Source organism: Rhinolophus sinicus, chromosome X, assembly GCF_036562045.2.
Source record: "Rhinolophus sinicus isolate RSC01 chromosome X, ASM3656204v1, whole genome shotgun sequence".
NCBI lineage: Eukaryota > Metazoa > Chordata > Mammalia > Chiroptera > Rhinolophidae > Rhinolophus > Rhinolophus sinicus.
Window position 1 is genome coordinate 103,438,314 of NC_133768.1, and position 144,179 is coordinate 103,582,492.

The window sequence follows — 144,179 nt, forward strand, 5'->3', positions numbered from 1 at the left end:
TTGACCCTTTAATTCCAGAGCTTTGAATTCTGGGAGCAATAGAGACTTCCAGGTTCCAGAGATATGCAGGAGTAAAATGCTCAATTTGGGAGAGATATGTTATTTAGATAATCATGCTTAATCTGCTTGTCAGGAAGTATCAAAATGATTGATTTCCCTGAGGACTAGTTGAAGGGAGACAAAAGTTTCTGCAGATAACCTGTGCCAAAATGGGAAGCTTTGGTATAGTTATTACTTTTGAATATAGTAAAATTCTTATTAAAATATCCACATTAATATTAATAGAATATAATATGAATTATTTGATAACAATAGATAACATGTACTGATAATTACTAAGAGGATATAATTTTCCAGGCACTATGTTTAGCAGCTTACATGCATTTTTCTCACTTAATCCAATTCTTTGAGATAGGTACTTTTATCATGCCCATATTACAGGAGGAAATTGAAGCTTTGGAACATTCAGTGACTAGTCCAAGGTCACTGAGCTGGTTAGTGATAGAGCCATGACTTGAACCCTTCTATTCATGCCTTGATATTCTCATACGTAGTTGCCAATTTCCCTCTTTCTTCTTCCTTATCTCCCAGCCTCATTAATGCTCTGCTGAAGTTTATTTTAGGTCTTGACTTTATTTACAAACAACGGGAGGAGAAACATTGCATAATTTCCTGGATTCTTTTCAAATAAAACAATTGGTGGTCTTCAGTATTATAAAGAGTCAGCATTCAAATCCTAGTCTCTGACTCCAAGTGCAATATCCTTTTCACTACAACATCCCACCTCAAGAAGTTTACAAATTATTGTTTCTTTCATTCTCTGAAGAGGTATTTTGGGTTTTGTTGGCTGGCTTGGGAACCTTTCCTTCATCTGAAATATTCTTTCTATGGTAAATGACAATTTGCATTCCAAAAATCCCATTCATACACCAACTTTAAGAAAACAATGGAATGCTGTCTGTGTGATGAAGGAAAACCTTTCTTATCCATACATATTCATGCTCCCTTGTGCTTGTGCACATGCAAAGGGTTTGATCTTCCAGCTTTGTGGTTGGTAGTCACTGCTCTCGAAAAATGGACTGTTTATTGCTTAAGTCAATTTATTTTCAAAGCATAAATTGAATTTGAGGAATAATAATTATGGAATCAAGAGGAATAAAGAATAAAGTTAGCAGCTGGACTATATTTTTTCTTTCTGCAAAACTGTTCCCTGTTCTCCGTGCCAGTGAAGTCAGTGTAGTGTTCATTGCTTTGAGCATTTTGATCCTTATCTGTTGCAAACAGCTCAAGATTACGCGTTTGCAATTCCCCTTTTAAATGAATGTCATTCTGTTCACATGGTTGCTCTGATCATTTCTTAAAGATTTTTAGCATGACTCCATCGGAGGCACTTTCACTGAGGAGGTGGAGGGCTTACAGAATATCTTCCCAATATTTTACCTCTGCCCTGTCAAGCTGTCAGTTTGTGTGTTGACATCTCTATTTTATATCTTTACTCCAAGAAACATTGACACCCTTTCATTTCCTCTTATGAAACATTTTGAGACAAGGGTGTGGAGGATGTCTCTTTAGACTTCAAGGTGGACAAATAAAGTTGTTTAGGAAATAGTCACTGCATTTTGGTGTTGTATTGATGAACTTAAAGTAAATAAAAAGTATTAAAGAATTTCTGCACTAAAACAGTGGTTGGAACCTCAGCAGGGTCATGGTTGCATTTATAGTTTTCAAGTCTCAACAATGCCATTCACCTCTTTAGAAAGACTTCCCTGAACTTTTAAGCACCTACATGCCTTTTTTAAACGCTTTCATGTTTCTCTGTCCCTCACAGAGACCTCTATCATGACAATCAGCACTTTATTATTTCAGTGTAGTGTTTCCTTAATTCTTTGAGATTGTAACTAATAGGTCATCAGTTTGACTGCAAAGCTGTTTTTCATGCTTCCCCCCTTTGTGTATTATGAAATATTGCAAACATATTAAGAATAGTAATAATAGCCAATACTTTGCGTTGGGCACTGTTCTAAGTTCTTTACATGCATTAACTTAAAGTTAGACAACTCTAAGAAACTCGTGAGGTAAGTGCTACTATAGGCGAGGAAAGAAAGAATCAGAGAGTAAGTAAAATGCCCCAGACCACACAGACAATAAATGGTGCAGTTCAGATTCGATTTCCTGACAGTCCAGTTCCATAGCCCATAATTTTATCCTGTATGCTATACTGCTTGCCTAAGAAGTACAAATATAAAGACCTAGATTTAAGACAGTAACATAGAACCATATCTGCTCCAAATCTTCTTTCTTAAACCAACAAAATATTACCCATGCCGTTGACGTCTCCTCTGCATGCTTACCTATCAGTTTCTTCTCTTATTAAAAAGTAAATACTATTCAGAAGTTGATGTGTATCTCTCATACACATAATTTTACAATTTTACCCAATATTTATATGCTCATAAACAATATAAAATGTTTTTGTGTTTTCAAAATTGACAGAAATTCTTTTACATATCCTTTAGTACCCCCTCCCCATTCAATACTATTTTCTGGATTTATCCAAGTGGATAGATGTACACCTAATTTATTCCCTTTAAATCATGGCATGTAGTTCAATCTATGAATATACTATGATTTATTATTCATCAACTCTCCTTGCTATGGACATGTTGCTTTTGATTTTCTCCGTTTGAAACAATATTGCAACAAAGAGTCTCCTTGGTCATGTGTGCAAGAATTTCTCTATGATATATATCTAGAAATGGAATTACTGAGTCATACTATACCCTAGGTATTGTAAATTATTTTCCAAGGTGATTACACTAATTTATATTTACACTGGCATTTTAGAAGAGTTATTTTTATCAATCCTTAACAAAATTGGGGATAATATTTTTTTAATTTCCAATTTTCTTTGCCAATTCTCCTGTTTACATGTGTGATTAGATTTCTGTCCCTGGCACCTAACACCTAGAGCCAATATTTGGGACAGAAACTGCTTGGACATAGTTTCCTGCTCTGGCTTTATTCTTTCTTTGATGTGCTAGCTATTTTTACTTGAATTTTATCAAAATGAGCATTCGTCTCCTTTACAGTTTATATTTTTTTGTATCTTAGCTAAGAAATCATTCTCTATCTTGAGGTCCTAAGGACATTCTCATACATTCTCTTTTAAGAGCTTCAAAGTTTTGTGTTTCCCTTTACTTCCTTAACTGATGTGGAACTGATTCTTGTGCGTGGTGAGAATCCAATTTTTATTTTTCTCATATGAATAGCCAGTTTTCTCAGCACCACTTTTTGGTGCCCTTTTCCTTTTGATATTTAATGTCACTTTTCTCATAGATCGAGTTAATATATATGTTCCTAGGGCTCTATATTTTATCCTTTCATTCATTCATTCATTCATTCATTCACTCAATCAGCAATTATCAAGAAACTACTATATGGCAGCACAATTCTTGCTGTTTGGGATACAGCACTGAACAAAATAGGCAAAAAAACTTTGCCTTCTTAAAGCTTAAATTCATGGACTGGGGGTAGGATAAAATATCTATAATATAAGAAAGAAGTATATCATATAGTGTGCATTTATTTTTTCAAAGTAGTTTTGTATTTATAGACATTATTTCACATTACCATATGAATTTTAGAAATAGCTAGTTAGTTTCTACAAAATAACTGCTAGAATTTTGATTAAGATTGCCCTAAATCTATAGGTCAATTTGGGGAGAATTGACATCTTAACAATATCGAGTCATGGCACGCTATCTGAGATAGAGTATATTTATAATTAAATATTTGAAATGCATCAGAAAATTTAGTGATAGCTAGAAAGCATGAGGTCTTTCGACCCTTTGCTTTTTCAGTTGATATATTTCTAATATACAATAAATTTATTCATATTACAAAATGTTCAACTTGAAATAAGGAAATAGTGCTGTATGTTTGAAACCTCTTGGAGATATTTATAAAAATTGGACTATTTTAAAAATAATTGTACTTAATCATTCAAATTCTTTTTTTATTTTGATGAACACCTGACTACAGTTCAACTGTTAAGTCTAAACTTTTGTCTGAATTTTTGCTACTCGTTGCCTCGTTTTGAGAAACAACTTCTACAAAACTTCTTGAGGTTATAACATGAAAAAACTAATTAAAATGCAATAGAAACTTTTGCCAGACTGCATTTTTCTTATCTTTTATGGAATTTGAAACATATCGTGCACATACACATCAAAAATCCACATTATGAGAAACCACACATTTGCTGTGGTGATTACTTTTTCAAAAGGCAGTTTCTGGCAGCTGCAGGCACTCACACTTTTTTGCTACATCCTCACAGCAATTTTGTTCTCATCAGAAATACAAAACCTGTCTGGAAAAAATAAGACCAGTTATTCAATAATCCTACCAGAAATTGTGCATATGAAACAATGTTTTCCCTCAGAGTAGGTGCTAATTGTAAAGGCAAGTTTTTTTTTTCCATTTATGTTTGAGATTTGTCTTAAAAGCCAGTCATGTACCTAACAGTCCATATTATTCTTCATTCAACATATTTTAACTGAGTCCTTACTCTGTGTCACGTACTGTGCTAAACATTGGGGACATCTTAGTACATAAATCACAAGCAATCTCTGCTTTCACAAGATGTAGCACAGAATCTAGTAGGGAGAGTCAGATGGATAAATAATAAGAGACAAGGCAACCTGAGAAGTGATTTGATTGGAAGAACAAGAAACCAGTGAAGAGAAACAGAAAAGAGAAAAAACGTTGCAAATTTAGGAAATCAGGGGAGATTTTCTATAGAAGATGACAGGTGATCTGAGATCTGAAAGGTGAGAAGGTGTTAGAAGTCAAAGAATATTACAGACAGGAAGTGAAAATGTTTCAGGCATAGCAAATTGCATGTCCAAAGTCTTAAAAGTGTAGAACATCCAACATGTTGGAGAAATGCAAATTCACTCTATGGAAGAAGCATACATATCGTGATTGAAAAATGATGTGACATGAAGCTGAAAAATGTCAAGGTCCAAATCATGGATGGCTATTTATGCCACATGAAGGAGTTTGGGGTTTTTATACAGGAAATGGGAAATATCATGCACTTTCAAGGAGGGGAGAGACTTGTTGAGACTTATATTTTAGATCATTTTGGAATCTCTGTGGTGGATAGGTTGCAGTGAGACATGAATGGCATCAGGTCTTTTAAGGGTTGAATAGAAACAATGAGGGTTGAAAAAATATATTAGGAGTGGAAAATATGGGATATATTCAAGATGCATTAAGCTAAAAGAATATATATTCTATGTATGTATGTATGTATGTGTGTATGTATGTATGTATGTATTGGATGTTGGAAGTGAGAAGGAGAGGGTATCTATAACGACTTTCAGGTTCTTCACATGGGTTACTTGATATATAGTCTTGGCATACACCAATTCTGAGAAGACACAAGCTGAACCACTTTTATGATAAAGAGATGATGAGCTTGGTTTTAGCCATCTTGTGTTTAAGGTATGCATGACACCTTCAACTGGAGATGTGCCATAAGTTTTCAGGAGTCTTGAGTTTAGGACAGGTAGCTGGACTGCACACAAACATTTGAGAGGACTCATAATATATCTGGTAACCAAAGCTATTAGAGGGTGTAATATTATTTACGGAGTATATAGAATGAGCATAAAGAGATGAAGTTTCAGGACCAAACCTTATAACAACTCCAACATTTAAGGGATATACACAGGAAGAAAGAAAAAAAAATTCATTTTTAAAAGAGATAAAGATAAAAGAGAAATCTTATTTAGTTCCTACCCCAGTCTCATTGTTTTTCCTCCTTTCCTTCCCATAGATAGCCAACATCATAATTTGTCCATGTAGAGTATTCTTTTATTACATGTGGGGTTTTTTTTTGTAGTTTTTCTAATTACTAAAATGGTATTCAGCAATTTATCTTTCTGAAATGTTCCTTTTTGTGCATTATTGTTTTATCATTTATTTTTGATAATATATACAGACTTAGTTCATGCATTTTAATTGTACAAATATACAACAATTTAATCATCCATTTTCCTATCAATGGTTTCTAGTTTTCACTAACGAGAACAAGAATGCAATAATACCTTTGTAGGATTATACCTTCATCTTCTTTTGTATATAAGCAAGAGTGGTTTCACTGGGGTATATAATTAGAACTGTTCGTAGGGGGTGCGTACTTTATTTTTTAAAATTTATTATTATTATTTATTTATTTTTTAAAGATATTATTCGGTAAGGGAAACAGGACTTTATTGGGGAACAGTGTGTACTGCCGGGACTTTTTTCAAGTCAGATTGTTGTCCTTTCAGTCTATGTTGTGGAGGGCACAGCTCAGCTCCAGGTCCTGTTGCAGCTCCAGGTCCTGTTGCCAGTTGTTAGTTGCAGGGGGCGCAGCCCACCATCCCTTGTGGGAGTCAAGGAGACGAACCGGCAACCTTATGGTTGAGAGCCCGCACTACAACCAACTGAACCCCTGGGCCAGCCCTTTCACCCCAATAAACTTTAATTTTTTTAAAAAAAAGAGGAGAGGTAACTATATACAATGGAATATTGCTAGGCCATGGAAGGGAATGAGTTCTTGCCATCTGCAGCGGCATGGATGGACCTGGAGTATACTGTGCTGAGTGCAGTATGTCAGACAGAGAAAGAAAGATGCAGTGTGATTTCGCTTGCATGTGGAATCGAACGAACAATATGAAAAACAAACAAAACAGAAACAAACTCATAGATACAGAGAACATTTTAATGGTTGCCATATGGGAGAAGGGTTCAGGGAGGGATGGGTAAAAAAGGGGAAGGGATTAAGAAGTACAGATTGGTTGTTACCCAGTAGTCATGGTGATGTAGGATATAGCATAAGGAATATAGTCAATAATATTGTGATAACTATGTATGGTGTCAGATGTGTTCTATATTTATCAGGTGACCATTTTGTTAGTTATATAAATGTCTAATCACTATGTTGTATGCCTGGAACTAATACAGCACTGTGTGTCAACCGTAATTTAAAAATTAAAAAAAATTATTTAAGAAAATATTGGAGTCCAATTTAAGGTTAGCTAATCTAATGAGCATAAAAGTTTCTCATTTTTATTTTTTACTTCGCATTTACTTAGTTATTAGAAGATTGATAATCTTTTATATGTTCAATGATTTTTATTTCTTCTATTTTCAACTGTTTATATCTGTTGTCAGTTGATGTTGCTTGTGTTTTTTGATTCATATTCTCCTAGTCTGTAGTCATCTTTAACTTTGTTTATGGTATATTTTAGGAGTGTGGTCTTGTTTTGAGAACTTATTTACTATTCCAACGGCAAAAATATATGTTTTATATTCTCATTTATTTAAAATCTTATTTTCTTATATGGTCTTTAATCACTCTAGAATTTATTCTTTGCATAAGGGGTGACAATTTTTTCTCCCCAATGTGGAAAATCAGTATTTTTTTTCTCCCAAGTTCACAAATGTGTCTGGAATGATTCTGGGCTCTCTATTCCATTCTGTTTACCTATTTTGTCTATCCTTGTATTGGTTTCACACCGTCTTAATTGTTGTAATTATATAATTATATAATAAGTCTGTATATATGATGTGAGAAGTCTCTCATCTTTGTTCCTCCCCCATCTTAGAAGTGTCTTAGATGACCTTTATATTATGAGTGACATCAGTTTCTCAAGGAATGCAATGTGGTTCATCCCTAAATCTCACAAGATATTGCCAATGCCTTTGATTGATAAAATAAAATAATCCCTTTAATGGATAAAATAGAACATTGCAGTACAGCAACAAATGTATATCGGGCTCCGAACAACAAACCTTGCTCACAGGATGTTAAGAAAGACAGATGATCTCAAGGAGAACCTCACTGTGTGCGAAGCCTTTTGATCAGAGTCTTTCATACACTATCACCTTAAACCTTCACAATAATCCTGTTAGATACTATTTCCCTAATTTACAGATTCTTTGAGTCAACTCTAGTCATCTGTAGTCAGTGGTGGAAGTGCTTATCTACTATATTTTACAGCCTCTAAAGTTAGTGAACATATATTACTTCATTTGTACAATCCCAGCAGATGGTGTGCTGCTCAGCTGCTGGAATCTCAGCATTGTTAAGTCTGGAAGCCTTTATGCCCACTTTTTGAAAACCCCACTGTTTCATCTTCGCTTTCCTGGGGCCAACCACTTATCCACAAAGCATGTCATTTGTCACTGAAAAGCAGAATTAACAAAACTACTGTGGGTAGTTCAGCATAATGGAATAGGTGCAGAGCCTCTTAAGAACACTACTTTCAAGAAGTGTGACTTACCCACTTTTGGTGGAGACAAAGCAGTTTATTGCTTTGTAGGCAAACCTGATGCTGTGTTTCCCCGAAAATAAGACCTAGCCGGACAATCAGCTCTAATGCATCTTTTGGAGCAAAAAGTAATATAAGACCCAGTCTTATTTTACTATAAGACTATAAGACTGGGTCATAATTAATATAATGTAATATAATATAATGTAATGTAATGTAATGTAATGCAATGTAATATAATATAATACCGGGTCTTACATTAATTTTTGCTCCAAAAGACGCATTAGTACTGATTGTCTGGCTAGGTCTTATTTTCGGGGAAACACGGTAGAATCTACAGTAGTGATCAAATGTCATTGGCAAATGCATATAAACATAACAAATACATCTCTTTCCTTTGCTACAGTTCTGACCAAAATCATTTGGAGCATACCCTGTATTTTCTGAGGAATTCCAGTCATATTGTATTTTACTTGAAAAGGTAGCCACAATAATTTGTGAAATTACTCTGATTTATTTTGAGGTCTAAGAGATCAACACATAAATGACTCACCTCAAAATATTGTTTCAAGGTCCACTTGCTTGTTAATGCAATTGAGAAATAGTGTTCTAATGAACTTATAATAGCAAAGTTTTTGTCAGTCTACATTTAAACAAAAGGAAAAGAAAAACAGGGCAAAGGGAAGGGAGAGAGAGGGAGAGAGGGTGCTGGATCTTTTAAGAAGTATCAACAATAAATCTCTTCAGATTTCCAGGCCCAATTCTGAATCCTATATGTATATTGAGTTAGACTAACCATCTGTTTGACACTTCTGGATGGTCCTTTCAGTAGCTGGAGTGGCATGCAAATAATTGGCTCAAGAGTAATACAGGTGGAAACCAAATTACACTGAAAATACCTACCAAAGAAGATGTATTCTGTGGAGAAGAGTGGGGTGTATGATAGGACTATATCAAGAAAGGATTTACTGCAGGACCCTATAAATAGAGAAATCCTCTAGTCAAGCAGAGCTTCTAGAAGTGGGATATCTGACTACCTGCATTGTCATGGCCTGAGGGGAATTATTAAAAATGGTAATTCTTGGGTCCGAACCCCCAGACTGGCTCCCCAGGTCAGTCTGAGTCATGTTTAAATTTGAGAACCACATGTAAATCAGAAAACCACATTTAAATCAAAGTAGTTTTGCAACAAAAAAATGGTTTCCAGGGTCACTTTATGGAGGCTTATTTTTTTTCCCAAAGGGAGAACTGTGCAACTTTGGGAGAAAACTGAGCTTCAGTGTGGAATGAATTGTTCCCATTGGGAAAAAACCAGCCAGCCTTGATTCTTGTTCTGCCCATATCCCTCCTAAGCACACAATTGCTTCTGCTTATATAATTGACATTCCCTATAAGGGTAGCTTTAGGAATTTTAAAAATGATTTGTGTTGTGGTACTGTTAGAGGATCCTTTTACAGATCTACCAGTGTTATAATAATTCCATCACACCTACTAGAGAATTCCTGTGAAACCAGCTCAAAATAAAGGAGTGTTAGCAGGTAAAAATGCAGCATACGCCCATGACCTCTGAAATCAGATAGGTCAGGGTGCATCAAAAACATTATTGGAACAATCTTGTTTTGAGTAAAATGAATCCAGTTTTCATTTGATTTTCAGTATCCATATATGCTGTTAATATTGTTCTTTTATAGTCAAAATATAATTGCAGGCTAATAATAGGGTTAGGCTGAAATGTGCAGTCACTGTTAGATTTGGCATCTGTGCGCATGTGCGTGCGTGGTGCATGCGTGCGTGTGTGTGTTTGTGTGTGTGTGGCAGGGGGAGGTTGGGACAGGAAGTTGTGCTGTCTTTATCTGGATAGTGAATTAAGTATTTCCAGATGTTCGGTGTGTATCATGAATGTTCCAGGTGAGCTGTGGGCCTTAGGGAATGGCTGCTAGTTCGCACAGAGTTCTATATACTTTATTTAATTAGAGTATTTGCATGCTGAGGTTGAATTAGCAGCAGAGTCCATATCTTCTGTCAATTGTCAGCATATTGAATGAGAACAGAGGTGGGTTTACTCTAAAGCACATGAAACTTAAGTTTCAGGGTTTCTCACTTGGTCTGGACCCTGTTTGGTCTGGGTGTGTTGGTTGTTGTAGTGTTCAGCCTTGGAAGACGAATTCAAGTTGCAATCAAGAAACATTTCCTTGTAAGCATTTCTTGTAAATAGCCTAAAGAGATTTCCAAATTTTAAGCTTCAGTAATTTTCTCATTCTCAATAAATAGCCATGTTCATACGTAATTTTCCATTTGTGTTCTTGGTTGTTGTTGTTGTTGTTGTTGTTGTTTGTCCTAAGGAGAACCACCAATAATGTACGATTCAGGCCCCCTGAAACCAGACTCCCCCTTAAAAAACAACACATGGTAATTTAAAGAATTAATTTAAAAGGTTTAAATACAAGAGTTACTAGTTACGAGCTTTGTGGTTTTGCACATATCATGGAATGTCTTGAAGCCTCAGTTCCTTATCTTTAAAATGAGAATAATAATGCCACTCTCAAAGGATTGTTTGGAAGATTCTCTGAAGTGTCTGTGTATAGTGCATGACACATGCATATTAGGGAGGCCTATGTGGCTGTGATGGTCATAGTATTCCCACAAAGGAAGGTTCTGGTCACATCGTAGCATTTTAATGGGAAGGGCATGACTGACAGAGGGGAACTATCCACAACCTGACAAATACATGTCACAAATGACCGGGATCCTGGAGTGCAGGGCCATGACTGTTTTGTTCAACACTAGATCCCTAGCACCTAGCACATGGGCAGAACATGTAGTAGGTGCTTAATAAATGATGCCAAATGGTTATGAATGGTTATAAAGGGAAGCTTCTTTCACACATATTGTGATATACAGAGATACTGATATACAGGGATGAGTTATCAGAGAAACACTTTGAAAGATTACCACCACCTCCATTGGTTAGCAGTTATTCATAAATAGTATAGGTTTCTTTTTTAAATTATTTATTTTTCAGTTGATATTCAATATTATTTTATATGAGTCTCAGGTGTACAGCATAGTGGTTAGATGTTTATATCATTTATGCAGTGATCCCCCCGATTAGTCTAGTACCCACTTGGCACTATACACAGTTGTTGCAACATTACTGATTATATTCTCTATGCTGTAATAGTATAGGTTTCTTGAAAAATGCATGCATCTATACTTCTATCAAAATAATATAAACATCTAAATAATTTTTGAAAAATTGTCAAGGAGTTTGTTCTGGATACCAAATGCCTAAACCCACAAATATGTCAGATTAAATTCAGATGCTTGTTGATTGTCATCATAGCCTCTATTAATGTGTCTGCTACAAGACTGAAACCTTTGGGAAAGCAAGATTTTGATTCCTTATTTTCATCTCTCTTGCTATCCGTTTCCCCTCCACTATAATATGTGTTTAATGAATGACTTTGATTGACTGGTTTCTTAAACCCTTAGTTTGTTATTGGCAATTTACCTTTATCTGAGGAGTAAGAGCAAGAAAGGACCCAACACTAGTAACACATCCACTCAGTGATAGGAAATTTACAAATACACAGTGAACCTTCACAGCAGTTCTGTGAGGTGGTTTTTAGAAAGAGGTTACATACTTGTATTTTCCTGTTACAGGAGAATTGAAGCAAAAATGAGAAAATGTGTGTAATTAAAATGAGAAATGGTCTGCTGAGATTGAATGTGGGGAGTGTGTGTGTGAATCAGTGTTTGTATCTATGCACACTTACATTTCTATGTATCTGTGTGCTGCATTAAATGGGTTTTTGATCACGGGTCTCAATCTGATAGGTCTCAAATGTTGCAGATTGTGTGGTGCACAAAGAATGGGAAAATCATATTCGAATGTATTAAATAACCTTCAGAGGCAACAACCAAACGCACCACTGTTCTCATGATCTTGTCTGTTGTTAATTGTTAAAAAACAGCATTTGCTTTATTAGAATCCTAAAGTAAAACATGTGGAATGCATGAGGACACCATGCACTTAATTCCTTTGCACTTGGCATCACTCAAACACTGCCTTCTTGCTTCTTTTATTTATTTAAATTTAATTTCTACCCAACCACACCTATGACCATAGGTGCGACTTATTTGTATTATTGCACTGGTGATCTGGTGAGCTGTTTTCCAACGGATCATAAAACAGCCACTAAATATTTCTTAACTTTCCCCTGGACAAACAGATCACCTTGTATAGGTGTCCCCAACTATCACCAACAATGCTACGTGCTCTGGTCTTGAAAGTTTCACTTTAGGATTTATCTGTTCTAGATTTTCTACCATGTTTCCCCGAAAATAAGACCTAACAGGAAAATAAGGCCTAGCATGATTTTTCAGGATGACATCCCCTGAACATAAGCCCTAATGCATCTTTTGGAGCAAAAATTAATATAAGACCCAGTCTTATTTTCGGTGGAACATGGTAGAATAGTTGGTGGATCTCAAATGAAACGTAGAAGACCACCCAGTTCTATTTCATCCACTTCAATTGACCTCAAATAGAAACATTTTATTTATGCTAAAAGAGACTTGGTACCAGTTTAGTGTCCAACAACATGGTATTTTAAACAATTGACGGGCTTTCCTCAATCCATCTTTGAAGCATCATCTCTTCTACTCTGAGCAGAGCAGGTAGTATTCAACCTAGTTGAAATTAGGCTAAGAGCACACTGCTCATGACTTTGGGCTCCTAAAAGACCTCCAGAGCAAGTGCTTTTCCTGAGGTCAGGGCAGGAAAAACTGAAGACAAATCAAAGTAGGGTGTGACAGTGCTGAAAAGGAAAAGACGGATGCAGTTAGAATCTAAGGACTGGAGACGGAGGAAGTGGTCATATGTGAGGTATAGGGAAATTCAAGTGGATTTTGAATACAGGCTGAGAGCCAGAGATGAACCCCACACCCTGCAACTCAGGCCTCATCACACTGTACTCAATTCCTCTAGCGCATTGTACATTTTCATACCTGTGATCATACAACTCAGTCTACATGGAGTCCCGTTTCTCAACTCCCTTGCAATTTGAGAACCATTTCATCTTTCAGATCTCAACTCAAACACTACCTGTTCCTCGAAGATTTTCCTGTTGTTACCATGCAATGATTCATCGTCTGCTCTGTACCTCTGAGCATTTCACTTAAAGCTGTTTTAATTAAGGTGTCATTTGTGAAGTGCTCCAGACATGCCTATGACCCCAGGTACCACTTAAAAAAGAACTGAAAACATTTATCTGTAAGGAAGAAGGGGAGGAAAAAAAAAAGGAAAGAAAAAAAAAGATATATGTGCTCCAATGTTCATTGCAGCTTTATTGACATTGGCCAAGACTTGGAAACAACCAAAGTGTCCTTCAGTAGATGATTGGATAAAGAAGTTGTGGTATCTATATACAATGGAATATTACTTGGCCATTAAAAAGAAGAAATAGTGTCATTTGCAACAACATGGGTGGATCTTCAGATTATCATGCTAAGTGAAATAAGTCCGACAGAAAAAAATCAAGAATCATATGACTTCTCTCATATGTGGCATATAAAATTGAAAGCAACAAGCGAACAAAACAAAGAAACACTCATAGACACAGGCAATAGTTTAATAGTTACTAGAGGGGAAGGAGAAAGGGGATGGTCGAAGAGGGTAAAAGTGGCCAAATATATGGTGATGGAAACAGAAGTGACTCTGGGTGGTGAATACACACTGCAATATATAGATGATGTATTACAGAATTGTGTACTTGAAACCTATGTAATTTTACTAACCAATGTCACCCCAATAAATTTAATAAAGATAAAAAAGAGCTGTCCTCTTCAATCCCTCCTTCAAGCTTTACCATCCTACCACTTCCCCCCAAACACCCAAACTCTAGCCTCTTTTATTCCTATCTCCCTAGCGCTAGGTTTTTGACCAGCTTGGTTTTTAATTTTGACCCTTCTTCCTTCTTACTTTGCCATATAAAATTTGGTAATCCTGTGTCACACTGTTTTCTTTGAGTTGACCTAGAAACTCGATGGGATGAAACTCTTCCTGAGCTCTATGTCCCACAACAGCAGGAAGAAACTTTTAGATTTTTTTCTCTATCTTAGGCTCCTTGTATCTTGGGAGTTAAATTCCAGAGGCCATCCGTTAATGAGAAAGAGAGATTAGACATGGAATACAACAAGCCTCCATAAAAATTCACTGACTGAAAGTGGAAAATAAATGAAATTCCAGTTGTTAATTTTATAATCTTTGACTTTCAGAAATGTCACAAATGAAAATAAGAGTAAATTAATATGTTATAAAATATATTAAACTAATATATGTGATCATAATCAAATCAATTTTGGACTGTTAAAAAGACTTTTAAAATGACATATATTTAAATGCATTTTATATTTAAATACATTTTTATTTTAAAACTACACTCATAGTTAAGTGGCCTTTTGATTAAGCAGCCACAATAGAGCAGCTAGTCAGCTGGAGTATTTTCCTAAAGAGTCGTGATCGGAAAAAAATGGAAGAATTTCTAAGTGAAGCAGGTGTAATGTGTCTTATGAGTTTTTATTCTACACATTAAATATTCATAGACCCAAAGTCAACGTGCCAGCAAAGTGCCTTGTCCATTTCTTTTGGTGACCACATCCAACTGTGAGAGAGCTTCGCTATCTTGGAAACAAATTGCTCCCTTTTTGTGACAAATCCTGAGAGAATTCGGGAACTAAGAAATACATCTAATAGACATGTTTTTCTTGATTAACAGGATTAAGAAGTTTGTGTGTTTTTTGACGTCTACTCCAGACAAAAACAACCGTACAGGCTTTCTCTGTTTTACTGTCAGTAGATCAGCCAGGAGATACTGCTCAGGCGTCCTAGCAATTGCAAGTCACACTAAAGCAACAGCATGTGCAGCAAATAGGAAAATATCACCCTATCTAATTCAGCTCTTGAATTCTTAATGAGAGAAATCACTTCACAATGTAAATTGCTGAAATTACACAACAACTTTTTGGGCAAAGGCAAGTTGTAATTTATTGTTGCTTAGAATACTCAAAAATATATTTGTCTCAAGGTCATTTTGGAATTATCATTTTGTTAATGTGTTTCTTCCCCTGGGCAAAGGGACTAAATCAAATATATACTTTTAAACCCATAGCTACTTTAAAACAAAACAAAACAGAAAAAAACGGCTATGATTCTGGTCTTTAGATTCTCTTCACTCTTTTCATTTTGCAATGCTTTGACAAACCAACAACTGTGCTGTCAAGTTCAGAATTTAAATAGACTTTCACAAAAGCTTCGTGAACACCAGCTGTAATGTCAGCAACCAACTCCATCTTTATTTTGTCTTTAAACAGAACGCATAGACTCAAGATGGCTCTTGCCAGCCACAGCTTGAGAGGTAGGCTGCAAGGGCATTTCTTCCCATCTGTGAGAAGCCAAACAAAATCACAAGACAAAATGTGTGGCAGAAGAAGTGTCTACATCCCTGGGAAGTTGGATTGATATTGTTTTTTGGAAAATAATGTTATTGTTTTAAAATTGTCCTTGTTATGTAATCCAGTTTAAGCTGTGTATGGCACAAAAGTCAGCCTTCGCGTACGAACACATCCTGCCAATAAGGCCGAGCTGATACCATCGCTTATTAGTGTTGCAACATTTGTGGAAATTGAAAAAGACAGAACCCCTTCATTGGCCTGGTGTAGGCAGAAAGGAAGAGAGGAAGCAGAGAAGAGATTGAGCAGATGGTAAACCAATAATCCTCTGCTGCATGAAGTTTGCTAGAGGAAAGGATACAAAAGGACAACACTGAAGAAAAAATTGAGGAAGGAAAGGAGATACAATAGGGAGAGGAAAGTCAGATTTGGCAGGAAAGGCAAAAAGTTTTTGGAGCTATATAAATATTTTCTACTATACAGGCAGAGCTGATAGAGAAACTCAACTAGGAAAAAAAGAACAAATGAACAAATACATTGTGAAGAGGAAAATTGAAATAAAGCATTGAACAAAGTGAAAATGATAGAGACTTTTGGACTGAGAGAAGAGAGACCAAAAAAGATTAAAATACATGGAGCATTCCAATTTATATTTGGGAAATATATTTATATTTTTATGTTGGTCCATTGTACAGAATAAGGAATTGATGAAAACGTGGATCCGCTAAGCTTTTTCTTGGTAGGATAGTAACTCTTAGTTGATTCTTAGGTACCATTATTGAATCTTGGTCATAGGCCTGCATGCTCTCCTGTCTGGGGGGGACATATTACCATTGGGAGGGGATGGTAAGAATTATCTTCTTTCTGATCATAATTCCTAAATACTTTAGTGTAGAATTGTGCCATCAGGTATGGTGGTCACGAAAGCATGTAGCTATTGAGCACTTGAAACATGGCTACTCCAAATTCAGATGAGTTGTAGGTATAAACTATTCATCAGCTTTTAAATAATTAGTATAGGAATAAGAATGGAAACTATCTCATTTATGCTTTTATATTGATAGTATATTGAAATGATCACATATTTGATATAATAATTAAATATTAGTAAAATTAATTCCACTAGTTTCATTTTCCTTTTTTAATGTGGCCACTAAAGAATTTAACAGTACACATGTGGCTCACATTTGTGGCTTGCATGATAATTCTATTGGACAGTGCTGGTGTAGAATGTAAGGTAAGGATGGGAATTTGAACTTTCTGCACTCTGTGGGTACTATTCCAAGTCAAGTGTTACATCCTCAGTATGAAATACAGCATGTTCTATACTGACATGGGTTTATTCAGGGGAATGCACATTAGAAAATGGTGATTTTGTGAATGACAAAGGCAACAATTTTTGTAGAGAGAAGACCATGTGTTTATGGAAGTTTCATGATTCAAGGGTACATTTGAAGCAAATCAAAGAGGCAGGAGCTGAAAATAAACCAGTTCATTTGATTCTTCAGCAGCAGTTTTATCTTAGCATCTATACTGTGAATGTGGCCTTTCGATTTCATCTATTGTTTTGTTTCTTGCTGGCAACGCCTGCTGAATGGGGCATAGCAATACTCACTAAGCTTGGATTAAAACGGGGGACAGAGCTCATAAGGAACTTTATATATCAAAGCCATCCTAGTTTTCCCTAAATAATATAACCAAATAGGTCTAAAGGATTTGTTGAAAAATCTGTTCAGGAATTGGTTTAGAGGCATTTTCTTACTTTAACTGTGTGCATTTGTATTCATTGATAGGATTCCCGAGTGTTGCCAGGATAAAATTGGAAGAATAACATTATCTTTATAGTGACACCCCAGTGTGTCATGTATTTTTTATGTTGTGATGAACCAAGAACCATGCTGTCAATGATACGGAAAACCCAGAGCTTTTGTGGTTTGCACATGCAAGAAATTTTTTCCCTTGTAAAGCTCACAATACTCTATAAAATGCCTTTGAATTCAAAGTGAGATTTTCTAACACAGAATGCATCTTCTAACAATATAGACAGGCACAAAAGTAGAGAAATGCATAAAAAGTTGTTTTTATCCAGCTAATATTTAATTTGACTGAAGGGTGCATTGTGGGATACCAAGGAAGGAAGGCTTCATGAAGATTATAATCTAATAGGAGAGATCTACTCTCTACCCATGCAAAGTTAACTATTAGTATTAGTATGGCTATAAATGCTGAGGGAAAATGGAGTGTTTGGATGGAAAGTGCAGCTAGAGGTCATGGGAAGGACAATTTCCTAACAAGACAGTGTGGTAGTAAAAAGAATGAGGAATTTTGATTCCAGGGTTCTGGGCTTAAGTTAAGTGTCTATTACTTCAAAATCTGAGTAGATGACCTTATCTCCCTGAACCTGGGGGCCCAGGGTTGTTGGTCCTTTGGATTTATCCTCCTATAATAATACTGTAATGGACACAATTCAGATACTTTTACTTCTTTAAGTATCACTAAGTAAAGGTTATGTGCATTCTGTTAAAATCTGGGACAGTAGAGAGAAGGTACATACTAGAGAAAAACAATAAAATATGTACTATTTAAAATTGATATCCTCTACTCATAAAAGTCCTTTGATCATTTTTTTTCCAATGGAGAATTTCCAAAGGTTCTTTTTATTGATTTATTTTTAGAATACAGCATCTGATCATATTACCATCCTTCCCTGTCTTGTCCTCAACCTCTTCCTTCCCTCATCCACACAGTTTCCCATTCCCCAAATCTCCTTTATTTCTATGGTAAGCAGAGCAATTTAGTTCTTCTTTTGACTCATCCTTAGCTCACCCAGCCAAGCATGCGGAAAGGTGTGTGGGGATCAGCAGGGGGAGAGAGAGTAGCAATAGAACTAAAAAAAGACCAGCGAGATATTTTGCCAAAGACAGTTTTCAGCATTCTTCAGCCATCTTTTACAAGAACAATTTTCCACCCCAAAAGAGGTAAATGATATAACTTTGATTTGAAACATTGCACATGATTAGATTCTTCAGTCAGCTGAATGAAATGCCACTTTGCTTAGCACAACTCATGGAGTCAATATAAACTGTGGCCTGTAGAAAGGACCCATGAAGTCAACATGAATGGTGGCCAGTAAGAAGGTTGTGAAAGGACTGTACTTTTGAAGGTTTTCTCTTCTGTTATCCTTCTCATCCATTATTTGCATGATCTCCATCATCATTTGTAAACATGTAGACTGAGGTACACTGAATGGGCCTCCTATTTATTTATTCTAATACAAATGGCACATTCTTGTGTAATTCTGTGATAGAGTTTTCCAATAAGAACTCATCCCGAGGGGCAGACAGGTGGCTCTGTTGGTTAGAGCGCGAGCTCTGGGCAACAGGGTTGCCGGTTCAATTCCCACATGGGCCAGCGAGCTGTGCCATCCTCAACTAGAATGAAGTCAATGCGCTGCCGCTCAGCTCCTGGGTGGCCAGATGGCTCAGTTGGTTGGAGTGTGTACTCTCAACCACAAGGTTGCCGGTTCGACTCCCGCAAGGGATGGTGGGCTACGCCCCCTGCAACTAACAACAGCGACTGGATGTGGAGCTGAGGTGTGCCCTACACAACCAAGATAGAAAGGACAACAACTTGACTTGGATGGAGTTGATGAGTCCTGGGGAAAACACACTACTGTTCCACAATTAAAAAAAAAAAAAAGAACTCACCCTGAGATATTCACCAAATGCACATAATGGTGTTGCCAGGTCTGAGCCTCCTTGTCTGTATTAGCGTCAAAATAAGTGTCAAAAGTTGGATCTCAAAATTGCTTCCCTTAGTCCATTTGAATGCTGGATGTGGTATAAATTTAGAGTACTCTTATCAATTATTTATACCTGTCTGAAGCAATCTTATTTAATCCTCCCAACAATTCTATAAGGCAGGGCCCTAAATTAGTCACATTTGACCAATAAAGAAATTGAGGATTCTGATAGACAGAAATGTTTGGAGATGGAAGTTCAGAGAGAGCATTCCTGATTGAGAGCACCACAGCAAAAAAAAAGCATCATCAGGAGATGATGCATCACACAAGTCTGTGATGACACTTCCAGGAAATTAGTTCGCAACAAGATATTTTCCATCATGGGCCCAAGATTACTGGAGAACTATATTTAACTAGCCCTTGTCAATCACAGTCTCACATATGAATCTACAGCTACAGACCTTGTCATACCAAATAACTTCAAGACAGCAGATGAGGCTTATAGCTATTTCTTTTTTCATTAAAAAAAAAAAAAAACTCTTTGAATCATGAAGTTAAGTTAAAAAGAAAAAAAAAACAGTATCAGGTAAAATCAGAAAACCTAGAAAGTACTAAAATTACTAAGGGCTTCATAAAAACTTTCATAATAAAGAAAACTGGGGCTGGCCCGGTGGCTCAGGTGGTTGGAGCTCCGCGCTCCTAACTTCAAAGGCTGCCGGTTCGATTCCCACATGGGCACCAGTGAGCTCTCAACCACAAGGTTGCCGGTTCAATTCCTCGATTCCCGCAAGGGATGGTGGGCTGCGCCCCCTGCAACTAACAATGGCAACTGGACCTGGAGCTGAGCTGCGTCCTCCACAACTAAGACTGAAAGGACAACAACTTGACTTGGAAAAAGTCTTTGAAGTACACAGTGTTCCCCAATAAAGTCTTTAAAAAAAAAAGAAACAGAAAACTGGGTAAGAGAACACTAGTGCTTTTGATAAATATTGACAAATTGCCTTACATAAATGTTGTACTTTATATGAGAATACTCCTTTTATCACATTATCATCAGCACATGTTTTTCATCATATATCATTGTTAGTGGACGTCCACTGATTTTTTGAACAAAATTGACTGAACTCAAACATTTTATTAATGATTGTGGTCTATCATTATAAACTTCAATCGTTTTTCTCGATTATTACACAATGATGGTTTATCCCGACACTAAGTAGCCTTAGGAAATATTTTTAACTTTTTTGCATGACATATTTATAGTTTTCCTGTATTATTCATTCTAGTCAGGCTGTCAAAATCCTCTCTTTGTAACCCCCTTCTACTTTCGATCTGCTGCAGCTTATTAAAGCTTATTATAATTCTGTCTAAAGTTCAACTAGGTCTGAGTGAGAGCCTGGAATACTTCCTCATGAATAAACTTATGACATCCATTTGGACTACTGAAGGCATTTGTTTGTTTGTTTACATCCTTGTTTTCATATATGTTCTGAAAAGTTAAGGAAGCTATGGACATGAGAGCGAGATGAAGAGGGATAGCTATAGGTATTCCAAAGTAAGATCATTAAAGGTACTTTGAAGAAGAGCTGTAGCAGAGAATCCTTTCAATCAAAGCACAGGAAATGAAGCGAATTAATATTTTATTCATGTGTTCCATATTAAATCAACTCTGAAGTATTATAATGCCATGTTTTAAAATTGTACATTTTTCAATGTTTAAAGTCATCAAATAAATACATAAGATGTATTGTATGAAAGTAGGCAAACATTTCATCATAGTCCAAAGGTAGTCTGGAACCATAGTTAAAAGTATGAACTCAGGAGCCAGATTCACTGAGTTTGAAACTCAGTCTTTCTGCTTTCCAGCTGTATGACACCAAAGAAGTCACTTTATTTCTCTGTGCTTTAGCTTCCACATCTGTAAAATGGAAATAGTTAAATACTACCTACATCTTAAGGTTGCTGGGAAGATGAAATGAGTTAATATATATGCACATAAAATAAGTATTATCACTTGGTATATAGTGAATGCAATTTAAACAAGGCCTTTTATTAATACAAGAACTGTTTCACATTCTTTTGTTTTTATTTTAATCTTTAAACAAAGTTCATCTATGAAATGCATATACCTGGAAAACACAAGAAGCTCTATAAAGTCAGAGTCTTTTCTTCCCTTGTTACTTTAATTTAGTGCCTGCATAGTGTTTGGATCCATAGGAGCTCGGCGTATATTTGCTGAAAGAATGACTGAATGAATCACGGTTGAAAAATTATAATTTTAGATGTACCATAGGGCAATGCCAAGGTAGATGGTGGTTACGAGTCAAGTGTCCGTGTTGTCAGGGCCAGATTCAATTATGATGAGGTTTGTGATAAATACCTTGGTCTTTGGAAGACTATCCCTTGGTATTTAACTGACCTTGATGATGTGTTAATGCCAAGAATGATGAGCCAGCAGCCATGTTTTAATTAAATTGTTCATTTTGTCATTAGAAAAAATGTAATAGATGGAAGGCAATACAAGGCTATGGTATTTTGTAGGTTCTGTTTTCACCTATAATATTCCCAGTATATAAGGGAAAATTTTGTAGGAGATATTGCAAATTACAGCAAATGGTAATCCTTAGACTTTTTCTTTCTGATATCAACACAATTATCCAAACAGTTTTTAAAAATTTACTCAAACGCATGTAAGGTAAGCCCTAATAAGGTTTTTTAGTGTGTGTGGTATTTTTTAATGCAAGTGTCTGACTTAAGCTTTGATTGCCATGATATCCATTTCAAAGAGGCATCCATTTCAAAAAAGGCTATTTCGAATAAACACATTGCCAGGCACAGACTAGATGAAGGGCTAGGCCACTTCACCTCACTGAGGCGCCTTTGTTTCAGAGATCTTGGTTGATTTCAGGAACTGGACAGACATTTGGGCAGTTTGTTTTCTGTTTCTGTTCTTTTTCTCTTTCCACGTTTTAAATTTCCACTGTTATGTTTTAAATTAACCGATAATGAGTGAGCCCTCAAAACATTAGCCCCTGCCCTCAACCCCAAAAGAAGCAAAACCCCAGGCCTTCATTTCTTTCTCTACCCACTGCCTTGCTGTGTGGCCCCAGGTGTGCTGTGTAACTTCCAAGTCTTGTAAGTAATAAACCTGTGTCTTTTCAAAGTTTTCTGACAGTTATTGCTGAAGGGTGTCTTGCAATCATAATAAGAACCACAAGGGCTGGTCCAGCCATAACATTGGTTATTGATAGGCTGAGACCAGCACAAAACAGTGTATTAACACATCGGTCCATGAAATATAACATAATTATAAGTAAAACAACAAGGTTAGAGAAATTTTGCAATGGAATTTTAAGTCAAAAGCATACCACTTTAATATGTAAAAGATGTGTGTAGGGGAAATAAGCACACATAGCAAGAAAAATGGATGAAAGATGTAACACGTAGATACAAAATAAGAAACACACATGGTCAACAAATCTCACTAGTAATAAAAATACAAATTGAAATAAAAGTTACATCCCCTCTCCCCTACAGAATTGGCAGGGGATTTTGCTTTTTGTTTAATTTTTCATTGTGGAATATCGGGGTTCAGTGTGTTTTTCCAGGGCCCATCAGCTCCAAGTCGTTGTCCTTCAATCTAGTTGTGGAGGGCGCAGCTCTCTGCCCCATGTGGGAATCGAACTGGCAACCCTGTTGTTAAGAACTCGCGCTCCAACCAACTGAGCCATCTGGCTGCCCCTGGCAGGGTTTTTAATGATAAGTATTCAATGGTGATGAAATTATGGGAAGTAAGCATTCTCATGCACTGATGCTGGTAGTGTAAATTGGTACACTCATTCTACAGACTTATTTAGCAAAAAGACATTTATTAAAAATGATCGTACCCTATGACACAGGAAGTTTACTCTCATAATATATTCTATAAAAATAATTGCAACTCATAGACACAGACAATGGTTTGGTGGTTGCCAGAGGGTAAGGGGGGTGGGGGGTGGGGGGTGGGAGATGAGGGTAAGGGGGATCGAATATATGGTGATGGAAGGAGAACTGACTCTGGGTGATGAACACACAACGGGATTTATTGATGATGTAATACAGAATTGTACACCTGAAATCTATGTAATTTTACTAACAATTGTCACCTCAATAAATTTAATAAAAAAAGAAAAAAAGAAAAATAAATAAAAAAAAATAATTGCACAAGTAGGCACCTATAAATGTGCAAGGGTATTTATCATATAATTTGCTTCTAATATTGAGGAAATTGAAAGTGATTTAAGTGTTGGTTTGATTGACTTTGGACTAGTTAAATAAATTGAGATATGTAATATACTAAGAAATACTACATCATTTATTAATTATTTATTTTATGCGATTTGTCTTATTTGCATTACAGTGGTACCTCAGTTTTTGAACGTCTCCGTTGACGAACATTTCGGTTTACGAATGCCGTAAATTTTATGGATCTATGGTATCATTAGATAGTAAAATTCATGTTAAATTTACAGTTCTATGGGGTTGATTTTAAAGGTCTGGAACGGATTAATCCATTTTGCATGACTTTCTATGGGGAAACCGTTCCTCGGTTTCCGAACGTTTCAGAACTTGAACTGTCTTTCGGAACGGATTACGCTGGAAAACCAAGGTATCACTGTATTTAATTTACTCCTCACCAAAACACTAGGGCATAAAATAGACAGTAATTATTTCCTTATATTGCAAATGAGAAAATTGATGATCAGAATAAGTGACTTGTCCAAAAATTCAAAAGTAGGTCTATCAAATGCCAAGACTCAGGCTCTTAATATTATGCTATATTGTAATATCTGGTAGCTTATAAAGAAGTTAAAATGTCAGAGTGCCAAATAATGAATAGGTATGAATGCAATCCATGTGGTGGCATTGTAGGGGATTTTCATGCCCTAATTTTGCACATATGTATTCTTCAATAAATACATTTGTTCATAGAATTTTTAAAGTTATATTTTCAAATGAATTGTTTAACTTAATTCCTAAGTTGCTAGAGTCATGTATAAGAACTCAGTTAAAACCAAAGATCATTCTAGGACAAGAGAGAAGTGTGTGTGTGTGTGTGTGTGTGTGTGTGTGTGTGTGCGCGCGCGCATACATGCATGGGTGCATACTGCAATGATTGTAATGGAAACTGTTTAGCTAACTTTTTCATTTAGTGGGGGTGGGGAGGAAAAGTGTCTCCTTTACTCTTCTGGGTTCTTCTGGCTGGTATAAGAATGAAATTGGGGCCTGGCCTGGTGGCTCAGGTGGTTGGAGCACCCTTCTCCTAATGCTGACGTCGCCAGTTCAATTCCCACATGAGCCAGTGAGCTTCACCCTCTACAGCTAAGAGTGAACAACAGCTCTCCCTGGAGCTGGGCTGCCATGAGCAGCAAGAGGTTGCCGTGGGCTACTGTGCGCCGTTACGGTGGCCAGCATGAGTGGCCGGCAGCCAGTGAGAGCTGCTATGAGCTGCTGTGAGTGGCCAACTGCCGACTGGCCTCCGGCGGGGTGGGTAGGGGGAGTGCAAGGCTCATATACCAGCATGGGCCAGGGAGCTGTGTCCTACACAACTAGACTGAGAAATAACAGCTTGAACTGGAGGGGGGGGGGGGAGGAGACAGAAGAAAGGAAGAAAAAAGAATTAAATTGATAGGAGACAGATTAACAGGATAAAATCAAATTTAATTTTGTGTGTGCAAGGGCTCCATAAGAATATGAGGTCCAAAGACAATAGCAATTGAAGCTTATATACCATCCAGAGCTAAAGAGAAATGGGTAGGGGTCTGGGACTCCAAAGGGGAGGGAGACAATTTACAGGAGGAAGATGGGAAGAACAAATGTTTGGTAAACAAATATTTGCCATGCCATGCAGAGACAAAGGGATACAGAGATTATTTGAACAAGCAAGCCCAGCTGAGCTCCCCACAGCTGACCATACCAAGCCCATATTTTTTGTAGTTATCTCTGGAGATAGCTCTTCTTCTTGGACCCAGCCCTCTATCTAAATTCTTATCGGCAGTTAAAGGAGAGGTAAAAAGCCCTTCCCTGGTCTTTTGTTTCCTAAAAATAATCAGCCTAAAATGATTCTCATGCCAAAGAGACATATTTTGGGGTGGCAAAATTCTGCTACCTTGCAGTAGCTAATGTGTTCCGCTAAGTTTATTTCGATAATTGAAATATTTCGCTTCTTACACAGAACAGCTCTATCCTGTGATAGATGAAAGCTTGTCAAAAGTGAATACGGTTAAGTGGAGCATGGTTTTACATAGTCAACACTGTACTCAATTTCAAATTTGTCCTTTGTTTACTATAATCTGAATGAAATCATTTTACAATAATGATAACAGTGAAATTACTGTTCCTCTTTTGATCATTAGGTTGCCAAAGAAATCATCATAACATTTAATTCACAAACTTAATTCAATTCATGTTTATGAAGCATACACTCAGTGCCAGATAAGGGGGAAAAAAACATGGTTCTTTCCCCTGTGAAGCACACTGTCTGGTGATGGAAAGGATTGTTCCATGCAAATTCATCATGTAGTAAAAAATATATCACGGACAGTTGAAAAGCGATCAAATGAAAGACGTTAATTTTTTTAAATTCAGTTATAGTTACTAGGTATCAGGCGTGGTTTGGGCTCAGGGCAGGCTGCCCCAAGTATCCCAGGATGGCATATTGATGACTTTAAATTAAAGTGATCTGAGAAGCAGCTGGTGCAAGAAGGGCATGTTGACCCTCCCTTGTCTCTTTAAATGCAAGAAATCTCCCCAGTGAAAAGTGCTCTCTTTGCTCCGGGGTGGGGGGGGGGGGGTGTTGAGAGTTATCATTAGAGTTAAAAATTCCAGTGGTGAAAAGCCAATATAAACAAATCTTGTTGCTTCTTTACTAATTTACTACCCAAGTTCAAAATTTGCTTAGCTTTCTCACTAATAAGCATCCAAACCTAAGTTTTTTTTGTCTTGTTAAATCTTCACAAATTTCTTTTTTTGTCCAACAAAAAAGCTGGGCTAGTTTGATCATTTCTCCGAGTATCATTTATGACCTCCTGTGTGCACCTATTAAATTGTTTTTTTCTCCTGTTAGTCTGGTCATTTTTAATTTTAATATTAATCCAGCCATAATAACTTAGGAAGGATAGAGGGGTGTGGAATTTTCCCACTTCCCAATAGTTTTGATGAGACAGCCAGGAGACTTCACTGGCTGTAAAACTGCTTTTCTCCCTGGAACTGCTACAGATAAAGAGATCCTGGGATATCTGACAAGGGTCAGCAGAAAGTAAGATTTTTTTACCAAATCAGTCTCCTGGAATCTGTGTCTGCAGGGTTCAATGGAAATGAAAGGTGTTGAGAGTTATTATTCTCTCTCTTTCTAAATTTAGACTAGAGGGAGAAAATATTTGTAGAACCAGTTCCTTGGACATAAGCCAGTTTGCTAAAGGTTTGGGATAAGTATTCATTTTCTGTTGATCCCGTCCCCCCCAGAGATGAGCACAGTTTTCTTTTGTGTACTTTCCCCACCAGCCAGTGGATGCATGTACATCTAGCAGACAGCCTAATAGTCTGTGGATGGGAACTTGGGGAATCTAAAAACTCTATTCTGCTCAAGGGGAGGGGTAGGAAACACATAATTCCTAGCATTTTGGAATAAGTGTTTAAAATAGGGCCTGTTATCTTTCTTAGGCTAACTCAGGGAGTAAAATTTCTGGATCTTGTGAGGGCTGACACCTCTTGTGTCTCTGATTAAGCCATAAAAAGGCTATTAGTTTAACTATTGAGATTAATAGATCCGACTTGTCAATGACCAAATGATGGATCCTTTGAATTGGAAAAACCTCTAGACTGAAAAGAAAAAAAAGAATTCGAGACCTCTCATATTGGTATAACAGCCATAAAGACTCCCTTAATAAGATGGAAAGACAGAAATTAGAACAAAAATTAAAGTCCACTCAGAACCCATCTGTTGTGTGGGAGACCCTGCTCGCTGCGCCATTTGTCGTGCGGGGCGACCTGTGAGGTCTCTGCTCCCGCTCCCCATACAAGAACGCAGGATATGGTGAGGCCAAAAAGGAACACCCACGGAGCCATAGATGGGGGAGTCATACCACTATATTCTCTCTGGCGGCACTATACTCTCACTGGAGGCTGGATCCACACTGTCCGCAAACCGCCATCCACACTTGCCAGCCCAGCCGCCATCCACTTGCTAGCCCCCGTTCTTCCTCTCTCTCTGCTAGCATAGCCACAGCAGTTATATTAGTGGCCAATGGCTCACTGGTTACAGCTGACGGCCAACTAGCCACAGCTGATGGCCATGCAATCACAGTTGATGGCCATTTACTACCTGAGCCAGCACCTGTCTATGTGAGGCTGAGAGCCTGGAAACTACTTTCTGGGGCTCTGCCCCACACCATCTATTTGCCTTCATACACTTGCAGCTATTGTTTTAAAAAAAATGAGGACATAGGAAGTACAGTTGTCTGGCACGTAGTAATAAGAAACGAGAGAGAGAGAGAAAATAATATAATAACTAGACTTAGGGACTCCCTAACAAGATGAAAGAACAAAAAAATTATACTTAAAACAAAAATCCAACATAAATTCCCCTTCTTAGAAAACACCCTGTCTCTTCATCATTTCCCCAGGCCTTCCTACAAATAATCAGAAAATAAATCAGCTGGAAGCCAATAGTCAAGGACAAACAGAAGACAAATCTCTACAAAACCAGAAATGTAACTCTAGAAGCAATTCAAAGCTCACCTATCCTTTCCAACCCCCAAATCTCTTCAATTTATCTCAAAATGTTTACAGATATCATAAAAGATTGGGACATTAAAAACAGAACTGTCTTACACTTAATAAAAGGAGACATTTAAACATCAATTTCCCCAAAACTGCTAGGAAAAAAAAACACCATGAAAAACGCCTCACATCCCTTCTCTGTCTCTTGCAGTTATAAATTTTACCATGTCTTTAAAATGTAAACACCCCAGGAGATAACCCACAACCACCTGAGACTAAGCCCAATTAACTCAATTGGTAGAAACTGAAACCAAAAGGGGAAAAAAAGGCCTTTTTAAAAGTGTCCTACATATTGTGGACACATCACCAAATAAAACATAGTTCTTGGACCCACGTGGCTCATGGTCTGTTGGGTAATCACAAAATAATGAAAAGATTAACAAAAGAATTTTTGTGAAAGGTGTAGTGGAGCCTTAACTATTTGAAGTGATGGGAGGGGAGCTAAAAAAAATAATTGTTTCATCTACAGCAAATAGAATATGATGGAATTGTCCTCTTGAAAATGTTTTAATGAACCAGTACATTGGATATTATTGCCTGTTGTATTTCAACACCTTTTTTCATGCATTATTACTTACATCAGGGCCAAGTTCTTTTCAGAGGCCAAAGCTGCCATACAGGTATCACAATATCACAATCATGTAGTCCAAAATGTTTCCTCCTATCTTGATATTCCTGAAGCATTTTTCCCTCAGAGTCAGAAAGTACAAAGCAAAAGATCCATGTCAGTTAAGTGAGAAATCAGTCATGCAAGTAGGCTTGTCCTGGTGATCAGACATCCAGAGTTTTAAACTGGAGCCTTGAAAGTCAGAAGGTTTCTCCAAGAAACTCCTTGGGTAAACTTTAGATCTCATGCTGGCATTCTGGCACCTGAGAACCAATGTTCACAGCTTATGGTTTATGGTTATAGTTTATGGTGATGGCTATATGTCGTGCGGGAGACCCTGCTCGCTGCGCCATTTGTCATGAAGGGTGTCAGGCGGGGTCTCTGCTCCCGCTCCCCACACAAGAACGCAGGATATGGTGAGGCCGAAAAGGAACACCCACGGAGCCATAGGTGGGGGAGTCATACCACTATATTCTCTCTGGCGGCACTATACTCTCACTGGAGTCTGGATCCACATGTCCACAAACCGCCATCCACGCTTGCCAGCCCAGCCGCCATCTTCTTGCTAGCCCCCATTCTTCTCTTTTTCACTCTCCTCCACTCTCCTCCGTAGCCGCAGCAGTTATATTAGCGGCTAATTGGCTAACTGGCTACAGCTGACGGCCATCCACCACCCGAGCCAGCACTCCTCCACGTGAGGCCGAGAGCCTGTAAACTACTTTCTGGGGCTCTGTCCCCACACTCCACCCCTACAGGTTCTCGCCTCACAATCTAGGTGACAAGCGTCTTCCGCGAGGGTCCCTGTGCGAGGAGCCTGGAGGTGAATGCAATATCCTGGACACAGCCAGGCTCTCTGGGCACAGCCAGGGTTTCTCAGGGCACCACCAGTACTCCTGGGCACAGCCAGACTTCCTGGACTTCTTAGGGTACCACCTGTCTTCCCGGACACAGCCAGGGTTTCTCAGGGCACTGCCACTCTCTCTGGGAACAGCCCGACTTCCTGGGCACAGCCAGGGTATCTTCAGGGCTCAGCCAGACTTCCTGGACTCAGCCAGGGCTCTCAGGGCACTGCCACAGCCACACTTCCTGGACACAGCCAGGGCTCTCAGGGCACTGCCACTCTCTCTGGGCCTCTCAGGGTACCCTGCTGGAACATCAGCGACTCACAATCAAGGTGCTTACATATTCTCAATGGCGGCCAGTCAAGAGACAAAAGCAAATATCCCCCAGTTCCACTAACAGCAGTTCCCAAACAAACAGTCAAGCGGTCCATTAAATTAGGGCTGGAAGGCAATTCCCCATAGTCCATAGTCATTCACCAGGGCTGTCCTGGGGGTGAGGGATGACCTTGACCTCACCCTCATCTCCCACGGAGGACTCAGCAAACGTTACCTCCTGGGACTATAAGTCCTGCATCCGGGCTGCCTGAGCAGGAACTTCCCTGGCCCACAGGGCTGCAACGACCTTCGCTTTCTCCGGCCTGTGCTGGTTGGGGAACCGTCCACATCTTTCCACCTTTCCACGGGGCTCCATCTCTCCAGCAGCTGCATGGCTTTCCCTGTGCCGGTGGGAGAACCATCCACGTCCTCCCACCCCTCCACGGGGATCCAGCTCTCCGTCAGCTGCTCCTCCTGGTCTTCCTCAGACTGGGTGTTCATGCACACAAACTGCTCCACCATCCTTTGGAGAGCTTTGGCCGGCACCATACCCTGCTCGCTGCACCATTTGTCATGCAGGAGACCCTGCAGGCCTCCCCGCCTGACACCTTTCATGACAAATGGCGCAGCGAGCAGGGTCTCCCGCACGACACTGTAGTTATGGTTTATGGTTGTGGTTCGTAGTTTCTAGTTTGTGGTTTATAGTTATAGTGTAATGTTATGGTTAGGGTTTAGTTTACAGTTCATAGTGATGGTTATGGTTTATGGTTGTATGGATTTGTGGTTTAGGTTAAGGTTTAGATTTAGGCTTAGGGTTAAGAGTTCAGTGATATGGAATCTGAGGACTGAATTACTACTATCGAAGATCTTCTCAGCAAAGTAAAACTCAACATGGCCCTCATCACTATCTCTGGCCTTCTTGCAGACTTCATCTATTACTTCTAAACAGTGAAATGGTTGTGTTGATGGGTTAGAAATGGATAACAAAGGAAAATCATTTATGTCAGCAACACCCTTTGCCTGAGCTGTTGCAAGTGCTATAAGCTCACTTCTAGTCTTGCTCTAGCTCCTTTCCCTTGATGAGCTTTCTTACTTTCAAGTCCATTTGTCACACTAGTTAAATTTTCAGACTCCTTAATCCATTTTCCTGGGCAATAAAGTTCAAACTCTTTATTATGGCACACAAAGTCCTTAATGCCAACCTCTCCAGTCATAACTCTCACCATCTCTTTTTTGGTACCACAGGTTCTGCCTGAGTCTTTCCTCCTGTGACCACTTACTTATCTTTCATTACTTAGTTCGATGGTTATTCAATGCTACCCCCAAAATAAAGTTAATGTTTTACTCCTTTGCAACCCCACCCTCTGCCTACATTTATTTATAAGGGGGGAGGGGTCACAGGAGATAGGGAAAGGGATGGGGTGGAAGAATGGGAGGGAGAGGAAGGAGGGGGTACTGACGCCTAGGGAGGAGGAAAGTTCAGAGGCTGTCTCAGCCATGGGGGAACATGGGCTAAGAAAGGGTCATCAAGGAGGTCGGGGAAAATGGACTGAGGAAATTTAGCCCGGCACATGCGGCATTGTTTCTGAAGGTCCAGGTCTTGACTTAGGGCTATTAAGGCTTGGACGTAAGGGGCCTCAGACCATGTTTGTAGCTGTGGGCAGAAGAGGCCTAGTTGCGTGTTGTTAAGTTAAGAGTTCTGTTGGCCGGCCAGACCTCCTGATCATCTAGCTTATGTTGTGGCCAGGAATGTTACAAAAGAAAATTATTAGAGAAGAGAGGTCGAACTTTGTCCAATTCTTAAGAAGACAGCTGAGAGGAGACTCTTGGGGAATAGAAGGGATACCTCCCATGACTGCGGGGCCAATGGTTCATGATAGCTGGGTGGGAGATCGAGGAGCGTCCTTCCCTGAGTCTCTGAAGGATTTCTCCAACTTGGATTACAGACTTAACTGGTGTTTTACCACGTACCCAAGAGGGAGCGAACAAGAGAAACTGACTGACCATTAGCTACTAGGGCATCTCTTGTGCTAAGGTTGTGAGTCGTGGACCCAGCCCATGGAATTCCCGGTGTCCCACAGACGTCCCCAGGCCTATCCACTTACTGACTGGTGCTTCCGCGAGTCACAGGAAGTGCTTCCTCAGAAGATCCAGTAAAAGGCGAAAGTAGAGAAGATAGAGAGAGAGAGAGAGAGATTAAAGGGGAGTCTCACACCATTTGGCCTTGGGAGTCCCTGTTGGAGAGTAGATCAGGCTTTCAGTCCCATTGAAGAGTAGCCCCAGCCAGAAACCTTCAGTTCCCGCCTAACCTGTGGGGAATCCGTGAGAGACTCCTGAAAGGGAGAGGAAACAGGGAGCAAAGCAGTCTCACACCCTTCAGCCTTGGGATTTCCTTTGGAGAGTAGGTCGGGCTTTCAGTCGCACTGTAGACAGGTTAGTTAGCATGTTTTTAGGTAGACAGGGAGGTCCCTGGTGGAATTAACAAAAGACAGATATATTCTGAAACTTCAGGTTTTGAAATCACTCTTTCGATCCAGGACATAATGTAACAGTACCTTGAGGTTAATAATAAAATTCCTTTTGTCCTGACAAACGAAACAGATCTGATACATAGGAATGGGTAATTTTGCTAATCCCTTCAGGATGGGCTAACAGAACAAATCTGGTAGACGAATTCCATTAGAAGGTGCCAGCTTCCCTTCCCCAAATAGGCAAGGGAAAGTATAAAAGTAAGAGCTTTTGCCTCAGTCACGGGGGCATCCTGTGGGGACAGAGTCCCAGAGAGCAGTTTCCAGGCTCTTGGCCTCACGTGGAAAGGTGCTGGCTCGGGTGGTAGATGGCCATCAGCTGTGACTGGTTGGCCATCAGCTGTGACTGGTTAGCCTAACCATTAATATAACTGCTGTGGCTGCGCTGGGTTGATTGGTTGGCTGGGTTGGTTGGTTGGCTGGGTTGGTTGGTTGGTTAGTTGGTTGGTTGGTTGGTTGGTTGGTTGGTTGGCTGGTTGGTTGGTTGGCGGGTTGGCAGAGAAGTGGACAGCAGGTTGCGGATTGTGCGGCTCCTGCTGAGACAGGTTAGTTAGCATGTTGCTAGGTAGACAGGGGAATCCCTGATGGAATAAACAAAAAGCAGCCATATCCTGAAACTCCAGGTCCTAGAATGTCTCCTTCACTCCCGGACAGAGACATGAGAATATGCCTTAAGATTAATAGATAATCTCAAATCCCTTCTGGCCGGACAAAGGAGCAGATCTGATAGATAGGAATGGGTTGGTTCGTTAATCCCTTCAGGATGAGCAAACAGTACAAACCTGAGAGATGAATCCAATTAGAAGTCTCCAGCCCCCTTCCCCAAGCAGGCAGGGGAAGGTATAAAAGTAAGAGCTTTTGCCTCAGTCATGGGGCCACCCCCATTCGGGACCTCCTCCTGCTCGGGAGCTGCAACCTCTTCTCCTGCCTCTAACAAACTATCCTCTTTTTAAAACTTTCTGCCTCTCCCTGGTCCGTGTTTCCGTTCTTCGGCTTCGCAAGACACGATCCCAGCCTGCACTCAGAAACTGCCGGCAGATCCAACGTCACCTAAATCATTTGGGGAGTCACAGGAAAATATCCCCACATCACTGCTTCCTGTGTCTCCAACCCAGCCGCCAGTGAGAAATAGTGAGATGAGCCCCGTACCCATGGCTCCGTTGGTGTTCCTTTTTGTCCTCACCATATCCTGCGTTCTTGTGCTGGGAGAATGACTAGAGTCCCTGTACGACACACTCCCATTTGGGACCCCTTCCCGCTTGGGAGCTCTGACCCTTTGCTTTCAAAAAAACTCCTCGCCTCTCCTTGGTCCTTGTTTCCATTCTTTGGTCTCACGAGACATGATCCCGGCACTCAAAAATCCCCTACATCATTTGGGGACTCACAGAGATATATTCGTACATTGCCACTGGAGAGTAGCTCCAGCCAGGGACCTTCAGTTCCCGCCTAACCTGCAGGGGATCCACAAGAGACTCGTGGAAGGGAGAGGAAAGAGACCTACTAGCGTGTGTGGATTCGCCCTGGATGAGCTGCTGCTGTCAACTGTGCCACATGTTGGAGAGCAGGCCTCAGAGAGGATAGAGCCAGGAGAGAGCTGGTCCCCATATGGGCCACCAAATATGTCTGTTTGCTCACGGTCTGTGAAAGAATTCATGAGTGAGTTAGAAATATAGATTTATTAAAGTAAGAGGAGGATCGACTGGGCAGAGTCTGCTGGAAACCGCTGCGTCTTTGGTCTCAAGTTTTGTATTTTCTAACCAGGATGTAAATTGCTTTGGCTTGTAGTTGGGGGGTGGGGGAAGGTGAGGTTAAGCTGGTTATGCAACCTATGCATATGTTATGTAGATTTAAATTGGAACTAGGAGTGGATCCCATACAGATGCAATACCTTTCCCAAGTCACTGGGCTGAAGTAAATAGAAACAGTGAAACTGGTCTGCATAGCAAATGTATAGGAAGCAGAACCATTAAGAGGCAAAGACAGAAAAGAAAGCTTTCAAAAAGTCCCAAGCAAAATTACACTTATTAATTCAAATTATACCAGAGATCCAAATCTCAAAATAGAACATTTAGTGCCACCATTACAATTCCTGTCTTAACAATGTTGATCCTCTCTATTCAACTAATAGCTCCATATGGGGAAAGCTTTTTTCTTAGGTTTCTAAAAAAAAAATTGGTCTTGCATTACACCTACAACATATAGTTAGTACCGAGTAGATTTTTATGGAATGAATTAATGAATACCCTGAGCAGATATTGAATGAATCTAAAGGTTTGGTGCAAAGAGGTGTCTATGCAGGGAAAGAAGAAAAAAATATCTGGATCCATATGTGTAAGCAAAGTTCTGACAGAAAAGATATAAGATCATAGTAGAGTATCCTAAGGCAAAATTTGGACCTTTGAGAAAATTTAAAAAATGTAGTGTGATACCCAGAGGAAAATAGGCCATAATAGAACTATTTTTCTTTTTGTACGTGAATATTCACATGTCAAGAGAAAAGAACAGATAAAATTGAAAGGATAATGGTTTGGGAAAATAGTGAAAATAATTGCTTCATGTTACTAAGGTAGTACTAATAAGAAATGATCAGCTGGCAATTGAAGTACAGCTAGAGGCTTATTTCTTTACACAGTGCAAGAATTTCTGATGCAATTATGGCAGGGCACCCCAAATTGATGTTTTCTCCCTTAAAGACCCTGTACATGCAACAGGGAAATCAAATCACTTTCTTAAATGCTTTGGTGTGATGAGATTGGCAATCAAAATCAGGAACTAACTCCTTGTGAAGAGAAGGAAACAGGCATTTTGTCCTCACATATTGGTGAATAAAACTGATGGAGAAACTGACCTAAAATGTTCTCTGTCACATGGAACTGACCTAAAATGGCGGCCCGAGAGGAGAGAGAAGTCCCCAGCTTAAGCCCCAGCCCACTTCCGCATAATCCCCTCCAAGCCACACCCCGAGCCAATCACCAGATGACACCTACCCCTTCCCCAACTCAAGGAAGTCCCTAACCCATAAAAACTTGCCCAAAACCTTGCTAGGGGCTCAGTCTTTGGGAAAGATCCCGCTGAGCCCGCTGACATAATAAAGCTGACTTTCCTAACTCTCTGAGTGCCGCTTGGGTTCTTTCCGCTCCTGCTATCTGGAACAAAACCACTGGTGGGTTGTGCTATAAGCCCCAAATGATATGATGCCTGTTTCTGTGGCACCTGCATTCTAAAATTGAAAGAAATGATTGAGTTTAAAAGGTGAGACCTTGAAATGTTTATTGTGCACTTCTTTTACTGTTGTTGGTACTATTTGGGCATCCACACATAACTGCAACTTAAACTGGAGTACTTCATGGAGGACATAGGCAAAACAAAACAAAACAAAAAACCTTGCCCTCTTCTAGTAGAAGGAGGTAAGCAAAAGAATGAGTAAAATACATAGTTGTATCACTTGGTGACATACAGGGGAAAATAAAGTAGAGAAGAGTAGAGGAGAGTGCAGGGTGGGGGTTACCTCACTGTCCCAGAGCCATAGGCAGGTTAGAATCGTGAGAAGTCCTAGCCCTTGTGTGGTAATTACTGTAAATCAAGAAAATGGGCATCATGCATTTGTCTTGATAATCTCAAGGTAAACAATAGACATGAGGCTGTGAGTATTGATAAGGAAGGGAAGGGCTCTTATTAGAATGGAGAGTTCTTGGACATCCTTTCTTTTTTTTAAATTAAATTTATTGGGGTGATAATGGTTAGTAAAATTACATAGGTTTTAAGTGTACAGTTCTATAATACATCATCTACAGAGGGTGCCAAAAAACAGATACACATTTTAAGAAAGGAAATAACTGTATTAAAATTGTAATAATATACACCGATAACAAAAGATGAATACAAGTCATGTGTATACTTTTTGGGGGGTACCCTTGGTATCTATCACATTGTGTGCTCACCACTTCACTCCTGCAACAGACATGTGGAGGTCTGTGACTGCGCAATCTTAACCAGATGAAGAGTACCTTCTGGACTCCTGTTACGGAGGCAGGGGGAGCCTTGGGAGGAATGCTCAGATCCACATCCCACTGAAGTTAGGGACACCCCCTTGGTCAAATTTAAATAGTCTGGAAGATAGGGTATTGGAAGAAATTGCACTGCTAAAAGTTTGTCATTGGTGATACTCAATTCCAGATTTTCAAACTTCAAATAAGAAGTCTTCTGATTCAAAACCTGTCTTTAATTGACACGAAAGTTGAGTCAAAGAGACGAGAAATTGTCATGGGGAGAAGATCCTGGGGCACGCAACTTCTATGTTCCTAAGAGTCCTTGCTGACAGTGCAAATAAGTGTGAATAGAATTGATGGAGAATTTTCACATATTTCTTTCATGTGAGAGAAGTCTATTACTAAAGTTGCATCAGCAAAACCCACAACTTATACTTTCTATCTAGTCCCTATTACACTCTAAGCACATAATTTTGGGATAAGTCTCAGGAATCAGGTAGGTGAAATAAGACATTTTTATTCTCTATCAAAGCTCACCCAGAGTTGGCAGTTTAGGAAGAGAAATGGCACATGCAACCAAAGAACTAAAAAAGCTAGCTGGAGACAGGATACCCTTCTGAGCAGCTACAATTTTGGAGGGCCCTTGAGAAACTTCAAGATAGTGAAATACCGATGTGGTTGTCTTTCACTTGGCAGATTTTATTATTTTCATGAAGCTGTATATAAAATGAAGCTGTCATTCATGAAGCTGTCACAGGGAGATATAGCATGCAACAACTCAGGACTGCTCAATGATGTAGATTTTTCACCAAGATTTATGAAGTTCCAAGAAATCATTTTTCCTACATTTCACAATCCTTTGCCACTTTCAGCTTCCACATAACACACCACCACAATCCCCCACCCCCACCCCCCGTTATCAGGAGAGATGGGGTGAAACGGTGTACCACTGCAACTTCAAAACCCTTAGTTGATAAATGTTTGTTGTCTCCTCATGAGCACCTGACCTCTGATGAATCAGCACTGTCGTTTTCTGCACCTTTCTGGATGTCTTGACACTTGCATCTCTTCTCCATGTACAGAATAATGACAAGATTAGAGATAGCCTCCATATTAACTAAGAAAATGGTGAAAATCATTGTAGGCGGAAGGAAGGTAGGTTATTAGGGAATGGCTTGTTTTACTGGTTAAGGAAGTGAAGGTATTGCTTTATCCAGGAGCAAATGACTCCAGAGCTATGATACTTAAGGAAGTATCCAGAATTCTCTTCAAGTTAAAATTGAAATGAAACCAACACTAGACAGTTTTGTCTTAAGCCGAATGAAAGACGCAGACCTCCTTTCCAGGGAGGATTATGACAGTGATGCCTCCTTTGGGAAGCTTCAGGCTTTTATCCGTCAGAGTGGAAGCAGAGGTAAGAATAGGGATGTGGGGGTGGTAAGGACACGCCAGAAGAGAGTGTTCTGAAAAAAGGTGTAGAGTTGGAAAAGTATAAATCATATCAGGAGATAGTAATTTGAGCAGTTTGCCTAGAGTGAAACTTTCAAACAAGGGAACAGTTAAAAACGAAACTGGAAAAGTAAATTAGAAACAGATTGTATGAGTCTTTGAATGCCAGAAGCTGTAAACTAGATTTAAGATTTCTAGTTATAAGTGATCAATGTCAGATCTGATTCTTGTGCTTTATTTATCATTACATAGTGAATATCATCATCTTTTTCCAAACAAAAGCTATCTCTAGAAATCATTTTGGTTAGTAGAAAGCATTGATCTCAGAAGGTCCTATGCATTTTCCAATGTGTTTAAACTTTCAGGTATAACATATATTTTCTAGACTAATCAACGATAATATCACTTTATAGTTGGTTATTACTGGTGGTTTTAAAACATTTTCTGTCATACTAATGTCCTATTCAGAGCTCTGTCAAAAACACATACATAGATATATCAGAGTGAGACGGGAAAAGGAACTTCTTATTTCAAAAGGGTAAGAAGGCCATTCCACTGTTAATCTTCCCCTGAATACTGAAATAATTTAACTCTCAGGAGTACCATTAATTGACAAGCACACAGTGACAGGATATGTCATTAGCTCTGGAGTTAAATTGTATTGATCCCCCAAAAATGTCAGTGGAAACTGCTGTTGCAAAACCTTCTCTGTCAAACTGCCAATGGATTTTATGTCAACACTTAAGGATAATCTGAGGAATAAAACATGAAATCCACCAACTTTTAAATGGAAAGCTTCTTTTTTGATAAATCATGTGTATTGCAATGGCTTAAGATAATTCAAGGATGTCTTTATGAATCATAAACTTGAAGTCAGAAAAAGGGAACCTCTGATTTTGTCTGTTTGTATTAGAGAACTGTTAACGATTTTCAGATGAAAAATGATTCCAGGCTGGACTCTGAACTTTGAACTGGGGTTTGTGCAAGTGATAAACTCCAAGAATCTATGTGTTTGCCTATAAAAAATGGGGGATAACCATTAATACTTGATCTGTATATGTCACAAGTCATGAGTTTTAAAAAACTGTATATCAGTGTTTTGTAAATATTAAAGTGTTATATATGTATGACATTATTATTATGAATTACCATATCCCTAAAGCTCTCCAAGTTATTTAACTTAGAATATTTAACTATGGAACTTACTGATTTTTGATGAATGTTCTTTATTGTTTGTCACCTTTGCATGAATGTTCATTAGGAGAGGGACCTATATCTGCATTTCAACTATGTATATCCTAAGTATCTAAAACAATGCCTGGCACATAGTACGTGCTGAAAAAATAAATGTTTGTGAATAAAACTAGATCACATTTTAATATATCATCTTGTGATGACATTCTTATACACCCTGCTTGATTTTTAAAAAAATATAGTGCCTCATTTAGGGTCCCCCCTTTTCAAAATCTGTTAATACTTCCATATGCATTTACCATACTCTGCAGTATCAACACAAACTCAAAGCAGTTATTGGCACACAATTTGGTATTTACTAATGTACACCAGCTAAATACTACATCGCCTCCCACCTCAACCATTCTAACTTTATATTTTTTTTAGCAACTTTCAAATATACAATATAGTATTATTATTAACTATAGTCACCATGCTGTACAGTATATCCAATGACTTATTTATTTTCTAACTGGAAGTCTGTACCTTTTGATCCCCTTTACCCATTTTGCCCAACCCCCAAACCCCATTCTGGCAACCACCTATCTGTTCTCTGTTTCTATGAGTTCAGGTTTTTAAAAACCTTCCACATATAAGTGAGATCATATGGTATTTGTCTTTCACTGTCGGACTTATTTCACTTAGTATAATGCCCTTAAGGTCCATCCATGTTGTCACAAAAGGCAAGATTTCATACTTTTTTAAGACTGAGTAATTGTATCCGGTCAGCCAATTAAGTTTGCAAACTTATTGTAATGATGTTGCTAACCTTTTTTGATATCAGAAGGATTATTTGTTATGAATGTGTACCAACTGGATGAGCAGTTAACCAAGTTTACTATTTGGAAGTGCTGAAAAGGCTGCATAAAAAAGTTAGACACCCTGAACTGTTCACCAACAATTTGTGGCTCTTGCATCACGGCAACGCACCAGCTCACAGGGCACTGTCTGTGAGGGAGTGTTTAGCCAGTAATCAAATCACTGTATTGGAACACCCTCCCTACTCACCTGATCTGCCCCCCAGTGACTTATTTCTTTGTCTGAAGATAAAGGAAGTATTGAAAGGAAGATATTTTGATGACATTCAGGACATCAAAGGTAATATGACGACAGCTCTGATGGGCATTCCAGAAAAAGAGTTCCAAAATTGCTCTGAAGGGTGGACTAGGCACTGGCATTGGTGCATAGCTTCCCAAGGGGAGTACTTCAAAGGTGACCATAGTGATATTCAGCAATGAGGTATGTGGCACTTTTTCTAGGATGAGTTCACGAATGTAATTGTCATATATCGTACTTAGGAATATGTTTAATTTAGGAGGTGCAAAATGTATACAGTGAAAACTGCAAATTATTGGTGAAATGAATAAAAAAACTAAACAAATGGAAAGACACTGCTTTTTACATGCACTGGAAAATTTCATATTGTTAAAATGTTAATGATCCCCATAGTGATCTGTAGATTCAATGCCATGCTTACCCAAATCTCAATGATCTTTCTTACAGAAATTAAAACGTTGACCTTTTTTATTTTTAATGGAATTAATTGCAAGGGATCAGAATGCAAACAATCTTGGAAAAGAACGAAGTTGTAAAACTTATACTAATTAACTTCATTTATATGAAATATCTAGGTTAGGAAAATCCATAGAGACAGAAAGCATATTAGTGGTTTCCAGGGGCTGGGAGGATGAGGAAATTCAGAGTCACTGGGTAAAAGATGGGAGGTTTCATTTAGCAGGTGATGAAAATGTTCTGGATGGGTGATGGCTGTGCAACACTGTAAATGTACTGACTGCGACTGGTTTGTGCACTTTAAAATGGTTAACATTATTAATTTTATGTCACGTGAATTTTATTGCAATCAAAATATTAAAAGAAACGTATGCTGTGACCATGGGAATTTATATGATTTTAGTGACATAATATTACTGGAAGAACCGAAGAGCTTGTTTCTGATAATGGAAGAACATTGCTGTTTGAACATCTTTCCTCCTGATAAGCCTCTGGGATAACTTATCACAGAATAACAGAGTGGACATAATACCTCAGTTATCAAGTCATCAAGTCTCATTGTTTTCAGCATCTATATCTCACCAATGAGCCAATAATATGCACTGGACACCCTAAAGAGCAGCATCACCTGTTACATGTCCACAGACCTTCCCAGTTCATAGTCTGCTTTCATCTCGTTTCATTCATCCTCCAAGCCGGAGAGATTGGAGCTCTAGATGACTTAATTACCATCCTACAGTTGTCATAATTTGGTTCAAATACTTTGATATTTTTGACATTTCTAAAGTCCTTAAGCCACTCCAGTGTCTTTCTTTAAAATTTCTCCCTTGTTGGGGTATTTTTATGATAACTATTGCTGTATTTCGTAGGCCTTATACATAATGAATTTAGCACTCCATAGTCCAAGGTATTACAGTATAGAATTCAAATTTTTTAGGTACCATGACACACCACAGGGTTGCTCTCTATGAGATTCCTGGACACAGATTGACAGAAGAAGCAGAAGAAGAAGGAGAAGGAGAAGACGAAGAAAAAAAAAAACACAATAAAAAAACTTGGTTTTTTATTTCGGAGACTACAAAGGCTCCGGCAGCACCATATTTTGCTTAAGGGGAAGAGAAAAGCTATATCCCTTCTCTGCAGTGTGTCCAACTACAGAAGATGAGAATGATGCAAACCTGTATATCCAAGAAAAAAAAATGTTAGGACGAGGAAAATATGCTGAAAGCATAACAGCATGCATGCCTGCCCACCGCAGAGAGCCAAACTTAACCCATCCCATTACTTTTAACAAATATTTATTGAGAATCTGCTATGGGTTTGAAGTGGAATGCAGAGATGAGTAAAGTATTATCCCTTACACATCTAAGAGAAAGAGAAAGAAATTTGTTTCAAAAAGAATTTACAGTCAGTGTCAAGTTCATGGGCGCAGAGCCTGGCTCAGAAGGGCCTTGTGCACAAGTTTAATGCTCTGCCGCTGCTGTCTTCAAATTCTTAATTTTTTTTTTTAAAGCAACTTCATATTTTCATTTTTTACTTGGTTGTGCAAATTACATAGTTTGCCATGTTTACAATAAAATGTGCTTCAAGGTATGGACCATGGGTCGTGGGACCACAGAGACAGGGACACTATCTTGAGAGGAGTTAGGAAAATGATGCCACATTGCTTGGGTGGAGCCTGAAAACAGAAATTTCAGCAGGCAGTTGGGGGAGGCAATAGGACAGGATATTACAAAGTACAAAGTTTTACATATGTAAAAAAGAATGTCTATGTAATCATGTAGATTTGGGATTGTCACTTTGGAGGATGGTGTGCATCTAGGAGTATAATGGTCATTGAGACCAGAAAGACTGGCAGGGCCCCGGCCATGATGAGCCTTAGGAATTGGGATTTTATCCCAGAGGCAATAGAGGCAACATAGACCCTAAAGTGAAATACTACATCTTTGCTTGATCTGCACTCAGATCGTAATTGTGCTCATCTACTTGTCTTTCTTTGGTTTTGTGTTCTTGCTGCTCCATACAACTAACAAATAGTATGTAGTATTATGTAAAATTGGAGCACAGTTAGTACCTGCACCATGGGGTTGTGTTAAAGATTAAATAGGCATGTATATTTTATATGTAAAACACTTAGAATAGCCCGGAATATGGTAAATTCTCAAAAAATATTAACTGAAAAGAGTAACTACATAGAGATAAAATATTTAATTCAGAGGAAAGATTCATTGTAAATGCATGCAAAATGTAGGTTTCAAATACATAAAAGAACTGACAGAGCTCCAAGGAGAAATTGCAAAACCCATAATTATTTTGGGAGTTTCAACATATCTTCCTCAATATTGCAAATGTCAAGTAGAAAACAAACAAAAGAACAAACTAGCTAGAATACTTAGAGTTTTGTGAACAGCACAATTTCCAAGCAGGAATTTCTGAATATATAAAGAACTCTGCATCTATCACTGAAAGATACACCTTCTTCTCAAGAAACACATAGACTTCTACAAAAATTGACTGTTTATGAATTCATAAAGTGAATTTAATAATTTTTTTTAAATTAGCATTATACGGATGAAATTCTCTGACCAAAATTCAAAAATTATAAACAACAAAAATATATCTGAAAAAGCCAATATGCCTTGATATTAATAAATAAATTTTAGATAAAAGAATAAATCATAATAGATATTTATTAAGAGTAGAGCTGAATGTAATGAATATTCAATATTTTCTAATATAATTTGATATAAAGTACAATGCAAAGAGAAATATATATTTTTATATTAGAAAAAATGAAACCCAAAATTCATTAGTTAGTAGTGAAGTAGTTAAGTAAATTCAGTAGTTAAGCAATGTATTTCTTAACACATTACAAATAAAACAACAGAATAAATGCAAAGAAAAAAGTAATAATAAGGATCACTATAGAAATCAATGCAATAGAAAATAAAAGACAATAGGAAAAAAATCAATAAACCCAATAAATTTAATATGTAATAAAAGAAAAAATCTGGCAAGATTGAGTAAGGAGAAAAAAATGAAAGATATATATCACTAATGACAAATTTGACATACCTACACATGAAGCAGAATAAAAATTACAAGAAATGAGAAATAATTCATTAAAAAAATTAGATACAATAATTTCTAGAAAACTATTTTAACAAGGTAATTAAAGAAATTAAAAGTTTAAAAATATTCCTGCAAATAAAAGACTAGGACTAAATAGTTTTTACCCAAAATGCATTTTTGAAAAACACACTAGATGGTTCTACAAAATATTCAAGGAACCGATCATCTCGATAGTACACATTTTTTTCAAAGAATAGATAAAAAGCAAATGCAACTTCATTTTAGGAACCACTATAACCCTGATACATAAAGTAGACAAGGTTGCTGTAAGAGAACAAAAATACAGGTCAATATCATTCATGACCAACAATATCACATGTTAAATAAAATGTTTGTAAATGAAATTTGATCTATGCTATCTACATATCTATCTACCTATTATGATTAAAATAGATTTATTCAAGCAATGCAAGACAGAACTAACATCAGAAAATATATTGATACAATTTTCCCAACTTATGGAGAAAGACATATTATCTATCATTTAAGTAGATCAGAAAATTTTGCTAAAATATGACACCCATTAATGACTAAACAAAAGAGAACAAAGCAAAACAAGACTTTAAAAAAACTAGAAATGGAAAGGTACCTCCTTAAAATGATGAAGAGCATGCATCAAAAATCTATGGCAAAAACTATACGAAATGGTGAAAGTTTGAGGGAATTCTCTCAAAATTAAAAACATGACAAGGCCATTCGTTATCAATTTTGATTCAACACTGTACTCTAAATTCAGTGCAAGGTAATAAGAATAGAGAAGAAAATAAAAAGTATAAGGAAAGGAAAGGAAGAAACACAACTCATATAATTTTTAGGTTATATGATTTTTCTATGTAGAAAACCCAAATGAAAATTCTTAGAAGAAATTATTAGAATTAATAAGAGAGGGTAACAAGTTGATCAATTACATTTCTATATGCTAGTATTGATAGAAATTTTCACTTTATAAAAGTTACCATTTATGATACCAACAACTATAAAGTTCATAGAAATGAATTTAGCAAAAGATGTATAAAATTTTGGTTTAAAAAATATTGCAGTTTTATTAAAGATGCTAAAAAAGACGTTGATAAATGAAGAGATAAAATATATCCACTAATATGGAGATTATGTTTTTCAGGAAGTCAGTGCTCAAATTTATCAGAAGCCCAACAAATTTCTTCATGGAGCTGGACAAACTGAAATTTAGGTTCATATGGATGAACAAATGAACAAATTACCAAAGACAATCTTTAAAGAAAATAAAACAAGGTAGAGGGATTATCCAAACTGATATCAATAATTATTATAATAGGGTTGGCCGGATCGCTGAGTTGGTTAAAGAGCAAACTCTGAACAGCAGAGTTGCCAATTCGATTCCCACATTGGCCAGTGAACTGCACCTTCCACAACTAGACTGAAGACAGTGAGCTGATGCTGAGCTTACGGAGGGGTGGCTGGATGGCTCCATTGGTTAGAGCGTGAGCTCTCAACAACAAGGTTGTCGGTTCAATTCCCACATGGGATGGTGGGCTGCGCTCCCCAGCAACTAAGATTGAAAACAGCGATTGGACTTGGAGCTGAGCTGCAGACAATGACTTGGAGTCGATGGGCCTTAGAGAAACACACTGTTCCACAATATTCCTCAATTAAAATAAAAACAATTGTATAAAAAAATTATTATTATAATATAGTAATTAAGACATTGAAATTTGGTGCATGAATAGAAGTATACAGATTGAAATAATTAAAAAAAGAGCTCAGAAACCAGCCCACACTTACACGTACATCTGGTTTATAAGGTCTGACATTTACGTTTGTGAACTCATCCTAGAAAAAGTGCTACATACCTCATTGCTGAATATTGGAAGTCACTCCCCTTGGGAAGCTATGCACTGATGCCACTGCCTAGTCTACCCTTCAAACCAAGTATGGAACTCTTTCTGGAATGGCCATCAGAACTGTCGTCGTATTACCCTTGATGTCCTGAATGTCATCCAAATGTCTTCCTTTTAATACTTCCTTTATCTTTGAAAAGAAGTCATCGGGGACCAGATCAGGTGAATAGGGAAAGTGTTCCAATATAGTTATTTGTTCACTGGCTAAAAACTCCCTCACAGACAGTGCCATGTGTGCATTGTTGTGATGCAAGAGCCATGAATTGGCGAAAAGTCCAGGTCATTTTCATCTAACTTTTTCACGTAGCCTTTTCTGCACTTTCAAATAGTAAAGTTGTTTAACTGTTTATCCAGTTGGTACAAATTCATAATAAATAATCCCTCTGATGTCAAAAAAGTTTAGCAACATCGTTTTGACTCTTGATTTGGACTGACAGAACTTTTTTTGGTTATGGAGAATTGGCTGACTTCCATTGTGCACTTTGACGCTTTGTTTCAGGGTTGTATTGGTACACCCGTGTTTCATCACCAGTGATAACATGGCCCAAAACATCATCTTGCCTCTCCAAAACGTCTTAGCAAACTTCGACACTCCTTTGCTTTTGTTCATTAGTGGGCTCCTTTGGGACCATTTTTGTACACACCTTTCTCATGTCAAGAGTTTCAGTTAAGATTTTCCTAACCATTTCTCTATTGATGTTTTTTTGGTCTGCTATGCTTCTCACAGTCAGCCGATGATTTTGACGTATAATTGGATGAATTTTTGCAATGTTTTCATCAGTTCTACTTGTTACTGGCCACCCTGACCTCTCTTCATCAATGATGCGTTCTCTCCCCTCAGAAAAACATTTAATCCATTTGTACACTGCCATTTTCTTCATGGCATTATCCTCATAAACTTGGACTGACGTGTCCCTGATTTCACTTCCACTCTTGCCAAGTTTAACGAGAAGTTTAATGTTTATTTGTTTCTCGAATTCAAGCTCAGACATTCTTGCGATGGCACACAAAAACACGCTACAACAATAATGAACGCCACTCAGTAAGACACCGCCACGTGTCAACATGAACAGTTATAAGACACTGAGATACCAAGGTTATGAAACCTTACAGAGCTGTTTGTACAGTGCTGCCAATGTAAGTGCATGGTGGCAAGTTTGCGAACTTAATTCTCAGACCTCGTATACACAGTTCAAAACACTTGTTATAAGGATGCTCAAGGGACTTAGGGAGAACATCAACAACAAAGAGAGAGCAAGCATAAAAAAAGAGATAGAAACCATAATAAATAGTCAGAAATGAAGAATACAATAACTGAAATGAGGAATATACTAGAAGGAATCAATAGCAGCTTAGATGAAGAAGAGGATTAATTCAGTGATTTAGAAGACAAGGTAGGAGAAAACACCCAATTCAAACAGCAAAAGAAGAAAGAATATAAAAGACAGGAATATATTAAGGGATCCCTGGGACAACATCAAGCATACCAACATTAGCATCGCAGGGGATACCAGAGAGAGAAAAGAGAGAGCAAGTGACTGAGAACCTATTACAAGAAATAATGACTGAAAACTTCCCTAACTTGGTGAAGAGTAAGTCCATGTGTGGGCCCTTTAAGAGGAGCACCTGGGACTGCAGCCACCCTCTGTCTCATTGAGCCACATCTCCACTGGTTTTCACAGCCAGAAGTTACGGGAGCTTCTCTCCCTGGCACGGAAACCCTGGGCTGGGCAGCCTGGGGTGGCGCTGGGACCCCTCACTTCTCTGGGGGAGACCTCCACTGCCCAGATATCCCTCCCAATTTCTGATGGTCACAGGTGGGTGTGGGACCAGCCCATTCCCTGTCTTTGCCCCTCCTACCAGTCTCGAGGTGGCTTCTTCTGTATGTCCTCAGTTGTAGGGCTCCTGTTCAGCTAGACTTTAAACGATTCTTCATTGTTGTTCTGTAGTTTAGTTGTAATTTTGATGTGGGTGGGAGAGTTGGTAAGCACAGCATTTACCTACTCCACCATCTTGACCAGAAATTCCATAATTTATGTTAATTTATTTATTTCTTGTGAAGGGGGCATATTGTTTCTTCGCATGCTTCATAATTTTAAAAATATTTGAAAACTGGATGTTTTGAATATGATAATGTGGCAACTCTGGAAATTACATTCCCTCCCTTTCTTAGGGTTTGTTGTTGCTGCTTGTATGGTTGTTATTTTTTACTGACTTTTCTTTATTAATTTTGCAGTGTGTGTATTCTTTCCTCTGTGTGGCCACTGAAGTCTGTGTTCCATTAGCAGAGTTGTCAGCTTGTGATTTGACAGAGATTTTCTTAAATACCTGGAACCAAAACAAACAAAAATTATCCCCGTTTTTGCAAATTGGACTTGTGTTGAAGGGCTCCTTCATTGCTTAGCCAGGCTATTTACAACTCTGCCTTAGCCTTCACTTATTGGTTGCACAGAGCCTGAATGTCTTCCAGTGGTTGAGTTCAGTATCTTCGCAGGTCATTTCTGAGAATGTATTCTGCCCTAGGCATTCATGTAGACTTCTAGAGTCTCCAGAACATGTGGAAGCTTTCAAAAGACTTTATTCTCCAAGTATTTCCTTCCCAAGTGTCTTCTTTCCCTGACTTTTTGATATATTTCTTACCTCATTTTTTTGTCTTTTGTCCCAGACAGCAACATCTAATATATTTGCCTTTACATATTTTTGACAAACACTGCCCTGGGAGCAACATCAGTCCTGGGGATGCTCTGAGACAGGCAAAACACAGGAAAACACTTAAGCCAATCCTTCAGTAAGATATAAAGAAGGTCAAAACATACAATAACAATTCTTTATAAGAAAATCCATATTGCTTCCTCTAACATTAGCAGCCTGCACTTGGAATGCAGCTTGCCATTCAAAGCCAGTGTCACACTGGAGTATAGGAGATAATAACAGGGTAAATTAAAATGCCACAGAGCTCTTTCACCAAAATTCAGCAGTCTTTTTCTTCATTAAGCATGTTCTTGGTTCTTGTAAGTTTAGATCAAATTCCAGAGTTCCAAAAAAGTTGAATCTAACAGTTTTTGTTGCCCTTACGAAGAGTTGTCCCTTTAGACTTCCTTTGTCTCCCAGACATCACTTTTATTACTTTTAAGTATTTGTCACTGCACATTGGAAAACAACACAGACATTTATGATCTGAAATGGTGTAAAATTTCAAACATTTACTGATTACCTTTTATTGTGTCTCAGTCTCTGGTAAAACAGACAGGGATGCACTAATGAGGTAAGCCAACCTTTACTGGGGGCTTACTACAGGTCAAGCATTGTTCTAAGTGAGTTACACGTCTTCATTTAGTCATTTAGTGGCTATTTTTATGTAAATTTTCCAGATGATAAAATAATGGGCAGTGATGCTAAGTGACTTCCCCAAAGTCACACTGTTAGTAAAGATATGACATCAGGATTTGAACCCAGATACTCTGGCGCTAGGGCCTGTGCTCTGGACTACTACCCTCTACTACCAATACTATAGAGAAATAGTTATCAATTAAGAATAATAACAATGAAAAGAAATGTGTTAATGCAAAACTGTTTCTTTTGCTGAAGTGATTTATTTTCTGTGGCATAAATATACACTAGAATAAAGAGCTCCAGTCTCGTGAAAGAGAATTGATTGATTTCGATGTTCCTCCCTTGTCAGTCTTCATATATTATTTTGGTGTGGTTTAATTACTTTTTGCTTTGCTTTTGCCCTTGTCACTCTTTTGAGATGAACCTAATGCTAGCACTGATTTTTATCTACTTTAAATTATTTTGATACTTTCCTATTTGGTGGTCAATAATCCGTTTGTTTAAGTGGCCTTTTGAAATCACATTTCTTTCAAATTGGCACATAATTCTAGGTTGTGACATTTGTGGGTATTGATTTAGGTTTTTTTTCTTGTGCTAACTTCTGGGATACCTTTTACAAAATTAAATAATAATTCCCCCAATTAAAGCAAATTTGGTGGACCTCCACTCCCATGTGTAAGAGTAGATTTGAAATATCTTTGACAGCAGCTAAAGTGGCTTAAACTTAGCTGTATTAATGTCAGGAGTCTGGAGAAGACCATTAAAATGGCTAAGTAGAAGATTAACTAAAGAGTATACCAAATGTCATACACACAAAAAAAAAATGAAAGAGGATTTGTGGATTTAAAGAGTTTGATACTGTAATCACAACATGTGAAAATGCCATGGTGCTTGAATCGCAAGGCTTGGAGATACAACTGATTTTTCTTTACCCCTTGAAATGCAGTTCGTAGACAAGCTCATGAAAGATAGCATTCATGAAATACACACGCCCTGCTTCCTTTTAAAATCGTTGCATTGCCATGTTTTTTCCTGAGAAGTAATTGGCAAATTGTTTGCAACCAATCATTTGAACAGCTCTCTAAAATATTTTGCAGTGTAATCCTTAACTGGGTAAATTCAAGACATTTGAAAAAAAAATTATAATTAGCAAGAAAATGGCTCAAAATTCCATGGGAAAAAAATGCTATGCTATGTAAGTGCTAACTTGCTAAACAGATTAAATATATGTTAAAGTCTAACCAAAATGACTTTACATTAAATTACTATAAAAATAAGGAAAGTGTAAATCCCATTCTCTCAGAACCTGAGTTTCTCCAGGTCGGAGTTGTGACAGAAGTGTTATTAACACCTATAAGCCAAGAGCATGTTTGTCTTAATCCATTTGGTCTGCTTTTTTTTTTTTAAAGATTTTTATTGGGGAAGGGGAACAGGACTTTTTTTTAATTGGGGAACAGTGTGTACTTCCAGGCCTTTTTACCAAGTCAAGTTGTTGTCCTTTCAGTCTTAGTTGTGGAGGGCACAGCTCAGCTCCAGGTCCAGTTGCCGTTTTCTAGTTTTCCATCCCTTGCGGGAGTCGAACTGGCAACCTTGTAGTTGAGAGGATGCGCTCCAACCAACTGAGCCATCTGGGAGCTCAGCGGCAGCTCAGCTCAAGGTGCCGTGTTCAATCTTAGTTGCAGGGGGCGCTGCCCACCATCCCTTGTGGGATTCGAGGAATTGAACTGGCAACCTTGTGGTTGAGAGCCCGTGTTCCAACCAACTGAGCCATCCGGGAGGCAGCTCAGCTCAAGGTGCCCTGTTCAATCTTAGTTGCAGGGGGCGGAGCCCATCATCCCTTGCGGGACTCGAGGAGTTGAACCGGCAACCTTGTGGTTGAGAGCCCACTGGCCCATGTGGGAATCGAACCGGCAGCCTTCGGAGTTAGGAGCATGGAGCTCTAACCACCTGAGCCACCGGGCCGGCCCCCCATTCGGTCTGCTTTAACAAAATACCAGAGATTGGGTAGCTTGTAAACGACAGAAATTTATTTTTCACAGTTCTGGGTCTTAGAAGCCCAAGATCAGGAGCTAGAAGATTCATTGTGGTGGCTGGTGAGAGTCCACTCATTGGTTCATAGCTGATGCCATCTCCTCTGTTCTCACCTGGTAGAAGGGGCTAGGAAGCTCTGTGGTATCTCTTTTATAAGGGCACTAATTCTACTGATGAACACTACCCTCATGGTCTAATTACCTTTCAAAGGCCCACTTCCTAATACATCTTTGGGGGTTAGGGTTTCAACATATAAAATTTGGGGGAACACATCATTCAAACCATAGTAATGTTTATGGTGTTGTTGTTTTTTTCCATTGTTGTCATTTCAGCTTTTCCTACAAAGCCCTACCTTAAAGCACAGGCATAGAAGAATTCAAATACACACACACACACACACACACACACACACACACAAACACACACTTCCTAATCCCATTTGCCCTCAAGAAGCCAACTGACAGAATCAGTCTATGAGTTGGTAAGGGATTGGCAGGGCATTAGATATTAACTAAAAAAAGACGTTGTTTTCTGATTTCATATTCCCAGAACTCTGTGGCATTATGTTTGGATGTGTCAAATAAACATCATATGTAGAGTTAGGTAAGAAGATTCTTTATTTAAAAGGATTATTGCAATAAGGGGAGGTTGACTATTGCAATGGGGGGAGGGAGACTATTGTAAGAGTGAGGATACACCAAGCATGAGATTTGCAAAAGTCTCAAAGATCAGGCAGAAAGAAATTTTCTTTTATAGGAAGAATTCAAAGACACACACACACACACACACACACACACACACACACACACACACACACACCTCCTAATCCCGTTTGCCTTGTTTCTAATAAACAAGGTTAGAAAGAACCAGATACGGTGGAGTGGAAGGAGTGGATAGCACGATTAGACATCTGAGCAGGAAATATTTCTCCTTTGGTTCAGTGTTAGCTTAGTCTTGGGAAGAGGCCCTTAAGGAGGAGTTGTTCTACATTTCAATGCTAGCTGAGGGTAGATAAAAATTCATGGGCCTAGAAAAAGAAGAGAAAGTTAGCTAAAGCTTAATCAAGTCAAGTTAGTAAGTATTTTGTCTAGATTGGTCAGTGGCTACAAACAGTTCAGCTAGTCATTTATAAGACAACAAATGGGAATTGGTAGATCTGTGTTTGGTCTGGTTCTAGGAAAAACAAGGGGCCGTCTGTGAGTCTCATCTAAGTCATGTGAAGAAGAGTGACTCTTTTTCCAAACCCCTTTTCTGGAACACAGAAGGGTCAGAGGATTTCTTAATGTGGATATTTTATGGGAGCACTGGGTGTTAAGACAGGGGATTGTAATGGTGGTACTAAATCTTCTATTTTAAGATTTGGATCTCTGGTCTTTTTGAAAGCTTTCTTTGCCTCTTAATGATTCTGCTTCTTATACATTTACTATGCAGACCAGCTTTAATGTTTCTATTTACTTCGGCCCAGTGCTGGCCCTGTAACTTGGGAGAGGTTTTGCATCTGTATGGGATCCACTCCTGGCTCCAACTTAAATCAACATAACACATACAAAGGTTGCAACAACCAGCTTAACTGCACCTTCCTCCCACCCCAACAGACAAAGCTGAACTCAACAGAAAATTCCACTACAGGCTGAAGAGATTTACATCCTGGTGAGAAAATATACTGTTAGGCCAGGAGCAGAAACCGCCTTAGTCCTGGAGAAGCGGCCTGGAATGTGCTGAATAGAAACCATCTTATCTTAGACGCCATGTTATCCTGCCCCCTGCTTGTTTGTGATGCATTGAAGAGGAGCAGCCTGTTTACCTCTCCTTATAAAACTCCAAACCCCTCTTACTCGGGAAGGTTATGGTCTTTTCTAACTTGACCCCCTGCTGCTTAAACACGCCAAATAAATTCTAGTGGACCAATTTTGGTCTCCCGCAATTCATTCCTCTGGCAACTCATTCCTCTGGCCACTCATTCCTCTGGCCGTGCCTAACACTGGGCTCAAGTAAAGTTCAACATTGTCAGATGTAAATAAAAAGATAACAAACCAGGCAGTGTGTTGGGTAGTCAGCCAGTTTGCATACCTCTTGTACATTATGAACACACATTTGATAGCAAACCTTTAGATCCTAGTACCACTCTCACAATTTCCCTTTGAGTCAAGTCACTTGACTTCAGAGCTCATGTTTCCAACTAGGTCCCTGCTTTGGGGCTTCCCATTTCACCAAAAGCAAGAAGCCTTTCTTATCCTTCTATTTCACCTTTCTACCACTGTAATAATCAGAATTGATCCCTTGATCCAACTCAAGTTTGATGAGTAGTTTTCACATACATCTCACCTTAGAGGCCTAATATTAAGGGAAGATTGAAAAACCATTTGGCGAGATGATTAAAGGATCAACACAGCTTAACACATTTTCATTTTGTAAAGACCAAGTTGTTAACTGAGACCATTTGGGGGTCAGATGTTGAGGCTGCAGCCAGGATTCAAACTGATGAAGTTGTTTATGCCTTTGACCTCTCCCGAGAACGTCGCTATATTCTTTCAACAATACCCCCACAAGTTCATTTGCCTCCTGCTCTTTATCAATTCTATCAAAACTAGCCCTCAGTGACTCAAAACCCCCAAAACACACCTTCAGGAAATCCGCTGATAGTGCTGGTCACTTACATGTACATAAAATGACTGGTGGAGCTTAATATGTGGGTCTCCTGACAGATAATTTTAAGGTGGTTGTAGTTATTTTCTTTGCTGCTTGATTTTCCCCCCCCAAGCAACAGAATAAAGAGAAGTTTTATATTACTTAATAAATGGTAATGTGGTCTGTTGGTATTTTTAGCTGGTCTGACCACTTTTGGTGTTTTACATAGTACTGTGCTGATGGTGACCCATTTTGAAAATTTGCAGGGTTTAAATCAAAGCAGTTCTATGAACTTGTATCCAGGCAGAAGGCCCACTGGACCAGGCCAGGATGTGCAGAGGGCAGACTTTCCAGTGGGCTCTCTGCATTTGAGTTTTCTGGTTTACCAGAAGCCTGTTTCCTGGCTAGTTCTGTTGCAGAAAATGGACAGAATTCAAGGACGCACCAAATACGCCGAGCAGGCAGCAGATGTATTAAAAGGAGGACAGTATACTCTCAAGAAGGTGAGATCAGGCAGGCTTGGAGAAGAGCAGCTGCCCTGAGAACAGAGGCTTAGGAATTTATTTCGCTAAAAATGAAGGCGTGAAATATTTAAGACTCAGGGGTGGCTATAGGAACTCCTACGGGGGTCCTTGTTGACCACGCCTTTCTGTTGGAAGGAGGGAGTTTTGTCCTTATTTGGCTCTCTCTGAACTGTCATGGTGACACAGGAGGTAGAAATTCTTCCTAACTACAATGCTAATATTCTAATCCATTATAATTAGCTGAAGTTCACCTTGAGGGGCAAGATGGCGTCCTGGATTTGCTCACAGCCACCAAAATCTAGCTCTGGCCAGTCTGGTAGCTGCACTTTTTCCTAAGGATGCTCTCGTCTCCTCTCTCCTCATGTCCTCCCTCCTCTTACCTCCTCTTTCTCTTCCTCCCCCTTTCTCCCTGTGGTCCTATTCTTTCTGCCTACGGTAACAGTCCTGCTTCCCCACTTTCCCACAGCTTTCTATTACCACTCTGACCTCATTTTCTAATCCTCTCCCACTCATTCACTTCGCTCTGCTTCCCTGAATATGCCAGGTGTGCTCCTGCCTTACGGCCTTTCTTAGTGATGCCCTCTGATATTCCCTCCCCAGAGAGTCACTAGACTACTCCCTCATATTCTTCATGTCTTTTTTTCCCAAATGTCTCTTTCTTGGTTAGGACTACCCTGAGAACCCTAATTATAGTTGCAATCTACATCTTAATTAATTAATTAATTAAATTGCAACCTGCATCTCTCTGTTCCTACCCCTGCACTCTTAATCCCCGTTACTCTGTTCTATTTGTTATTGCAGAACAGTTATCATATTCAAACCCCATATAATGTAATTATTATGTTCACTGTCTATCTTTTTCCACTAGAATGAGAGTGAAATTTTGACAATTTTGTTTATTGCTGTATCTTGGGACCTAAAATCATGCTTAGCACATAGTAGGTGATCAATAATTGTGTGTTAAATGAATTAACTGTTAAATAAGTGATTTTTTAATAGATAATAAAAGGACAAACATATAATTAGATACTGTTCTATTATATAAAACTATTTCTAATATATATGTTCACCCTGATCATGACCTATTTTAAATTACCAGACAATATCACAGTTGTTTTTGGTAGAAATAATAATTGTACGTGATCAGACAAAGAGCCTTTCGTTTATCCTGGAGGCGGAAACACTTCCTCATGTATTGCAAATCTTTCTTTTGCATCACAAATATTATGTATTTTCTATTTTATATGTATTTGATGATAGGAAAGGTTAAAACTTAGGTTCTAATAGAATTTCCAATATCCTTATAAACAAAAAATGAAAAATGCTTCCTCCCCTTCCGCTAGTCAGACATACTTAGTCATGACTCTTTCTCATTTGATGGCTCTTCAATGAGAATAAATACAATTCTCTCTTCTTGCTCAAGGCAGTCCTTTCTTATAATACCTTGCTTTCATTTAAGATGGCCAACTTAAGTCAGAGGACGAAGCATGGAGAGACTCGCAACTGTCGGACTTAATGGTATGCAAAACCCCACTTTGTTTTCACTATCTTGTAGAGAAGACTGATTATATTTGAAGAAAGGTAGTAAATGACTGCTGGAAGGAAAAGGAAAAAATCAATTTTGACCTTCTCTCAGGAGCTGAGTAAATCTGAAAAACAAATGTTCATTCAGGATTTCTAGCCCCAAGAGAGCACATGAAGGAAGTCACAGTCTGTTAATCCCAGAGATACCAATCCCCCAGAGAAATTCAGGAGGACCATATTGTTAAGAACCTACTGAAATAACATTTAGAGCAATAGTGAAAATGGATGCTAGCTGTGCATTTGAAAGGAGCCTTGGAAGTGCAAATGATCCAAATCTGAGGAAGCTCCAAGACAAAGCTAAAGGGTGAAAGAGCAGGGCCTGTGCCCACACAGGCACATAGTGACTACATTGCATTCTTGCTTCCTCTGTCCAAACCCCTAACATGAAAATCAATAGAGAAGCCACCATGATGATTACAGAATTACTCAAAATGAAACATAATGAAGAAGACTTAGCTGAAGTCATTCAGACTGGAGAGAAAAATGGTCAGATTTCTGCGATGGGTAGTAAGTGTTTCATGGACTATTACAAGAAAGATGGTGACTACTTGTTCTCCACTGAACAGAAACTGATTTAAGCTAAAGGATAAAATAGAAAAGTTAACGAAAGGGATGTCTTGTCTCCTGATTTAGCAACCATGGGGCATCTCTCTCCCTGGAAAGGAACTTGAAGAGTTTCCCTATGTTCCTGGAATTGCGTGTGAATGTGTGACGAGGATGAATGCTTAGGTACTCTTGACTCAATAGAGGCATGTGTGTTCCACAGCACTGCCACCTCTCCCTGCTCTGCCTCTTGCCTTGCTATCAGTAAGTGCTAGCATTGCTTTGTGAAATTCAACACTTCAATCTCATTCTATTATTGAGAATATATTTACTGAGTACCGCTAGTGCTTAGATAGACAGCGAATATATAGAGATGAGTAAAACCAGACAAGAGTCTGCCACCATGGGGCTTATATTGAAAAGAGAAAGGAACAGAAAAGTGAATAAACATGATTTTATATAGTAAGTAGTACTATGAAAAAGAACAAAGTGCTGCAATAGCCAGTAATTGAGTGTGTGTGTGTGTGTGTGTGTGTGTGTGTGTGTAAGAGAAAGAGAGAGAGAGAGAGAGAGAGAGAGAGAGAGGGAGGGTGGTTTCAGATAGGGACTTAGGAAAGGCCTCTCTGAGGAAGTCACTGGTGGGTTGAAACCTAAAGGACAAACAGGAAGTAGCTCTATAAAGAGATGGGACAGAGGAAACAGCTTAAAGAAAAGCCCGGAGTTAACCCATTAGCCTGCAATCCTGGATCTCCACAATACCATGTGTACTTAGTCTTAAAAAAAAAACAAAATCCACTGATTAAAAAAAAAAAAAAGGATATAAAGCATTGACATTTTCTCCAAATTAAAACCAATCACCCCAAACAAAAATTGACATTGGGCGGTAGGAATTAATATTTTATCAAGTCGAATATTCAGGAGTTGTTGCTAATAGTATCACACCAGGTCTCACAGACAGGAAGTGCTAGAGCCAAAATTTGAAGATTCACTTTTTTATTCTGATTTGAACAGAAGACAATAGTTGAGTGCAATCTGAAACATTTCTTTTCTTTTTTAAATTAAATTTATTGGGGTGACAATTGTTAGTAAAGTTACATAGGTTTCAGGTGTACAATTCTGTATTACATCATCTATATATCACATTGTGTGTTCACCACCCAGAGTCAGTTCTCCTTCTATCACTATATGTTTGACCCCCATTACCCTCTTCTACCACATCCCTCTCCCCTTACCCTCTGGTAACCACTAAACTGTTGTCTGTGTCTATGAGTTTTTGTTTCTTTGTTTGTTTGTCTTGATGGTGGTTAAGAGTCAGACCTCTAGAGCCTGATTGCCTGAATTTGGATCCTGGTTCTACCATTTACCAGCTCTGTGATTCAGAACAAGTTACTTCCAACCAGTCTGAACTTGAATCTCCTCATTTGTAAATCATGGGTAATAACCCATTTCAAAAAGTGGCTATAATAATTTATTGCATTCATATTTGTAAAGCACATAGGACAATGCCTGCATCTGTGAGTATTAAATGTTTGTTCAATTAAAAAATATTTTTTTATTTATGGATATCCTGTGCTCAATGCTGATGTAAACTGTAAGAACATCTTCATAATACCTGCTATAGGAGAATCATTCAGCACATCATGGATTAAGATTCCATAAATGCAAGTTTATAATTCCATATGAGTTGAAGAAAAATTTCTTTGTGGATTTCCCATGAAAGGTGTGCTAGGTAAATTATTAGTATGAAAACCTTTGTTGTGTTTGTTGAAGTTTCTTAAGGGATTAAATTTTTTTTTCTCAAACATTTTAGCAGTATCTACTTGTAAATTCACAGTTGATGTACTAATTATTAGTCTTACTTTTTCATTTATTTATTAGGTAACTTTCTGTAAAATGTTACTTATACTACCTTTTACCTGGAAATGTCATGTGAGTGTATTTAAAATGCACATAAAATTATTTATTTATTTGTTTGTTTGTTTATTTATTTTTAACAGGACTTTATTGGGGAACAATGTGTACTTCCAGGACTTTTTTCCAAGTCAAGGTGTTGTCCTTTCAATCTTAGTTGTGGATGGTGCCGTTCAGCTTCAAGTTGTTGTCCTTTCAGTCTTAGTTGTGGAGGGCGCAGCTCAGCTCCAGGTCCAGTTGCCGTTGCTAGTTGCAGGGGGCACAGCCCACTATCCCTTGTGGGAGTCGAACCGGCAACCTTGTGGTTGAGAGGACGTGCTCCAACCAACTGAGCCATCCGGGAGCTCAGCGGCAGCTCAGCTCAAGGTGCTGTGTTCAATCTTAGTTGCAGGGGGCGCTGCCCACCATCCCTTGCAGGATTCAAGGAGTTGAACCAGCAACCTTGTGGTTGAGAGCCCACTGGCCCATGTGTGAATCGAACCGGCAGCCTTCGGAGTTAGGAGCACGGAGCTCTAACCGCCTGAGCCACTGGGCTGGCCCCAAATACACATATAATTTATATATGTCAATCTAACTTTATTTTTTCCTGTTTATTGCCTTCTTTTTCCATGTTTTATGTGTAATAAAATAGAAGGCAGGATACCTCAGGTAAGCAATTTCCAATGTGGTACGTTTTCCAAATGAAAATGAGACCCTCAAGTTCTCTTCTTCATTCCAACCCAACCCTACACACAACACAAAGATTATCGAATTTCTTAAGTACTGAGAAGTACAGTCTCTAACATATGCTTTATGTCAGACTCTGTCTCAATACCCAACATTTATTCTTTGGTGTGAGTGCCATATACAGAGGGTGCCAAAAAAATGTATACACATTTTAAGAAAGGAAAAAAACTACTAAAATTGTAATAATATATACCAATAACAAAAGATGAATACAAGTCACGTATAACTTCTGCAATCACAAAAGGTGCTCAAAGTGCTTACCATCAGTGTCCAGACACTTCTGATTACAGTGAACTACTGCTTGAGAAACGTTGACCAAAGTGTCACTTTGTATACATTTTTTTGGCCCCCCTGGTATTATGGAGCATCTTGAACATGTCATCATGCACTTTATCCTACATGGAATATTTATTTATTTATTTATTTATTTATTTATTTATTTATTTATTTATTTATTTTCTGGAAATACGAAGCTGACACACGGCGTTGCCCTACGAAGTGACCCCACTGTTCTTGCTTAATATTGTAACCAACTGATTTTCAGACATTTGTACAATTACTTTTCTTCAGTTTCTCAGGTGGTACCTCTATAACGTCACACTAGGAGAATTCAGCAGGTCTCAAATGATAATCCCCGGTACTTGTTTTGTAAGCAAGCCATTAAATATCAATTCCTGTGAAGTCGTACCAAACTATGCATATAAACTTTTCTCATGTGCCTTATGTAGTACTGCATCGACACGCCTGTTCCTGTTTATGAAGAATATTATAATTTTAATTCTATCTTGCATATCATATCAAATCCCCCTCCATGTGTGGGCCTTCAGGGATGGTGACATGTGTCACTGCTCAAGTGTTTGTAACTCCTCAAACAAGCTTCTTCACACTGAGTCATCTGCCTACATAAAACTCAAAATATATTGAGATTCCCATCCCCAATTCTTGGTAAATTAAAATTTTAAAAACTGCTTGTCGATCTACTTTAACTAACTAGATACACTAAGAGGCACTCCATGCAAAGGACGCCTTGTACATACGGGGGCCATAAACATCAACGCTGTGACCTGAAGAATTTGTCATGCAAGAGAATAACCTCTGGTATTATCTGGAGGGAACTAATGCTTTGCCTCTGACTATTATCTGGTAAGCCCCCCTATACAGCACATATGGGCTGGCGGACCTGGGACCAGACCAGTCCATAGCTGTCAATAGCTGTCTGGTCCGTGTTACAATTTTACGCAGTCTTTTTTTCAGTGTCAATCACTTCATTTTAGCATCATTTAACCATTCAAAAGTACTTAGTGGGGCGGGAGTGGGCAGCCAGATGGCTCAGTTGGTTAGAGCGCGAGCTCTCAACAAGGTTGCCAGCTCAACTCCCGCATGGGATGGTGGGCTGTGCCCCCTGCAACTAAAGGTTGAAAATGGCAACTGGACTTGGAGCTGAGCTGCACCCTCCACAACTAGACTGAAGGACAACGACTTGATTTGGAGCTGATGGGCCCTGGAAAAACACACTGTTCCCCATCATTCCCCAATTAAAAAAAAAGTACTTATTGGGCCTCTATTACATTCCAATCACTTGGCTGGTCACTAAGGAACACACTGCTGAGCAAGACATTTTCCCTGTATTCAACATGTTCCATGGATAGCAGCAACGACAAGCATGTAATCAGTCTTACTGACAGTAGAGAGCAGTGAATGCTAAGCTGTGGAAGGTAAGAGAGCAAAGTTCCTTAAGGCATGGTCAGAGAGGATGGGGGAGGAGTCCTGATGGCATTTCCTGAGGGCATTAGACTAATTGATTCTGAAGGTCTCTTTCCAGCTCTGTTTCTATGATATTCTCATCCCATATGTTAACTAATCACTGCTGACCTCCCATTCAACAGTTCTCCATATACTTGAAGCCTGGTATTAAGGCCCTAGCAGAAAAATAGGTGCTACCAGTAATTGAGACGGCATAAAGTGTGTTGACTTCAGAGCAAGTATGAAACACTTACCCTCGATCCCAGGTTGGGCATAAGAGAGAAGAGAAAGATAATTCGGAATAATTCCAACCTGATAAGCTTTAGGGAGGTCATTTGAGAGACGAAAGTGTAAGATAACAGATTCTTTAAGAAAACAGTAATGCTGTTCACTAATGGAAGAGTGACAAGAAGAGAGGAAGAAAGGCATGCAGCATGAGGAGTATTGCAGGAAAGAGGAGAGTGGAGCACGTATATCTCCAAAGCAATGGATAAGCTGGTATTTATGTGAATCACTGGGAAGCATGCTTAATATTCTCCTACAGTATGACAAGGCATTTTACCAGGATGTTTCTAAAACAGATTCTGTGATATTTTAAACATTCCAGATGGCATGTATTTCAGCATCCCCAGATTATTGATAGTTTTAATCCAGAGACATTATCATATTAATTTATAAGACTCTTTTAATGTGATAAAAAAAGAAAGTGCCCCTCAGTCATATATTTCAGATGCAATATTTATTCATGCCTAAGACTGATTTACTTTGTTTATCACACACGAGGGGCATTCCCAATTACGTGTCCCTTTCTGCCTTATAACTTGCCTCAGTCTTCTGGGCCTGTATTGACACCACCCTTCATCTGTGTTCAGCTTGCCTAACTCGCAGCCATTTCTCAGGTCTTGACTTCTACCATTTCTGCTAATAAGCCTTCCCTGGCCCTTAAGTGTAGGTCAGGCACCTCTCTCATAGGCTATCCTAACACTCTGTAATTTCCCTTTAAACATACTACTACCGTAATTATAAAATCATTTGTGTTACTGTTTAATGTCTGTTTTCTCCATCCCTTTTCTACTTGGAATGTAAGCTCCATAAAGGCAGCGGTCACCATATTTCCAGGCCTTATCAGAGAGTCTAGAACATGGTAGTTACTCATTCAATCTTTGTTAAGGGAATAAATGATTCAATTTAAATGGAATTATTAGATAAAAAACATATGAATATATCTGAAGTTCCTGATATACAGTTGCTAGTTTGATTTCAGTACAGATTATACAATTAAACATCACCATCAATATTATATAGAAATACCTATTTCACTGCAGGCCCTCAGAATTATTATCTTTTCAACTAGCAATTATAATGTACTTCCTTTAAAGTCTAAGGAGATGAACATTTTTTCATTTAAGACAAACTCTTTTTTTGATATTGTTATGCATCTTTGATATTTTAACATACACATGAATGTAGCAACATTATTTAAATTGGCCAAATGCCACTATTACCAATACTTGGCATTTCTGGCTTGCTTTGGTGAAGATGATATTAATCTTCTGAAAACATTGTGTGCATATTTAGTTTAATTGAGATTACTGTGTTTGAGTATAACATGTCCTGGCTCATTAAATTTTCATATTTACTAAGAGTTAAAATGAAAATTACTTTTCTCTCACCTGTTTTACAACTTTTGAAAATGCCATGTAGTAAAAATTATTGAGATCCCTACCTCAGACTGTAAATCGACATTGATTCCATATAAAACAAAAAGTTAAGAAAGGGATAATTAGAGGAATATATAAGTTAAAGATGACTTTCTAAGTATGCTACTTCAATATGTCCAGAACACCATAATGTATAAATTTCAAATCATTTAAAAAGTAAGAATTTGTTTTGTACCAAAAGGAGAAAAACACAGATCATTGGCAAAGAGTTAATTAATTTCTTTACTATAGAAAAACTCTTAACAACATTAATTAACAATAACATAAACGAAAAAAATGGCAAATAGCATGGGAATAATTTCACAAAGCATTTAAATAAATGGCTTGAAACATAAAATATTGTGTAACCAGTAGTAATCAAATGAATGCAAATTAAAACAACAATAAAGTAATATTTTTGCTATAAAATTTCAGATTAAAATAAATTATATTTCCAGTATTAATAGGTATCCAGGAGAATAAGAACTGTTTGACATACTGATCGTGGGAAATTCATATTAATACAGCTCTTTTGTTAGGAAAAATTGAGTATCATATATCAAAAGTTTCTAGACTAAAAGCACATACACTTCTGGTGGGAATGTAAAAATGTAGTTACTTTGGAAAACAGTATGACAGTTTCTCAAAAGGTTAAACATAGAGTTACCACATGACCCAGAAAGTATATTCCTAGTTATTATATATACCTAAGAGAAATGAAAACATATGCCCATTCAAAATTTTGTATTAGGTTGGTGCAAAAGCAATTGCAGTTTAAAAGGTTAAAAATAATTGAAAGATAGCAATTACTTTTGCACCAACCTAATACATAAATGTTCATAGCAGTATTAGTCATAATAGCTAAAAAGTGGAAGCAACTTAATGTCCATCAATTGATTAATGGATAAATAAGATATACTATATCCATACAATGGGATATGTGTCTAGTTGTGGCATATCATTAAGGAGAGGTTAAAATACTCAGTCTTTAACTTATATGGTTGATGATATTTTAGCATCTCAATGACTTTATAATATAATATAGCAATAAAAGCAAATGAAATACTGATACATACCCAACATGGATGATCTTGAAAAAACATGCTAAGAAAGAGGCCAGTCACAAAAGACGACGTGTCGTATTATTTCATGTATATTAAATGTCCATTATAAGCAAATCTATACAGACACAAAATAGTGGTTGCCTAGGACTGGGCAGATAAGCAGTGTTGAGAGGAAATAGGGTGGGGTGTTGGTGACTGTTAAAGGATATATGGCTTTATTTTTGGATAATGAAAACTGTCTAAAATTCATTGTGGCAATGGATGCACAACTCTCTGAGTACACTAAAAACTATGAAACTTTACAATTTATATGGTAGACTTTTATTGTTGTTAATTATATGTAAATACAGTTGTTATAAAAATTAATAATACATAATTTAAAAAAAACTGTAGGAAGAAAAACAAAGCTACTAGACTGAGAGTGTCAGTTTGAATGAAGCTTAAAACATGCATATATTTTAATGTATTTTATAATATGAAATACTTAAGCATTTATTCATTCACTCATTGAATCAACAAATATATGCTGAAGGCCTACATGGAGCCCACATTTCAGCCAGAGAGCCAGCCATTCTCCAGATAGTATGTAAAAAGCTTGAAAATTATAAATGTGATAGATTAATCAGGGTGTATGTATAAACTTAATTCTATTATTGTTTGTTGCTTTGTTATTTATAATTGTGAAAAATAAGAAACAATCACAATATCCAACAGTAAATTCTGGTGGATCCATTTAATGGAATACAATGCAATGATTAAAAATGTGTATAATGACATGTTTTATTAACATGGATAAATGTTTATTGCATACTATTGAAAGGGAAAAAGACAGAAGCATTTAGGATGATAAGATTGTAGGCTATGTGGAATGATGTAGTTCTGAAGAGATTATGGAGCATCTTAAGTGTTAGGCTGAAAAGTCTGGGAAAGATCTCCTTAATTACAACAATCATTCAAGGTATATATTAATATTATCATTTTTATGATAAGCCATTTGAGGATAAGAGATGTTCTAAAGTATCCTCATTAATTCTTTAGTGTGGGTTAAGGGCTGAGAAATATATATATATATATATATATATATATATATATATATATATATACATACATATACATATACATATACATATACATATACATATATATATATATATATATATATATATATATATATATAATTCTTGTTGATAAATTCAGAGGTGTTCTGAGTGTTAAAAGTAAGAGTGTGACCTCAGGTCAGACTTATGGTCAATATGAACTCCTTTCAAGCCCTATAGGGTAGTGCTTGACAAATAACCTATATACAGAAGATTTTATCACAGGATCTCATCCAAGTTAAGATTGACATCACCAAGGTAGGGTCAATCATTATACCAGTTGACCCTGACTCTGAATTGTAGAGCTCTTGGAGAGGATGAGTGGGGAGGAGTTTCATCCCTAGGGGTCTAGCTCATGTCAGGGTTCAGAAAAAATGGCTGATGAGTGAAGGAAGCCTGAAGAGAACTCTCATTTTCTCCTGGATATTTCAGGGAGCTCTCTGTAACTGACACTGGTTCTGTTGCCCTCCATCGGACATAAAAGAGAACAAAAGATTCCTATTAGAGTTTAAGCTCCATGAGGGCAGTAAAGTTTGTTATTTTGTTCATAGCTGTATCCCTTTATCTAAAACAGTACCAACACAATAGACTCAATAAATATTTAATGAAAGCACTAATATTCTTGGGAATCTGAAACAAGACAAAGGTTCAAGCAGTGTTTGTTCTAGGTCAGTGGTTCTCAGCTCTAGCTGCACGTTAAAAACGACTGAGACAATTTTACAAGCACAGATGCCTTGGGAACATCCACCACAGATTCCAATTTAGTTAAAATGGGGTAGGTTCCATGCATCAGTATTTTTGAATCCACCTCAGAAGATTTCAACATGTATCCCAAATTGAGAAAAAATGTTTTAAGCAGTCACCAAACATTCAGGCCACTCAAAAGACTGAGATGCTGTTGCCTTACAGCTGCCAAACCGTTTGTTCCCCTGCGCTCTTCCCAGGATTTCACAAGGGAGTGCCTCGGCAAACTGAGGCCCGATGGAGAGATATCAGAAAAGCTCCTTTGAGGGGAAGTCTCAGCAAACTGAGACTCGATGGAATTATATCGGTGGCTCCCCTTCAATGGATTCCTTGGAGATGTGCATGTGTGTGAAGGCAAAGTTCAGGCTGGAACACAATGGGAACTTGCGGAAAGACGGCCAGCAGGCTACTAACACACAGATTTTGAGATTAACAATCATTACCTCTTTAGAAGATTACCAATAAAAACAACACGTTGGCCCGATTGGGGTTCAGTCCCTGAGACTGTTCCCCTTGGCCCCGTGGCTTGCACTCTATTACTGGCTACTGTCTTTTCTTAACCCCGCGCCGCCCTTCTCCCTCCCCACAACCCACGTTGTGCTGGATGCGCGACAAGATGCTAGTTTTAATCCTTAGGCTTTGGGTGGCTTTCTTATGCCTTCTGGGATTGGGGTCTGTTGCCCCCTTGCTGGTCTCTTGTTTCAGAGACATGTCTGGTCCTGGACAGCTGTGGGGTGGATCTCTTAGCCCCAGAAGTGCAGCTGAGGTACATCCTGAAGGGCCAGTAGAAAAGACTAAGTCTAGTGAGGAGCTTAGACAGTTGAGCAGATTTGAGAGGCTCTGAGGGTACAATCACTTAACCTTGCAACCAGTGAGGACCAGCAAGACAATGTGGTCTGCCTCGTTTGTGGGGAAAGAAGGGATTCAAAGGCCAGACACAGCAGGGCCTGACATCTCTATTTTTTATGCGTTGACAGTTCCTTTACTGAGGAAAGGCAAAGTATGAATTCTTCTCATACCACATAAATTATTATGATTATAGGACCGAGTAATAGTACACATAATTGCAAATCTCTTCTGATATAAAAATGCTCCAGAATGTCACACACATAATTTAAACTAAAATTTAAAGGGATGTGTCAAGTCACATTCCTACATATCCGTAGCACAGAAGATATATTACCTGACAAATAGACTAGATTATGAAATGAAACCTTCCAAAAGTCATTGCTGACATTGCAGTCCAATTCTCACCCTATATTTCTTCCGAAAGAATGTCATAGACTAAATCTACAGATAAACATGTAGCACTTTATTTTGTTTTATTCCAACTTCACAACTCAGACAGAAAATCCCTCTGGGTTCCTTTCATTATGGATCATCCTTTTAGAATGCCCTCGCTGGAAGTGTTTCATGACAAGAAGGTTATTGTGAAGTAACATTTTTTGCCCTTTGAAGTAAGAATAACAGTAAAAATAACTTTATGAGACCTTGTGGGAATCTTACTCATCGTGACAGTAGATGAGTATATTCAGAGATAGAAAAATCGTTGAGGAATTATCCCTTTGAAACAAAAAGAAAACAAGCCTGTGTATTGAGGTGAGACAGACACATGTTTTTTTTCTCAATTGGGCATCTCTGTCGTCTTTGAAAATGAGATTTTCAGTCACATCTTTACAGCTGCAACTTGAAGTTCATAAGCTTGGTCATTCTAAACACAATCTGAGGCAATTGTAGCCAAAAATCAGTTAATTAAATTTGCACAATAACACTGACCTAGAAAGGCTTCAGGTTAAGGTTGATTATTTAATCCCAAAGATGGAGCTGGAAGAGGCCATTTATTTGAATTTCACTGATAGCCTGCAATACATTATATAAAAGGAGAACAACTGTTCTTAATGATATTAATTAGGTCAACAAAGATCAAATATTGCTCAAATAAATATGGAAGAGAGCTATGCATCTGTCTCATCCTGTGTCTGCATAAAGAATGTTAAATAGGAAGTTGGATGATTTGTATCAGAAAGCATTGGTGACTGTCACTTCTGCTACTTAAGGAATTGGCAGATACCCAAGGAAAACCAGAAGGTATTAATATTAGGAGATCATGGCTTCCCAGAGCATTAGTAAGGGGCAAATTTGGAGCCTATATATTCCAAAGGAAAAGATTGGCCTTGTGTAATAGCAGACTGATCAAGTTCATAGTATCATCTGGAAAGATGTGGTTCATTATTGATTTCAGTAGGGCTCTCAATAATATTCCACATGACTTTCTTATTAATAAAAAATAAAATTATAATAATGACGTTATTACTTGGAGTAAAAATAGGGAATAAGTTATTGGGAACTTGGAATCAATTTTGGTGATTATGCAGTATAGTAACCCATGAAGAATGGCCCTGATTGCATTCAATTCCCTTATTGACCCTCACCATAAAGAATGTGAAATTATATCTAACAGAATTTCAGACAGAATTAAGTTATTTGGAGTTTCCAAATAAAAATGTTAAAAATAAGATAAATTGAAAAAAATGGGTCCAAATAAGATGGAATTGTGGGTAGGATGTGTACAAAATGGCCTACAACTGAGGTAGACAGAGATTTCAGGGTGGAATTGAATGCTTCTAAGCATCATTTCTACTTTGAATCAAAAGGCAGAATGACACTGAGTATTGCAAGACTGAGAAGGAATGTACTGCCTTAGTCTGAAGAGTATGAGAATATTACATTAATTTGAGTCATTGGACTTTGTATAGGAGGTAGGAATTCTAGAGAGGGCCCAGAAAAGAATAAGATCAATTTAAAATATACATATATAAAATAGGTCTGGATGCCTAATGGCAAAGATATGTTTTTTAAGATAAGATTGTTGAGGGAAGATGCAGTTAATGTTTTTCACATATATGAAAAATATTTTATTATAATGATGGTGATTACTCAATATCCATGTTCTCTGAATACTTTTGTATGACCTATGTTTAAACTTAGGCAACACTTACATTTTTATTTTTAGCACAGATTTTTAATTGATGTTTGATAATAATAACCAGCTCTTATCTGTTCGGAATTAAAAATAGATAAATGCACCTTTTATGCAAAATAAATTTCCCACACTGCTCGGCCTCTTTCCACCTCCCCCAAACTTATTTGTTGCTTTTTATCTTTCAAAAAACAAAAACAAACAAGAAAGAGAAACCTGTACATGATCCTCATTATTATGCATTTTTTCAAACTCTTTAGTACTTACTCGCTAAACTTCAAATTAATACATCATATTTTGTCCTATTTTTCTACCTGCCACAGATAATTTAACACTTATTTAATCAGTGTGTAGCACTATTGTGCATAAAACTTTCTCATTAATTTACTCATTCAACAAGACTATATCGAGCTCTTAGTATATGCTGAATACTGTGCTGGCACTGGGGATACAAAGAACAAGACAGACAGAGCCCTACAGTCTTGGACAGAGAGACACAGAACCTTACAGTTGAGTTGATTAAATAGGCAATACTCAAATATCACACAAAAATATACAAATGCAATGGCTCAAAGTACTGTGAGGTTCTCTGGAACTACACAACAGATGACCTAATCTTTTGGGAATGTAAACTCAATGATTTTTGTATATAGTGTGTCTTGTGTGAACTGAATAGTAAGTTTGCAGGAGAAAAGATGTCCAAGCTTGTTTTAAATTACTCATGATATTACACAGTTATAAATATGAGTATATATAGTTAGTTGTATAATAAATACTGATTGATTAAATGTTTTATGGAACAGATATTATTGGCCATGACACATCAAAATGAAAATTATATGGGGTTTTCAGGTTCTGGTCTAACACATAAAAAGTGTGGAATTGCCACTCTGTTCTAACACAAGTAAAAAGCTGAACAGACTGAAAACAAACAAACAAACAAACAAACAAACAAATAAAACCTCTTCTTAGACCCATAAGAGAAGTGAGGTCATGGGCCCACACTCTGCCCCCCAAATTGGAGAGACTGACAAGTGAAAACAGAATCACAACTTACCAGAGTAGAAACCAGTGAACAGAAAACTCTAAGTGAACAAATGCTGGGCACATCATGTCTGGCCATCAAGAAAAGAATGATAAGAAATACTAAAAGGCAAAAAAATAAAAATAAAAATCCAGTTTGAAGACAGCATGCATTAAAACCTCACTCAGATATGGCAGTGATGTTGAAATTATCAGACCAGGAATTTAAAACTGTTATGAATATGCTAAGGGCTCTAATGGATAAAGTAGACAGCATGCAAAAATAGATGGACAATGAAGCAGAAGGAATTCTAAGAAAGAACCAAAAAGAAATGCTACAGATCAAAAACACTCTAACAGAAACTAAAGACATCTTTGATGGACTTAGTAGATTAGACACAACTAAGGGAAAAAAAATCTTTGAGCTTGAGGGTATTTCAGTAGAAACTTCTAAAACTGAAAAAAGAGCAGAACAAAGACTGGGGAAAAAAAGAACAAAATATTCAAGAATCATAGGAAAACTACAAAAGATGTAATATATGTGTAATGGGAATACCAGAAGGTGAAAAAATAATTGGAACAGAAGAAATATTTGAAACAAGAATGATGAAGGATTTCCCCCAAATTAATGTCAGACACCAAACCACAGACTTAGGAAGCTCAGAGAACATCAGGTAGGATAAATTCCTTAAAAACCACACCTAGGTATATCATTTTCAAATTACAGAACATTAAAGATAAAGAAAAAATCCTGAATGAAGTTAGAGTTTTAGAAAAAAGCACACATACCTTACCCACGAGTATATAGAGAAGCAGAGATAAAAATTACATTCTATTTCTCCTGAGAAACCATGCAAGCAAGAGAAGAATGGGGTGAAATTTTAAGTTGTTAGGAGAAGCAGCCAATGTTAACACAGAATTCTGTATTCTGCAAAATTATCCTTCAAAAATGAAGGAGAAATGAAGACTTTCTCAAACAAAAAATAAGAGGATTTGTTGCCAGTAAGACCTGACTTGTAAGAAATGTTAAAAGAAGTTCTTGAGAAAGAAGAACAGTGATATAGATCAGAGACTCAGATCTACGTGAAGAAAGGAAGAGCACTGGAGAAGGAACAAGTGAATTTAAAATAAAACCATACATAAATATACACACACATATATATTTGCTTATGTGTAAGTGAAATGAATGGTAATGATGATACAGGAAGTGGAGGAAGGAATTAGGATTATTTTGTTATTATAAGATACTAGCACTACCTGTGAAGAGGTATAAGTGTTATTTGAAAGTAGACTCAGATTAGTTGTAAATGTATATTTTAAACTCTAGGCCTACCACTAAGAAAAGTATAATTCATATATTAAGAGAGGAGAGAAAATATAAATATATAAAATACTCAATTAAAACCACAAACGAGAATAGAGTTGAAGAGAAATATCGGAACAAAGAAAAAGAACAACAAATAGATAACAGTAACATATATGGAAAATATTAGTCCAGCAAAATAAATAATCATTTAGAATGGTATAAATGGTATAACGGTACCAATGAAAAGACAGAGATTTTCAAAATGGATTAAAAACCCCCAAGACTTAACTTTATGTTGCCTATAAGAAACCTACTTTAAATGTAAAAAATATATAGATTAAAAGTAAAAGGATGGAGAAAAAGAAAAGCAAATTAAATCCAAACTAAGCAGAAGAAAGGAAATAATAAAAGAGTTGATATTAATGAAATTGAAAAGAGGAAATCAATAGAGATTATCAACAAAACCAAAGAATGATCCTTTGAAAACGTTAATAAAATTAATAAGCCTCTAGGTGCACTAAGAAAAAAAGGAGACAGGACACAAGTTACTAATATGAGAAAGACAAGACAACATAAAGATTCCACGGACATTGAAAGAATAATGCAAGAATACTATGAGCAACATTTTACCAACAAATGTGATAAACTAGATGAAGTGGACACATTTCTGGAAAATCACCTTCTGCCAAAACTCACAACAGAAGAAACAGACAATCTGAATAGGCCTGTAGCTACTAAATAAGTCGAATCAATAACCTTCCAAAAGAAAAAAAACATCAGGCCCAGGGATTACTGGTTAATTCTACCAAACATTTAAGGAAGAATTTATGCTAATTCTTGCAAAACTACTCTGTGTGACACTATAAAGGAGGATGCATACATTATATTGTACATTTGCTACAACCTGTAGACTATACAACACCAAAAGTGAACCTTTATGTAAACTGTGGACATTTAGTGATCATGACAGGTCAGTGTAGGTTCATCAGTTGTAACAAATGTACCACTTGGGTGGGGATGTTGATAATGGGAGAGCCCATGTATGTGTGAGGGCAGGAGGTATGCAGGAAGTATTTATACCTTCTGTTCAATTGTTATAAACCTAAAGCCGCTCTATAAAGTCTATTAGTAAAGAAAAATGAAAAATTTACACGGTATATCCCTGGTGTCTGTGGATTTCATATTCATGATTTTAACTGTGTATTAGTCTTTTGTTAATCTTTTGAGGCAGGGTCTGTTTCGTTTTTATTTTTGACTTTTATTTTTACTTACTTATTTATTTTTAAAATTAGTTTAATGTGTACAAAGCAACGTAATAGTTAGACATTTACACCCCTCACAAAGTGGTAACCCCCCCAATCTACTACCCCTCTGACACCATATATAGCTGTTACAATTCCATTGACTCTATTCCCTATGCTGTACTCCACATCCCGTGACTTTATATTTATATTTATTTCATTATAGTTAACATTCAATGGTTACAGCGATATGAAATACAGTATGGGGAATACAATCAATAATGATTCATTTTTACTATGGGGATTGTATACAACAGCCAATTTCTTAGTGAGCAAGCCTAGTGGCCAATTAATGTATATATTCTAAATAGTGTTTCTATTTTCTTCTCATTATTCATATGATTACTCACTCTCATCAAATAATCTGAAGGAAAATGTACTATTTATTTGTATAAACCCGATAGCTGCCATTCCTTGGTTAAGATCAGTGTCCTCATCAAGATTTTTTTTGGCAAATTCCTGTAGCTGGTTGCAATTTCATGGTACTTTGACTGGGATTCCCTGCTTCTACCTATTTCTTGTTGTCTGCTCTGAATCTTTCAGTTTTTATTTCTGGAATTGTCTCAAACATGAACTCTCAGCTATCTCTTTGCTCACCTATTCCAAAACAACCACCAACATAGGACTGTTGTGTATAGAACAATTAAGGACTGTTGGCATGTAATGAATAAAATGTTACATTGTTTGATCAAATGGCAAACACTAGTAACTTGATATTTCACATTAGAAGTTACTATTATTAGAGGACCTTTTGAACGTTCAGCTATTGAATATTTCTCACAGACCATGCCAGCCCATGTGGTACCCTGATCTCTCATAAACTTACTGGTTTTACTCTCTTGCCTCTAATTCTCTTCCTTAAAATGTTGGGCAATTGTTTTCCCTTAATCCTAAAAGCAAACTCAGTTCTTGGCCTACCTTCATCTACGGGTATAAAACCTGTCAATGTTCTTAGCTGAACAACAGAGCCATCCTTAGTTTAGAAACATGACTTTAACAAGATCTACTCTTTCTAGAAGTTAGTTGTGATTTTTTTTTTTCTCCCTTGCACTTATATGGGGGAACGATAAAAGATTTCTGAAGAGATAGGCAAATGCTGGTGCTGTAAAAAAAAGTAGAGATTAAGAAAAACAAAAACAAAATACCCCAAAAAATCTCAAATAACTGGTTCTTAACCTGCATAGAATGTTTTATTTTATTTTTTTAATTAAGAAGTAAAATGTCAAATTTCTTTAATGGTTAGATCTGTCATATCATACACTCTATACAGAATAAAGAAAAAACAGTTCGTAAAACCATCTCATCAAATGTTCAGTGCAAAAACTGACTTTAGTCATATATATTAAATCTTTTACAGTCTTAAGTGAACACATATTTTTCATTTCTATATTACTATATTTTGTGATGGACATTATCTTGGAATGTATAAGTTTTGTGATTCAAAAAATATCTTGATATATATCCTGTATGAATGTCAAAAGTTAGCTGACAACTGATGTTTAATTCATTCACAAACATTTATCGACTGTTCACTATTTCCCAAGCACTTTGATGTAGTTAACATATTTCACTAAAATCAGAAAATATGTGTTGCAGGTCTGTATTTACTATTTGCTTTCTATGCAACCTTTATAATAATGTAACTCTCCTGGGTTCCAATTTCCTCACTTCAAAAGCTTTCGGTGTCATGTTCACTGTGAATGATTTAAAAAATATATAATTTTACAAAAACAAGAGTATTTTAAGCAGAGTTAACTACTATTACTAATATAACTATACAAACCAAAAGAAATTTTGCTTGGGCACAAAAAAAGAAGGAACAGACCAAAGTTTATGAAGTGATACAAAAAGTGTAAGATTTTATAAGTTCTTTAAATACTGACGTCTTATCAAATTTTGTAAATGATATTTGAAAGTATCTGGAACTTCTAGTTCTAATTTATAATAAGCTATAAATGATAGACTAAGTCATCATTTTTTCTCTTTCAAATAATTGACCCCATTATATAGCAGACATTAGTGGAAAAGCAACACCACGTAGTGAAATGTGCGTGAACATTATAGCCAAACAAACAATCATGTAAGGATCGCCATTCACGAGTTTATGATCTTGGGATAGAAATTTAAGCTTTCTATTTTTTCAGTTCTGTTACCGTTCAAGTGATGATAATATCAATATCACAATACTGTCGTGATGATTATCTTAAGTTTCCTCATTACTGGTTAAAGTTTAATGTGGTTAGTAGGGCATCATACCAATGTTAGTTTTTCTGGTTTCTGTAAGTCTACTATGATGGCACAAGGTGTTAACATTAGGAGAAACTGGGTGAAGATTATGGGAGCTCTGTATAATATGGACTCTCTCTACAATTTTGCAACTATTCTGTGTCTAAAATTATTTCAAAATAAAAAGGTAAATGGAAAAGAGAAGACATTTGAAGAACAATTGGAGAGATCAGAATATAGAATAGGTATTAAACGATATTTAAAAATTAGTTTTATTTTTTTTAGGAGTTATCATGATGTATGACGATGTAGGAAGATGTCCTTACTCGTAGGATACGTGGGCTGAAATATTTAGGGCTTAAGTATCATAAATAAATCTGCAATTTATTTTGAAGTGGATCAGTAAAATACACAGTGTATGTCTATACATATAATATACACATATATAATATAGATGCAGCAAGCTGTTAATTGTTGAATCTAAGTGATGGAAACAGGAATGCTTGTTGTATGAGTCTTGTATGTCTGGAGAATTTGAAAAGGAAATGTTTAAAAAGTCACATTTTTCTCTCTAATACTAATTCTAGTTTTATTGACTCATTATGTCTTACTACCAAAATATCCAAGTCCTATGGCTTGACTAAAGTGTCCAAAATACAACTGATTTCATTATTTTACCCTCTTACACTAAATCTTGTCTACCACCTTGACTGATTCCTTGGTGATCAACTTAACATGCTTGTTCGAGTCAACCCTGTGGAGTTGGCTCAATTTAGAGGAATCCGACCACAGAGCATCTTGATTATTTCTATAATGTTCACATTCCCAGTCAGTAATTTTTCCTGGATTCTGTCTATGCATGACTGGATTTAATCAGATTCCAGTTTAGAAGTTTAATAATGGAATTCCCTAGAAGATAAGTAGAAAAATTTTGAAATAATTTTCAACTTATCGTTGAAGATCTGTAGTGTAGGAATCTCCCATGATAAGTCTGTTTCATTCAGAAAGTTCATCATTCTTTTATGTCTCTTTTACCTCTTCTCATTTTATCCTTGATCTAATAGGGAAAAAAGATGTTTTTCTTCTTGATAATAATTCAGACTATATGGGAGGACTGTTACTACGTTTTTCCTTCTATTGACTTCTTTGTTTAAGTATCCTATTCCTTTAATCTTTGATGAATGCTACTGTTTTCCAGGTCTTTAATAGCTTTTACTGTAAATTTTTCCAGCTCCAGCATGCTTTTTTGCTATTTGCTGAATATTTGAACAGACTTCATATTTTTGTATGTGTCAAAATCATCCTGAAATTCAGTACTTTAGAGGAAAGTAACATCAGATTAAAAATTTGGATCAAATTCGAGGCCCTCAACTCCTTTAAAAGTTAAATTCAGTTACCTTTGCTAAACTGACACAAAAGTCGGAGATTTACCTCAAGTGTTCCACCTTACTTAAATGTTCTCACTTTGAATGATGGTTAAATAGAGAACTGCCTTAGAAAATACTTTAATGCTTTCTTTTGTGCAGTTGATTTGCTAATTTTTAAGCTTTAAATGGACATATGTGGACTCCTCTTTAACTTCTGCAGTCTACTTGAGGTGGTTTTTTTAAGAGGATTATGCTGATGACATCTTCAAGGGGAAAAACAAAAGGATCAATGTTCGGTAGAGGGTTAAAATGAGTTCACTTCCTCTTTATACCCTTTCAAATAAGCCAGCTATCTTCTCTAACATGAGAGACTACTTGGAGACTGCTTTATTATATATCTTGGTGCTCAAAATTTGAAAGACATCACATAATACTAGAAACAGGAAATTTGTAGAGATAATATGTTTGATTTATGAGCATTATTAATTAAATCGTCTTCGTTAATTGTTCAAAACATGTCTGAAAATCATCTCAGTCACTGCCAAGCCACACTGTTCCACAGCTATCATCTAAAATGATATAATTCACAATAATATAGCCTGATAGACCTAATGTAGACCTTATTATAAATTCAAATTCTATAAATATCAGAATGTATGGTAGTTTCTGTGAAATACTTCTTTGTAGCCTACTTATCCCAGCAACAATTTACTTGTAATTCTTACAATTTGTTACAAGTGATTTTTTTTTAACATGCAGCTAGCTCCAGGATTTTTTGATTTGACTTTTATTAGATTAAAATAATGTGCTTGCAAACTATTACTATTAAAATATTTTTCAATATGTTGATGCATTTGATTTAGTGAAAATGTGTCCTTGGAATTACTTTATATTTTAATTAGATCAGAAGCAAATCACAGTTAGCTTAACTAGTCAAGTTTTACATCTGGGGAAAGAAAGTAGTGATGAATTCCAAGCCAACAATAATGTTAAAAATGGATATAGCCCAATTATAGTAACATCTGGTCCAAGTCTTAACTCACTGAAGAAATATGGAAAGATGTGGTATATTTTAAACATTTGGGAAATAGATAAAGGAAGGTCCCCTCTAAGGTCAACTACTAGAGAAGAGCCATGAAGAATTGTGACCTAAAGTTAATCTGGCTTTGCTTGTGGACACTATGTGAGTATAGACTTCTTTTGTTCTTGAGTCTGTCTTTCTCCCACCCTCCCTTACTGTGACTTTAGCTGACATATTTAAATTGAAGAAGGAAAGGAGAAGATTAGTTGAATGCCATCAGTAAGCTAAATTCATGAAAAATGACAATTTACTTCAAGGAGTGTGTGTCCAAGAGATCTGAAATGAAATAATCAATACTTGGACCACTTACAGAAAATTCATGTGTAAAATATAAATGTACTTGAAGGCCAAACCGTGTAAAGCTATAATGGAAGCTATAGCCAATGGTCTTGAGTACCATCACTGGAATACACTGTACCCTTCTAAGGATACATATTGGAAACGCCCTGACTTCCTTAGAAATGATGGTACATACCATGGACAAAAGATCCAATTTTATACATATTTTATTGTGCTATATATAAAAGTAAAAAAGGCAAGTTGCATTATAGAGCTGGCTAGAAACTGCTATAGATTATGTGGTAGGCAGAATTCTAATTGGCCCCTCATTTTTCCCTCTCCTTGTTATACACATATCTTATTTCAGTTATTCAATCAAACACTAAACAGTTGACTTTAACTCAGGGAAATTCAAAATGTGAGAGGGCTCATAACAAGGAACTGTAGGGAGCCTCTAAATGCTGAGTGCAAACTCCGGCCAACATCCAGCAAGGAAATGGGAGCCTCAGTTGTAACCGCCAGAAACTGGAATCTTCTATCAACATGAATGAGCTGGGAAGTGGATTCTTCCCTAGAATCTCCACATAAGACTTTGGCCATAAATGTGAGATCTGGAACAGAAGACCCAGTCGAGCTTTCCTGGACCTGAGACCTACATACAGAACTGGGAGATAATAAATAGATGTTGTTTGAAGCCATTAAGTTAGTAGTAGTTTGTTATGCAGCAATAGAAAGTTAATGTACATAATTATATAAATTAATGTAGATTCTGTACATTTAGTGCAGCATAACATCATATCTTATTATTTATGAAAGAATATTAAGAGTACTGACAGTGGTTGTTTTTGTCATTGCTTTCGCTATAGGTGTAGTGGCTATAACAGTGAGGTATTTCATTAGATGATGAGACCATACACTCTCATCCATCCACTGTTTCAGTCTGTGTATTATAATCTGGAATTTTCAAATTACATATGGAGGCCAGGCATGGATGTTCTCAGAGCCTTCTCTTCCTCTTGTATACGAGGTCAGATAATTAAGTTTGCGAACTCATCCTAGAAAAAGTGCTATATACCTCATTGCTGAATGTCACTACAGTCACTTTCCAAGCACTCCCCTTGGGAAGCTATGCACCAATGCCAGCACCTAGTCCACCCTTCAAAGCAATTTTGGAACTCTTTCTCTGGAATGGCCATCAGAGCTGTTGTCGTATTACCCTTGATGTCCTGCATGTCATCAAAATGTCTTCCTTTCAATATTTCCTTTATCTCCGGGTAAAGAAAGAAGTCATTGGGGTCCAGATCAGGTGAGTAGGGAGTGTGTTCCAATACAGTTACTTGTTTACTGGCTAAAAACTCCCTCACAGACAGTGCTGTGTGAGCTGGCTGGTGCATTGCCATGATGCGAGAGCCATGAATTGGCGAAAAGTTCAGGTCGATTTCATCTAACTCTTTCATGCAGCCTTGTCAGCCCTTCCAAATAGTAAACTTGGTGAATTGCTTGTCCAGCTCGTATAAATTCATAATGAATAATCCCTCTGATATCAAAAAAGTTTAGTAACATCGTTGCAACAAGTTCATGAACTTAATTGTCAGACCTCGTATCAAACACATTTTATGTGCTCAGATACTCTTAGCTCCCCTGTGTTCGGGGATCTTGGTCACTTGTTTTGTCCCAGTTGCAGTGACCAAATTGGTTGGTTTTTGCCCAGGTGCTACCATAGCCACCAACTTCAGTGTAGGCACAACCTGACAGCACATCACTTGACGATAGCACTATGTGTCTCTCACCTCCTGCCCAAGAAATCCTGAGATGTGAGACACTTAGATCTGCTTGGTACCTGTGCACATTTTGAAAAATGAGAGACAGAAGTTTGGCAGATAAATTCTCCTTCCTTCTTCCCACCAGCCAGATTGTCCTGAGACACACTGTTTGATGCATTGTCTCGGAAAATATTCTCACAGAATTAAGCAAACAGCACTTGTTATGTCAAGCAGCAGCTGGCTTGGTAATGGCCACTTGTATTTGATTTTTCTCTTTTCCTGTTTTGCTCTCCATTTCTCACATTCCTGTTACCCCTGAGATTACAGTCACAGAACATGCAAGAACACATTAGCTTTTGCCTGAGGTTCTGACTTCTGGGGAACGCATGCTAAAACATGGAACCCTTGTATGGATTATGCCATCTGCTTTAGTGATTGAGGTGGGGCTAGCTTTGCCCACAAGGATGAGGATTTCCCACTTATGGTTCAGCAGATGGTATCCAGCCTTCTCTTTTTTTGGAAGTTACCTTTGGTCAAGCATTATATACTAACATTTGCATGAAAGGAAACGTCCCTCCATTGATTAGATCCTAGTTTCGTCCCTTTAGCTTATTTGATCTGTTGGAGTCATCTGGGTTTTGCCTTGGCTAAAATCCTGACTGGATATTTTTTCCTCTCTGCTTTGTCTTGGCATCACTGTGAAATGTGGCTAGCAGCTTATCCTGCCTTCTCATTACAGGATTGCTGTCAGGATTAAATGAGATGGTTCATGTAAGCATGCTTTTAGATAATGCTATGTCTATAGTGTTTGTGTTACCATGGTTTCTAAATGAAGATTGGAGATTTGAGTGGGCTACACGACACCTCCAGAAACCAACATGAAGCAATTCTCAGGTTTCAGTATTGTGGGCTTTTTATCTTTATAGACCTTTAGGGCATAGGTATACTCTCTTTCCATGGACCTTCGTAAAAAGATGTTTCTGCTAGTCAGCTCAGGAAATGGCCCCAGGTTCCTCTTCCCACTCTTGAATATACTCTCTTCTCTGGGTTCTCTTTGAACTTCAACCAGGACTTTGCCAACCACTTTTTACACATGCTGACCATTTTTTCTTCAGTTTTTAAATGGACTTTATTTTTCAGAGCTGTTAACAGCAAAGTTGAGTAGAAAGCACAGAGCCCCACATAACCCCTCCCCCAAGGAGCCTTCCTTCTCATCACCATTCTGAACCAGAGGGTACATTGGTTATAATGAACCTACACTGACATGTCCTTGCCACCCAAAGTTCATACATTACATTAGGGTTCACTCTTTCTCCTGTGCATTCTATAGGTTTGGACAAATGCATAATGAAATGTATTCACCTTTAGAGGGTTATACAGAGTAGTTTCACTGCCTTAAAAATCCTCTGTTCTCTGCTCATTCACCCTTTCTCTCTTCACATTTTTGCCTTTTCCCAGATGTTATGTAGCTGGAATCATCCAGTATGCAGGCTTTTCAAAGTGGCTTCTTTCAGTGAGTCATACGCATTTAAGGTTGCTCCACGTCTTTTTATAGCTTGATAGTGCATTTCTTTTTAGCGCTTAATAATATTCCATTGCCTGGATGTATCACAACTTATTTGTCCACTCACCTACATCATGCTTGCTTCCAGGTTTGGGCAATTATGAATAAAGTTGCTACAAACATCAGTGTGCAGGTTTTTGTGTGGACATCCATTTTGAATTTCTTTGAGTAAATACCTAGGAGTATAATTGCTGGATCATGTGATAAAATACGTTTAGTTTTCTAGGGAGCTATCAAACTGGGAAAGTGACATCATCAAGATGGTAGAATAGGTGCTTTTATTCCCCCTCACAGAAAGACCAATGAGCAATCATCCATAGGCAATATGCCATTGTGAAAATCCCACAACCTGGGGTGAGGCTAAAGCACCCCCTTGGACCACAAAAACTGAGAGAAAATGCATCACAGGGCAAGAGGAGTGGTTTCACTTTGGTCACATTTCCCCCCACCCAAAGGCCATCAGAACAGCCTTAGAGGATCCCCCTGGGTCTATGGCTTTTCTAGTGGGTAAAATAGAGCCTAAGACATACATCCAGCTTCCTCGGTGTTATGATACACTCCCCAAGAGACCCACTCTGCTCTCATCTGATGGGAATCGCTGGGAGAATCAGGGGGGCTAGACCATTGGGGATCAGGTAGAGACAGAGAAGGGAGTTGAGATTCACAGCACCCATCATGCTGATCTTGGCAGGCTGTATTCCTGCTGGTGGCAGCACCTGAACCGGGATACCAGCCAGAAGCTCTTCCCATCTGAAGAGCCAACCCAGTGGCCTTGTCTTGCCAGGAATCTTAGTTGGCAGTGCTATCTGATTTGGATCCCCAGCCAATGGGGTGAATTAGCTGTGGAGCCTATTCTGTGGTCCCACCCAGATATGGAAGCAAGTCAGTAACTCCCTGCAGCTGCTGAGCATAGTCTCCATCCCTGCCTGACCAGGAAGTCTGGCCAGAGAAGCCACACAGCTTTGGAATCCACACTATCTCCTACCCAGGCAGGGAAGCAAGTCAGCTGTCCCATCTAACAGCTAAGCACAGCCTCCAGTCCCACCTGAACAGGAAGCCTGGCAGGAGAACACAGGTAACTGTGGAGCCCATCTGAGTAGGGAAGCAAATCAGCAGCCCTGCCCAACTGAGGAGCATAGCTTGCTTGTAGTCTGCCGCACCGGAAGCCTGATCAGACAGACACCCCACGCAGCCATGGAACCCATTCTATAGACTGTCCAGACTGAAAGTCAAGCCAATAGCCCACCCAACTGCTGAGCATAGCTTCCAGCCCTGAATGATCAGGGAGACAAATCAGTGACACTGGGATAGCCTTAGAGTCCATCCTAGGACCCTGCCTGGGCAGGGAGCCAATTCAGCAGCCTCACCCAACTGTGAAGCATAACCTTTGACCACCCTTGATTAGGGAGCCTGAACAGTGACCATGTGCAGCCTCGGACACCAGCATATGGTACCCCCTAACTGTGGAGCCCAGTCTACAGCCGTGCCTGGTTGCTGAACACAGCCTAGGCCAGGCAGAGAGCCCGGCCAGCAACCCTGACCAATTGCGGAGCATGGCTTTGACCCCAGTCCCTGACATTGACCCGCTCTGACTGCACAGCATAGACTCCAACCCCATCCAACTACAGAGTACAGCAGGTGGGCACACTCATTCAGGTAGACTAGCCAGTGACCTTGGCGAACAATGGAGAACAATCAGAGGCCTTCCTGATCACAGAGCACAGCCTGTGGGCCCACCCAACTTTGGGTCACAGACTGTAGCACAGCCTGATAGGAAAGCACAGTCTGAGGCCCCATCCATTCGTGAAGACAACTATGAACAATCATATACCAAGGAATTGGACAACATAGAATAAATAGTTAAATTTCTGGAGACATGCCACACACCAGGAATAAATCATAAAGAAATAGAAAACATAAGCAGACCAATAATGGGTAAGGAGATTGAATTAGTCATCAAAAACCTCCCAACAAGGAAAACCCAGGTCCAAATGGTTTCACTGGTCAATTCTACCAAACATTTAAAGAAGAATAAATGCTGCTCCTCCTCAAACTCATCCCAAAATTTGAAGAGGAAGGAACACTCCGAAATTCATTTTAGGAGGCCAGCAATACCTTGATACCAAAGTCAGATAAGGACACTACAAGAAAAGAAAATTGCAAGTCAGTATCCCTGATAAATATAGATATAAAATTTCTCAGCAAAATAAATTCAAACACACATTAAAAGGATCCCATATACCATGATCCAGCGAGAGATACCTTGAAATACAAGGTTGGTTCAACATACACAAATCAATATACCACATTAATAGAATGAAAGATAGAAATCGTACGGTCATCTCAATAGAAAAAGTATTTGAAAAAATTCAACATATTTTCATGATAAAAACTCTCAACAAAATTAAGTATAGAAGGAACATACCTCAGCATATTAAGGCCATATACAGAGGGTGCCAAAAAAATGTATACACAGATTAAGAAAGGAAAAAACAGTATTAAAATTATGCTGATGGTAACCACTTTTAGCATCTCTTGTCATTGCAGAAGTCAAACGTGACTTGTATTCATCTTTTGTTATCAGTATATATTGAGCATTACAATTTTAACACAGTCTTTTTCCTTTCTTAAGATGTGTATACATTTTTGGCACCCTCTGTATTTATGGTTTGCATGTGGATGTCCAGTTGTTTGAGCACCATTTGTTAAAAAGACTATCTTTTCCTCTATCCCTCTCCCTTTCAGTGGTCATGTGCCCTTGGATTTTCCCTAGGCTCTCTTCTCTTTTCAAATGTTGCAGAAAAGCGGGGAGGACCGAGAGACTCAAGCGGCACGCAGAGATCAGGGAGAACACAGCTTTATTACGCCGGAGGGCTCAGCCAAAGACTGAGCACTTACTGGGGTCCGGCGCTTTGTTTTATAGGGTTAGGCCTCCGGGTTGGGGGGAAATCTGGCCAGGGTGCCAGGGAGGTCCGTCCCTAGCAGCTGTGATCGCTCAGCATTGTTTTGACAGGGAGGCCTCTAACTATGGTGCCCACCAGAGACATCTCCGATAATAAGGTATGGGAGGAGGAGGGGGATGGATCTCCGAGCGGGGCCTGCTGGAGACAGCTCCGATTAGTATCGGAGGAGGAGGGATGGAGCTCCTAACCGTGCCCGCAGGAAAAACTGTCCCGACAATATGGTATCATTTCTCTTTGTAATTCATCTACAATTTTTACCTCAATTACCATTTGGTCAAGACTGCTAGTAGTGCCACAATATTTATTGTCCCCTTCTTGCTCAGTAATAGAACCCCAGCATTTAGGTGGGCACATGGCCATCTGATTGAAGATTGCATTTCTAGATTCCTTGCAGAGATATGTGGCATGTGACCATGTTCTGGCCAAGAAGCTATAAGCAGTAGGGCTGGGTTTATGTTGCCTCAGATATGTCTTTAAAAGGATGTGGTTAACCACTTCCTTCATCTTGATGCTTAGAAGATGATTGGGCAACTAAACCCCATGTCAGGCATGAAAATGAGGTCCATACCAAAGGGTTCATGAAAGAAAAAAACTGAAAACTCTCTGGATCCCAGATAACTGTGAGATCTCTGCATCAACCTTAGACTACCTACCTCCGTCCTTCAGCTGAGAAAGAGAAATGAATCTTTCTCGAATCACTGTTATTGGGAAGTTCTGTTACACAAAGCTGAACCTGTTCTCCTTGTTCAACATCCTCTTATCTAGTCATCTCCCTTCAGCTCCAGACCCCAATCGTCAACTGCTTATGAATTGGCACCATTTGAATGTCTCACCGGTACCTCACATTCAACTGAGTTCAACATCAACCCATTCCAAAACAAACACAGAAACCCGTTTTTCCTCCAGGGTTTCATGTACCAGTAAATGTTGTCACTATCCTCTTAATTACTGAATCAAGAAATCTGGAAATAAATCTTGACTTCTCTGTCTCTGTGACTGTCATGATTTTATTGAACTTTCATTGTCCATGTATGAGTGAATATACATATACACAGCTAGTAAACGTGATCTTATGAAATGTCTTGAATCACTTCGCTTCTGTCTCTACCCTCATTCTAGTGCAAACCTTGAGATTTTACTGCCAATTACCTGCCTCCTAGCATCAGTCCTTACCCCTCTTTAAACCATTACCCATGAGCAGACAGATGTTCTTCCCACCGTACAAGTCTGATCATGACATTTACATGGTCATGACTCTTTAATTTCCCCCTTTGCCCTCAGAATGAAGTTGAAACTCATTAGTACGGCATACAAATAACTCCTCATTATGTCCCTTGCCTAGTTTTACAGCAGTTTTTCCAACTATGACTGCAATCCATTAGGAGGGTCAAGAAATCAATTTATCTGGTTGTGACCAGCATCTTCTTTTAAATGAATACGAGTGGAATAGAATACAATAGAAAAATATTAGTTAGTCACACATAATAAGAATAGTTCATGAAACATTTGTTTCAGTTATATATGTATACTCCTGGGTCACCACAGAAAACGTGTTTCTTTGTTTAACAGCTTTCTTGAGGTGTAATTGATATACAAAAAACTTCACATATTTAATCTATACAATTGGATAACTTTCAACATATGCATACACCCACAAAACCATCATCACAATGAAGGTAATAAACAAATCCATCACCTCCAAAAGTATCCTCCTGCCTCCGCTTTTTCTGTGGTAAGAACACTTAAGATCTACCTTCTTAAATTTTTCACTATACAGTACAGTATTTTCAACTCTAGGCACTATTTTATACAGCAGATCTCTGGAACTTATCTTGCATACTTTAAACTTTATACCTGTTGAACAATAACTCATTTAAACTCTCTGCTTCTATGACTTAAACTATTTTAGATACCTCATTTATGATGCAGTATTTGTCTTTTGTGATGGTTTTATTTCACTTAGCGCAGTGTGTCCTCCACGTTCATCCATGTTGTCACATATGGCAGGATTTCCTTCTCTGTTAAGGCTGAATTGTATGTATGTATGAATTGTAGTCATATACCACATTTTCTTTATCCATTCATCTGGATAAAAATGAACACTTAAGCTGTTGCCATATCTTGGCTATTGTAAATCTTACAGCAATGAACATGGGAGTGCGGGCATCTCTTTGAGATTCTGGTTTCAGTTCTTTGGCTGTATATTGAGATGGGGGATTGCTGGATCACATGGTAGGTCCAGTTTTGAGCAACTACCACACTGTTTTCCATAGCTGCTGTAGGTCACAGTGAAAAGACCTACAAAGCAGTTGGTCTATAGTATCATCACGTGCCACTCTCTCTCTTGCTCTGCATTCTGCAGCTTTTCGAACTTCTACGAATCCCATCAAACGTGCCACACATTCTGGTCTCACCAGGCTTTTTGCACATGAGCTATTTGATCCTCTGTGCATGCCTGCGTGTGTGTGAGAAGAAACATAGGCAAATATTAACACCCAATATTGCTATCTCTGAGGGATGGAATTGCAGGTAAATATTTCTTGTTATGATCTTTTCTATACTTTGCAGCATTTCAATAATAGTCTTGTATTACTTTTATAATCAGAGCAAAATACAAAAATATGTCTTAAATAAATCAGCAGCTTGTGGTGTAATTGAAAAAGACAAGCGAAGTACAATCATTTTAAAAGTGAACACTAAATGCCACTTTGTTGTCCACAGGGGATGAGAAACACACAGGCTGAGGAGCTGACCACTGAGCTTACCACAAAATGTATAGGAAATTGATCAGATAGACAAATGGAGGGTACAGAGGGAGTGCCATGTGCAAGGCACAGCAATCTGAACTCACGTAATGGGAATGGCTTGTAATTTGCTTTGACTACAGGGTGTACTTTGTGGTGGGTGTAGAACATCATGGGAAATGCAGACAGAAAGGCACAACTGGGTCAGCCTTGACTTTACTCCGCAGGCAATAGGGAGCCACACAATATTCTTGAACAGAAACTCAGATGACCAGATCAGCGTTTGGAAATGGTAACTGTGGCAGGACTGGGGAGGTCGGAATGGCTCTAGAAGAGGAACAAATTGCATAGCTGGCTACATTATTCCTTGTCATCTGCCTCTGGCTTCATCTGTTGAGAACCCATTTTGCTATAGAGCTCAGGACCCACTGTGAACCCCAATTCTGGGGCCACTTACTGGGCTGTGAATCCGCAGATGTGCTCTGTGCCTGGAGCCAGCCTCAGGTAGGTGGAGCTTCCGTCAGTCAGAGCTGAATATAATTGGCCCCGGTGGGACCTTGATGGCAGCCACTTGGGGGCAGACATGGAAGGTGGGAAAGAGGGATGAGCAGAAAACCCAGGGGATGGACGATTACATTATGCATATTTATTCTACATGAGAAAATGAACACTGTTCAGAAAGCAGCACAATGAACACACATTACAGCTCCTGGCATCCTTTGCTTCCATCAGTGAAAAACCCTGAATTACCTGTCAGGCCTCATAAGTGGCCTTAATCTGGATACCAAATCAGAGTTTATCTAACCCTGACAGTCAGCCAATGCCTGACTGCTGACAGCATAGCTGAATAGTGTGAGATCTTTCCCTTTATTTCCTCAAGAAGAAGCCTGGCAATAAAATCAATGTAACCTTTCCAGTCCAAACTCTGTTAGAATCCACATTCAACCACTTGCAAATGTTGGTTTATCTACCTTGGGATAAGAATGCTCAACTCTCAGGATGGGTAAGTACATTTCAGGAGGTAACAACTGTCAAATTCTTCAGGCATAATTAGATCACAATAAGTGGTACTTGGTTACCAGAGGGTAAGGAGGGTGGGGGGTGGGAGATGAGGGTAAGGGGATCAAATATATGGTGATGGAAGGAGAACTGACTCTGGGTGGTGAACACACAATGGGATTTATAGATGATGTAATACAGAATTGTACACCTGAAATCTATGTAATTTCACTAACAATTGTCACCCCAATAAATTAAAAAAAAAAGTGGTACTGATAATAATGTTAATGCTTATGCTAATAAAAATACTATGATGTTTGAAGGTGGTAGAAATTAACGTGTATTGATTACATATGTGCAGGCATTATGCTAGCTGCTGACACATTTACTCTTCACATTCTAAAGGTAAGAAGACTGAGGTTTGGAGAAATAAATTTGCCTGAAGTCATAAATCTAGCAAGTCACAGAGCTGAGACTTGATAACAAAACTACCTGGCACCAGATCCCATACGTTGAATCATTCTCTGGTATATAACACAATAGCAGGGATGTGACTTTTTTTTTTTTTAATTTCACATTTTGTTCTTTTCTCTCTGTAGCTGATCTGAGTGCTGCCCCGTAGAAGATAGAAATGATGCTTACCATTTTGCAGCTTTGATGAATGCTATTACTAAAACTTAGCTGCATCGGTTTATTTGTACAATCATGTATGTCACTTTACAAACGAATTTCAAAATAACCTGCCAGTTTGAAAAAAAAAATGATTACACTTATGGTTGGTGACAGAAATGAAAAATTGCAGGAATATTTAATTTTATATTGCTCTCCACAGCAGTTCCTAATGCCTCATCACACTTCCTCATAACTAATACATTACTGCAAAAGGGGGAAAGATCATGTTATTTTTTTTTTTTTACCAGTTGGAAATAAGTAATTTTGATTTTAATAGCACAGGTATCGTGCTGTAGAAAAGGAGTGTTCAACCAGTGTTCTGACTTTTTCTTATTTTTTCTTATGGCTCTCTGCCAGTCAATCACCTGCTACGACACTTGAAGCAATGCTGGCCCAAGCAATCTCTTTAGGATTCTTTAGCCAGGTTAGGTTTTTGAAGTCCTACATTTCTTTGAAAACCATTTCTTGAGAACCTACTGAGAGCCCAGTACAGAACTACGCATCCCAGGTTGTGTGTAGTAAAACCATCTCACAGACATTCCCTGCTCAGCAAGCCAGACTGGTTGTAGGTCCGGGGCAAAGCTTTGTACTGAAGCCAGTTTGTATGTTCTGAGTGATGGTGGAAAATCTTATAGCCATCTCTCACTCAGCCTAGAAGCTTTTCTTTCATGGTACAGGGATATATAATTCTCCACTGTCATCTCTCAAGAGGGGGAGAGGACACACATTTAATTTGTTGCTAATGTTTCTGCCTAGAAGACCCATACTGCTGCAGTTTCTGCCTACCCACATTTTACGCAGCCTTAATTTGCCATGTTATTTAATTTAATTTAATTCTCAAAAAATTCTAAGAGGGGCAGATGCTATTATTATCTTAATTTTACTGATAAGAAAACTGAAGATCAGAGAAGTTAAGTGATTTGCCCAAGATCACACAGCCAACAAATGACAGATCTGGGATTTTGAACCAGGACTTTCTGATGTTTCTTTCCTCAATGTCTGGTAGTCTCCCATGATATGGCTTGCTTTGGAAATGCAATCACTTGTCTTATCCCCTTTATTGGGTACCTTTTATTTCCACTTTGTGTTACAGTGATATGTAGTTGTGTATTGTCTTTCAATTGAGTTTCGTCTCCTGGAGAGTAAACAGCAGATCTTACGCATTACTCTATTCTCCACAGTGTTAGTTAACTATGGGAACTGGCATTGTTTATGATATGAAGAAATTAAAAAATACTTAGAAATTTTATTCTTTTTAGAATTATTTTTTTCTCAACTTTCTCCTCCATTAAATGAATTGGTATTCAAAACCAAATCTTCAATAAATGTCTATTTTTTAACACAGCTTTTAAGTGTCAGTGCTCCCATCAGAACCAAGGAAAATAACTGATATAAATGTGACAGTAAAGGATGATCAGAGTTATATGGCTATTCAACAAATGCCGTGGTTCAGAGAGCTCATTAGTAACCCCTTTATATTTGCTACCTGTGGGTTTTATATACATTTGGCCCTTGTGCTACCCTGGGAGGTGGATAGGACATTTCCATTGGACAGATGCAGAAATTAAGGCTTGAAGAGGTTAAGTAATTTGGGCAAGGTTATATAGCTCGTTAGTAGTAGAGCTGGGACTACTGTGTTTCCCCGAAAATAAGACCTAGCTGGACAATCAGCTCTAATGCGTCTTTTGGAGCAAAAATTAATATAAGACCTGGTCTTATTTTACTATAATATAAGACCGGGTCTTATATAATGCAATGTAATGTAATGTAATGTAATACAATATAATATACCTGGTCTTATTGTACTATAATATAAGACCGGGTATAATATAATATAATATAATATAATATAATATAATATAATATAACATAATATAATATAACATAATATTTAATAATACCAGGTCTTACATTAATTTGTGCTCCAAAAGACACATTAGAGCTGATTGTCCGTCTAGGTTTTATTTTCGGGGAAACACAGTAGAATCTGGGTCTTGACTCCCTGTCCATGTTGCCTTTGAAAAGAATCATTTCATCTAGTGACTCAAACTAAAACTGTGGAAGTCATTCTCATCTCCTTCCCTCCCTCCTATACTTCCTAAACACCTCCAACAGCTGTACTTTTTTAACTTACCAACAGCATGATAGATTTGTACAGTAGCCTCCAGCTATTGGTCTTTCTGCTTCTGGTCTTCCTCTATAACCTACGAGTATTCTTTGTAAAAACTTATATCAGACGCATCACTCACCTGTTCAAAACCCTTAAATGGCTCCGCAACCCCTTAGCTTGCCAGCCAAGACCTCTGTCAACCTCATTTGGTTCCATTCTTCCCCTCCTTTATAATTTGCTACCTCTACACCCTGAAGATAAAACTAAATCTAGTTGCTGTCTTATTTTGGGACCATTCCATTTGATGTTCTCTCTGACTTTATGAAAATTCTGTTTTCCCTTCTCCTCCTTTCCATCTTGTTTGCATCTATTCATCCTTTAGCCCGTTAAGCAGAGACGAAGTCTGACAATTAAGTTCGTGAACTCATCCTAGAAAAAGTGCTACACACCTCACTGCTGAATATCACTATGCTGAATGTCACATTCGAAGTACTCCCCTTGGGAAGCTATGCACCGACGCCAGCGCCTAGTCCACCCTTCAAAGCAATTTTGGAACTCTTTTTCTGGAATGGCCATCAGAGCTGTCCGACGTATTACCCTTGATGTCCTGAATGTCATCCAAATGTCTTCCTTTCAATATTTCCTTTATCTTTGGGTAAAGAAAGAAGTCATTGGGGACCAGATCAGGTGAGTAGGGAGGGTGTTCCAATACAGTGATTTGTTTACTGGCTACAAACTCCCTCAGACAGTGCCCTGTGACCTGGTGCATTGTCGTGATGCAAGAGCCATGAATTGTTGGCGAAAAGTTCAGATCGTCTAACTTTTTCACACAGCCTTTTCGGCATTTCTAAACAGTAAACTTGGTTAGTTGTTTGTCCAGTTAGTACAAATTCATAATGAATAATCCCTCTGATATCAAAAAAGGTTGGTAATATCATTGCAACAAGTTCACAAACTTAATTGTCAGACCTTGTACCACTTCTTCCTAGTAGACTTCCCTGACGCTCCAAGTTCACCACAGAGGCACTTTATCTGTGGTGCAATATAGCGTCTCATGTTCATTCGTCTAGCATTTACCAAGCTGCAATGTAATTATATATTGTATTTTCTATTAGGTTGTTGCTGTATTCAGATAATCAGGACCAGGTGACACAGTTCTTCTTTATGGTTCCTTGGGGAACTGGAAGATGCATGGCTGGTGCACTGCTATGAGAGTTGGAGGGGAAATACCTGCACTTGAGTTATCTAAGGATAAACAATGTGTGGGTCTGACCTGTACTCTAAACCAGGTCACACTTGACTTATATCTGTAGTATTTAAAGAATTGACTCCCAAATATTTTTGAATAATAGGGGATGAGTAACAATTTGAGAAAAACTCATGCAATTCCTTCTTTAAAATAGTCACTCTAAATTGGAAGGAAACCAACAAATAGAAAACTAGGACTGGTTTTTGTTTAACAAAAATATCATCATGTCCCCTAGCCATAAGCTTTCTGAAATACCACATCAAACATACTAAGAATTGATTATTTGAGTGCTGTTTTCAAAATTCAGATTTATTATGATATCAACATTCATGACCACTGTGATAGAGAAAACATGCAATTATTTTATACAAGAAGTTAAATTGTCACCAAGTTATAGATTACAATGGGCACTGTAGGTTGCTCATAGTTAGGAACCATTGTTTCATGTTCAATACTTAGCACAGTGTGTGACACACAGTGTTCTTCTAGTAAATCTTTAGATAAATCAATGCTTTCACATAGATTGTTTGATTCTCAACAAAGCCCTGGTTTTCAGCGTTGACATTTTCCAGATCCAAAGCAAACAAACAAACAAAACCAACAAAGTAACAATAACCACAACACTTAGAGATCTAACAAGATGGAGAAAATTCCATTTATCAGAATACCTTTCAGGGAAATAGTCTGTGGTGGGCTCCCTGGAAGGATGCTTGATTAATAACAGTTAGTCATAAAACTTCCTTCAGATGTTGGGCCTTGTAGTCAAGACTTTTGTTTGTTTGTATACAGATTTGGGCACATAACTGAAATCCTTGTGAAGATAGTGAAGAGACTCAGAGATTAATGGCCACAGAAGCAAAGGGTGGAGACAGTGTTCCCCAAGTAGGCAGGAAGATTGGAGAGACTGTGGAGAAAGTAAATCAGAAAAGCCCTCTTCTATCTCTTCTATGAATTCTTCAGTGAAATCTACATCATCCCCCAATACGTTCACTATACATTAATTCTTTCTGAGGAATATGACAAAGTGCTGGGTGACTCAGACATTCAGCCAGAGCTAAATATTTCAGTATCTAGAAGTTACGTCACGTGCCCAGTCACTTGGATTGTTGGTGATGTTGGAAATCTGTTTATTTATTATGTAAACATTTACTGAGTAGCTTCTAAATGGCAGGCACTGGAAATATAGCAGTGAGCCAGATTTCCAAGGACTCTTTTCTTCTGCAATTTACATTCTAGTAGGAGAGCCAAAAAATGTAGTGCAGACACAATAAAACTTGTGGTAAGTGTTTTGAAGGAAAAAAATAAAACAGTCTTATGTGACAGATAATAAAATAAAATTGGGGTAATATCAGTGGGATTGTGAGAGAAAGTCTTTCTGAGGGGTGACATTAAGGTGAGATTTTAAAAAGAGAAGGAACAACTTAGTTTAAAAGAAGGAGGAATGTAATTCCATGACTTGGGAGCAGCAGTTAAAACATTGACTCAAGAGACAGACTGGCATGTTCCACAAATAGCCAGAAGACCATTATAATTGCAAAAAGTGGTGGGGTGGCATGAGATAATACCAAAATAGCGAATGTATGGGAATTCCTATTTAAACATTTGTCTTAGTCTGTTTGGGCTGCTATAACAAAAATACCATAGACTGGTTGGCTTGTAAATGACAGAAAATTATTTCTCACAGTTCTGGAGGCTGGGAAGTCCAAGATCAAGGTACCGGCAGTTTCTGTGTCTGGTGAGGTCCTGCTTCCTGGTTCACAGACTGTTTTTTTCTTCTTCTTCTGTGTCTTCACATGGCAGAAGGGGTAAGGGGGTTCACTGGGGTCTATTTTGTAAGGTCACCAATCCTATTCATGGGGCTCCACCCTCATGATGTAAACACCTCCTGAGAAGCCTAACACAATCACATTAGGCAATAAGCTTTAACATACGATGTCTGACAATTGAGTTCGTGAACTTGTTGCAACGATGTTGCTAACGTTTTTTGATATCAGAGGGATTATTAATTATGAATTTGTACCAACTGGACAAACAGTTCACCAAGTTTACTACTTGGAAGTGCCGAAAAGGCTGTGTGACGAAGTTAGACGACCTGAACATTTCACCAACAGTTCATGGCTCTTGCATCACGACAATGCATCAGCTCACACGGCACTGTCTGTGAGGGAGTTTTCAGCCAGTAAACAAATAACTGTATCGGAACACCCTCCCTACTCACCTGATCTGGCCCCCAATGACTTCTTTCTTTACCTAAAGATAAAGGAACTATTGAAAGGAAGACATTTGGATGACATTCAGGACATCAAGGGTAATACGACGACAGCTCTGATGGCCATTCCAGAAAAAGAGTTCCAAAATTGCTTTGAAGGGTGGACTAGGCACTGGCGTTGGTGCATAGCTTCCCAAGGGGAGTACTTCGAAGGTGACCGTAGTGATATTCAGCAATGAGGTATGTAGCACTTTTTCTAGGATGAGTTCATGAACTTAATTGTTCGACTTCGTAAATATTTTCTCTACAGCAACATTCTTTCTACTTCACCTCTATACTTTATAATGATGACAAAATGATAATGGTATTTATATTTGACTGTCTACTTGGGGTGGTAATGAGCAATGTTGAATGCAACATATTTTAGTACAAAATTTCAATTAGGAGGTTTTCTGTATATCATTCTCACTATTGACGAAATTACCCTTTTTGTAGTGACACTAGCTGATTCCTTAGCACCAGTGTCTATTTTACCTTGTTGCCTTTTCCAAGAAGATGGAAAGACTTTTCTTTCTTCACTATAGATGACAGTAGAGCATTATTGTGATGAATAGCTTTAATTTCAATAAGTGTGTTCAAATCTAAAGGAGGCCAGCACTGAAGAAGCATTCTGCTGATACATTCCGAAAGCAATGTCATTATCCATCAATAGTTACTTAATCAATCCATCCAAAACCCCCCAAAGCAAAAATGAAAGTTCAGAAATAAATGGGTTTATAAAAAAGAAACTCACAGAGTTTTTCTATGATGGTCTTTGCTTTGCATGTGACAAAGAATTAGATGGTATTATTCCATCTGTGAACTAAACCAGGAAAGCAGGTTAGGTCCCAACAGCATCTGGCAATTTTCATGACATTGAAAGGGAATAAAACACAACCCCCTTGAAGCTTAAGGTAATTATGAAGCCCAGCAGGCTCCTTATTTCTCACTTTTAACCACTCTTAACAATTGAAGTGCTTAGAAAGTTCCGGTGGATTTCCACTGGACTCTAAGGAATAACCCTTCTCCTATATAACTCTTAATAAGGGATGCATCCATAAGAAGTTTCAAAATTACCCTTTATAAACATTAATGAGAAGCGCATAGTCAGTGTTAATAGTACAGGTTCTGGATAGTATCCAACTGTTTGGATTCGAATTCTGGTTCTACCACTTGTTAGCTGTGTGACTTTGAGCGAGCTGCTTAACCACTGCATGCCTCAGTTTCCTCATCTGTAAAATGGTGATAATAATAGCTTATAGGGCTGTAAAAATTGAGTTAATGCATGTAAAGAGCATAAAACAGCTTCCTGAGACCTAACAAGCCCTCAATAAATGTTAGCTACTTTTATTATTCTACCCCAATATTTTATATTTCAAGATAATCACCTACATGTTAGAAGAAGTCTCCTTGCAATAAAGATACCTACTACAAATTTTACCATAATATGCTATGTTTCTTCTAAAGCCATATTAATTGAACAGAAAAAAAAAACCACCACAGTATTAAGATATCTGGTTACATAATACTGGAAAAATCTTGTGGTCATTTTTCTAAGAAACTTTTTAATGAAGAAGTATACTTTTAAAAGTAGTCCCAGAATACTAAAATTCTCAAAAAAAAACCCTGAAAATATGACAACGACTTCTTATTTGACCTGACGATTTCTTATTAATGTAATCAATTATTTTGACTCAAAAAGTAATGCATGTTTCTATAAGAAGGAAATTACATGTCAATTCAGTGAGGATGTATCCTCTCAGTCTGTTTAAAGTGTAAGGTTGTTCTAATTTGTGAATCCTAAGACAAAATAAAGAAACATAAATGCAAGAGCAAAGAGACTGGATGTTATGAGAGTATGGGAAAGATGACAAAACAACTTGTGAAGGAAAAATAAAGTTAAAACAGGTCAGATATAAGAATACTGTAGGGAATTTCTAAACCAAAGCAGGCAAAGAAAAGGATGTCAGTTGGTCGACAAGTGTATGATAAGGTCTGGCAAAAATTTTCAGGTCTGCTTTACCTGAGAACATGGTTGGTCACACTGGAGGACCAGTTAAATTTTATTTCATACCCTTCATCTACATTTCAAATGGATGCATGCAACTATGCCTCATTCCAGAGAGAAATTTTGAAAACTGGAACGAACACTCCCTCTTCAATCACAGTGCTTCCAATGATCTTAAATATACCGTACTCTGTGCCAAGCCTCTGGCATGCTGCAGTATGTGTGTCAATGATGAACTGATTCTTGTAGAAACATAGCATACAAAGGGGAGCAGTGAACAAGCATCTATAATTAGCTTTTCTAATAGCCATCCTTAATACTCCCCAAAGTGCCAGGAGAAAAAATTCATTGAATTTTTATAAAATAAACTGTGATTCCAACTGAGATATGGCACTTTCTCATTCGGACATGACACAGAGATACATCACATTCTCCAAATACCCATTCAAACTATTAGAATGACATACTGCAGTCTTTTGCCTTTGCAAATGCGAAATGCATATTTATATTATAATCAGTAAGATTGGGCACATCCTTGCACACGACCATCAGTTTTGAAATCTTTGGTTTCCTTCCTCTTAGAGACAATGGTTACAAGAAGTAAAGAAATTCTGTTATTTAACTAGCCTATTTTTCTTGGTAGAATGATATTCTATACCCTGCCTTTGAATTTACTTTCATACTTTAATTCTGTATATTATAATTTATAAAAAACATACATTCTAACTGTAGAACACATGGAAAATGTTAAAAAGTATAAAAATTAGCATAGTCATCCAAGAAAACATGACTTTAGAAAATGGGTATCATGTAAAATAAAATTTATGACAATTTCTGTGTTTATAGGACATGAACCTGTGGCAGTATTACAAACAGTGAAATGCTTATAACAACATAAAAAGTCTGACAATTAAGTTCGCGAACTTGTTGCAATGCTCTTGCTAAACTTTTTTGATATAAGAGGGATTATTCATTATGAATTTGTACCAACTGGACAAATAGTTAACCAAGTTTACTATTTGGAAGTGCTGAAAAGGCTGCGTGAAAACTTAGACAACCTGAACTTTTCACCAATAATCCATGGCTCTTGCATCACAACAATGCACCAGCTCACAGGGCACTGTCTGTGAGGGAGTTTTTAGCCAGGAAACAAATAACTGTATTGGATCATCCTCCCTACTCACCTGATCTAGCCCCCAATGACTTCTTTCTTTACCTGAAGATAAAAGAAATATTGAAAGGAAGACATTTTGATGACATTCAGGGCATCAAGGATAATATCACAGCAGCTCTGATGGCCATTCCAGAAAAAGAGTTCCAGAATTGCTTTGAAGGGTGGACTAGGCACTGGTGTCAGTGCATAGCTTCCCAAGGGGAGTACTTTGAAGGTGACCCTAGTGATATTCAGCAGTGAGGTATGAAGCACTTTTTCTAGGATGAGTTCTCAAAGTTAATTGTCAGACCTCGTATATGGAAAAAATGTAATAGAGGTTGTCTCAAATCGGGCAATGCCTGTAAACCTTTACATGGCATTACCAATAACAAATTGTGATGCTTAGAAAAACTTTATAAAGTACCAAAAATGAAAAAAAATGTTGACCAACTATACTAAAGACTAAGTTATCTTTCTGCAGTATTGATATAAAAGGGTATTACAAAATCAGTGTCATGAAAAGAAGCAATCCAATAGTATTTAGCCAAAAATATAAAAGAACATTACAGAGTTAAGTCAGAAAATTAATTAATTTTAAAACTCTTATGTTTCCAGGTTTAGTAATTCTTGTGTTTTTCATAATCTTTGTAAATTTGTAATTGTCCTGATTTCTCTTCTTATTCTAAATAAATATTCATGTGCTTCATTTGTGAGTTAGTATTTTGTCATAATTTAGTCAAATCTATATTGTGGGTTATGCACTGAAAACTGACAATATTATTAAATATTGAATATATTGTCATATACAAATATTAATTTAACTATTATATTATTAGACATCAGTGAGTTTGCATATTTTGACTCTTAACATGACAATTATGATGAATATCTCTGATTAAAAGTATCTTTCTATGCACTTTGGGTGATAATGATGTGTCAGTGTAGGTTCAGTTGTAACAAATGCACCACTCTGACAGTAAGTGTTGATAATAGGGGAGGGTGTGCACGTGCTAGGGCAAAGAGTATATGGGAAATCTCTGTACCATCCTTTCAATTTTGCTGTGAACCTCAACTGCTCTAAAAATAAAGTGTATTAAATAAACTAACTTGCAGCAAGTTGTACTTAACAGCAAATTGCTGAGAAATTAGGAGGATAAAATTCTTTGCTCTTGAACATTAGTTTTCCTTAAGCTTATGGTTCTCTCTTGTTCTTGCCCTTCTTTCTTTCTCTAGAAAATCCTTTTCAGAATGGCTTTGACAATTCCCATTCCCATCAACACACCATCGTCAGCACTATGTGTGTCATTAACAATAATACTTGCCAATTTGATAAGCAAACTGGATCTTGTTTAAATGTACATTATTTTTTTTTTCATTACTGACTTTGAGCATTTGCATGTCTACCACTGAAAATAGCTATTCATATCTTTTGAAAGTTTTTATTGTAGTCTTGATGCTTTCATTATTGAGTTGTATAATATATCCAGACATTTCTCCTGTAGCTCAAGGTTTTCATAAAATGGTTTGTGTGTAATGTGATCCATTAACTAGGCAACATAATTCGCAAATGTTTTTAACATTCTGGCCATCTGAAACTGGCACCAGGAACACAGGTGGGAAAACAAAATCTAAAAAGAATGATCTCTTTTTGTAACAGGGTCATTTTCAGTTACTTTTTGTTTTATCCATAAAAACCATAGGGATGAAAATGATAAAAATGTGTAGGAAGAAAGAACTAGTGGTGATTGTGATGCTAGGAAAAGAGAAGTTTAAACAAAAGCTAGATATAATAATAAAGATAATAATAATAATAATAATAATAATAATTGTATTTGCTTAGTGAAATTTATACAACTATTCACTCATGGCTCTACAGTAAAATAACTATTATTGAGTCTAAGACTTTCTGGCTTCTAATTTTTTCCCCTTTTATCCTTCTGTGACAATTATTTTCATATACAATTGGTAATAAAGTAAATTGCTTAGATATATATCTTGGTTTATTACAACAGATGATATTTACTGGTTAATTGATTTCTTAACCCTTTGTCATACAACTTCCACTTATTTATTATTTGCCTTTTAAATTTGCTTGTGCTCTGATTAACAAAAAGATTTTGTAGGTAGTTGAATTATTTTTATTTTTGATGGCTTCCATAGCATCTATACTTATGGAATTATTTTCATTTCTGCATTTATGTAAATATTATAAGTATTAATCCAAACAGCCGATGTGTTTTATGATTTCCCTTTTTATAGTTAGTTATAATCTATCTAAAACTTATTTTAATATCTAATACAAAGAAATCTATTTGTTTACTCAAATTACTTAATTTATTGAGGAATCTGTATACTTTGCCTTATTACTTAATTTTATATTAATATTCTATAAAATGTAGAGTGTGCTTGTTAGCTAGCTTTTAGTCTATTTTCATACCACCATCACATTTTTATAATTATTTTACAATACATTTTCATATTTGACAGTGCTACCACTCTTCTTGCTCCAAATGTTATAGCCAGAATTGTTTGCCTTTATTTTTAATTTTCCCACTTTGGCTATTTTAAGAAGAGAATTGCTAACATAATTACAACAACAAACCAACCTACAAAACAAAAGCAAGCCAGCATTTTGTTTTGTTTCAAGATAAATCAATAGGATAAAAAAGACTACTTACCATACTTATGTACTTAAATGTCCTTTACTGCTGGTTATTTATAAGCTAATTAAGAGAAAAGTTAGAATGTAATTCTCTGGTTTTACCCTTTTTGATTCTTAAGACATACTATGATATATTAGCTCCAAAATCTTATTATTTAATAGAAAAAGAGAAGTCAGTGGCCTGAGTTATAAGACTCATTAATTTTGTCTACCTGTGAAAGAATTCTTGGCATTTTCTAAATCTATATCTTTAGATTTTGAGAAATCTTATGAAAAGCCATTTGTAGGACATGTTATCCTTTGTAAATTCATCTCTGTAAATGTTTCAGCATTGTATTATATGCTATTTTCATTTTAATAAATTTTTCCTGATGTTATTTCCATATGAATAAATTTTCCATGGTGATAAAAATTTGCTATCAAGGCATCCACATTTTAAATGGAGTCTTTTGATGAATAATTCAATAAATATGAAAATAAATGACATATTTATATGTACAGTAATGTATTTTTCAAATTCAGGCAAAGTCAATATACCAAACTTATTCAGTTGTGAAGGAAAGCTTTTCTTATTGGTTCACAAGGTCTACCTAGAGAGTGAAAAACACTAGAGTTGTTAAAAATGATTGCTTGAATTAGACCTCAAAACCTATATTAAAATATTTATTGCAAAATGTGTGTATAAGTAGACAATCACTTATAACACTTGATGCTTTGATAGAAAGCAATTTAAAATCAATTGTCGGTCTTCTCAAAATGAGTGATTACATTTTACAGAAGATGCCACCATATAAAACCAAATCATAGTACCATACTGGGCCATAACACATTGGATTAGTGGAAAATGTATACTGGTTTATAGTCAAGATTATAGAGTCTACGATAGAGACCAAATATAGAAATAAAAGGGTGAGCAACTTATGTAACAATCACCTCTGCTCTCTGCAAAGTCTGACGTTACATCATTTTGAATTATGCATGGTGGAGAGCAAGCATTGTCTACATTCATCACTTTAAACTCTTCTTCCACAAAGCATTCCTTTCCAGATTATTATTTGTATTGCCTGCTTTGTTTTAGGGTTTGCCTAGATGTTCCCATGAAGTAAATAATTAAAGAAGCTAATGAGTGGGTTTTATAATGCTAGGACATACTGTGGTAGGTGGAATTCGCAGATAATGCCTAATTGAGTTAGATATGGTCGCATCGTTTCTTCACCTTAAATGCAGGTAGAACTTGTGACTTGTTCCTAGATATGCCTGTTATTACATTATGCTATATATGAATCTGTCTTAGCAGACTGGAACACGAGATTTCCTGGTAGCTTTGAAGAAGTAAGCTGCCATGTTGTGTGAGAGCCACATGACTAGGACGTAAGGGCGGTCTCTCTCTAGGAGCCAAAGGAGATTCCATTCCAACTGGCAGTAAGAAAACGGGGCCTCATTCCTAAACCTCAATGAACTGAATTCTGCCATAACCACATGAGCTTGGAAAAGGACCATGAGCTCCAGAAAGGAATGCAGTCTCATTGACACCTGTTAATGCCTGCCATGGCACAGAAATGGGCGTAGTAGACCTACTCCTATCTGGGTATGTTGGAGTGTTCTCCATGTAGGTCTGCCTGGTTATAAATATGTCCAGCTATAAGTATAGGGGTTAAAGGCATCGATAAAGGTGTATGTCTTTCCCCTCCACTTTTATTTAGATATAATTGACATGTAACATTATATAAGTTTAAGATATGCAACATAATGATTTGGTATATGTAGTATTATGAAATGATTACCACAGTAAGTTCACTTAACATCCAAGGTGAGTACCTTGATTGTGTCTTTTAGCACATTTTATGTTATATTATTCTCAAATTACATGTCTCTCGTCATCACGGATTAGGCTTAGTATTATTTGCATTATTATCATTATTTTTACAATACTCTTCGTAGCTTTTGTTTATTGAACGCCTTCTAAGATCTGGGAACTCTGCTGGAAACTTTACATAGTCATAATCTCTGATCTTTTCAACAAGCTTTCTAAGGTATTATTATCATCTTGATTATACTAGGAGCAAACGGAGACATAGGGAGATGAAATAATTTGTCTTGGATGACATGGGAGTGTCATGGTGTGGGGGTGGGTTCTAAAAGCTTTGACTGTTGGCCTTGGAGTTGAGCTTTCCTGCTATACTGCTTCTGTCATATCTTCCAAGCTTTACTTCCTTCTCAAAGCCACCTCTGTCTTTCAAATGAGTTTTGTGTCTTCACTATGTTGCTATCCTTGGGGCCAAGGGCAGTGTCTGCCACGAAATTTTAGTGTAATTTGTTTTATTCTATTTATAAATTATGAAATATTGTAAATTGTCTATATTTTTTCATTTGGAAATAATGTCAAAAATACCGAAAAGTTAAAGGAGCAGTACAAAAAAATTTTAGAGTCCTTATTCAAGTTTCACCAACCATACCAATAATGCCCTCTTCAGCAAGACAATCCGATCTAGGAGCATCCATTGTAGCTGTCATATCTCTTCAGTCTCCTTCAATCCAGAACAGTTCCTTAGTTCTTCCTTGACCTAACGACTGAAAGACTTGTAGATTATCAGTCAGTTAGTTTGTACGATGTTCCTTACTTGACATTAGCCTGATGTTTTCTCACTATTATATTTAATTTATGCATTTGGCAAGAATACCACAAACGTAATGCTGTGTTCTCATGGGGTCTTATCAGGAAGTACACAGTGTAAAATTATACCATCATTGATGATAATTTGGATCACCTGAGTATGGTGGTGTCATCAGGATTCCTGGTGTAAAGTTATCTTTTTTGGTTATTAACATGCGGGTTGTGTGGAAACACTTTGAAACTGTAAATAGTCTTTTTCTCTTCCAATTTTCTCCCACTGATCTTAGCATGTATTGATTCCTGCCTAAATTACTTATTACTATGGTGGTTACCAAGTGGTGATTTTCTAATTCCACCATTGCTTTAATATTTGCTAGTTGGTTTTCTACTATAAGGAAGAGCTTTCCCATCTCTAATTTTTTTTATTCATTTATACCTAACAGTGGGGACTCATGAATTTCTACTTAATGCAATAGGGTATAATCTGCCACTACTATTATTGCTTTTTGTGTTCAAATTTTCTACAATTTGGTCAGTAGGAGCTCCTAAGAAGCTTGTCATTTTGACATGTTCCTATTAGAGCAACTCCCTTATTCTTGGCACAGTGAGATATTCCATGATCACCTACGTTCTTTTGCTCAACTCTGTACTCAGTTATTTCTCCAAGAAGCCCTATTTCCTTTCAGTGCTGAGTGGTACTTTGAAACCTAGATCTGAGTGTTAGGTGTACTCATGGATTGTATCGGTACACAACCTTACAGTTATGTGTATTTCTAATTGTTTCTGTTTTGAAAACCAAAACTTCATACTTCTGATTCCAGTCTAATACTGTACCACAGAGTTTATTCTAATTTTTCTCCCTGTTCATAGTGACTAATACCCAGAATCTCTTAGTCTGCTGCCCCACTTGCCACCTCCTTTCCTATGGCCCTGCCTAAAGGCTTTTTGAATGAAATATTCAGAAAGGAAAGGAGAGAAGAAAAGAAGGGAAGAAATATATGAGGTCTGACAATTAAGTTTGCCAACTTGTTCCAAAGATGTTGCTAACCATTTTTGATATCAGAGAGATTATTCATTATGAGTTTGTACCAACTAGACAAACAGTTAACCAAGTTGACTATTTGGAAGTGCTGCGTGAAAAAGTTAGATGACCTGCACTTTTCGCCAACAATTCATGGCTCTTGCATCACGACAATGCACCAGCTTACATGGCACTGTCTGTGAGGGAGTTTTTAGCCAGAAACAAATAACTGTATTGGAACACACTCCCTACTCATCTGATCTGGCTTCCAATGACTTTCTTTTTTTGAAGATAAAGGAAATATTGAAAGGAAGACATTTGGATGACATTCAGGACATCAAGGGTAATAGGATGACAGCTCTGATGGCCATTCCAGAAAAAGAGTTCCAGAATTGCTTTGAAGGGTGGACTAGGCACTGGCCTCGGTGCATAGCTTCCAAAGGGGAGTACTTCGAAGGTGACCATAGTGATATTCAGCAATGAGGTATGTAACACTTTTTCTAGGATGAGTTCACGAACTTAATTGCCCAACCTCGTATACATCTACTTCTAGATGATTTCTTCATTTCTTTATCATAGGCACAAGAGACAAATTTTAAAAGATCCCTCTTCAGGATTAGTCTACAACATTGTGCATTAACTCATATACACAAATGCCCTAAAATTGTGGCAATATATGACAAGGATAAAATAAAACCCTTTATCTTCTTATTCCCTTATAGCATAGTTTTCTAGGTCCCCGTACTCAGACCCCCTTAGGGTATTGGAAAGTTGTATTTCATACCAAGTCTTTTCAAAGAAGAATAGGATATTTTTACAAAACTTACGTGTTCAAAAAGCTAATTGAAATATTATTTTTTCTGTCCAACAGTATTCAGCAGAGATAATCCAATCAGGTAGTTAGAGTTTGACATTATACTCCCTCTGACACATAGGTGCTATCATAAGAATGTAATTGATCGGTACTGAAGCCCTATTTTTTTTTTTTCCCTGTTTGGTTTTCTTCTAAACTCAAGTTATTAAATAGAATTTGACCTTCTCATACTTCAGTGAGAAAATGTACACAGCAAACAGTGGTTCTGATTAGAATTGTGCTTTATGAATTTTATGGTGGTTGACATTTGTAGCATTGCATAACAGGTCACTACAAAAGCAAGGTGTTTTAGCTACAGCTGGGACTGTGACATGGAGCAAACCTGGTTAATGGCTTGGAATCCACAGGGCATATACTGTAGTGAGATACTCATTTGGGCCACCCCAAGGGCAATTTATTATCTCTCTTTTGTTAGCTTAACAGAAAGGCTGACCTATTTCCCACAAGCGCTCCACCAGTTGAGGACACATGTTCCAAATGTGTGTACATATTTGATGGAGCTTCTCCATCCGTATAGCATAGTGATTATGTCTACAGACTACCTTGCTGACGTTCCAGTCCTGATTCTATAACATGCTAATTGTGAGTGACCCTATGCAGGTTAATGGAATGGTCTTTGACTCAGTTTCCTCATATGTAAAATAGAGGTGATATTAATACCTTCTTTATAGGTGGTCATGAGAATTGAGTTAAGAGATATAATGTGGTTAGAAGAGTGTGCAACACTTGATAATTCCTTTGGAAGCACACAGGAAGGAAGCACCTTGTATATTTGTGTGCACATGTGTGTGCGCGTGCATGTGTGCTGAGGAGTGGGGCTAAGATGGGGTGGGAGTAGTCAGAGAAGATTTGGGACTATAAGGGATCCTTGAGAAATCTTGAAGAATAAGTAGTTTTCCAGGCAGACAAGATGAGGAGAAGACAGAATATCCCAAACATGGGCTACTTCATGAAAAAACGTGACGGTTTCTATGAACTACAATTAATTCAGGAGAGCTGGAAAGAATGTGTTTCGGGGACGGATAGGAGGTGTCTGCTAGGCTAAGGAGTTTCTCTGGTAGGAGGTTAAGACTCTGAACAGAAGTTGTGTCCACTGTTAGGACACGTGCACGTCTGGGAAAGCCTACAGACCTAGAGGGATGAGTCCAATAGAACAATTTTGGTGGTGAGGCATCTGTTTGAGGCTTTGCCTGAGATAGAATTCACTGTGAGAGAAGAAGGATCTAGGTATCGTGAGCTTGGTATACTAACCAGGTCTTGGTTGTTGGTGGGCGGGGGGAAGTGATTCGAAAATCAGAATACAAGATAAACTCTGGGGTCTGACTGGTGGTCCTGGTCTTCTGGGCCTCATGTCTGGTCATAATGGCACACTCTTGCATTTTCTGCTAGGCTACAAAGGTGGGAATACAGAGCTGCGCACCTCCCTACGGGCTCGTATTAGGTGACTGCAGTTTTCAGAGGGAACCGCCTACTGCCTGCCATTCCAGATTGATGAAGGGATTCCATGCAGACCATTTGGCTGGCCGCCTTCCATGAACAGCAGAAGAGGCTTGTGCCATCAATGCCAAGGTTTCAAATTGGCATTTTCATAAAAAACAGGCAAAGCAGCCCATTATCTAATTGATGTCCATAAATTATGGTGGCTGAGGGAGTACATGTCACTGCACTGAAATGGCACTGTGTTGGGCCATTTCTTGGACGGCACTCAATTCTAGGCTTGGAATAGTCTCTGCACAAAGAGAGGCCTAGATTCCTTCATTAAAACAAGAATTGAAAGCCCCTCATTTGAATACCTTTCACATCCACAATCTCTGGAAGCAAACATCAGGACTCTTTACCAAGTGCTTTTTGCACTCTCTTATAAGTAAAGTAAATGTACCATGACATTCTAAGATAAATTAGAAGTGACACATAATACAGCTGTACATATCTCTTAGCACAAACAAGCTTTCTGCCTAACAAGAGCTGTTTCTGTTTGGGTTTAATTGCTCTAGAAAATGATCAGTCAGCTTGACCTTTGGCTCCTCACACTTCAATAATGACAACTATCCTTGAGTTGTCACCAGAAGAAACTTGGTATCACAGCCGACACACATGGTGCACCAGTTAGGGGAGTAGAAGTGGGGACTGAGATAACAATGTAAATAGAAGATGGTGTTTTTGCCAGCAAAGGCAGGACCATTAAGGAGTAAAAGGCATCAAATGAAGTAGAAGCAGACAACTGCCACCCTCCCGCGCCAGCCTCACTCACATTGCTTGAGTTGACTATGGATATATAGCCCAGGTGAGTTCACAGCTACGCCTCTCGGTGTCCAGGTTTCCAAAAATCATGCAACCTGTTCAGTTTCTCCCATGCAGCGACTAACACAAATCAGCAACGTATCCTACTCACGGAAAATGTCACTGAGTGTGCCATGTGCCAAACAATGATCTGCTTCGTTCTTTAAAAAATAACAGCTTTATCAGGATTTAATTCGCATACCATACAATTAACCCATTTAAAACGTACAATTTAATGTTTGTTAGTGTATTCTTAGGATTGTGCAATCATCACTTCTAATTGCAGAATTCCAGGCTACCACAGAGCTGAGGAGAGGGGGATGAAAATTGTCACAAAGCTCTGCTCTTTTAAAAATTCTGCCATTTTCCTTGAATAAAAGCTCCTTGGAATATTCCAAGAGCTTTCCAGTGTTCTGTAAAACTTAAATTTTGACAATTTTTATGCACATCATTATTGCTTTTATGGAGAAGTGGATTTCCAGAGTTCCTTACTCTGTCATTCCTTTGGAGACCGTTCCTTGTACACAACTAAAAATGAAAAGGCTTTGAGATGTCCCTGACCCATTTATAAACTGCAGACTCCATCTTTCTTAATAGAGCAAATCTTCCCTCTGTGAACACAATACCAGTTGCATCATACAGTTGTATATTTAAAGGCATCTTTCCTTACTTCCACTTTTCTTCTTCCCATAAATATTTGTTGAACTTACACTATGTATTAGGAACAGAGCTAGATATTGGGGGTAAAAACCTACAAAGAGTGACGCACTCATGGACTTTAGAGTGTTGTTGTGCAGACAAGAAACATATCCAAGGACATCTAGGGCAGATACCAAGGTCTATGCAAGTTTGTATACGAGGTCTGACAAGTTCGAAAACTTGTTGCAATGGTGTTGCTAAACTTTTTTGTTATCAGAGGGATTATTCGTTATGACTTTGTACCAACTGAACAAACAGTTCACCAAGTTTACTATTTGGAAGTGCTAAAAAGGCTGCGTGAAAAACACGACCTGGATTTTTCTCCAACAATTCATGGCTCTTGCATCACGACAGTGCACCAGCTCACACGGCTCTGTCTGTGAGGGAGTTTTGAACCAGTCAACAAATAACGGTATTGGAACACCCTCCCTACTGACCTGATCTGGCCCCCAATGACTTCTTTCTTTACCCAAAGATAAAGGAAATATTGAAAGGAAGACATTTGGATGACATTCAGGACATCAAGAGTAATATGACAACTCTGGTGGCCATTCCAGAAAAAGAGTTCCAAAATTGCTTTGAAGGGTGGAGTAGGCTCTAGCATCGGTGCATAGCTTCCCAAGGGGAGTACCTCAAAGGTGACCGTAGTGATATTCTGCGATGAGGTATGTAGCACTTTTTCTAGGATGAGTTCACGAACTTAATTGTCTGACCTTGTATGCATGTGTATTTATAATCGATGTTCATAGGGCAGGGGGCATTGGGGCCTATCATTATCTCCTTCCATTGAAGCTTTTATGGAGGATAGGATCCTGGAATTCATTCATTCAACAGTATGCCTTGTGAGAGGTGAGAGGTACTGTGCTGAATGCTTGGAATGTGGCAGTGAAACAATGAGACGTAGTCGCTGACTTCACGGAGTTCATAGTCCAAGGGCAAATTCAAGGATGTCACCTGGTTCTAGGCACTGTATCCATTCACTATACAGTTTAGAAAAGATTACAGTAGTTCCCATGTGTGGAATAATACAAAAACAAAGTAAGGGGAGAGAGTATATGATAATCATAGAAGGAGGCTGGTTATTGAGCATAAGTTCTGACTGAGCCTTGTCATAGAGTGACCAGCCATCCCATTTTGCCTGGCACTTGCCTGGATTTAGCGCTGGAACTCCCACTGCCTGATACATACAGAACAGTTGATCACCCTATATGTTAATTAGTATTTGCTTTGGTAATAGCAGACAAACATAATATGTGTAAATTTATGTATGAAAATAGAATAAAAAACACATTTTATTATGGAAGATCACCAAAGTTTGTCTGTGTGGTTGTATTGGGGCAGACTATATATATATATATATATATATATATATATATATATATATATATATATAGAAACAGCATTACAGATAATATCCCCATATATTAACAACAACAGGTGAAAGTATCAATTTAGAAGTTATGCTGGATTATTTATTTTTATCTTGGTTACACTAGGAATGCCCTTCCCTGTATGGCTCAAAGTTAGAGTTAGCCAAAAGGGAAACTGTGAGAGATTCCGGAGGCAGAGGTGAAGTATCAGCCATTGTCTTTTGAGGGTTGTCACTGTTTTGAAGCAGGGAGAGACACACACAGAGGTGCCTGCAGTTCCTGGTTTGCTTTCTGTCCTCCACACTCTATTCCCAGCTCTTTTTCTGGATTACCAGTCCTGTTGACCAGAAGCAACCCAGGCTTACCACCAGGGTATCCCTGAGAAGGTACAGAGGTGGGAGATACAAAAGGTCCACAATTTGATAGACTCCTACACTGGCTCCACTCATGGGATCAATCCAGATTTCTCTGTAAGCTCTGATAATTCTCCTGTGCCAGGGCACCTTAATGACTTTGGTCTGCTCCTTTCCAAACATTGGTTTCCCAAGCTCCTCCTATAATTGCACACAGTCTGTTTCTTATGAAAAACTCCTTAACCAAAACAGACTGATATTGGGACTACCAAAAAATTCTGATCTCAACTTTAATTCTTGTGGGAAAAGATGTTTTGATTCAACCTAAAAATGTAGTTCCTTCTATCTTGAGTACCTGTCAGCGGTTAAACGTTATAACACTGTATTGTGTGCATTTTGTTTTACGCTGTCATTACTCAATCCTTTGACATAAGTAGTTCCATCCTGCCCCTCTTCTTTTCCTGACTCTTAACTAATAATTATAATAATGGTTATAATAATTATGAACATCAATTAAACACTCAGTTGCTGAGAACACTGCTAAGCACTTTACATCCGTATCTTTTAAATTCTTCACAAGAACCCAATGAGGTAGGCACTACTGACAGCACAGGTGTATAGAGGAGGAAATTGAAATGTTCAGAGATGTCTGATAACTGAATAAAAGTCACCAAACTAATAAGTGGTCAGACAATAACTAGAAGAAAGATTGACTTAGCTCGGCTATTTCATAAAGCTAATTGTAAATATAGGCTTATGTTTTCAAGATGCTATTTCTCCCCTCAATCTGTATATAATGTAAGTATTTTTGAGGGACTTTGGATTACACATAAAGCATCGCACTTAACTAACCCAACATCTATCAGTTCACAATGGATCATTCCTATAGGCTATTATTTTTTAAATTCAACTTATTGGGGTGACAATGGTTGGTAAAATTACATAGGTTTCAAGTGTACAATTCTGTAATACATCATCTATATATCACATTGTGTGTTCACCACCCAGAGTCAGTTCTCCTTCCATCACCATATATTTGACCCCCTTTACCCTCTTCTACCACCCCCCTCCCCCCTTACTCTCTGGTAACCACTAAACTGCTGTCTGTTTCTATGAGTTTTTGTTTCTTTATTTGTTTGTCTTGTTCCTTTGTTGCTTTCAGGTTTATATCCCACATATGAGTGAAGTCATATGGCTCTTCACTAAGAGTTAGGTGTCCTTATTTCTATTTTACAGGTGAAGAAATTAGGGCTCAGAGAGGTTAAAGCATCTGCCAATAAGAAAATAGCCAGGAAGTAGCAGCAACTGTGTGCACCCTCAATTCTTAAAGCAAAGACAATTCTTGACAGAAGATATATGTGCAAAGAATATGTTTGAAAAGGGGAAAAGAATGAGGAGAATATGGCTAAGGGGAGTCTGACTTCTGAGTTGTGGAGTGGCCAGGTAAGTTGGAGTAGCTGACACTAGAAAGATAGGCTGGGGACAAAGGGCCTAGCCTGATCTGTTGAAGAATTAGGACTGTGCCTTGAAAGCAATGACGTGTCTAAGTTTGTGTTTGAGCTATGTTTCAAATCTAAGTTTTCTGACTCCAAAGCCCATGATGATAGGGTACATCTTCCATTCTATGCTGTCATCATTGCTCTCTGTTGTACCCCGAACATGGAAATTCACAGTTTACAAATCAAATTTCTAGTTATTATGTCACCCAAGCCTCACATTTAACCCTGTGAGATAAGTATTACTTTTAATGCAATTTGAACATAAGGAAACTAAAACTTGCTAATTACTCTTAAAGAAATCCACAGTTAGAATGTGGCAGATCCCACAATGAATTCCCAGGAAATGCCTGTAAAATGTTATGCTTTTCCACATGCAATTGCCTACTGGGTGATCCATAAATCTCTAGTTTAAACACAATATGCAAACCCATAATATTCACCCCAAGGCCTGCTTCTCCAAGTTATCCAAACCAAAAAACAAAACAAACAAATAAAAAAACAGCACATTCACGCATGTGTGTGTATATATATATATATATATATGTGTGTGTGTGTGTGTGTGTGTGTGTGTGTATGTGTGTGTGCATATATATATACTGGGGGTACCCAAAAATATATATACAAGTGGACATGTTGGTCAACGTTGCTGAAGCAGTAGTTTGCTGTAATCAGAAGTGTCTGGACGCTGATGGTAACCACTTTGAGCACCTCTTGTAATTGTATTAATCAAACGTGACTTGTATTCATCTTTTGTTATCAGTATATATTGAGTGTTACAATTTTAATACAGTTTTCCTTTCTTAAAATGTGTATACATTTTTTTTGGCACCTTCTCTGTATATACCGTGTTTCCCCGAAAATGAGACCTAGCCGGACAATCAGCTCTAATGCATCTTTTGGAGCAAAAATATAAGACCCGGTGTTATTTTAATATAATATAAGACTACATCTTTAATACAACATAACATAAAACAACATAATATAACATAACATAATATAATACTGGGTTTTATATTAATTTTTGCCCCAAAAGACGCATTAGAGCTGATGGTCTGGCTAGGCCTATTTTCAGGGAAACATGGTATATATCCCATCAATCATAACCAAGATAGAGAATATAGCCATCACACCTCCCCCAAATTCTTTCCTGTCTCTTGTTAGTTCTTCCATGAATCATCCCATCTACTCCCTGAGCAACAACTGATCTGCTTTCTGTCACTGTAAGTTAGTTTATGCTTCCTATAATTTGTTTGTAGCTGGAATTATATATTTCCATCCAAGAATCCCATATCATCCAAACTTGCAGTCAGGTGTAAGTAACATATACGTATTTTAAGACATACAAGTTCTCAAAAATGTATTTATTGAATACAATTTAAACCATGTATATTTATTTATTGAATACAATTTAAACCATGTATATTGAACAACTACCTGTAGTACACGGTGCTAATGGCCATTGGAATGCAAAAATGATTCAAGTGCATTCTCACTTCACTGGAATTTGAAGTGGAGTTGGCTAAATAGCTTTACTAAGATATAAATATGATTCAAGGCCAAAATGCTGTGATTTATATGATAACAGAAAAAGTGTTTTGTGAGTGTAAAATAGGTGCGTACTCTAATCTACTGAGGGTAGAGACGTGGTCACAGAAGAATTAGTGATTTGAAACTTGAAGGAAGAGAAGGCAGAAAATTGGAAGATGTATGAACACTCCAATGAACATGCAGAATTAGCCTATTTGGCAAAGTGAGGAAGCCTAAATGTGTTCAGACAACAACAAATACTATATTGTGGTGAGTGAGTGAGTGAATGAGTGAGTGTGTGTGTGTGTGTGTGTGTGTGTGTGTGTTTGGGGAGGACACATGAAGAAAATACAATTGAAATGTTTAATTAACGGTGTTTTGTTATATTTTTAAAGGGACAAGCTGAAATTCTCCTTGTACTCGACTGGTAAAGAAATGGCTGAAAAAGGTAAACTAATATTCTGATAGCTCTAGGTATTAAACGTTATCATGTATACTCTCAGATAGTTCCAATAAGACTATATCCAAGACTGAGGAATGGAATCAGATTTTAGTTAATCTGTGCCACACACTTGAATCCAAGTGTATTGATTCCATCTGAATGAAACTCTGAGATAATAAAGAAATACTTGGTATTTATTCTTATAATAAAAGGGTTTATTTCTTATATTTGTTTAACCTCAGTGGGTGATATGACTTGAGTTCTTCAGCTCAAAGTCATATGGAACTGGTGTAGGCCTTAGGTCATCATCACCTTCTGAAATGAACTAGACCATGAAGTTTTCACCTCACTTTCCATTTTGTGTCTCTCTCAACTTTTAGGCCATCCCACTGTTTCCTCCTCATTTCAGTCTGTGGTCATCCCAGGAAGTAGAAAAGTATAATGGAGTGGAAACCTTCAATAAATTTGGATTCAAGAGCCTTGAGCTGGGGGAAGAACAATGATAAGAAATGAAAACAATTGAAATTGATCTTTTAAAAAAGTAATAAGTAGTTCTCATATTGTCTCCAAGCCCAAGAATATCTTAGGGTGCCGCGAACTTAATTTATGTTACATCTACTACATTTTATTTAAAATGAATGTAGCAGTTAATTGCTGATAAGTAATACATGGAGAATTATTCACATACTTTAGACAACTCATTAGGACCCTAGGTTTTACTTTATTGAACCTAATTCAACATTCTTTTCAGCACCTATTATGTGCCAAACTCTAAGAATACAAAGATGAGGTTAAATTCTGATAGGATTCATAAGGTGAGAGCGAGAACTATCCTACTGGTCAGATATTGGTAAATGCAGTTAGGGGTACAGTGTGTTATGGTAGCCTCTGTAGATGCATTTGGGAGTGAGAAACAATGGAAGGTGTCATGTCACAGATTGAAAGATGGCTTCTGGGTAAAATATATGGGTCCTATCATCTCTGTTGCTTAATTACTCAGAGGTCTTAATGAAAAAAAAATAACACAGTAAGTGGCGAGATATGGCTTTCCTATTTACTCTAATAAGGGCTGAGAAGAATGGTTGGGGCTCTTTGGTAGAAGAAAGCCTTCCACAAAGATGCTTACTGCCATGTTGATGCCCACCAAGGGGTCATGCCAGTTGATGGGTGCAGTTTGTAAAGCAGCATCTGTAAGAAGGTATCTGTATGAAAGTCCAAAGGAGCTTTCACTCTTCTTTTCAATTTCCTGCGAACCTAGAGGTAGGTTAGATATTTTTGGAACGTGCCACAGGCAGCCAGGCAGGTTGGGGATTTCATTCCAGCCCATCTCTGTTTTGAAATAATGAAAGAAGCCTCAAGAAATTGTACCTGTCAAATCTGTCAGGGACTAAAAGCAAGAAGCGATCATTTTGACAGTTTTCAGCAGCCATTCTGCTGATCACCCATGTTAGTATTGCACTATGTTCCTGCGGAAGTGATGGGTGAGCAGTGAATTATGTTTCAGAATTAACTCAAAAGGATCTCTCAAATGTATTTGGTGCTCTTTGACAAGTTTAGAAAAGCTGACTTTATATCCTGGTAAAGCTTGTATTGAGAGAGAGAGAGAGAGAGAGAGAGAGAGAGAGAGAGAGAGAGAGAGAGAGAGAGAGAGAGAATATGACTTAATATATGTTGGATATGTACAGAGCAGATAACATGATCATGTTCTGGTCTCGTTTCTCAGTTCTTGTTTTCTTGCTCTGGGTTTTACTCACAAATACAAATGAGCTTCCTGACACCCATGTGCAGTTGGGATGCATCACATTTCTCTTGTTTCCAACTTGACTGCAGGGAAAACAAACAAATAAAACGAAGCCGATACCATTGGCCAAAAAACAAATATCTGTGTCCAGATGAGGGAGTGTTGGTAATAAAAGAATAATTGGCAATGTTTCGAAATAGGTTTCCTTGGGGAATTTACTGGATTATTCTGAGTGTTAAGTCACACATTTATTAGTCAGAAAGTTGTCTGTTATCTAATCCAGCTCTTTGTTTTGTGATAGGACTGACTGATTATCCTTTTCTAAAGATTTTTTATCTAATCTAGGGTTTCAACTCTAAAGGCAAGTTATCAGAATGCACTGTGGTGAGAGATTCATCTAAAACTAAGTTTTAAAATATATTTGGAATTACCATTAGTTTCTTGAATGAAGTGTCAGAGTAAAGAGCTCAACTTCAATCAGAAAACCTGAGATGAGTTTAAGATTCTATTCTTCCACTTCCTAGCTTTCTATGTTTGGACAAGTCACTTAAACTCCCTGAGCTCCAGTTTCCTATCTTCCAAATGGTGTAATAACAGCTACACTGTAGCACAGAAAACTATTGTGGGCTTTTTTCAGAAGCGTCAAATGAGATAATACATTAAAGCAGGAAGTAATAGTGATTGATTTAGTTTTATTGTGGTAAAATATACATAACGTAAAATTGACCATTTTAACTGTTTTGAGTGTACCATTCACGTGGTCGTGCAACCATAAAAACTATCTTCAGAACTTTTTCATCATCTCAAATTGAAACTCTGTGCCCATGAAACAGTAAGTTCCCAATGCCTACCCTCCATGCCAGTCCCCGATAACCACTGTTTTACTTTGTTTCTTCGTATTTGACTACTTGAGATACCTCATAGAAATGTAATCATATGTATTTGTCTTTTTGCGTCTGGCTTATCTTACTTAGCATAAAGTTTTCAAGGTTCATCTATGCTGTAGCATGCTTCAGAAGTTCCTTCCTTTTTAGGCTTGAATAATTTCATTGTATGTATACACCTCATTTGGTTTATCCATTCTTCCATCTACGGATATTTGAATTGCTTCCATCTTTTGGCTATTGTAACTAATGCTGCTGTGCTTATGGGTGTACGAGTATCTATCTGAGTCTTTGCTTTCTATACTATTGGGTATATTCTTGGAAGTGGAATTTTGGGGATCATATGGTAATTTTATTTTTTTGAGGAACTACCAATTATTTATATTTTCGTCACCCTCAAAATAATGTGTATGTAGTAAGAATTAATGGCGATAAAGTATTCTACCCTCCCTCTCTTCCTTTCTTTCTTTCTTCCTTTTTTTCTTTCTTTCTTTCTTCCTTTTTTTTTCTCTCTCTCCCTCCCTCCCTCCTTTCTTTCCTTTTTTTTAAACAGTGTGCGCCTACACTATCCAGACCCTGTACTAGGCATGGAGGATACAGTGGTAAATCAGATTTGTTCTCTGTCCTCCATGATCAATTATTAATAGAATTTTTAATATCAGAATTAGATTTTCAATATTCACATGTTATATTCTAAATGTTCCTTGGTTGAGGAAGCTTTTACAATTGTATTGCTTAAGTTCTCTAAAACTCTTTCCAAACTTTAGGTAGCATTTAATTAATTGTAAAATAAATTTCGTGGCTCACAAGAAACATTTAGTTTTAATGTAATATAATAAAATACAATAGGAAATTTCAGAAAAACATATCATATATTAAGGATAAGTATTATTTCATGATACTTTTGGTTTGAAATACATGTGTGTTTTAAATAGCGATTAAAAATGATTTCTTACTGTGAAAGAATCACAAAAAGATTAACAACCACACATAAAAAAGGATTCCTTTTCCTCAGTGAAGCAGCAAGGACTAAAAGGGTAAAATTTTCCTTCTTCCCCAATTACCTTGCTTTTTCTTAAGCTCTGCTAAAATTTACCAAAAGCAACGTTCCCATATTTCAGTTCCTTTTGAAAGATTCCAATATTGTAGTCCAAAGAGAAGGAAAAATAAAGCTGTTTTGATGTTTTTAATTAAGAAATTTATAAATGTAAGAAAAGAATTTTGCATACATAACCATTGATCTATAGAAAAATAATTTTCAGAGAAAATTCAATTATTAGCATATAATTAGGTGTCTGTATAGCCAATATAAAAATTGATATTGACCTTTCAATTAGGAATAAATATAGACAATATTTTTAAAGTAAGGAAATGTTGATCTAAAATGTGAATGTCACAACTCTTCAGAACATTCCTGCAGCTGTCTTATATAGTACATACATGCTCTACCTTGTTTTTGTTTGATTCAGTGTTAGTTTTGAAATAGTTTAACTTGAACAGGAAATATCTACCTTAAACTTTGAACATCATACTTGAACAAAGGCATGCAACGTGAACATGAGACGTGTAAATCAGTTCCACATGTTTCTGTCTTTTAAATTAAGGCCTATACATTTAATCAAGCTGATTTTCTTAGTTGGTCATACAGTGTGAAAAATATATAATATGAAACAGTCATTAATGCTCTTCACCAAATATGTTCAAGTCTCTGTCTTCTGGCCACATGGTAGCATTGAACTTGTGGCTCAGTGGGGTTTCATGAGATCTGGTGAATGCGTTGTAAGTAGAAGTAATGTATGATCACTTCCAGATGGAAGATTTAATTACCCAAACAACACCCTCTGGAAGACTATTACCAAAATGAGGAACCAAGAATATTTGAGATGGTGGCTGCTGTCAGTGTGGGTTCTTGAGTAATCATGATGATCCAGGCTCCATGCCAATTGGATATTTACATATAGCATAAATAAGACTAAACCTTTTATTATTTTAAGCCACGGACATTTTGTGATTATTGTTATCATAGCATAACCACGTGTATCTCGTCTGATACACATAATGAAGTAAATATCAGCGATGTTACTTACAACTTCTGAACCAGTTGTTGACATATAAGTGTACTTGAGCTAGAGCTGTAATGATCAAGATTTTGACCAAATTGACCAATTCAGTCAAGAAAATGATCTGAATGTTTATTTGTATACATAATTAACAAAAATCATGAAAATGCTGGTTGAGTATATTGAATTTCCAGTTCATGAAGACTCCTATCTTATGTTCAAAGAAAAGATATTTCAATCACTTGACTATTAACAGACTTTATAAACTCATAACTTTCATAGCAGTTTCAAGTAATATCTGAGAAAGGGTTGGATATTTGAAAGACTTAAGTTTACGTAGTAACTACAGAAAACTCAAGTTGTATTTCTAGGGAAAGTAGGACCAACAGAACCACAAAATCTGTTAAATGACAAAAAAAGGTGAAAATAGACCCAAGTGGTTTATAAGAAACTGATAAAAAATGGTACTAGAATTCTCATTTCTTCTACTCCTCAAACATCCAAGTTGTAAAATATTACACAAATATTTATGCCATTATTGGTTGTATTAGACCTAAACTGGAAGCAACCTAAATGTCCTCCAATACATAACACACAACCTGGGTGACTCCTAATGCAAATGCATTGAGAGAACTAGGACAAACAAAGATTCCATTGAATCTATTTATATTAAATTCCTTAAAATGTAAACTGATGGACAGTAACAAAATCAGATCATTCAATGCCTGCGAAGGGGGGTGTAGGAAAGTTGGGGGTGGTGTTTACAAAGTAGCAGAACATAACTTTGGGGGATGATGGTTGTTATGTTCATTATCTTCATTACACTAATGGTTTCATGTGCATGTATATCTTTGTAAAAAAATTATCAAATTGTGCACCTTATATACGTGAAATGTATTGCATGTCAATTATAACTGCACAGATCGGTTAGAATTAAGTTAGAAATACCACTGGTATTGATTGTTGATTGATTTCCAAAATACCTAGAAAAGAGGCAGGCTCCTATTTTTCTCCTTAAGTGATTAATCATTTCAGTTGATATTGATAATGCCAATAATGCAATAAAGTATAGGTGTGCTTGAATTTTTGTGGATGTGTTATAATCTGACTTTATATTAGAGAGAACAATACACTATAGCCTTTAAAAGCAACCTATTCACTAAAATATAATAAAATTTTGAAAATAGCCTTGATTTTCCCAAATTAAAATAGTGACATGTTCAAAACACTGTCATATTTATTCGGTGAATCAAATGCAATATATTACCTTGTTCCTTGAACTCTATATCCAGTTGTATTAAAGGTAATGTGAGCTAGCCTTCTAAGTTCTAATCACTGCAATTAAGACAATCTAAATAATGATACTCTAACTTACAGTTTGCTACTGTGCCCTTGGGAGGAGGTTGGTTGAGAATAAAGACACCTTTCCAATTGCTCAACTTGCAACTCAGGAAATGAAAAGTTTCCGTATTTACCATTAGAAACCAGCTTTCAGGGGCCTAAATTAGCAATGATTGAATCTTTGTTCCACTCCCGTTAGCAGTCAGCAGGTGCACAAACCATCTCTCTTGGAAATAAGCTTTCTCTCTTAGTCAAATCGATGGACCAGACAGGCCCTGTGATTAGAACTACACTTGGCACCTTAACCTCAGAAAGTCACAAAAACAAGTCAAACGCCACCCAAAAGGGCTGGAACATGGAAATGAAAGCCTATACTTAGAAGAGAGAGAAAATAAAACAGGATGTGATAGAGTTGGTGCCCAAAAGAGCCCCACGACTTCCTGCTTTTTTTTGTCAGCTTTCATTGAAAGTAATCAGCTCTAATTTCTCACAGATTAAGACATATTTTCATTACAAGCTTTTTCTTTAGTGTTTTGCTTTAAATACATGTAAGTTTTATAATGATGGTGTGAGAAAGGTGATACAGCAGCACAAAGGAGGAAATAAGAATAATTCCATGTGGAAATATGATGGGGGTGGTTATGCTTAATGGTCGAATCCTTGAAGAAATGCCTTTTAATCTCTCTATTGAAAGGTGGGTAGATTTCAACAAGCCGAAATGGGGAAGATTAGGAGAGTGATGATGGAAAGATAGGATGGAAAGGAAGTTTATAATCAGATAAGCGTTGCTTTTTTTATTTTAATTCTCATGTAATGAAGACATCATTTTGGATTTAGAGTGTCACAAAACTCTTTGAAAACGTTTATTGTTTTCATTTCCATGTTCATGAAATATCTTTTTCCATCCTTTTACTTTCAGTCTGTGTGTGTATTTTGATCTGGATCTGAAGTGAGTCTCCTGTAGGCAGCATAAGTAAGTGTCATTCAGCCACCCTATGTCTTTTGATTGGAGCATTTAATCCATTTACATTGAAAGTAATTGTTGATAGATCTGTAGTGACTGGCATTTTATTATTCATATTAGTATCTTTTCCTTATTAAAGCAGTCCCTTTAATACTTCTTGTGATGTTGGTTTGGCGGTTATAATCTCCTTTAGCTTTTTCTTGACTGGGAATAATTAAAAAAAAAAACATACACAGAAACAAGCTCATAGATATGGAGAACATTTTGATAGTTTCCAGATGGAGAGGTTGGGGGAATGTGTGAAGGGAAAGGAGATTAAGAGGTACATATTGGTAGTTAAAAAATCGTCATGGGGATGTAGATTATAGCATGAGGAACATAATTAGTAGTATTGTAATAAATATGTGTGGTGTCAGATGGGTACTGGATTTATTGAGGTGATCACTTTGTAAATGTCTAATCACTGTGTGGTACACCTGAAACTACTAACTGTAATTGAAAAACAAAATATTTTTAGAAAAGTTTAGTTTTGTTGTATAGGAGGGAGGACTGAGTGAGAGATAATCTTCACTTCTTAGCCAGGTGCAAGACTTATGATAATGCATTTCCCTTTTCCAAAGAGTCTTTCTTCTCTTTGTCTGTATGACACTTGTCACACATTATGTCTATAGAATACGTATGCAAAATGTCATGTTTTATAAGCACGGTGTAACAGAAACATTTCACTTCCATATACTACATTATGGAAATCTAAAATCTATCATGATGATTATTTTCAGCACGAGGTGGTATTCCTATAGACAAATTTTGGTATATTTATTCCATCTACCTTATTAAAATTCTGGAGTGTCTACACATTTGAATACACATTTGAGAATGTGTATTAAGAGGAGCAACCAGAATATTCCTAAACTGTGGTTTCATTTATCACCAAGTCTATGGCCAAATCACCCTGAACGCACCCGATCTCATCATTTATCATCAAATATAATGATGATTGTTGTATAATATAAATAATGCCCCTGAATTGAATTCACGTGTTAGACATTGAGAGAATCAGTGACAAAATCAGACCTTAGAGGTCATGTCAACCTTCACAAAAGCCAGGCTTTTTCTAGTAGAGACCAACTGAAGAAGTAACTTTCCTCAATTATTGAGAGAATAGTGTATAGTATATTTTGCAGCTTAGAGTTTATTGAAAACCTGCATGTATATGGCCTCTGAACATGTCAGAGTTCCCTTCACTTCTGCGGCCCTGCTGTAGGCTAGAAAATTCCTGTGCTTTGAGAGTACATGGTGTCAGTCAATAGGTTAGTAAGGATATCTGAATACCAGTATTGGAATAATTTTTCTCCCATCCTGTGACCTTGAGTGACTGATTTACAATTTCTTGCTTTCATTTCCATATGAAAGGAAAATGAAAAGGCTAGAGTTAGTGTTATACAAGAGCCTTTTGAGCACCAATGTATATTTACATGCACTATTTAAAAAGTGACCAAATAAAGGTAATGACATTCTGAGGTTCATCCATAATTGATTCCTCAATGAAATTTTTGATTAAAATTAGTTACATTTAAGATTCAAATTGGACTACAGAAGCAATATAGTGACGTAGTTATTGTGTAAAGACTCTACATTCAGGCTGACTAAATTCAAATCTCAGTTCCATCACTTTCTAGCTATGTGACTTTGCAAAAGCCACTCATCTTTGGTTCAGTTTGCTCATCTGTCCAAAGTGTCAAGTCAATAATAGCATTTACAACGTAGGATTTTTGTCAGGAGTATATAAGGATATATATGTATCTATCTATCTATCTATCTATCTATCTATCTATCTATCTATCTATCTATCTACACATATATACACACACACACACATATATATACATATATATGTGTGTGTGTGTATATATGTTATGTTAGTGTTTTCTGTATGCAGAAATTGGAATTAAAGGACATAGCTTGTAGTCTTAACTCTAATATTTATTACCAGAATGGCCTTTAATATGTTCTTTCCCTTCTCTGGGTCTGTATGTTTTCTTCTATAAAACGGGAGGTGTCTAAATTTATTTTCATAGATTGGTTATATTGTCTATTAGACATAAAATGTGTCATTATTTCATAATACTCCATAATATTTTATATACCAAGCTTTTTTTTAAAAGTCCTGAAACTCTATTTTATACTATTTTTTTTCCACTAAAAGGATAAATCATAGAAAAATGTTATTTTGTGGAAAATTGTTTCTGCTCTGTGGTTTAACACTGAAAAAGATGCCTGTGTCTGCAGAGATAGGAGCTACCAAAGATCACCGAGTCCGATAGACCCAGTTTTCACTAAACATTGCAGTGGATTCATAAAGTAAATTCTCGGCTCATGACCTTCTACCATTCTTGTATGACAGCTATTCTGTAGCCTCACCTTACATTTCATGAACATATTTCAACTTAGTACTTCTTTCAGGCATTTTTGAAACTATCAGTGGAAATGAGGTGTTTTTGTTGTTTCCCCCCCCTTGAGCTTACACTATCTTCTGACTTCCATCTTCAATTTATTTGTCAGAACCACAGTCCCAATGAAAGAAAAGGAACTTGAATTGGGCAGAAACTATATAGTTGCTCAAAGGCCTCTTTCTGTCTTACTGTCTTCAAGGTCTTTGGTTCTTTGTGATTTGAAAGGTTCCTTGAGTCTCATGTTATATGTCAAGAAAACCAGTAGATGGAAGTGACAGGGGTAAGTTTTACATTAATGCAGAAAATAACTTTGCAACCAACAGAGCTATTACCAGTTTATTCGGTTCTCTTTGAAGTATGGTTTTTGAATAGAGAAGTAATGAGAGAGAACCAAAAATTATTGTTTTAGGAGAAAATCTTGGTATTATGCAACCAAGATTACATACTCATCATGACTAGCAAAACCAATATTTAGAACACAAGTTTTGATAAAAGAGAGACCTGGGTTCAAACTCTAGCTCCACAAACTACTAGAGCTATATGGCTTTTGGTAAGATTTAATAATTTCTCTGAGCCTCAACTGCCTCCATAACATGGGGATTACAATTAATACTTATCTCATAAAGTCTTATGAAGATTAGGTGAGGTAATTATGATTATTACGTGGGATTTATTAAGATTAAAGTGTTATTTTTGCTTATTTTTATTTTTGGTGTTTAAAGAAGATTTATGACAAGTAATGTTACATTATATATCTTTTTTGATAAATATTCAAATACTTATGGCATAAATTATGTGGATCTTTTTATTCCTCAAACCATTGGTCTTTGATAAAAATAGCAGAAGGCTCTAAGTGATAACCAATGTTCAACAATTCACCCTAAAAAATGTATAGCTAAGCCCAAGTTCTGACAAACTGGGATGAATTATTGTAGCTTGGCTTAAAACTCATTATTGTTCCTATAAAAATAATGCGTAACTGGTGATTTTGCAAAGGCTGCCGTAAATTGACACTTCTTAAAGTTTGAATAAATGTTCTCAATTATTTCTATGTCAATATCTCTCACAACTTAAACCACAGATTTAATGATCATTAAATCAAACTTCCAAGGCTTTGGGAAAGGAAAGGTGTTGAAAGCATTTACATTTAGAGGAGAAAAAGATCACAACCTTTTATCTGGTGATTAGTATGTACTTAACGAAAATGAATTCAGAAATAAATATTTTATTCTTAACGGAATAGGTAATTTAATCCATCACTAAATAAATTATAGTTTAGAGGGCAATGAAATTAAGGCTGTTTTAATTGGCCAAATCAATAATGATGATAAAAATAATGATGGTGGTAATCATGATAAGGATGATGATTATTTTGATGATGATGACCATACTGGCCTTTTAAAGACTAACAAAGTGCTTTTCCCTAATTTTAAGTTAGTGTGCCTTAGATCTTTCATGTTTATCACAAAGTTACATTTTTAATGCCCTTGTCATTTTCAAATGTATAATAACCTAGTAGGTATCTTATAAATATTTCCCAACTGAGAAATCCCTGGTAATTTTTTCAGTAAGTATAGTATAGCACATTTTTTGGAGTCAGACAGAACTTAATTAATTAAATTATTGGCCCTGCCACCTTTTTGGCCTGTGTTCTTGGTCAAATTATTTAATTTTTCCGAACTACAGTTTCTTCACCCGTAAAATGGTGGAAAAAAAACCTACTAAGGTTGTTGTGAGGATTAAATGAAATAATATGCATAAAGTAATTATCATGATTTCTGATACATTTTAAGTGCTTAGTAAATATTTAGTTTCAGTCCCTTCATTGTTGTATATTTCCTCCCCTGCACTTGGAGGCAGTATAGTGTAAAAAAAAAAAAAAAAAAAAAGGTCTCTGGAGCCATAATGCATAAATTCAAATCTTACTTTTCCAATTACCAGAACTTACTAGTCCAGTGACCTTGGGCAACTTGTTTAAATTTCTTGTGCTTCAGTTTATTCACCTGTAAAGTGGAGGAGAGTACAAAGGATTTTGTGAGAAGGAAATATGATAATGCAGGTAAGACACTTGAAACAATGCCTAGGGCATAGCAAATGCGCAGTAAATTATTATTTTATTAGTTCTAACATTCACTTAAGTTTGCAGTGAAAGAAATGCATACATCTTTTTTAATGTGAAATTATGGTCCATTTAATAGTGAAGATGATGTTGAGTGGTGCATTTTGCTGAAGGCAATAGATGTGTTATCGAAGCATCAATTAATATTCTCCAAGCTTCCCTAAGTATTATTTACACATTTGTTCAAAATAATAACAACAATGTGTTGGATGATGATAGCTTATGGATAAGTGAAATCAATGACAAAATATTCCCATTATATTACTATAGTGTATCTGAACTACCTATGAAGGTTGATGCAAAAGTAATTGCACCAAGGTATAATAGTATTCAGAAAATCACCAAAAAATTAAAACAAGAAGTAAAATTGATATTCTAAGATGGAAAAGAAATGAAATCATATAAAATATTCAATGAAAACTAGAGAAGGTGGAAAAATAGGGGAAAACAAAATAATAAAGAAACAACAATGGCAACAATAGAAAACAATTACAAGTATGATAGACATTAATCCAACCATATTAATCATCACTTGAAATGTAAATGGTTAAATGCACCAATTAAAGATAGGCTGTGGATGAAAAACAAGAATAAATTATATGTTATCTAAAAAAATCCTTAGCTATATGTAAAGACATAGCTACATTAAAAGTAAAGTGATGGAGAAAGTTATACCAAAATCAAGAGAAAATGGGAATAACTATATTAATTTTAGACAAGTCAAACTTCATAAGTATCATGGATAAAGAGGGGTATTACATAATGACAAAGCTGTCAATTCTCTAAGAAGACATAATGTAATGTAATGTAACGTAACAGCATAGCATGACATAGAAGACATAACTCTAGGAAGAAAAAAAATCCTTGACATGTATACACCTAAGATAATAATAGAGCATAAAATTATTTGTAGCAAAAATCTGCTAGTACTGCAAGGAGAAATAAATATATCCATTATCATATTAGGAGACTTCAATGCTACTCTATCAACAATTAACACATCCAGCAAGCAGAAAATCAGTAAGGATATAGTTGAAGCAAACAGCAATGAACTGGATTTAATTGACATTTATAGAATTCTTAATCCAACAACAGCAGAAATACACATTCTTCCTCTCAAGTTCACATGGAACATTCACCATAATAGAACAAATTCTGGGCCATAAAAAAATATCGTAACAAATTTAAAAGTATAGAAATCATACAAAGCATGCTCTCAGATCAGAAATCAATTAAAATTATATGACCTTCTGGAAAAGATAAAACTACGGAAACAGTAGAAAGATCATTGTTTGTCAGGATTCCTGGGGGAGGGAGCAAGGGAGCATAGAGCATTTTTAGGGTGGTGTAATTATTCTGAATGATCCTGTAATGGTAGGTGCATGGCATTATGTATTGGTCAAAACTCATAGAAATGTACAACGCAAACCGGGAGCACTAATGTAAACGATGGCCTTTGCTTAAAAATAAAGTATCAAAATTGGTTAGTCAATTGTAACAAATGTACCACACTAATAGATGTTAATAACAGGGGAAATTGCCTGGGAGAGGAGGTGTATGGGAACTCGCTATGCTATCTCTTTAATTTTTCTGTAAACTTAACACTGCTCTAAAAATTAAAGTCTACTAATTAAAAATATCACTTATACACAGTATATTTTCTTTAGAAATGATTAACTGAGAGAATATCTGTGGGAATAAATGGAAATTACACGTGATTACTATTCATCACCTTTCAATGCCAGGAAAGATTTTCTCTAGTGCTTTATCAAAATCCCTGTGATTTTTGAATAGACATGGCTAGACCTTTCATACTAATACATGTTTATACAGCATTTATTGCTTTCACCATAAGGACTAAAGCAAAATGCTAACAAAATATACAGTCAAACAAAACAAAGATAGTGTTGTGATTTGGGAGGACATAAAGAGCATGAATAAAGGAATGGATGGGAGCCTGACAAGGAATGTAAACAAAAAGGATACCTGCTTTGCAAAAGAATACTATACACACATACACACACACACACACACACACACACACACACACTAAAAGTCAAAATATTATTGTATCTTCTGACACATGAAATTTTTTTGTTATCTACGAAATTATATGTATGTGTATGTGCGTATAATTTTTTTCCGTAATCCATGAAACATTTTGCAAAAATGAAGACCTTTCATTCCAATAGCAGAGTGAAAGTAGGAACCTAATAACAGTAGGAGAAACCAGAGAACTACAGACACATTTAAAAAAATATGTCAACTTGGGCCAGCCCGGTGGCTCAGGCGGTTGAAGCTCTATGCTCCTAATGCTGAAGGCTGCTGGTTCGATTCCCACATGGGCCAGTGGGCTCTCAACCATAAGGCTGCCGGTTCGACTCCTCGACTCCCACAAGGGATGGTGGGCTCTGACCCCTGCAACTAACAATGGCAACTGGACCTTAAGCTGAACTGCACCCTCCACAGCTACGATTGAAAGGACAACAACTTGACTTGGAAAAAATCCTGGAAGTACACACTGTTCCCCAATAAAATCCGGTTCCCCTTCCCCAATAAAAAAAATGTATATATGTGTGTGTGTGTATATATATATATATATATATATATATATATATATATATATATATAAACTTTATGGAGCTATAATTCATATACCATATATTTCACAAATTTAAAGTATACAATTCAATGGTTTCTAACATATCCATTCTTCCTCCACAACAGGGAATTTGTAGAAAAGGTTTCCTTGTGCATGAATAGAGCTGGGCATCACACGTATTTATAAACTGGTTTAGGATGATCCCGGAAATCTCAAGGTATTAACTTGCTTTAAGGAATTCTAGGACTAACATTGGTGCCAGGCAAACACGAATCTTCCCTGGAGCAAGATGGTTTTACAACCTGGATCTCCCGGAATTTCCCTATTACTCTTCTATTGCTTCTTTAACAAATTAGCACAAACTTAGTGGCCTAAAACAACACAGATTTGTCTTAAAGATCTATAGATTAGATGACAGTAGAAGATTCTATAGAATCTATATATTAAAGTTCAACATTAGTCTCCCTAGGCTAAAAGACATTCCCTTGCCTTTTCAAGGTGCTAAAGGGTACCCACATTCTTTGGCTCATGCACCTCGAAAGCCAGCAATATTGCATCTCTTTGATCATTCTTTCTGACTATTCTTTCTCACAGTCACATCTTGTTAAAATTTTCTTCTGCCAACCTGTTTTACCTTTAAGAACATTTGTGATGATATTGGGAACACCTGATTAATTCAGGGTAATATCTCTATTTTAACTTAAACTGATTAACAACTTTAATTCCATTTTCAATCTTCATTTCCAATTGCCATATGACCTCACGTATTCACAGATCCCCAAAATTAGGATGTGGACATCTTTGTGGAGGGGGCATTGCTTTGCTTACAGCAATTCTCAATATTGACATTTTTTTCAGGGCCAGTGAGGATTATACAGTCAAAGAACAGCCTAACACATAAGGTGCCATGAATAAGAATAAATATAAATAAACATAGGTAACAGAAACGGAGTGAAAACAACTTCCTATGTTGGAATTGTCAGATATCATTAAAAAAAAACTATGGTTATTATATCACAAGATATAATATATAAGTTTGAAGCTGACAGGAAATAGGAAACCATAAACAGAGATCTGGCGAATTTACCAAAGAAACAGACTTCTAGAAATGAAATATACAATAAACAAATATAAAACAAAACGTATATTTCATCTTTTATTAAAAGCAGATCAGGTAATTCAGACCAGGAATAATGCTTGAAAAACGATTAGATCTGGAAAACATTTTTATAAGATTGCTTTAAGGCATTGCAGAACTAATAGGGCAATGAAGAATTGCAGGGCAAATAATGAGGAGAAGAAATAAATCCAGAGAGGAAATCATAGGTTGTTAGGTGTTTTCTACCAAGTGGCATCTACCTACTTTGGAAGATGCTACTGAGAGGCTAAAAAGCATGGCATTCAATGCCTTCACAGTGTGATCTTGACTGAAAATTTAAGCTTACTTCCCTTTATTTCCACAGTACAATGCAAAGCACTTACAGACTCATGGGATAATTGTTAAATTGAATGGTGGTTATACTTTTACTCAGGTGTTACTTGTTATTAGTTTTGTGTCCAATCATATTAACTGATTATATTAAAACCCATGTGAAATAAGAAGTAGGCAATGTTAGATGAGGTCTGATTGTATGACTGCAAGGAAGATGATCAATTCAACTTCCAACATTCTGATAATGGTTGTGATCTGAATCCTTGTTATTAAAATTATAATACAGAAGTCACCGTTATGGTAGCCAAACTACTAGCCATTTTATGCAATTTGTTGTTATGAGCAGTTGTCTCCATGTGCCTTCCTATCTATTAAGGTCACCATGCTTGGAAGCCAAGTATAGTCATTTTCTCATGTCAGGAGCTATTCAGTAAAAGGCAGGTCACGGTGATGACATGAGTCCAAGACCTTCAGGGGTCTACAGAAAGCCAAGCTCAAGGGTGAGTAAAATTAAAAATATACATAAAAAACAACTCTGATTAAGATGCTGACACACTGTGGATAAAATTTTGATTATTATTGTTTTATGAAACTAAAATAATACCACATGGAAGAGAAATCCAAGATGGCAGAGTAGATAAATACTGTGCCTGCTTCCTTCTCTGAACACATTAAAATTACAACTAAATTATAGAACAATCAACCTAGAGAACCATTTGAAGTCCAGCTGAAAAGAAATTTTGTAACTAAGGATATAAAGAAGAAGCTATGGTGAGACTGGTAGGAGGGGCAGCGATGTGAAATGGGCTGGCCCCAAAATTCTGTGTGGTGGTTGAGAATCAGAAGGGATATCTAGGCCACGGAGATGCTCCCAAAAGGTGTGAGGGACCCAAGCCCCACATGAGGCTCCCCAGCCCAGAGTACTGGCGCCAGGAAGACAAGCCCCCACAATATCTGACTGTGAAAAACAGTGGGGATTCTAGCCATCCCAGTGGGATAGAAGACTGCGGAAAACCCAGATGTCTTCTTAAAGGACCTGCAGATACACTCACTCATTCACAGGCACTTACCCTGGGCACTGGTGGAGGGACGCTGACTTGGGGGCTGGAGGAACTGTCAGAGGCACATTGAGGTGGGGAGACTGAGGTGTGTGGCTTTTGATGTGAGTGCTAGAAAATAGTAGCCAGGGTACCATGTTTCCTTGTAAAAGCCTTTCCCCAACATGGACAAATCTGAATCTGAATGAGTCTGGGACCCCGCCCCCCCAAGCCCCCCAAACACTAGAGGCAATTTCTCTGCCACCAGCCAACCCCGCTACCATTGCACTCTGTCTTAGAAAACTATTGTAGTTTGTGGGCCCCGGGTGGGTGGTGAATGACCTCGGCTTGCTCTGAGCTAAGTAGCTCCAGGCTCAGCACTGACACCAAACCATAATCTACATTAGTGACCACAACTCTTCAACTCTTCCCACTCTAGTGACTCCCTAAGACCCTGCCTCACCCAATTTGCATACCACACAAGGCTTTATCAGTGGCTGAACCTTAAGGGAGCTGGCAGGTGCCAGCAAACCTTAGGGTATCCTGGCTTTTTGCAGAACTACTCCAGGCATAGTACTGGTGGCAGATGCCTTCGGTTTGCACAACAGCCTCTCCCACATGCCTCCAGGTTTAGCACAGGCAGCAAACAACTTTATCGCCCCTACCAGGTATTCCCCGGCTGGTCACAGGCAGTGGGTGACATGGACCTGAACCGGAGACCCTCTCAAGAGACCCCCAGAACCAAGATACTTGGAGGTTGATTTCAGACCACAGCAGAGCACTGCCCAATTAGCCCCATAAGAGGCACACACAAAAGTCGGTCTCAACAGGCACCAGAGCTTGCTCAGGCAAATCCGACTCAGTGGGGTAAGGCCCCTGCACAACAGCCCACAAGCTGTGGATGTGGCCGAACCCCACAGCTAATCAGCCTAAGGGTCAATCCTATCCTCTGATATCCCAAAGGCAATCAAGGCTCAACTATAACAGGAGGGCACACACAACTCACACAAGAGACACTCCTGGATCACCCAGAGCAAGTGACATGGGAGACTGTGTCAGGGCCCCCAGGGCACCTAATACATAAGGCCACCCAGCCAAGAGTGGGAGACATAGCACCTCTACTTAATACATAGAAACAAACACAGAGAAGCAGACAAAATGAGGAAACAAAGAAATATGTCCCAAATGTAAGAACAGGAGAAAACTCCAGAAAAAAACTAAACATAGTGGAGGCAAGCAATCTACCAGAGACAGAGTTCAAAACAATGGTTATAAGGATGCTTAAGGACTTAGTGAGAACATCAACAAAGAGATAGCAAGCAAAAAAAGGACATAGAAACCATAAAAAAGAACCAGTCAGAAGTGAAGAATCCAATAAATGAAATGAAGAATACACTAAGAGGAATCACCAGCAGGCTAGATGAAGCAGAAGATCAAATTAGCGATTTGGAATACAAGGTAGCAGAAAAACCCCAATCAGAACAGCAAAAAGAAAAAAGAATCCAAAAAAATAAGGATAGTTTAAGAGACCTCTGAGACAACACCAGGTGTAACAACAGTCGCAACATATGGGTTACCAGGAGAAGAGAGAAACCAAGGGATTGAGAATCGATTTGAAGAAATAACGACTAAAAATTTTCCTAACTTCGTGAAGGGAATAGACACACAAGTCCAGGAAGCACAGAGTCCCAAACAAGATGAACCAAAGAGGCCCAGCTCAGGACACATTATAATTAAAATTGCAAAGGTTAAAGACAAGGAGAACCCTAAAAGCAGCAAGAGAAAGGCAACTAGCAACTTATAAGGAGAGCTCCCAGAAGATTGTGAGCTGATTTCTCAACAGAAATTTTGCAGGCCAGAAGAGATTGGTACAAAATATTCAATGTAATGAAAAGAAAAGACCTACAACCAAGGGTACTCTACACAGCAAGGCTATCATTTAAAGTAGAAGAGTTAAAGAGCTTCCCCGACAAGAACAAGCTAAAGGAGTTCATCACCACCAAACCAGTATTACAAGGAATGTTAGAAGGACATCTTTAAGATTATGAATAATGAAAAAGCAATGGCTACATACCTAGCAACAATTATTTTCAATGTAAATGGATTAAACGCTTCTGAAATTATTATAAAATAATATTGAATGTCAACTGTAATTGAAAAATTAAAAAAAGGGAGGGTGGTGGTGAAGGAGAATGAGATCCAAATTTCCAGGTATAAAACAAATAAGTCATGGGGATGCAATGTACAGCATGGGGAATATAGTCAATAATATTGTGATAGCGTGGTACGGTGTCAGATGGTTGCTGGGATTATCATGGTGATCACTTCTTTAGGTACATAAATGTAAATAACTATGTTATATCACAGAAATTAATACAATATTGTATGTTAGCTATATTTTTAATAAAAATTCTTAAAAAATAAAAATAATATTATATAGGAAAACATTTTTATCAACTGTTTTTACTATATTCATTTGAACATGACTAATGTCTTGAAATTAAAATTTAGAAAATTGTTGTATTTTCAACAGCACATTTTAATTTAATTTATTTCTGATGCTAATTATTATAATAGATAAGTTAAGGGCTGAAAAATAATTCAATATATTACCAAATTGAAAGGAAACAGTACATATATTTGTTTCCCCTCTTGGTTCTAGTATTAATCAAACACCAACTGGAAAATCTTCAATAAGTCCTAAACTTGGTTGATTATTAAGCTTTTTATCCTTTTGAAGATAATGAAATATTTGTTTCTTGCTTTTGGTTTAAAACAATTTGAAATGTAAGGATTTTGCTGCAAAACAGATATTATAAAGGAAATGCAGCTGTCTTCATAAATAATTAAAGATCATTATGACTGATCTTTTCCTGGAGTGAATGTATTTTAAATTCCTTATTTTCTTAACAGAAACATTTGCTGTTGAATGGTTTCTAGCTATGATCAAGCTGGTATTTTTAAAACAAAAAGATAGTTGAGCATTTGAGTATATTTTCTATTCTAACTGATTATTTATGAGGAGTAGTATAGTAGGTCATACTATGCAAGGATGGTCTTTCTGGAACCAATACCTTAATTTTTGTAAAACTAAATGAGGAAAATCTTAGTTAACACGAAGAAAATCAGAATCTGTGGATGACTGTTGAAGACAATGCAGTTGACCCACATTCTTGACAAAAAAAATAATCCAAACTCCTAACACTTTTTAGAATGGTTAATCTCTTCTTCCCTGTGCATTTTCAAGTTTCCTCCACATTCAGTAAGTGTGAAATCCTGTGCCAAATTCAGAACCTTTAAAGCTGGTTGGTTATGTCATGATCTCTGTTCTCAAGGAGCTCATGAACTAAGAAAATATTCAATCTTGGCTACACATGAAAATCATCTGGAGTTCTTTTATAAAAATCCCAATGTTAAGATATACTCTGGAACAATTAAATCAGACTATTTGAGGAGGAGGTACCCAGGTATCTGTATTTTTTCAAGCATCCTAAGATGCCTCAAATGGAATGTTCAACGTTGAATAGCATTGGTTAGATCAGTGGGCTTCAAATTTTAGAGGTGTATCTGTATCAACAGTACAGGTCAGTGGCTCTGTGGTGGCCCCCAGAAATTTGTATTTTTAACAATTTACCAGATGATAGAGCAATGGTTCTCAATCCTAAATGAATATCACAATGACCTTCGATGCTAAAAACAAAACAACAGAAACAACAACAAAGCTCAGCAATGCCTGCATATGCCTTACTCACAGAGATTCTGGTTCAGTTGCTCTGAGATGGAGTCCAAGCATGAGTTTTTAAAAGTTCCTAGGTCAAGACATGGAAACAACCAAAGTGTCCTTAGGTAGATGATTGGATAAAGAAGATGTGGTACATTATACACAACGCAATACTATTCTGCTATAAGAAAAGATGAAATACTATCATTTGTGACAACATGAATGGATCTTGAGATCATTATGCTAAGTGAAATAAGTCAGACAGAAAAAGTCAAGAACCATATGACTTCACTCGTATGTGGGATATAAAACTGAAGGCAACAAAGGAACAAGACAAGCAAATAAAGAAACAAAAACTCACAGACACAGGCAACAGTTTAGTGGTTACCAGAGGGTAAGGGGGGAGAGGGGGTGGCAGACTAGGGTAAAGGAGGTCAACTATATGGTAATGGAAAGGAGAACTTTGAGTGGTGAATACATAATGCAATATATAGATGGCATATTACAGAATTGTATATTTGAAACCTATGAAGTTTTCTTGACTATTGTCACCCCAATAAATTTTAATAAAAAAATAAAATTAGAAAAATAAAACAAAGAAAGCAGAAAAAAAAAGTTCCTTGGTGACTCTCATTTACTTCCAGGTTTGAGAAGCAGTGCTCTTTCTGAACCAAAAGATCTCAAGCCCTGACTACAAATTTGAATCACCTCCAAATTGTTACAAAATTCTGATGTGTAGGTCATTCCTCAGACAAATGAAATCAGAATCTTTTGTTGTGGGACTACGGCATCATTTTTTTGATGGCTCTCCATGTGATTCCAATATGCAGCTAAGGTTAAGAATATACTGAGATGGAGGACAGAGGCATACATACATACATACATAGAAAAAGATGTAATAGAATATAATGAGGGAAATGCTGGTGTGCACAAAGAAAGCACACCAACTCATCATGGCCACATTAGAAAAATCTCCCCAAAAAGGAGATGCTTCAAATTAATTTTGATGAAGTTAGCCAGATAAATGGGTACACCAGGTCCATTGTCAATTCACCAAAAACCATTTAACCCAATAACTTTAGGTATCCCTTTAGCTATACTAAATTAAAATTTCATCTAATTACTTATTTTAGTATTTACAATAGTTACCAATCTACTTTATATCATTATATCATTTATATCATTATATAGATACTTGTATAGGTCTTTTTCCTAGTTTTCATTTCTAAAAATTAAAAAAAATAATAACAGATACGTGTGGAGAAAATGGCTACCTAAGTGCATGTTTCTTTTGCACTTTCCTCTGGATTTTGATATGACTATCTCTCCTGAGTGGAGCAGCCCTTGAATTGAGCAAGCTGGCAGCCTAGATAGTGCAAACAAGGTCTTGGGCCCTATTGGGCTCAAATGGAGAAGGGCTGTGGAGAACTTTGTTACCCTTTGCATTCTTAGAAAATGTGAAACTATGGTGATATAAAGCAGGTTGGTGGGTGCCTGGAGCCATGGATAGGGGGAGGGATTAATTGCAAAGATGCAGGAGGAAACTTGGGGATGATAGAAGTATTCTAAAACTGGGTTGTTGTAGTGGAGTAACCTGCATACACTTAGCAACAAAATTCATCTCACCGGAAACTTAAAATGGCTTAATAATGTTGTTAATAAATAATGACTCAGAAAAAGTACAAAAAGATAAAGAATTTGTGGAAACTGACAAGCTGATTTTTAAGTTTATATGGAAGAGAAAATGTCCAAGTATAGTCAATGCAATCTTGACGAAAAACAAAAAGTAAAACAAAAAAAATAAAAACAAACAAAAATAGAAGGACTTACCCTATTAGATATCAGCTCCTCTTATTATAATACAATAAGTCAGGTAAGGCGGTGTTGGTATAAGTATTAATAAATAGACTAATGTTCCAGCATAGAGAATCCAGAAAGAGATGCTCACATATATAATCAACTGGTTCATGAGAAAGGTGTCCGTGCAGTATAATGAAGAAAGGATTATATTTCAATAAATGGTACTGGGACAATTGGATACCTTGGGGTAAGGATGCACCCGCACAGAAACACACACACATACACATATGCAAACGTACACTTACATTACACCATACACAATAATGAAGTTTGACCAATTGCAAAACTAAATGTGAAAAAGGCATAGCTAATCTATATTACAAGTCTGGGCAGTAGTTTTCTTGAGGGGAAGGCATCTGGGATGCTGATAATTTATTGCTTTTATTTCTTCATCTACGTTCTGGTTAAACAGATGTGTTCAATTTGTGAATATTCACTGAGCTGTATACTTAATTTTCCACTTGTGTATGTCTGCAAACATTAATAACAAGTAAAACAAAGAAAAATATGTAGGTTAAAAGTGAAGAGATGAACACATTTAATAATAGACAAATATGAAAATTATTTCATCAAACTATAATTTTAAGTTTAGCTATAATAAACAAATGAAAGCCACACCAAACAATAATAAAATATATAGTTTACATGAAAGCTTTGAGAACCAAAATATGTATGTAGCAAATCACACAGAAGTTAAATGAAGCAAAAGTCATTACAAATGCCAGGAGAATTTGAAAACAATGCAATTTTACTTGAACATTGGAAGGTGCTTCTTCCATGATCAAATAGATCAGGTGGAAAATAAATAATATAGCATAAAGTGATTGAATGATATAATAATATACATTACATATATTCACATACATGTACTAGGTTGGTGCAAAAGTAATTGCGGTTTAAAAGGTTAAAAATAATTGCACAAGCCACAATTACTTTTCCACCAACCTAATACAATGTGTGTATGTATTAATGTATATGTGATCATATAACTTGCTTTATCTGGGAAAATAACACATGTTTGTGTATGTCTATGAATATTTATAAAAAATAACATTTACTAACAACAGAAACCTTAAGAAAGATTTCAAAATCTTTTTCATATCACATTCTCTAATGATAATCCAATAAAACTTGAAATAAATAATGAGGAAAAAAGTAAAGTTGAAAAAAATAATAAGAAGAAAATGCATACTAAAAATGTCAGGTCAAAGAGGAAATCACTACTGAATTTCAAATATCTTGAAAGGAATGAGTTGTAGAACTTTTCATATTATTATGTGAAATAGCCAAATTTATACTAACTGGAAAGATGGCTATTTTCATTATTAAAGAAGAAAGACAAGATTAGTGAAAAAGTACAAATTAGCAAAAAAAACTAAATATTTTCCTTATCCTTTTAATAGCTCCTGGGTTGTCTTTTTTTAAAAACACTCCGAAACCTAAATCTCTTTTTAATATTTTTATATTTCTCCTGAATTTTAATTCTTATATCCAGTTGAATTTACTTTTGTAAGGTATGAGGTAGGGATCCTACCTCATTTGTATCCAAATCGATATACATTTGAGACACTAACTATGTATGGTGTCAGATGAGTACTAAATTTATCAGGGTGATAGATGGGAGAGGCAGGGTGAAAAAGATGAAGGGATTAAGAAGTACAAATTGGTAGTTAAAAATAGTCATGGGGATATAAGGTAAAGTATAGGGAATATAGTCAATGATATGATAATAACTATGTATAGTGCCAGGGGGGTACTCAACTAGTCAGTGGGACCATTTTTTAACTTATATAAACGTCTAAGCACTACACTGTACACCTAAAATTAATATAAAATAATATTAAATGTCAACTGTAATGGAAAAATTTAAAAAGGCGTGTAGGGGAATAAGAGTTCTAAATTTCCAGGTATAAAACAAATAAGTCATGGAGACGCAATGTACAGTATAGGGAATATAGTCAATAATATTGTGGTAGCGTGGTACGGTGTCAGATGATTGATGGACTTATCATGATGATCAGATATATAAATGTTGAATAACTATGGTGTAGCCCTGAAACTAACATAATATTGTATGCTAACTATATTTTAACTTAAAACACCTTTAAAAAAAAGAGACACTATCATTTTAAATAAAAACAATTTTTTCCTACTAAATTGACATACAATTTACATTACATATTAAATTCCCAATTTGCACTGGGATATTTCTGTGCTTCATCATTGAAAGGACTTAAAAGCCGTAGGGGTGATGGTCCCACCACAACCCTGCTCAACTCGCCTATTTGGCCTGTGCAGAAGACATGGATGTCAGAGAACGACAGTGGACTATCACAAGCTTAACCAGGTGGTAACTCGAATTAGAGGCACTATACCAGATGTGGTTTCATTGCTTGAGCAAATTAACACATCAGCTGGTACTCAGTATGTAGCTATTGATGTGACAAATGCCTTTTTCTTCATCCCTGTCAATAAGGATCCCCCCAGAAGCAGAAGCAATACACATTTAGTGCCCTATCTCAGGGATATACAACTCTCCAGGGCTTTGTGATAATTTAATTTTCAGAAATCTTGATCACCTGTTTCTTCCACAATATATCACTCTTGTCCATTATATTGATCACATTATGCTGATTGGACCTAGAGAGCAAGAAATAGAAACTGCTCTATTATTGGTAAAATGCTTGTGTGTCTGAGTGGGAAATACACCCAATAAAAGTTTAGAGGCCTTTTATCTCAGTGAAATTTCTAGGGTTCTATTGGTGTGGGGTATGTTATCTCTTGTATGGTGAAGGGTAAGTTGTTGTCTCTGGCCTCTCCTACAACAATAAAAAAGGCACAATACCTAGTGGATTTGGGGGGCAATGTATTCCTCATTTGGATGTGTTACTCCAGCTCATTAATCACGTGACCCCAAAAGATACTAGCCCAGAAAAGAGAAGGTTGAAACTGCTTTGCAATCTACTCTGCTGCTTGGGCCATGTGAGCCAATAGATCCAATGGTGCTTGAAGAGGCAGTGGTAGACAGGGTTGCTATTTGGAGCCTTTGACCCTATTGGGAAATCTCAATGCAGGCTCTTAGGATTTTGTGCAAAGCCTTCCCATCCTCTGTGGAAAACTCCGCTTTTTGAGAATCAGCTCTTGTCCTGCCACTGGACCTTAGTAGAAACTGAATGCTTAACTATGTGCCACCATGCAACTTGGGTCGCCCATCATGAAGTGCATGTTATCTAACCCACCATTCTATAAAGTCAGGTGTGAACAGCGGCACTCCATCAAGAAATGGAAGGGGTATATGTGTGATGGGACTCATGCAACCCCTGAAGGCACAAATAAGTTACTTAAAGAAGTAGCCGAAATGCCCATGGTTCCTACTTTTGTTATGCTACTTTCTTTATCCCAGCCTACACTTATGGCCTCATGGAAAGTTCCCTGTGATCAGCTGACAGAGGAAGGGAAGACGAACCTGGTTTATAGATGATTCTGCATGATATGCAAGCATCACATGAAAGTGGACAAATGAAGCACTGCAGCCCATTTCTGGGACATCTCTGAAGGAAGTGGTGACAGGAAGTCGGTCCAGTGAACTCTGAGTACTGTACCTGGTTATTTACTTTGCCTGGAAAGAGAGATGGCTAGATGGGTAATTTTATATGGATTCATGATCAGTGGCTAATGGCTTGACTGGATGGTCAGGGAGATGGAATGAACATGATTGGAAAATAGGTGACAAAGAAATTTGGGGAAGAAGTATGTAGGTAGACTTTTCTAAATGGGGAAAAACATGAAGATATTTGTGTCTCATATGAATTCTTCACATAAGGGTGATCTCAGCAGAAAAGCATTTTAATAATCAAGTGGATAGGATGACCTGCTTTATAGATACTAGTCAGTCTGTTTCCCTAGTCATCCCTGTCATCATCCAATGGGCTCCTGAACAAGATGACTATGGTGGCAGGGATGGAGGTTCACGTGGGCTCAGGAACATGGATTTCCACTGGCCATCACTGAATGCCGTTTCTGCCAGCAGCAGTGACCAACACTGAGTCCCTCAGAGGGCACCATTCCCCAAGATGATCAGCCACCTACCCTGTGGTAGGTTGACTGCATTGGACCACTGCCATCATGGAAAAGGCATGGTGCCCTCTTCCATTTTGTTTTTACTGGAATAAACTCTGAATATGTATTTGCCTTCCTTGCATGCAATGCTTCTGTCAAAACGATTAGGTTGGTGTAAAAGTAATTCCGGTTTTTGCAATTATTTTTAACCTTTTAAACCACAATTACTTTTGCACTAACCTAATACCATGCAGCTTTACAGAGTGCTTTATCCACTGTCATGGTATTCTACACAGTATTGCTTCTAATCAAGGAACTCAGTAGCAAATGAAGTGCAGAAATGGGCAAATAGTCATGGAATTCATTGGTCTTACTATGTTCCCCGGCATAATGAAGCAACTGGCTTGATAATATAACAGACTCAGTTACAATACCAGTCAGGTGGCAAGACCTTGCATGGCTGGGACAAAGTTCTCCAGAAGGCTGTACATACTCTCAATCAGTATCCAATATATAGGTAGTACCGTTTCTCCCACAGCCAGGATTCACAGGTCCTGGAAGTAAGGGGAAGAAACGGGAGTGACACAATTCACTATTACCCCTAGTGACCCACGAGCAAAATGTTTCCTTCCTGTTCCTGTGACCTTATGCTCTACTGGCCTAGAGGTATTTGCTCCAAAGGGAGGAATGCTTCCACCAGAAGTCACAACAATGATTCCATTGAACTGGAATCCAAGATTGTCACCCAGCCACTTGAAATCCTCATGCCTTTGAATCAATAGGCAAAACTACAAATTGATACAGTCACTATGGAAACTGTAGAGAGATTCCTCAAAAAACACAAATTAGACCTATCATGTGACCCAGCCATTCCACTTCTGGGTATTTATCTGAAGAAAATGAAAACACTAGTTTGAAAAGATACATTCACCCCTATGTTCATAGAGGCATTATTTACAGCAGCCAAGATATGGAAGCAACCAAGGTGTCCACAGGTAGATGAATGGATGAAGAAGATGTGATATATGTGTGTGTGTATATATATACAATGGAATATTACTCAGCCGTAAAAAAGAATTAAATCTTGCCTTTTGTGACAACACAGATGGACCTAGAGGGCATTACGCTAAGTGAAATAAGTCAGAGAGAGAACAACAAATACTGTACGGTTTCACTTACATGTGGAATCCAAAACACAAAACAAATGAACAAACAAACAAAACAAAAACAGACTCATAGAAACAGAGAACAAACTAATGGTTTCCAGAGGGGAGAGGGTTAGGAGGAAGGGTGAAAAAGGTGAAGGGAAATATAGTCAATAATATTGTGATAAATTCGCATGGTGACAGATGAGTACTAGACTTAGTGGGGTGATCAGATTGTAAGGTATACAAATGTCAAATCACTATATTGTACACCTGAAACTAATGTGTTGTATACTAACTATACTTAAATAAAAATTAATTAATTTAACTAAATAAATGTACGGGTTGTAGCTACAGCAATGTCTAGACAGAAATTTATTAAAGTGCCTATATGAGAACAAATAAAAAATCTGTTTTCACCATAAGAATCTAAATTATATCACATAAATCCAAAGTAGAAGGAAGAATATAATGAAGCAAAGAGAAGCTAAAAAAATTAACAAAGCCAAAATTTGTTTCCTTGAGATCAATAAAATTGATAGCCCCTTAGCAAGAGTGATAAAAGGAAAAAGGAGAGAAAGGAGAAATTTCCAATACTCAGAGTGAAAAAGGAACTATCACTATATATCCTACGTGTATTAAAAGTATGATAAAGAGATTCAGATTTGGCATGTGGGGGTGGGCTTAACACAGGAAAGATGGCGCCCACCTGCTGGCTGCATGGAAGAAGGACCCCACACAGGGAAAGATGGGGACTGTTCCTCCAGTCTTTGACCCGAAGTTACACAACTCATTCTCTCCCCATATTTCTCCAATGCCCCCAGAGTCATTGTCCCTCCATCGGAGCCTGAGGTTTTCACAACCTTAACTTCATTCAAACCATTGAGCAGGTCCTGAGTTGGGCAGAGCAGAGATTATTGCCTGAAGAGGAAGGTAGGGAACAGAGAGCTCTAGTAACTTGCTCAAGATCACACAGCAAGCTAATGGCCAAGCTAGGACCAAGGATCAAGGCTCCTGACTCACATAAACACTCTCCCTAGAAGCAGCAACTCCCAAGCACTGGCTCTCTCTAGGCTCATTTGTGGGTAGCTCTGGGTATGGGACTGTATAGCACCCATTCCCCTCCTAAAAGCACCCCAGTTTCATGAAGGGAAATTGCCTCTTCCTGAGTCTCTTGGGGGAGGGGTCATTCTTGGCTCCTTCCTCCTACTGCTGGCCTCCTCTAGTTGAAGTCAAAGGGGTCAGCTCCCTCCTCTCCTCACCTGGGTGAATCAGTGGGGACACATGATTGAAAATGCTCTTTCCCAGGATGCTGACTCTGGCAAGGACAAGGGAATGGTTTCTGGCCATTCTCTTTGTGGCAATAGCAGTTGTGGGGTCACTGATAGCATCCTCACCTCTCTCCCTGTTAAAGGTAATGACTGCTAAAACCAAAAAAGTATAATAAGAAAATATTATAAACAAGTTTATGCTAATTATTTTGACAATTTAGATGAAATAAAAACATTTCTTGAAACACACAAATTATCAAAACTGTTAAAAGTGACATAGAAAACCTGAATACCCCTATATGTATTAAGTAAATAGAATCATTTGTTCAAAACTTTCCCACAAAGAATACTACAGGTCCATATAGTTTCACTCTTGAATTCTAACACACAATGGAGAATTAATGCCAATCTTACACAAACATATTCAGAAAATAGTGGAGGGGAAAAATACATGCCACCTCATTTTACAAGGCCAATATAACCCTAAAACCAAAACTGAAGAAAAAATTACAGTGAAAAAAAAAGTACGAAGTATTATCATCTGAATATAGATGCAAAAAAAAAACCAAAAACACACAAACAAGTTAAACCCAGAAAGGTATTACAATGATAGTACATTATGACCAAATACAGTTTGTCCCCAGAATACACAGCTGGCTTCATAACAGAAAATTAATTAAATGCGATTAACTCTATTAGAAGAATAAAGTAGAAAGTCATTTGATCATCCACATATAAGCAAAAAACAGGTTTTGAGTAAATTCAATACTGTTCATGACAAAAACTTCCAGCAAACTAGGAATATCAGGAAATTAACTATGATGGATAAACAGCATCTGCAAAATCAAACAAAAAACTATAGTTGTAATCATTCTTAATAGTGAAAGACTAAATACATTTTCCTTGGATTAAACAAAACAAAGATGAAAAAACAAAAAAACAAAGCAAAGGTGAAATTTGGATCTCTAGCATCAATTAGATAATAATATGATTTTAAGTTTCCTGATTTTGATAATTGTACTGTCATTAAATAAGAGAATGACATTGTTTTTAAGAAATGTACACTGAAATATTTAGGAGCAAATGGACACCGCATCTATAGCTTAATGTTAAAAGATTCATTTATTAATAGAATGGAGAGAGGGACAGTGTGACAGAGGCACAGAAAAAGAGAGAGGATGATAAAGCACTTGCAGCAAAGATGTAAAGAATTGGTAAATGTTCGTGAAGAACATGACAAGCGCTTTTGTATTATTCTTGCAACTTTTCTTTATGATTGAAACTGTATTAAAACAGTGTTGCACGGTGTCAGATGGTTACTGGACTTATCACGGTGATCCCTTCTTTAGGTATATAAATGTTGAATAACTATGCTGTACCCCTGAAACCAATATAATATTGTGTGTTAGCAAATTTTGATTAAAACCTTTAAAAACATTCTAAGTTAATATATTCTATGAAAAATAGCTATATTTGAAAGGAAGGAAGGAAGGAAGGAAAGAAGGAAGGAAGGAAGGAAGGAAGGAAGGAAGGAAGGAAGGAAGGAAGGAAGGAAAAAAGGAAGGAAGGAAGGAGAAAGAAGAAAGAGAGAAAGAAAGAAAGAAAGAAAGAAAGAAAGAAAGAAAGAAAGAAAGAAAGAAAGAAAGAAAGAAAGAAAGAAAACAGTTCCATTTAGAATGCCTGGCCTATTGAGGCCAATTAATAAATGATGACATCATTTATAATAATGAATATGTGAATTAATTTAAATAGTAGTAGACACAAGAAAGAATAAATCTAGTTGATTAGCCTATATGATAACTTTGAAATAAATATGTGAAATTTAATCTATTTTTCTAAAATGTTTCCATGGCTACAGCATTAATAATCAGTTTAGTGAATTTTATTCAGAGATTAAAATTTCTAAGATCTTAATATCCATTATTTTTTCTAATATTTTTAATAAAGAAAGAGCTGGTGCTATAAACAATAAAAAAAAGATTACCTTGCTGGAAAAAAAACAGGTACTTTCCTAACATAACCCATATCAATCTGGAATAGCAATACTACTAACTTTTAAATGACTTGGGTCTGCTCACAAATTATATCATTTCCCTGGAAGAATAGCACTTGAGTACGTAATGATTTTAATTTTTGCTACATCTTTGCTCAGTAATGCGTTCTTCCTGGCTATTAACTAATATCAGGTATTGCCAGCTGTTATAAACATTCAAATGTTCATGTTACCTTCTTATCAGAAAAGCAAGAGTAGGGTCTGAGAATGGGTAAGAAGTCTGACATTGAATTTGTAGGTTGGGGTTAACCATGGTTTTAGGAAGTAGACTTCCCTATGAAGCATTTAGTATTCACAAATTCAACTGCTTCCTCTCTTTGTCTAGAATTTACCCATCATTCCAGTTATTCCCTTGCTTGTAATTAAGGATGGAGAGAAAAATCATTACTATGGGCGATTTGCTATATACCAAGCACTGTACAAAGGCACTTTAAATAAAGTTTTCTCCTTAAATGCTCACAAGAACCCTATAAAGTATTACTATCTCTATTTTATCTGATGAATCTGAAAATCAGGGGAAGTTCAATGACTTAAGGTCAAATAGCTATTATATGCCCATATTGCTTCAACCACACCACACTGCCTTGGTTTTCTGCATTTCTGTTATTTCAATTTCTTTACCTACAAAATGAGAAAAACCATGATTTAGCATATAGCAGTACTGCATACTTTATGAAATGATAATGCAATGCTGTAATGTGAGTATTGAATCATCCAGAATGTTAATACATCCAGAATGTGATCTCCCACCTTATATCTTCCCTTGATCAAAGCAGCTATGGTAAATAAGTATATTTTAGTAGAAAAGTATATTTCTTTTTCCCAAATTATGTTTCAAAAAATAGTTATTCTTACTATCACATGACATTTGACAAAATCTATAATTGACCAACAATTGTAGATTTTTGTGTCACTTGGGCAAAATGAGAAGTTGAAATGTTTCTTTATGAAAAGACTGTTCTGTACAATTTATCAATCGCGTTTTACTTCAGAGAAATGGATCATTAAGTGCCCATTCTATGAAACACCAACATGTACCTCATTATGGGAACAATTCACACTGTAAAATCAAACAAATATTTCAACTCAAATTGGAAAATGAATGAAGCTCCAAAATCTATTTGAAATGAGAAATTAAGGTCAGCATAGTAGCAAATGAGGTTTAAAATGTTTGTCTGGAAATCAATAGAGCTGCTCTACAGATAAGTATGCATTTAATACTATATGGCAGAGAAATAGAAATATTGGATTTAAGTGAGAAATTGTACAGCAAGTGTGTGGAATCTCAATAAATATTTTGCCCCCCCCCATAGTCATGTTGTGATAACAGGAAAAAAACATGAAGTTGTATATGGTAGAGAATTATGCTTTCCATTCATTCTATATCTTTTTTCTTCCTCCCACAACAAAATGACATCAGGTGGGTTGTATTCTTAAAAGAACAAACAAACAAAACACAACTTTTGGTAAGCTATAGCATACATTAAAAAAGTACACAAATCAAAATTGTTCAGACTGATAAGTTTTACCAAGTGACCACACCTACACAGCCACCACCCATATTTAGAAACACATTACCAGCATCCCTGAGGTCTCCTGTATACTCTCTT